At 34.9% G+C, this 144179-nt stretch overlaps 2 pseudogenes; one reads left to right on the plus strand and one right to left on the minus strand.

Moving 5' to 3' along the window:
* Positions 1-1340: 1340 nt before the first annotated feature.
* Positions 1341-10254, minus strand: LOC122468997 (annotated as a pseudogene).
* An 18370-nt stretch (positions 10255-28624) lies between these two features.
* Positions 28625-83075, plus strand: LOC122469003 (annotated as a pseudogene).
* Positions 83076-144179: the final 61104 nt, after the last annotated feature.

Here is a 144179-nt window from a genome sequence, read left to right on the forward strand (position 1 = left end):
AGCCCCGCGTCAGGCTCTGGGCTGATGGCTCGGAGCCTGGAGCCTGTTTCCGATTCTGTGTCTCCCTCTCTCTCTGCCCCTCCCCCGTTCATGCTCTGTCTCTCTCTGTCCCAAAAATAAATAAACGTTGAAAAAAAAAATTAAAATAAAAAAAAAATTTAAAGTAGATTAGGCTCAGTATGGTGTTCAATAGGTAAGGTATAATAAATGCATTTTTGACTTTCGGTACTTTCACTTACTATGTATGGGTTTCTTGGGATATAACCCTAATGTAAGTTGAGGAAGATCTATATACAATTTTATTTTTGGTATTTCATAGGCTCATGGAACTGAAAGGAACAATAAAGGTTACCAAATTCAAAGTTCTAAATTTTCAAATAATCATCAGAAAAGTTTACATAAATAGTAGAAAATGTGCTCACTGGGGCACCTGGGTGTCTCAGTCAGTTAAGTGTCTGACTCTTGATTTTGGCTTAGGTCATGATCTCTCCCAGGTTGTGAGTTTGAGCCCTGCATCAGGCTCAGCACTGACAATTCAGAGACCGCTTAGGATTCTCTCTCTCTCTCCCTCCTTCTCTCTCTGCCCCTCCTCTGCTTGTGCTCTCTCTCCCTCAAAATAAATAAAATAAATAATTAACAATTCATAATCATAATCATAATAAAAAATTTGCTCACTGATGGAAGCCATATCCATAATAACTTAAATACAAACAAAATTTGTGGTAAATTTGTAGTTTGTGAAGTATCTTTTAATTTGTGTGTTTTTCTACTTATAGGTAATTTTTTTAATTTTAACAGAGTTGTTCATCTAGTTTTTGTTTGTAAGCCTCATGTTGTCTGCTGTGTGGAAACGTTCTTCTTCATTGCCCATGCAATTCTTATTTGTCATTGGAGGACCAACTCCTATGTGTCATTCCCGCCTACCATAGGGAATTAATTGCTTCCTGCTCTGGGTTGCCATGGAACTGTGCTTAAAACCATAGAATAATGCATGCAATTTTTTTAAAAATAGAATGAACAAAATTTCATATTTTTTTGTTTTAGGTAATACTTAAAATTATGAAAGCTAAAATTTTTAAATTTTAACTACGTTGGCTGAGTTTTTATATACATTATATTTACACAATAAAAGAAAATTAAAGGACACCTCAGTGGCTCAGTTGGTTAAGCTCCTGACTCTTGATTTCAGATTGGGTCACACTCTCATGGTTGCCAGATCAAGCCCGAGTTGGGCTCATGCTGTGTGTGGAGACTGCTTAAGATGCTCTCTGTCTCTCTCTTGCTTTGCCACTCACCTGCTCTCTCTCTCTCTTTCTCTCAAAAAAAAAATAAATAAATAAAAGAAAGAAGGAATTTATGACCCAAGGATTTTAAATCTTAATGTTATAGGCAAAGCCTCATTTTTATGGAAAATAAAACACTCTTTTTCTTCCACTTCTAATAGCTCATTAAGAGAAGCCACTACTAAATCCTGTTCCTGCTGCATTTCTATGTAGCAGGACGCAGCTCTCACAATCCTTCCTAAACACTGTTCAGGAGTGATGGAGTGATGAGCTTCATGTCTTGTACTTCTGGCATTGCACTTATTCTAGGGATCAGGACAATCTGTAATGCGATCCCAGGATGATTGTCCTGTTCTGCCGTGGTTATTTGGGAAGTTGCTGTAAACTGTTTTCTTTTAGAGAAGGACAAGACTTTTCAGATTCTGTCTTATTGGCCAGCTACTCTATTGATGTTGTATTTGTTTTAGTAACTAAAGAGTCAAAGGTAACTTCTTCAGTGATTCTGTTTGGGCTTTACAAAATATTAAGAACAAATTCTCATGACTCTTGTATAGTTGTTGCCCTATTTCTAATGCCCTCTTTGTACGGCCCAATAAAATCAAAGCTATCATTATTTGCCAACAACTTGGTTTTGCAGATCCGGAATTTAGCAAATTTTTTGGCCTCAGGAATACTGGACAATATGGTAAGTATATAATTAGAAAGTACACTCCCTTCAGTGAACTGCAGAAATAATGTTAGAGTGTTATTAATTTTATAGGATCATTCAAGTTGTGCTTTCTTTTCTTCATCTCTTTCCATACTCTTCCAAAATGAAATATTCATTTCCTCTATTATTTCTATTTTTGTTTTAAGTTCCAAAGGATGCTATTTATAGATTTTCCCCTTAGATTTCAGACATGCTTCCAGTTGTTTCCTTTGATTCTCTGCTGTGTTCTTCTTAATAAATGGATTAGTTTGGGACTTTTCTTTCATTTATGGTTTTGTCACCAGCCTGAGTTTGGGAAGGTATCATATTGAGAAAATGGTTCTGGGAAAGAGTCTTTTTCAACTTGGAGTCCAAAGCCTGTGCATTTTCTTGATAGCTGTTGCTGCATTTATTCCCATTGGTTCCATTTACTGTTATGTTAGGGTGCTTGGAATGACTGAATTCAAACTACGAAGTGTCAAGTTGGGCCTTTGGATTATGGGTTTTGCCTTTAGCAGTGCACCTGATGTCTGACGTCTAAAACAAGGTTGAGTGGATTTCTGATCTTGCTTAATGTTTGGATGTCTGTTGTTACAGCCTCCCAGAAGCACACTGGGGCATGTCCAGGGTTTGGTTTGTTCTACTTTCTGTTCAGTACCAGTGGGTGACTGTAACTTAGTTTCATTTGGTCTTTCATATTTATCCTTATTAACCCTTATAACATTTATGTCCTTGATGACAGGTTTCTTTGATGCTTCAGTCCTACTAAGGTTCTGAACTAGTGAGAGGGAACTGCCCTTGGGAGTTTTTCTCCTGGTCTTGAAAGATTTGTTCCTCTAGAAAGTGGCTGTGACTTTACTGGTGGAATCTTAATTTGTGTTTCTCGAACAAATTGTTTATTAGTCTGTCTTTCAGAACAGCACTATTCCCTGAACTTTTGCCCATGGTTTCTTTAGGAGTCAAACTGCTTTAGGTTTGATTATAAAAATTAGTCTTTGACTTACCTATTGTCCACAATTCGGAATTCAGCTTCCTTTCAGAGTCTGGTAAAGTTTGGGGCAAATTTTCCCTGTTCATCAGTTTCAGGAAGCTACCCAAGGATTCATTTCAAACACGATTATTGTCTACAGGGTCGGTGCATTTAGCATTTCCTCGATCTGCTACCTGCTGCTTTGCAGTTTTCAGTTCTTGTATATTAAGTGACCCCACAGTTTTTCTAGACAGTTCTTTGGTTATGTATGATCCAGCTTCATGCTTTTGCTGACTGTTGCTGGAAGGCTTATTCTTTGAGTTAGAAGAAATACCTCCTGGAGGTCAAGGGAAGATGGCGGCATAGGAGGACGCTGGGCTCACCGCGCATCCTGCTGATCACTTAGATTCCACCTACACCTGCCTAAATAACCCAGAAAACCACCAGAGGATTAGCAGAACGGAGTCGCCAGACCGAAGCGCAGACGAGAGGACCACAAAGAGGGTAGGAAGGGCGGCGAGGTGGTTCACGCTCCACGGACTGGCGGGAGGGAGCTGGGGCGGAGGGGCGGCTTGCAGGGCAAGCAGAGTCCCTGAGTCTGGCTTGCAAAAGCAGAGGGGCCTGACGGACTGTGTTCCAACAGCAAGCGCGACTTAGCATCTGGGAGGTCATAAGTTAACAGCTCTGCTCGGAGAGCGGGAAGGCTGGAAGACAAAGGGAGGGAGAGCTGCTGAGCCCCCGGACGACAGAGCTCAGTTTAGTGGGGAACAAAGGCGCTCGCGAGCGCCATCTCCCCCGCCCATCCCCCAGCCAAAATCCCAAAGGGAACCGGTTCCTGCCAGGAAAACTGCTCGCTCCATGCAAACACCCAACTCTGTGCTTCTGCGGAGCCAAACCTCCGGCAGTGGATCTGACTCCCTCCCGCTGCCACAGGGCCCCTCCTGAAGTGGATCACCTAAGGAGAAAAGAGCTAAGCCTGCCCCCCCTGCCGCCGTGCACCTTGCCTACCCACCCCAGCTAATACGCCAGATCCTCAGCATCACAAGCCTGGCAGTGTGCAAGTAGCCCAGACGGGCCATGCCACCCCAAAGTGAATCCCGCCCCTAGGAGAGGGGAAGAGAAGGCACACACCAGTCTGACTGTGGCCCCAGCGGTGGGCTGGGGGCAGACATCAGGTCGGACTGCGGCCCCGTCCACCAACTCCAGTTATACACCACAGCACAGGGAAAGTGCCCTGCAGGTCCTCACCACACCAGGGACTATCCAAAATGACCAAGCGGAAGAATTCCCCTCAGAAGAATCTCCAGGAAATAACAACAGCTAATAAACTGATCAAAAAGGATTTAAATAATATAACAGAAAGTGAATTTAGAATAATAGTCATAAAATTAATCGCTGGGCTTGAAAACAGTATACAGGACAGCAGAGAATCTCTTGCTACAGAGATCAAGGGACTAAGGAACAGTCATGAGGAGCTGAAAAACGCTTTAAATGAAATGCAAAACAAAATGGAAACCACCACGGCTCGGATGGAAGAGGCAGAGGAGAGAATAGGTGAACTAGAAGATAAAGTTATGGAAAAAGAGGAAGCTGAGAAAAAGAGAGATCAAAAAATCCAGGAGTATGAGGGGAAAATTAGAGAACTAAGTGATACACTAAAAAGAAATAATATACGCATAATTGGTATCCCAGAGGAGGAAGAGAGAGGAGAGGTGCTGAAGGGGTACTTGAAGAAATAATAGCTGAGAACTTCCCTGAACTGTGGAAGGAAAAAAGCATTGAAATCCAAGAGGCACAGAGAACTCCCTTCAGACGTAACTTGAATCGATCTTCTGCATGACATATCATAGTGAAACTGGCAAAATACAAGGATAAAGAGAAAATTCTGAAAGCAGCAAGGGGTAAACGTGCCCTCACATATAAAGGGAGACCTATAAGACTCGTGACTGATATCTCTTTTGAAACTTGGCAGGCCAGAAAGAATTGGCACGAGATTTTCACTGTGCTAGACAGAAAAAATATGCAGCCGAGAATCCTTTATCCAGCAAGTCTGTCATTTAGAATAGAAGGAGAGATAAAGGTCTTCCCAAACAAACAAAAAATGAAGGAATTTGTCACCACTAAACCAGCCCTACAAGAGATCCTAAGGGGGACCCTGTGAGACAAAGTCCCAGAGACATCACTACAAGCATAAAACATACAGACATCACAATGACTCTAAACCCGTATCTTTCTATAATAACACTGAATGTAAATGGATTAAATGCGCCAACCAAAAGACATAGGGTATCAGAATGGATAAAAAAACAAGACCCATCTATTTGCTATCTACAAGAGACTCATTTTAGACCTGAGGACACCTTTAGATTGAGAGTGAGGGGATGGAGAACTATTTATCATGCGACTGGAAGCCAAAAGAAAGCTGGAGTAGCCATACTTATATCAGACAAACTAGACTTTAAATTAAAGGCTGTAACAAGAGATGAAGAAGGACATTATATAATAGTTACAGGGTCTATCCATCAGGAAGAGCTAACAATTATAAATGTCTATGCGCCGAACACCGGAGCCCCCAAATATATAAAACAATTACTCATAAACATAAGCAACCTTATTGATAAGAATGTGGTAATTAGAGGGGACTTTAACACCCTACTTACAGAAATGGATAGATCATCTAGACGCACGGTCAATAAAGAAACAAGGGCCCTGAATGACACATTGGATCAGATGGACTTGACAGATATATTTAGAACTCTGCATCCCAAAGCAACAGAATATACTTTCTTCTCGAGTTCACAAGGAACATTCTCCAAGATAGATCATATACTGGGTCACAAAAAAGCCCTTCATAAGTTTACAAGAATTGAAATTATACCATGCTTACTTTCAGACCACAATGCTATGAAGCTTGAAATCAACCACAGGAAAAAGTCTGGAAAACCTCCAAAAGCATGGATGTTAAAGAACACCCTACTAACGAATGAGTGGGTCAACCAGGCAATTAGAGAAGAAATTAAAAAATATATGGAAACAAACGAATATGAAAATACAACAATCCAAACGCTTTGGGACGCAGTGAAGGCAGTCCTGAGAGGAAAATACATTGCAATCCAGGCCTATCTCAAGAAACAAGAAAAATCCCAAATACAAAATCTAACAGCACACCTAAAGGAAATAGAAGCAGAACAGCAAAGGCAGCCTAAACCCAGCAGAAGAAGAGAAATAATAAAGATCAGAGCAGAAATAAACAATATAGAATCTAAAAACACTGTAGAGCAGATCAACGAAACCAAGAGTTGGTTTTTTGAAAAAATAAACAAAATTGACAAACCTCTAGCCAGGCTTCTCAAAAAGAAAAGGGAGATGACCCAAATAGATAAAATCATGAATGAAAATGGAATGATTACAACCAATCCCTCAGAGATACAAACAATTATCAGGGAATACTATGAAAACTTATATGCCAACAAATTGGACAACCTGGAAGAAATGGACAAATTCCTGAACACCCACACTCTTCCAAAACTCAATCAGGAGGAAATAGAAAGCTTGAACAGACCCATAACCAGCGAAGAAATTGAATCGGTTATCAAAAATCTCCCAAGAAATAAGAGTCCAGGACCAGATGGCTTCCCAGGAGAGTTCTACCAGACGTTTAAAGCAGAGATAATACCTATCCTTCTCAAGCTATTCCAAGAAATAGAAAGGTAAGGAACACTTCCAGACTCATTCTATGAAGCCAGTATTACTTTGATTCCTAAACCAGACAGAGACCCAGTAAAAAAAGAGAACTACAGGCCAATATCCCTGATGAATATGGATGCAAAAATTCTCAATAAGATACTAGCAAATCGAATTCAACAGCATATAAAGAATTATTCACCATGATCAAGTGGGATTCATTCCTGGGATGCAGGGCTGGTTCAACATTCGCAAATCAATCAACGTGATACATCACATTAACAAAAAAAAAGAGAAGAACCATATGATCCTGTCAATCGATGCAGAAAAGGCCTTCAACAAAATTCAGCACCCTTTCTTAATAAAAACCCTTGAGAAAGTCGGGATAGAAGGAACATACTTAAAGATCATAAAAGCCATTTATGAAAAGCCCACAGCTAACATCATCCTCAACGGGGAAAAACTGAAAGCTTTTTCCCTGAGATCAGGAACACGACAGGGATGCCCACTCTCACCGCTGTTGTTTAACATAGTGCTGGAAGTTCTAGCATCAGCAATCAGACAACAAAAGGAAATCAAAGGCATCAAAATTGGCAAAGATGAAGTCAAGCTTTCGCTTTTTGCAGATGACATGATATTATACATGGAAAATCCGATAGACTCCACCAAAAGTCTGCTAGAACTGATACAGGAATTCAGCAAAGTTGCAGGATACAAAATCAATGTACAGAAATCAGTTGCATTCTTATACACTAATAATGAAGCAACAGAAAGACAAATAAAGAAACTGATCCCATTCACAATTGCATCAAGAAACATAAAATACCTAGGAATAAATCTAACCAAAGATGTAAAGGATCTGTATGCTGAAAACTATAGAAAGCTTATGAAGGTAATTGAAGAAGATTTAAAGAAATGGAAAGACATTCCCTGCTCATGGATTGGAAAAATAAATATTGTCAAAATGTCATACTACCCAAAGCTATCTACACATTCAATGCAATCCCAATCAAAATTGCACCAGCATTCTTCTCGAAACTAGAACAAGCAATCCTAAAATTCATATGGAACCACAAAAGGCCCCGAATAGCCAAAGGAATTTTGAAGAAGAAGACCAAAGCAGGAGGCATCACAATCCCAGACTTTAGCCTCTACTACAAAGCTGTCATCATCAAGACAGCATGGTATTGGCACCAAAACAGACACATAGACCAATGGAATAGAATAGAAACCCCAGAACTAGACCCACAAACATATGGCCAACTCATCTTTGACAAAGCAGGAAAGAACATCCAATGGAAAAAAGACAGCCTCTTTAACAAATGGTGCTGGGAGAACTGGACAGCAACATGCAGAAGGTTGAAACTAGACCACTTTCTCACACCATTCACAAAAATAAACTCAAATGGATAAAGACCTAAATGTGAGACAGGAAACCATCGAAACCCTAGAGGAGAAAGCAGGAAAAGACCTCTCTGACCTCAGCCGTAGCAATCTCTTACTTGACACATCCCCACAGGCAAGGGAATTAAAAGCAAAAATGAACTACTGGGACCTTATGAAGATAAAAAGCTTCTGCACAGCAAAAGATACAAACAACAAAACTAAAAGGCAACCAACGGAATGGGAAAAGATATTCGCAAATGACATATCGGACAAAGGGCTAGTATCGAAAATCTATAAAGAGCTCACCAAACTCCACACCCGAAAAACAAATAACCCAGTGAAGAAATAGGCAGAAAACATGAATAGACACTTCTCTAAAGAAGACATCCAGATGGCCAACAGGCACATGAAAAGATGGTCAGCGTCGCTCCTTATCAGGGAAATACAAATCAAAACCACACTCAGGTATCACCTCACTCCAGTCAGAGTGGCCAAAATGAACAAATCAGGAGACTATAGATGCTGGAGAGGATGTGGAGAAACGGGAACCCTCTTGCACTGTTGGTGGGAATGCAAATTGGTGCAGCCACTCTGGAAAGCAGTGTGGAGGTTTCTCAGAAAATTAAAAATAGACCTACCCTATGACCCAGCAATAGCACTGCTAGGAATTTATCCAAGGGATACAGGAGTACTGATGCATAGGGGCACTTGTACCCCAATGTTCATAGCAGCACTCTCAACAATAGCCAAATTATGGAAAGAGCCTAAATGTCCATCAACTGATGAATGGATAAAGAAATTGTGGTTTATATACACAATGGAATATTACGTGGCAATGAGAAAAAATGAAATATGGCCTTTTGTAGCAACGTGGATGGAACTGGAGAGTGTGATGCTAAGTGAAATAAGCCATACAGAGAAAGACAGATACCATATGGTTTCACTCTTATGTGGATCCTGAGAAACTTAACAGAAGACCATGGAGGAGGGGAAGGCAAAAAATGTTACAGAGAGGGAAGGAGGCAAACCATAAGAGACTCTTAAAAACTGAGAACAAACTGAGGGTTGATGGGGGGTGGGAGGGAGGAGAGGGTGGACGATGGGCATTGAGGAGGGCACCTTTTGGGATGAGCACTGAGTGTTGTATGGAAACCAATTTGTCAATAAATTTCATATATATATATAAAAAAAAAGAAGAAATACCTCCTGAAGTCAGCCTTTTGCCTAGAAGTTTTGGTGGCTCCAACTCTGGCTTCTGGGATCCTGTGATACTGGCAGGCCTGGGCTGGAGTTTAATGCTGATGGGTCTTGTAGCTTTGATAGGCAAAGCAACATGATTGGTAACATCCTTTCTGGGCACAATAGTAGGTTTAGAAGGTCCAGGATTCAGACAATTACTCTTGACTTTTAGATAAGGCTTAGTGTTTTGACACTTCAGTTTTTGCTTGACTGCTAAGTAGTTCTGGAACTTTCTCTGCCACTCTTTATGGCTTCGAACCACTCTTCAGTGGTAGCACCATGAATTTTCCATGACAGTTTTTCTTCCACTATTTAAAAAAAATAATTAATTATGTAGTGTATCCTCCATGGTACCATCAGAAGGATCTTCCTGAAAAACATTTGACCCTTACTTTAAGAACCAATTTTGTTAATTTTTTTTAGACAGAATAAGTTTAAAAGGGACACCTGAACTGAACCTGTTTAAAAACCTGTTTTTGGTGCCCAGCATCCTACAAAACAAACTTGTAAATCTTTGTATGTTATCAAATATTCCATATCTGTTCCTTCTTGGTTTCTGATTTTTCTTGTACAGAAATCCTGTTCCTCACATTCCATTTAGTCATGTTTTGATAACTTTGACATGTTATTTCCTCTCACCTCTGCCTACATTCCTTTCTCTAGAGATTGTGGTGAATGGGCTTTTACTAACACTTCCAGGCCCAGATGAAATGTGTCCTCCTTGTTGAGAGTGACCTCATACACTCAGGTAAAGTCACAGTTTTGTTCCTCATATTTCCTGTTACACTTTTAGTGAAAGTCAAAATCTTTATAATGGTCAATGGGACCCTACATTATTTGAAATTTTCCTGTCTTCTCCATACCTTTGACCTCATGATCTTATCTTAAAGCTTTTCCTCTATTTATCCCTCCATCTTCAGTGACCTTAATGCAAATAGTCACTTGGCTATCTTCACATCCTTTGAATGTTGTTTAAATAACATCTTCTCAATGAGGCCTGCCATGACTGCCTTGTTTAAAATTGCAATTGCCCTACCAATCAGCTTTATGCTATATATATATTCTTTGTGGTATTTATCATCTTATAAAAAATTATAAACTTTATTTATTTGACTTATTTTTTTAATTACTATACCCACTGAATGGAATGCAAGTCCCCATGATGGGAAAATTTTTTATTTTGTTTTGTGTTTCCATTCATATGTACCAAACATCTAGAATAGTGCCTGCATAATAAATATTTATTAACTCAGTGAAAAATAAATCTTGAGCAAGTCACTTTGCCTCTTTAGCCTCTACTTCCTTTTTTGTAAAAAACAGAGGTCATAAGAATTCCTAAATGAGAAAGCTATTGTGATTAATAAATGAGATGATGCATGCAAAACTGTTAGCATAATGCCTTACTCATCATGCTCAATTAATAATGTCAACTCCCATTATTAATTGTTTTATTATTTTCTGGGTTTTTAAGATTCAAAAGATGAACTGTTATAACTATTAAGTTTACAGAAGTGAAAAAAGAAAAGTTCTGGAAAAGAACCAAGGAAGAGAGGCACCAGGTGGCTCAGTCAGTTAACTGTCCGACTTCACACAGGTCATGAGCTCGGTTTGTGAGTTCAAGCCCTGTGTTAGGCTCTGTGCCGACAACTGGGAGCCTGGAGCCTACTTCCGATTCTGTTTCCCTCTTTCTCTGCCCCTCCCCTGCTCAGGCTCTGTCTCTCTCTGTCTCTCAAAAATAAATAAATGTTAAAAAAAATTTTTTTAAAGAACCCAAAAGAATGTTTGTAGGTGGACTTTATTATATAGTTATATATTTTTTAACTTCAGAAAAATGATAAATTACATTTTATAATATAGAAATAACCTGAAATATTAAAACATTAACAAAAGTATTTTCTAGATATCTTAATTATTCTCTCCTGAAAGCAATATAATGAAATTTATCAATTTTTAAATATTCAGAACTGTTAGTTTAACACCATTTTTACTGAATCTCATCTACAATAAATAAAGTGCCATTACAAGTTAGGTCATTTTTTTTTAAACTTATCTAAAATAGATCAAAGTGATACACATAGTTTTAAAATAAATAAATAAATAAATAAATAAATAAATAAATGCAAATGGTATTGATGGAGTTAAGACAAAAACTCAGCAATATCTTACCCTGACCTGCATGCCCAACTGTACTCACTAAGACTTTAATGATTCCTGTTTAGAGCTTTTCTGGTGCTTGCCTTTAGTCATTTAACATACATGTGTGTACTGCCATTTTTTAACTCGTCAAATGTAGATTTTTTAATTGTCTTTTAGATATGATATATCAGCTATTAACTTATTTCTCCACCTCCAACTCTCTCACCCTTTTCCTTCTTCCAATTCTTGGTAGTTCTAAGACTTTAAAACTTTTCAATTGATTGTTGTTGTTAGTTGTTTTAAGTATTGAAATTTCTAATTTCAATGTAAATATTATCTTTTGAATTTCCCTTTTGTAAGATGAGCATGTCATTACCTCTATGCTTCCTTACCTTTACTTTCTTTCTTTTTATGTTTCAATTTTTTATTTAAATTCTAGTTAGTTAACATGTAGTGTAATATGAGTTTCAGGAGTAGAATTTAGTGATTCATCATTTCCGTATAACACCCAGTGCTCATTGCAATAAGTGCCCTCCTTATTGCCCATCACCCATTTATCCATCTCCTGCCCACCTCTCCTCCAGGAAATCTTAGTTTGTTCCTCTTTTACGGTTTGACTCCTTCTCTTCCTCTTTTTTTTTTCTTCCCCAAATGTTCACTTTTTTTTAATTGCACATATGATTGAAGTCATATGGTATTTGTCATTTCTGGTTGATTTATTTCACTTAGAATAATACATGAGAGCTCTATCCACATTGTTGTAAATGGCAATATTTCATTCATTTTGAAGGCTGAGTAATAGCCATTATATATATATATATATATATATATAATGATATATATAATGATATATATAATGATATATATAATGATATATATGTCAGTAATCATATATATTATATATAATTTTATGGATACATATACCACCATTCATTAACCATTTATCAGTCAATGGACATTTGGGCTCTTTCCATAATTGGACTATTGTTGATAATACAGCTATAAACATTGGGGTGCACGTGCTCCTTTAAATCAGTATTTTTGTATCTTTTGGGTAAATACCTAGTAGTGCAATTGCTGGGTCATAAGGTAGTTCTATTTTTACTTTTCGAGGCACCTTCCACTGCTTTCTGGAGTGGCTGCATTCCCACCAACAGTGTAAGACAGTTCTGCTTTCTCTGCATCCTTACGAACATCTGTTGTTCTTGTTTTGCTAATTTTAGCCATTCTGACAGGTGAGAGGTGGTATCTCATAGCTTTGATTTGTATTTCCCTGGTGATGAGTGATGTTGTTTCATGTATTTGTTAGCCATCTGTATGTCTTCTTTGGAAAAATATATTTTCATGTCTCTTTCCCATTTATTAGCTGGATTATTTGTTTTTTGGGTGTTGAGTTTTATAAGTTCTTTATATATATTCGGATACTATCCTTTATGCAGAAATGTCATTTGCAAATATCTTCTCCCATCACAAATGTTGTTTTTTTAGTTTTGTTGATTGTTTACTTCACTGTGCAGAAGGTTATTATCTTGATGAAGTCCCAATAGTTCATTTTTGCTTTTGTTTCCTTTGCCTCAGGAGACATGTCAAGTAGAAAGTTGCTGCAGCCAAGGTCAAAGAGGTGGTGCCTGTTTTTTCCTCTAGGATTGTGATTGTTTTCTGTCTCACATTTAGGTCCTTCACCAATTTGAATTTATTTTTGTGGACAGTGTAAGAAATAGCTCCAGGTTCATTCTTCTGCATGTTGCTGTCCAGTTTTCCCAATACCATTTGCTGTCATTTTTCCATTAGTTACTCCTTCCTGCTTTGTCAAAGATTAGTTGGCCATACATTTGTGGGACTATTTCTGGGTTTTCTATTCTATTCCATTAGTATATGTGTCTGTTTCTATACCAGTACTCTACGTCTTGATGACTACAGCTTTGTAAATATGGCTCGGCGTCTGAAATTGTGATGCATCCAGCTTTGTTTTCCTTTTTCAAGATTGCTTTGGCTGTTTAAGGTCTTTTGTAGGTCCCTTCAAATTTTAGGATTATTTGTTCTAGATCTGTGAAAAATGCTTGTGGTACTTTGATAGGGATTGCATTAAATGTGTAGATTGATTTAGGTAGTATACACATTTTAACAATATTTGTTGTTCCACTCCATGAGCTTAGAATGTTTTTTATTTCTTTGTGTCATCTTCAATTTATTTCATCAGTACAGCTCTTTTACCTCATGGTTAAGTTTATTCCGAGGTATTTATGGTTTTGGGTGCAATTATAAATGGAATTGATTCCTTGATTTCTCCTTCTGCTTCTTCATTACAGGTACACAAAAATGCAACAGATTTCTATACATTGATATTGTATCCTGAGATTTTACTGAATTTGTGTATCATTTCTAGCAACTTTTAGGTGGAGTCATTCAGGTTTTCTAGAGTATCATGTCATCTACAAATAGTGAAATCTAACTTCTTCCTTGGTGATTTGGATGTCTTTTATTTCATTTTGTTGTCTAATTGCCGAGGCTAAGATTTCTAGTACCATGTTAAATGACAATGATGAAAGTGGACATCGCTGCTTTGTTCCTGACCATACAGGAAAAGTTCTCAGTTTTTCCCAGTTAAGGATGATATTTGTTTATCATATATGGTCTTTATGATGCTGAGGTATGTTCTCTTTATCCCTACTTTGTTAAGGTTTATAAAGCATGGAAGCTGTATTTTGTCAAAGACTTTTTCTGCATCTACTGAGAAGATTATATGATTCTTATGCTTTTTTTTTTATTAATGTGGGGTATCACATTGATTTGTGTACATTGAACCACACTTTCATCCCAGAAATAAATCCCACTTGATGATGCTATATGATTCTTTTAATATACTGCTGAATTTTTTCTGCTAGTATTTCGTTGAGAACTTTTGCATCCATGTTCATCAAGGATATTGTCCTTAATTCACCTTTTTAGTGGGGTCTTCGTCTGGTTTTGCAATCAGGGTAATGCTGGCTTCATATAATGAGTTTGGAAGTTTTCCTTCCATTTTTAGTTTTTGGAATAGTTTGAGAAGAATAGGTATTAAATCTTCTTTAAATGTTTGGTAGAATTCCCCTGGGAAACCATCTGGCCTTGGACTTTTGTTTGTTCAGAATTTTTAGATTGCTTATTCAATTTCTTGCTAGTAATGGGTCTGTTCAAATTTTCTAATTCTTCTTATTTCGGTTTTGGTACATTATATATCTAGGAAATTATCTATTTCTTCTAGGTGGTTCAATTTGTTGCCCTATAATTTTTCATAATATTCTTTATAATTGTTTGTATTTCTTTGGTGTTGGTTGTGATCTCTCCTCTTTCATTCATGATTTTATTTATGTGGTTACTTTCTCTTTTCTTTGTGATAAGTATGGCTAAGGGATTATCAGCTTTATTAATTCGGTCAAAGAACCAGCTCATAGTTTCATTGATCTGTGTTTTTGTTTGTTTGTTTGTTTCTATATTTTATTTCTGCTCTAATCTTTATTATTTCCCTCTTTCTGCTGGCTTTAGGCTTCATTTACTTTTCTTTGTCTAGTTACTTTAGTGTAAGTCTAGGTTGTGTATTTGAGAATTTCTTGCTTGTTGAGGTAGCATGTATTGCTATATACTTCCCTCTTATGACAACTTTTGCTGCATCTCAAAGGTTTTGAAATATCGTGTTTTCATTTTTATTTTTTCTATGTATTTTTAAATTTCTTCTTTAATTTCCAGGTTAACATATTCATTATTTTTAAATGTTTATTTATTTATTTTGAGAGATAAAGAGAAAGCATGAATGGGGATGGAAAGAGAGAGGAGAGAGAAAATCCGAAGCAGGCTCCACACTGTTATCATGGAGCCCGACATGAGGCTCGATCTCATGAGCCTTGAGATCATGATCTGAGCCAAAATCAAGAGTCAAACCCTTAACCAACTGAGCCACCCAGGCACTCCTAACCCATTGATTTTTTTAGTTGGATGTTATTTAACTTCCACATATTTGTGGTCTTTGCAATTTTTTCTTGTGGTTGAATTCAAATTTCATAGCATTGTGGTTATAAAATGTACATGGTGTGATATTAATCTTTTTGTATTTGTTGAGGCCTGATTCATGACCCAGTATATATGATCTATTTTTGAGAATGCCCAATGCTTATGTGAAAATAATAACATATTCTGCTTCTTTCGGTTGAAATGGTCTGAATATATCTGTTGAGTCCATCTGGTCCAGTGTACCACTCAAAGCTATTGTTTCCTTGTTGATTTTCTGATAAGATAATCTGTCCATTGTTGTAAGTGGGGTGCTAAAGTCCCCTACTATTATTGTATTATTATCAGTAAATTTATGTTTGTCATTATTGTTTTATATATTTGGGTTCATTCAAATTGGGGGCACAAATACTGACAATTGTTATATCTTCATGTTGGATAGACTCCTTAATAATGATATAATGTCCAATATCCTGTTATAGTCTCTTTGGTTTGAAATCTATTTTGTCTGCTATAAATATGGTTACCCCAGCTTTCTTTTGATATCCATTGGCATGATAAATGGTTCTCTATCCACTCACTGTCAATCTTCAGGTGTCCTTAGGTCTAAAATGAATCTCTTGTAGGCAGAATATAGAAGGGTCTTGTTTTTTGTCCATTATGTTACCCTAAGTCTTTTGATTGGAGTTTTAGTACATTTACATTCAGAGTGATTTTTGATAGATATGAATTTAGTGTCATTTTATATCCTGTTAATTTGTTTCTGGAGATTTTCTCTGTTCTCTTCTAGTCTTTGTCACTTTTGGTCTTTCTTTCCCCACTCAAAGAGTCTCCTATGATATTTCTTGTAGGGTTGGTTTGTGGTCATGAACTCTTTTAATTTTTGATTGTCCAGGAAAATCTTTATCTCTCCTTCTATTCTGAATGACAGCCTTGATGGATAAAGTATTTTTGGCTGCAGCTTTTTTCCCATTCAGCATGTTGAATATATCATGCCATCACCTTCTGGCTTGCCATCTTTCTTTTTTTTTTTTTAATTTTTTTTTCAACGTTTATTTATTGTTGCGACAGAAAGAGACAGAGCATGAACGGGGGAGGGGCAGAGAGAGAGGGAGACACAGAATCAGAAACAGGCTCCAGGCTCCGAGCCATCAGCCCAAGAGCCCGACGCGGGGCTCGAACTCACGGACCGCGAGATCGTGACCTGGCTGAAGTCGGACGCTTAACCGACTGCGCCACCCAGGCGCCCCTTGCCATCTTTCTTTGAAGAGGCCTGCTGTTAACCTAATTTGTCTTTCCTTGCAAGTTAAGAATTTCTTTTCCTCTGCTGCTTTTAGGATTTTTTCCTTATCTCTATATTTCAAACTTTACTGTGATATGTCTTGTTGTTGGCCTTCTTTTATTGATTTTGATGGGAGTTCTCTGTGCCTCTTGGATTTGGATGTCTGTTTCCTTCCCTAGATTAGGGAAGTTTTCAGCTCTAATTTCCTAAAATAAACCGTCTTCTCTTTATTCCTTATCTTTTTTTTCATGGATTCCTATGATACAAATATTATTATGCTTTATGGAGTCACTGAGTTCCCTAAGTCTACATTAGTGATCCAATGTTTTTCTTTTCTTCTTTTCAGTTTCATTAGTTTCCATATTTTTTTCTATATAATTTATTCATCCTTCTGCTTCTTCCATCCTTGTCATTACATCTACACAGTTTCACATCTTGATTATATTCAGCCTCGCTAATTTTTAGGTCTTTTATCTCTGGAAATTGATTCCCTGGTGTCTTCTATGCTTTTCTCAAGCCCAGTTAGTATTCTTGTAATTGTTGTTTTAAATTATGCATCAAGTATATTACTTATATACGTTTTGATTAGATCCATGGACATATCTTTTCTTGTTCTTTCTTTTGGAATGAACTCCTCTATCTGGACATTTTGTCTAAGTCTGTGTCTTATTTTGTGTGTTAGGAAAGCCTGTTATGTTTCCTGCTCCTGAGACTAATGGTTTTGTTAAGAAGAGATCACATACTTTCCAGGGCCTAGTGCTTCATTAAGTGATTCTGATGTATGCTGTGTGCAGTCTGCTGCTGTGTTTTGGCTGCTCTTTCCCTCAAGTCAGTCCTGTCACAGTTTCTCCTTTCCTGCAGTAGGGGGTGTTTGGGCCTTGTCTAGAGTTGGCAAGTTTTAACTAGGTGTTCTCTGGTCTGCTTGTTAATAGACATTAGATCCCATTTCCCTTATAGCTGAAGCCTTGCAGCATTCTATAGTCAGTAGACTTGATGAGTGCAGTGTGAGGGGTATTCTGTTGGTTGGTTGAGGGAGAAGCCTGCTGCCCTGGTTCTCAGGCACATTTAGGCACCTGCAGAGCACAGGGTGGGGTGGGGTGGAACTTGGTGTAAGCTGTTCAGACGTCTAGTGTGGGGGCTGTGCTGCTCACTGAAGTCAGTCTGTGCTGATGGGCAAGGGAGAAATATGGTGTCAATAGTGAAGCCCTCATGGGAAAAAAAAACAGTCTCCTCTAATGTAGTCCTGGGTATCCTTCATATCCTTGCCTTCAGCCTGTCTCTTCCAGACCATCTGCCTGGCTGGCAATGCAGTGCACCTGTGTTTAATCTAAGGAACATAGGCTGAATTTTAAAACTCCAAAATTTAGGGACCCAGCATGGCATGGACTGGTGCTTGTCCGCTGAGGGAAGGTCATTAAGCTGGGGCTGGTGCAAGTTAGTCCCAGAATGGCAGTCACAGAAATGCACAAGGATTTGGAGTTTATAGTAAAGCACAGCAAAAAGGCTGAGTCTGGGTTAGCCACCCACAGCAGGTGTCTTTGCTCCTATGCTCAAGGGGAGAGGGACTATAATGCCATCTGCCAGCTCTTTAGTCCCCTGAGAGATAATGCCACCTCTCACAGATGTATTCCAAGAACAGGGAAACCTCTCTCCCAGTATATCCCAAGGGATCTTCAGATTATGCAGCTCACTCTTGGGCCTGTGCCTTCCTTATCCATAGTACTATGGCACCTGCTAGGGTCTATATCATCCATGACTTGGAACTCTAAAACTCCAGTCTTTGAGCTCAACTGGTTGTAAATATCCAAGATAATCAGCTCCTTTCATTTTCCTAACCAATGGCTTTGTACAAGAGATTTCCTTGTGAGATCCCTTGTGCACTGCTCTCCTCCCTCCTTCTCTCTCTTTCTCCTCTCTGAGGTCAGGACTCTCTCCTGTCTATAACACCAATGATCTTTTCCTCCCCCAAATCATGTCTCTCCATCTCTTGCTCTCTATCATGTGGCCTTTTCTCTCCTTCCAGTCATGCAGCTTGTTTTGTCAGTCCTCAGATAGATTTCTTGTGTGTTCAGAATGATGTGATATTGATCTAGCTGTGTTTGAGGGATGAGGTAAGCATAAGGTCCTCCTACTAGTCTGTCATCTTAACTCCTCTTGACTTTCATTTTAAAGCTGAAAATATTGTATTCTATTGTGTCACACATAATTAAATGCTTTGTATTTTCTCTGTAGCTTGAATGATAACGTTGAAAATTGATAAATATTAATTATTATGATTGTGTAACTGTTGTTCAATGCAGAACATTAGTAGTGTGTGTAGTTGCATTTCTTCTTCAGTCACAGCAGCAATCCCATTCCCAAAAATGGATATTCCTAGTGTCAACAGCAAATGTATTTTTCATTTTTTACCATTGTTCTAACTTTTGAAATCATGCTGATGTTGTGTTTACATCTTTTGTGGTAATGACTATATTTTGTTACATTATAATCAACAACCAATATTTTCGGATTGAATTTGATTTTGCTTATTGATAAAACTGTATGTTCTAATATATATTTTATATGACAAGAAAGTCATTTCCTAGAAGTCAATTTACCATATAGTTTTAATTGACAGAATTTCAATTTGTCCCCATGGCATTTTTTTAAAAATTTTTTTTTTCAACGTTTATTTATTTTTGGGACAGAGAGAGACAGAGCATGAACGGGGGAGGGGCAGAGAGAGAGGGAGACACAGAATCGGAAACAGGCTCCAGGCTCTGAGCCATCAGCCCAGAGCCTGATGCGGGGCTCGAACTCACGGACCGCGAGATCGTGACCTGGCTGAAGTCGGACACTTAACCGACTGCGCCACCCAGGCGCCCCCCCATGGCATTTTTTTAAGTAAACTGTCCACTTCCACAGCTTCCTAGTGCTGCTGTAGGAGAACTACTGGTGAATAAAAGTTGAAAATTAAGACCATAAGAAAATAATTCAGGGGCGTCTGGGTGGCTCAGTTGGTTAAGCATCCAACTTTGGCTCAGGTAATGATCTCACGGTTTGTGAGTTTGAGCCCATCAGGCTCTGAGCTGGCAGAGCGTTCCCTGCTATGAATCCTCTGTTTCTCTCTTTCTATGCACCTCCCCTGCTTACACCCTCTCTCAAAAATGAATAAACATTTAAAAAATTGTCAAAGACAAAAAAAGACCAAAAAAAACCTTTCACCGTTCTTGTTTTTTATTCTCACTTTCTGGAGCCAATATATAGATAATTTCCTTGAGAAGATATTTTCATGCAAGTAGATGTTCAGTGATTTTCCATGAATAAAAATTGTTTCATAATTTCATGTGATATAGGAATCTAGATTTTATCACATTTTTTTTCTTTCCTGCTTTTATACCTTTCACCAGACTTTCTTAACATCTGTGCTCTGGTGAAAAGTATGATGTTATTCTGTTGCTTGTGTCTTGGGGATCCAATTGTCTTTGTTGTTTTATTATTTTCTGTCTGAATGGAAGGTTTAAACATTCTTCTTGCCTTTAAAGTGTAACATTCTAAATTAATTTGCCTATATGTGAATTTTTTTATTTCACTTAGTGTCCAGTGAGTTTCTTGCCCTTTTACAGAATTTGCTTCCCTTCTGTTGCAGACAGTTTTGTGTCAACTGTGGTGTTTAGTTTTTCAAAAGCACTTTCTTAACTCTCCCCCGTTCCCAGTTCTGTGTCCTAGTGTTAGCAAGTTAGAACTTCTTCAATATTGAACACATTGAGACTCTCTGAAGATACTTAATCACATACAAACACACACACACACACACACACACACACACACACACACAGAAGCTGTATGTTACTAGACAGAACTTGGCAACTGATAACCCTTTCAATAGTGTCAGGTGTTAGGGTGTTATTATAAAGAGGACTCTGATATGAGATGGGCATATGCACATTAACTGTTCTCTTTGTATCATGAGAAGGTATTTTCATTTTAAAGATTTTGTGTTAGGATGGAGGGCCTTAGTGGACTTTCTGTACATGTATGTAGTGTATTGGTATGTACACATGGTTTTGGGTGACAGAATTTAATTAATCCTAAATTTTAGGACCATATTTTACCTTTGTTTTTGTTTATAAGTTCATAATGAATGTTCTAAATTGGTAATCTCTGTATTCATTTGTCCTCTTCTGTAGATCTCTAGAAGAAGGAGATTTCATTTACTTGTGAGTGTGTGTGGGTGTGTGTGTGTGTGTGTGAGAGAGAGAGAGAGAGAGAGAGAGAGAAAGAGAGAGAGAGAGATCTCCAGAGAAGGGCATATCTGTGTGTTATTAATAATCTCCCTTCAGTCTTCTTTTTCTGGAACTGTTAAAATAAATTTTGAATATTTGATAACACAATTAAACACAGTGGTTTCCCATTAGATGGTACAGAAAATCTACAGTGACATAGGACGATTTTTGAAAATTTACAGACAGCTCGTATAATCACATTTAATGCAAAGAAGAAATTATCTGTCACATTTTGCCTACAATTATGTTGAACTGCCAAGAGTGTTTCTAATTAAACAAAGATCATGGAAACAGCAACACCCCAATCTATTATTTATGCAAACATTTGTAGAGCAGAAAATTGTAAATTAACATATAAAGTTTTATAAATATTGTCTAACCCGTGTTTACATAGCAGCAGTAGATTTTGTGAGAATATTGTTAGCACATATAATTAAAGATCAGATTTATTACTTGGCCTGGGAAGTAAAAATAAACATACAGTAGTAAGTTATTCTTTGTAATTACCTTTTTTAAAATTTTTCATTAGAAAAAAATTGTTCAGGTAAGTGCAATTCAAGTGTTAAAACATGGTAATTAATTTTAATGACTTCTGATAAAAAATATTTGAGACTGACTACTTTGAATTGTCATATTTCCTTTTGAAATGTATGTTTCAAGTTATAGTTCAACTTTTAAATTATGGAATTATTAAACTTTTACATTAATCAGAAGTGTATATAGAATATTTTTCTTAGAAATTGTTTGATAAGCTAGCCTGAAAATTGTTTGTAACACAAATCTATATTTTTTACAGCTGAAATATTGCTTTCCTGATAATCAAAAGGAGTGTCATGAGTAAATATTCTATAGTACTTTAAGTATAATCTGAGTAATACCTAATCTCTGTATATCAAGGTCTAAAGAACTTTGAAAAGATACCTAATAAACTTTTTTGGTACTTGAGCTAATTTGGGTGTGGGACTTATTTTTCAAATATTAAAGGATATTAATTTCTCCACTTTCCATGTCTTAAATTAATTAAAATATTAGAAGCAATGACCCAAAGTTTCAGAACTCCAAGAGGCCAAAATAATTCATCACATTATTAAAAATAAATCGCTATTTATTTTTTCCTCAAGCTAAAAGTAAGACATTATCCAATATTACTTGCATTTTGTTTTATTTCTTCCATAGTGAGCTTTTATTCTTTCATTTCAACAATCTAAATAATAGAAGCACCCTTCTGCCATCTTAGAAAAGCTCACTAAAAGTTCAGGTAGAATCACCTTGTTGTCTTCCAAGATGGAAGTGACCTGATCCCATAACGTTCATGAAATACAGATGCAAAATCTTCAACAAAATTTTAGCAAATGTAACTTTTATATATTTCTATCAGTATAATTTTTCAAAACTTTTAACTTTGAAAAAAATTTAAATATGTTTATATAAATAAATTTATTTTTTTATTTAAAGTTTATTTATTTTGAGAGAAAGAGTGAGAGTGTGCGCGAGAGACGGGGAGGACAGAGAGAGAGGGAGAGAGAATCCCAAGTAGGCTTTGTGCTGTCAGTGCAGAGCCCAAAGCAGGGCTTGAACCCACAAACCATGAGATCATGACCTAAGTCAAAATCAAGAGATGGACACTTAATCAACTGAACCACCCAATCTCCTGTAAATATATATATTTTTTAAATGTGACAAAACACCATTATGAGTGACACTGATTTTGGGTATAAAAAGGTGGCTCAGTATTTGAAAATCAATCAATGTAGTGCACCATATAAACAGACTGATAAGGAAATAGCATGATATCAATTGATATAGAAAAAACATTTGACAAAATTCAATATCCATTCATAATTAAAAAAATAAAACTTCTAGTGCACTATGAATAGAGGAGATCCTCCTCAATATCATAAAAAAAGGAAAAAAAATTACAGCCAGCTTCACACTTAATGATGAAAGACTGAATGTTCCCTCTCTAAAATCAAGATCTGGGCAAGGATGTTTTCTTTCAACACTTTTATTTACATAATTCCAAAATTTCTAGTCACTGCAATAAGACAAAAAAAAAAAAAAAAGAAATACAAGGAAAAGATTGGAAAAGGAGGAAAAGGGAGGAAAAAGACTGTTTGCAGATAACATGATTGTGTATGTAGAATATCCTAAAGAATATACAGAAAAACAAAACCAAAAACAAATTCCTAGGCCTAATGAGTCATTAGATTCAAGATCAGCACACAAAAGTCAATTGAATTTCTACACACTGACAATAAACAGTTGGAAAACAAAATAAAAAATGTCACATCATTTCCAATTGCACCAAAGAAAATAAAATAAGTATGTGTAAATCCAACAGAACGTGTCCTGGGATTGTATGCTAAAAGCTATCAAAAGATGATGAAAGAAATGAAAGACTTAATATTTGAAGAGACTTCCATTTCCAGTCTACCATAATCAAGACTGTGTGGTATTGCTAAAAGGGAAGACATATAGACCAATGTAATCAAATAGAAAACTCAAAAATAGATCCAAATATGCTGACTTAGCCTTTGATAAAGGAACAAAAATAACTAAATGAAGAGTCCCTTATCAAAAAATGGTGCTAGAGAAATTGTACATCTATAGACAAAAAATGAATCTTCCAAAATTTGCAACCGAACTTTATTTTCTCTAAAACACTTTTGTACTTATAATTAGAATTGTGTTTTTGTATTTTGTTGTTCTCAAAAATGCCTCTCGCCCAGCTTTGCTCCATAATCAGAATATAAGCTCATGAAGTCTGTGTTTATGTTGATATATACATCCATATATATATATATATATATACACATATATATGTATATATATATATATATACATATATATATATATATGTATATATATATATATTTCCCTCCAAGGGGAAATACAAACATACAAATATAACACTATAAATAATTAATTATGTAAATGTATCCTTAAAATAGATTAATAAAATAACTGACTTGTGAACATTGTGACTCAATTATGCCTCGAATGTAAACTCTGAGTACATGCTTCTCTTCATAAAAAGAGACAATAAATGGAATCTGAATTATAGTTGCAGAGTATTATGTGTTTTATTAAGATAAAAACTAAAAAACAATATAAGAAGTGAAATAGGGGACAATACTTCATTTCTTATACTGTGATTTCAAAGTTCCAGTTGTTTGCAGAGAAATGGTAATAAAAATAGATTTTATATAACGAAATGGAACTAGTCAACAAAAATGAAAGATATTTTGGTGCTTCTATCTTTAATCCCTCTCTTTTTGCTCTGCAGTCTTTGTAGTCATTTCCCCAGGCTGATAAAGTGCTGCATTTTCCCTTCAGTTTCCTCATTTTCTTGGGATCTTGAATTACCTCACTTTTGCGTAAGTTTACCCAACAGAGCCTGCAGAAATACTCTGTAAGATATTATTTTTAGAATGTTGATTATATACAATTTAATAAATCGCAATTTTAGTGTACCAGTTTTTGATTCTTATGACTTTGATATTTCCCTTAATGCCATTTTAATTTCATTATGTTTGTTATATTTTGGCTGTCTTTATTGCTTGTTTTATATCCTATGTTAATTACTTTGTTTCTCCTCTAAACTAATTTTCTCCTTCACTACTCAAGGGAATTTTCTCTTTTATACAGTACAAGGAAAATCAACAACTTCTCCAAAATATAAACTCTGGCTTCAAGGAAGAATAATTCAATTCACTACAAAAATATATGTTTGTTAATCATTATATATTTACAAAGCAACATACAAGGTACGGCACTCAGTTTCAAAAAACAGACAAGGGATAGTTACCGACCTTCTTTCTGAGGCTCACAGTCAAGTGAAATGCATAAGAAGTGCATCTTTAATTGTATTTCAAAGTAAAATAAAGGGAATAGCAAAGTCTTAGAGGCATAATGTTCAGAAGACAGAAGGCAGATGAGGAAAGAACTAAAAAAAAAAAATGTTTAGGTACCTATGAAGGATTTTGTATAATCTACCATTTAAATAGGTCTAAAACAAATTAAGATTCTAACAGATAGCATAGTTTTCCCAAAGACAGCCTCTGTCCTCAAACATTTTTAGTTCTTGAGAGGGTTATTCTACCTTCTTAAACTTTTGTTGAAAATGAGTCATAAAGACCACCTATCTTATAAAGCTGTTATAAAATTTAAATGAGATAAATGTAAAACATATTGAAGATTGTATACATTGTGTGTTCCAAATTGTTCTTCCTTTGTTCTTTACCATTTTTTTTTTTTTTTGCAGAAAATTTGGTATGGTCATTGTAAGATTAACACCAGTATGAAAAAGGTAAACATCCTACAAATTTTAGCAAAATAAACCAAGCAATATATAGGTATAATGTATTGTGATCAAGTAGGTTTCATCCCAGGCAGGCAAGGATGGATAGACTTATTAGAGAATCTACCTATACAATTTTCCTTAGTTAAATTAAAGGAGAGAAAAAGCTATGATTAGGTATGTTGTGGAAAATGCCTTTACCGACAATCAATACCCATTTATCATAAAAACATAAGGGTAGCAGAAAATTTTATTAACTTCTCAAAGTTAATAAAGAACAACGTAATATTTAATGGTAAAATCTTGGAAGTACATTCTTTATGAGAAAAGAATGAGAACAAATGTCTATTCCTACCACATTAATGCAACATTATATCTGATGCCTTAGCCAATTCAGGAACACAAAGATAAGAAATAATATAGGGACTGGAGAGAAGGAACAATGATAATATACTAACACATTAATAGAGTAGATAAGATTTTAAGTAGGTTTCTTGGCTACAAAATCATTTTGCCATTAATTACATCCCTATTCACTGGATAAAAAAGAATAAGAAAATACTACTTTTAAAGGATAAAACTTACAATATGATGCTTATAGAAATGCATTCAACAACAGATGTCTGAGTCCTTTATAGAGAAAAAAAATTTAAACTTTATTAATGCTATAAAAGTTGGAATCAACAAATGAATAGACATATACTATATATGAAAATATGTATACATAAAAAAGATTCATTATGACAAAAATGTCAATTGTCTTCAAGTTAAGTATAAAGCCATTGTAAAAAATTTCAATTTTCTTGGTAGAACTTGACAAAGCTGATAAGAAAATATATATGAACTAGTAAAGACCCAATGACAGACAAGAGCAAAGAGTCAGTTGATGCAGTGACACATGTTAAAACATACTCTAAAGTAATGTAATTGAGACACTGGAATTTTGCTGTGGTAAAGACAATGCCACAGAAGAAAGAACCCAGATATGGAACCCTGTATCTCTGAACACTTTATATATGACAGATTATAAATCAGTGAAGAAAGAAGAAGTTAACAAGTAATGCTAAAAATAGTTTTCCATTCAAAAAAGGGAATCTTTGGGACACCTGGGTGGCTCAGTCGATTGGGCAGCCAACTTTGGCTCGGGTCACGATCTTGCAGTTCGTGGGTTTGAGACCCACATCGGGCTCTGTGATGACAGCTCAGAGCCTGAAGCCTGTTATGGATTCTTTGTCTCCATCTCTCTCTTTCTGTTCCTCCCCCATTTGCCCCCTCTCTCTCTCTTTCAACGTTAAATAAAGATTAAAAATAATAATAATAATGGGGTGCTTGGGTGGCTCAGTCAGTCAAGCGTCCGACTTTGGCTCAGGTCATGATCTTGGGTTTCATGAGTTCAAGCCCTGCATCGGGCTCTGTGATGACAGCTCAGAACCTGGAGCCTGCTCCTGATTCTGTGTCTCCCCCTCTCTCTGCCCCTCCCCTGCTTGTGCTCTCTCTTAATCTCTCAAAAAATGAATACATGTTAAATTTTTTTTAAATAATAATAAAAATTTAAAAAAGTGAATCTTTGTTTCACATCATATACAAAATTCCTGAGTATTAAATTATCCTGTGTAAGTAAACAGAAACAATTAGTAGAAAATATGAATATTTTTCATGACTGAAGGGTACAGGTATTTATTGATATAACTGAAAATGGGGCGCCTGGGTGGCTCAGTTGGTTGGACGACCGACTTCAGCTCAGGTCATGATCTCGCGGTCTGTGAGTTCGAGCCCCGTGTCGGGCTCTGTGCTGACAGCTCAGAGCCTGGACCCTGTTTCAGATTCTGTGTCTCCCTCTCTCTCTGACCTTCCCCCATTCATGCTCTGTCTCTCTCTGTCTCTAAAATGAATAAATGTTAAAAAAAAATTTAAAAAAATATATCTGAAAACAGAAAACATTGAAAAAAGTATGATAATTTGATTATATTAAAATTACTTTTTCTGAAAAAAATAGCTTTAAAAATAGTTAAATTCAAGTTCTAGGCTGGAAGAGTATGTTTGAAATTCATATAACTGGCAGAGAATTAGTGCCTGGACTTCAAAATACCCTCCTACAAATAATTTTAAAAAAGATGGAAATTGATAAATTATAAAAGTGGCAAAATATGTAAACTCATTTTCTTGAGGGGGCTGTAACTTGTAAATATATGAAAAGTATTTCAACTTCATCAGAAGATATGCAAAACTATGTCCCTAAACTAGACAGTAATTTCAACGTTTGCCAATAACAGTGTTGGTAATGCTGTAGAGAAATAGGGCATCCAACATATTGCTGCTGGTGGAAGTGTAAGTTTTTATAGCTATATTGGGGAGCAATCTGGAAATCCCTATTAAGGTAAATATGTGCATACCCTTATAACCACCATACCCTACGGCTCAAAGTACAAAACATAAACTCTTTCACAAGTGTATAAGAAAAAATATATAGAAATAATATTTGTATCATATTTTTTGCTAGAAGAAAACAACATTAACAATAATAAAATCCCAAAACAAGATAAATAATGAAACCAGTGCATTTGGTATAGTCATCCAGTGGAAAGCTACCTAATAGTGAAAATGGTGAACTTGATTTGCATTTATTAAATTGGGTAAATCTAAAGTATATGAAGTTGAAATAAAGGAAAATTGTGCACAAGATTATTTAGAGACAAGAATACAAATTTTTAACATATATGTGAATAATAAAAATGGAATTAAGGATTATAGTTGGCTTTGGCAGGAGGGGGCAGTAGGAGGTAAAAGTGACCTAAAACTGTGCTTTTAGAGGTTTATTTCTTAGTCTGGGTGGTGGCTGCCCATTGTTTATATTTTTATAAGAGAATATATATCACAATATGTATAACATATATAATATGTAATAACACATATCATGTATAACAATATTATTTATAATTCCGTTTTACATGTCTGAAATATTTCAAAATAAATAATATACAACATTTAAAGAAGGTAGGAGGCAATGATGGAGGGTATTGCCAAAGAGTAAAGCACAGATTAAGGTAATTTGAAATGATGTAGCTGACAACAAATTTGAAATGCACACTAAGGTGATAACTGGCCAATCCTATAGCACTTAAATGGTGTGTTTGAGCCATAGGTCAAATCATTTTCATTCTGCTTCCTATGCCCTTTTAGTACCTTGCCCATTCCATAGGATGTTTGTTTGTTTGTTTGTTTGCTTGTTTGTTTTTAACCAGGCAAAGCCCAAGGAATTTTGAAGATTCCAGAGATAACTGCATCTGACATTGCTCCCCAAGGGGTCACATAGTAGTTGTAATAAAACTGTTTTGCCTCTCAAATGATAGTTTAGATCTTCTTTAAATGTCCAGCATTTGTGCCCATGAGAATGTATACCATGTGCCATGTCACTTTATCCCCAGGTAAATCATTTCAGATTGGAGAAGAGAAGCACTTGGTTCTTCAGCCCTGCACTGCCCCAAGGTTGACTCTGCCAACTTTGCCTTTCTTAACAATGTAAAGGCATCACTTAATGGTGTTGTGATTTCTCTTACCTTAGAGAGTGACTAGCTCTAGTCTGACTTTTCTGTTGTATAGGATTTTGCTAAACACAATACAAAACAGCCAATATGCGCCAATACTCTGAATCTTTTCTTAATTCATCTTAGCACTATAGTCTGATGACTCAGTCTACTATTCAAAAAAAGAAAGGTACCTCCTCCAGAGACCGTGTCCATAGGCATTCCGAGTGGTCCAGTGTTTGACATATCATCGTGGACTGTCCTACAATACAACCTCTAACAAAACTAGGGTGCCCCGAACCCCTGGTATTAGAATCGTTTCCTTTATACCAAAAAGGGTAGGAAAGCACTAAAAATCTGCATGTGGCGTGAGCCCAGGCCGACTTTGAGGAGTTTATGCTATGAAACCTACAGTTCTTATGAGATTGTCTAAAACAAACCACACATCAGCAGGGCCCATAGTTGTTCCATGTGTGCTAAATGTGTTGGTGACAGGATCAAGCATGCTTTCCTTATCAACGAACAGTAAATCATAGTGAAAGTGTTGAAGGCATAAGAACAAAGTCAGAAAGCTAAAAAAAAGAAAAAAAAGGAACTTTTTCTGAGTAATAAAAAAAATCAAAAGGTAAAAATAAAAGGAAGGTGAAAGTTTGACCAAATCATCTATCAATGCATTACAAGGGTCACTAGGTTTCCACGCTGAAATTTCCAATTGATATTTGTTAGTCCTCATTATTTACCTCCCAGACTCTCTGTTCATCAGTTCCACATTTATGCAGCATTATATCTTTAGGTACCAAATTCTGTATCACTTAGGGAACAGAAAACACAAATATTATCAGTTTAAAATATTTTTCTGTCATATAGCACTATTTGAAAAATTGGCAGTTCAGACCCAGTTCTGGAGAAAGGAGGATCACAGCTGGCCTGACACCCCCATAGTCCTTCGGGGACCAAGGCATCTTCTATCTTTTCCCTCTGCCATGATTAGCATGACGTTCTAATTTCAGAGTCACAAGAAATCATCTATAATTCCGTCTATAATACCCACATTCCAAGTAGAAGAAAGGAGGTCAGTAAACCGGCTGTTTGTCTTCCATTTAAGGAATTTCCAGAAGTCTCAGTACCCTTTACCTACATCTATATGACTAGTTTCAGCTGAAAGGGAAGCAGAGACCTGTAATAATTTAGCTGGGCTGCCTAGAATAAAGAATTTCTGCTCTTCTGATATTTACTAAAGATTTAACTCCTTATCAGGGTTGTTTTTCTGTTATTGATTGGCCCTCACAGATGTCTACTGTGTTTGAAGAACAGCTTAAGTGTCATCATAGTGGTTGAAGAGGGACAGTTCATCCTTTTGGTAACCTTGAGTCTTTTACTCACCTCTATCTACATCCCTCATACACCTGGCCAAAGAGCTTCCCATAGATGTTTGCTATAGAAGTGTTCTATGCTCCGGTTGCTGTCAAAGTTCTGGAGTTTGCCTTCAAATGATTTAGCACCATTTTGGTTCTTTCTGAAGCTTGACTGTCTCTTCATTTAGTTCCTAGTAAATCAGTTCAACCTGCCACCATTTGTAGGAGCACATGGCAGGCGTATGCAGGAATAGGTGTATCCTTTCGAAGTGATGTGAGAGCTGAGAAATAGAAACTCAGGCCTCTTCTTATCTAAAAATGTGTTGCTGTATTTTTGAATGTCCTGCAGTTAAACTGATGTTTTTGACTTAGTAACAATCTCCTGTCAAAGGAGAAAATGCATAGCAGTATACAACATCCATTAGTTCATGAATTCCTTCTTGCATCCTATAGGAGCTTTTCTTCACTGACTACTCACCTTCCTTTGTTTCAGCCTCGAGGACAACAGCAAAAGGATTTGTTATACTTTTCTTTTCCCTGTACCCTCTACTTTTTCTATCTAACTTCTGGAAATAAAGGTGTTATCTACTTTTCCTTCCTGTTAATTGGGAACTTGTCAACAACGTATTTGAATTATTTTTCACTGTACTTGCAATTGACTTCTCCTATGTAACAAGTCACATAGCTTAAACTTAGTGAAAGAAGGATAGCAAATAGATTTATTTTATGGAGAAAAAAATGCATCTGTTCAACTAATATTTTGTAATATCTCATATTAGTGACCCTCAGTCTTTGCAAGTTGTCCTGTATACATAGACATTCATTCATCTCCAAAGTCACCATTCTGTCAGATCTGATAAGAAGAAATGATATAAGTCCAGACTGCTCAGATCCTCATTCAATCTTATAAATTTTGCTGACTCAGGAGTCCACACAATGCCAGTGTATTTTTTCAGCCTGATTTGTTGCCTGCAAAAGGGAAGAGTGAACTTTGTTTTCAATGTCTACTGCTTCTTCAAGGGACAATAAATGAGTGAAATTTTGGACAATGGATGGAAGGAAGCAATAGAAAGGTGATTACTTTCTGAGTGGCAAATGGTTCTTTTATATAACATCTGAAAAGACATATCTTTTGCTATACCAAACAATATGAACCTTTCCATCTATTTCCTGTCAACTAACGGCAATTTCTGCTTATTCTAAGAGAAAATGTAATCTCCTGGCTTTCAGTTCAGTCATTCCTTATATGGACCAACAGTGAATGACAATTTTTCTAAATTGCTTCTCTAGTGAGTTCTTGTTTTGGTCTCAGTCATCAAAGGGGTATGTCAGGGTGGAAATTGTATTAAACTAATGCACATCACTCTTTTATTAGCTTTTCAGCTTAAAATCTTATCCTTACGTAATAGTTAATGCTTAGAAAGCATTTGTAACGAGAAGATACTGTTCTTTTCGTCTTATTTGTATTTATCCCATGTAATACTTACAACAACCCTGGTAATATCCTTATCTTCTAGAGTGTAAGACTGAGAACAGTGAGGTTAAGTAACTTGTTTAAGGCCTCATGGTTAGAAAGTGGTAACTAACCATCTAACCAGGATTCAATCTAAGCAGCCTGGCCCAGAATCAGTGCCTTAAACAAAATACTATACTGGCATTCTCAGGTTGATTACTGAATCTGATAAATTATATTGCCTACTCAAATAAAGTTTCTGAATCTGAAAATTGGTATATAAGACCCTAGAAGGATGCGTTTGTAAGTAAGTTCTACTCTAGAATGGGAAGAATAATTTTGGATGTTTTACTTCAAACAACAAACCTCTGTATTTCCATTCACTACTGGATTTTTCTTTAAAAATACAGGGGCGCCTGGGTGGCTCAGTCGGTTAAAAGTCCAACTTCAGCTCAGGTCACGATCTCGCAGTCCGTGAGTTCAAGCCCTGTGTCGGGCTCTGGGCTGATGGCTCAGAGCCTGGTGCCTGCTTCCGATTCTGTGTCTCCCTCTCTTTCTGCACCTCCCCGGTTCATGCTCTGTCTCTCTCTGTCTCAAAAATAAGTAAAAAATGTTAAAAAAATTTTTTTTAAATAAATAAAAATACATTACAGGGATAGGTTCAGAAAACCTAGAAATGTATTTATCAGTCCTGACAACATCACGGTGATAGTTGGCCTGTGAGCAGATTCTAGGAAGTGATATAACTAAAATCAATATTCCACCATATGACATCATCCCACTGTCCTCTAGCCCTTGCAAGGGGTGACAGTATTAGGTGAAGATGTAGAATTGGAAATCTCACATATGGAAATATAAATTGGTACAACCATCTGGTCAAAGTAGCTGAATGTAAACTCTATAATTCATTTTATTATCTCAGATGTATAACCAACAAAATTTGGTTGGTTTTGTTCATATCTTGACCAAAATACAAAAATTTATAATGTTTTTATTTTAGAATATCCTTCTGTCTAGAGTATCCAAATGTCTACAATGTAAGATAAAGGAAAAATAAATGTGGTTTTATCATACAATGGAATTCTATATAGCAAAGACAGTTATGACCGTGTGGATAAATCTTACAAAAATGTATTGAGTGAAATAAACCACATATTATATATATATGTTTATATATATATATATATATATAAACATATATATATATAGTTTTTTTTAAATTTTTTTTCAACGTTTTTTATTTATTTTTGGGACAGAGAGAGACAGAGCATGAACGGGGGAGGGGCAGAGAGAGAGGGAGACACAGAATCGTAAACAGGCTCCAGGCTCCGAGCCATCAGCCCAGAGCCTGACGCGGGGCTCGAACTCACGGACCGCGAGATCGTGACCTGACTGAAGTCAGACGCTTAACCGACTGCGCCACCCAGGCGCCCCATATATTGTTTTTTTTTTCTATGATTCCACTTAAATGAAGGAAATAAGTATCATTTGTAGTGTTAGAAGTCAGGATAGTGTGACTCTTAAGGGGAAAAGACTTTGATAATGACTACAATGGACGTGAGTAATATTTCATGGGGTATTAATAGTGTTCTGTTTTATGATCTTGCATATATGCTGGATTCATATATATATTCATATATATTTATATATAAATTATACATATATTCATATATATAAATTATACATATAATTTATTGCTTTAGGAGGTATTTGGTCTCTCATACCAGTATTTTGATAAACAGAAGTTTCCAAATGACCAAATTTGCCAAACTTTTCTTAATGGTAAGCATCTTTGTGCTCTGTTTAGAGAAGTTTTGCTTATTCCATGGTCTCCTGACCATGTATATTCTCATATATATTCCTCTACAAGATTTTTAAAATACCTTCTACCTTACAATCTGTAATACTTCTGAGCATATGCATGCATATGTGCATAGATATGACAGAGGTCAAAATGTATTTTTAACAAGTGTCACTTATGTCATAAGTCAGGGGTGGATCTGCTTCTGTACATATTTTGTTTTACTTTGTGTCAATACCACACTATAATTTTAACACAAGGCTAAAAAGTTGTGACTATTTGGTGTAATAATTCCTTCATCTATTCTCCTCTCCAAGTTTAACTTGTCTTTTCTCGGCCCTTTAAAGAAGTTTAAAATCTTTAAAATTTTGAGGCGCCTGGGTGGCTCAGTTGGTTAAGCGTCCGACTTCAGCTCAGGTCATGATCTCACAGTTTGTGGGATCGAGCACCACATCGGTCTCTGTGCTGACAGCTCAGAGCTCAGAGCCTGGAGCCTGCTTTTGCTTCTGTGTCTCCCTCTCTCTCTGCCCCTCCTGCTCACACTGTCTCTCTCTGTCTCTCAAAAATAAATAAATGTAAAAAAAATTTTTTTAAATCTTTAAATTTTTATTGTAAATTTTCATTTTTAGAGCTTGAATAAATTTTGATTATTGAATTGACTCTATATTTTGGAAAATCAAAATCTATAAAATATTGTATTTAGTTCTTCTTTCATTTGTCTTAGTAATGTTTTATACATAGCAGTGTTGAGATCTTATACAATTTTAGATTTATTCCTAAGAATTTATTATATGTAATGATATTTTGAATAATATTTAAGCCCTGATTTTCATATTGTTTGTTCCTGGTTTACAGAAATTCTATTGATTTTGTATACTGAATTTGTATCCAATATTTATGTCTTTTACATATATTTCTTACATGAATACAGTGATGAGGATCTCTACTACCCTATTGATAAATGTAGGAACTTTTGTTTCATTCTCAAACTCAAAGAAAATATTTACTATTTCATCATTGCACATGATGTTTGCCATTTATTGGTATAAATTATTTAACAGATTAAAGAATTATCTTCTATGTTTGGCTTACTAAATAAATTTTTAAAATGATGCATAGAGTTTGAATTTTGTCAAAAGTCTGATTTGCAACTATGATGAAAATCATATGGGTTTTCTGCTTTTCTGAATTAATACAGTAAAGCATATTGGCTGAGCTTTGAGTAATGAGCTAGCCTTGCATTTCTGAAACAACCCTAGTTTGATTATGATTTATTCTATTTTATGTATATCTTGATTTTAGTTAGTTGTATCTTTATATGGTTTGTTTGGTTGTTTGGTGTGTGCACACTTGCACAGGCACTTATCGGTTTGACATCCATCGGATTTGTAGTGATGACTCTCTTTCACTTCTCTTTTTCTTAGTTGACCTGGCTAGAGGCTTATTGACCTTCTCAACGATGCAAATTTAGGTTTTACTGATATTTTCTAATTGATTTCTTACATTCAATTGCAATGATTTCTGCTTTAATTATTATTTCTTTTTTTCTGCCTACTTTGTTTTTAATTTGCTCATCTTTTCTAGTTTTCTAATGTTGAAGCTTAGACTACTAACATTAGGTCTTTCTTCTCCTCTAACATATGGATTCAGTCCTATAAATTTCCCTGTAAGCACTGCTGTCGGTGCATTTCACAAATTTTATTTATTTGTATTTCATTTTCATTTAGATCAAAATATTAAACATTTTCTCAAATTTCTTTTTTAACTTGTTTTTTTCAGAAATATGTTGTTTTAATTTCCAAGTACTTGGGGATTTTCCATCTATTTCTCTGATTGATTTCTAGTTTAATTCCACTGTAGCCTATGAATAGACAATGCATCATTTCTATTCTTTTGAGTTTTTTAAGGTGTGTTTTATATCTTAGGACTTTGTCTTATGATATTTGGTCACAGGTAGGCTGGTGTGTAATTTTCTTCTCTTATATCCCTTTTTAGGATTTAATATTCAGGTTATTGGGAATCATAAAATTTGCTAAGAAACTTATTTTTCTACTCTGTGGAACATTACTATTATTGTTTTGTCCCTGTAAATGATTTGGAAAAATTGACTGATAAAATATCTGGGTCTGTTTTCTTTGCAACAGTGATTTATAACAAGATATTCAATATCATTAATGTTCAGATTTTTCTATATTTTCTACAGCCAACTTTGTAGGATTTTTTAAATTTTATTTATTTATTTATTTTGAGAGAGAGAGAGAGAAAGAGAGAGAGACTGTACTTGTGAATGGGGAAGGGGCAGAGAAAGAAGGAGACAGAGAATCCCAAGCAAGCTCTGTGTTATCAGTGTGGACCCTGACATGAGGTTTGATCCCACTAACTGAGATCATGACCTGAGTCAAAATCAAGAGTTGGATGCTTAACTGACTGAGCCACCCTGGCACCCCAAGTTGTAGGATATTTTTAAGGCATTCTTTTTTTTATGAAATTTACTTAAAGGATTTGTTTTCTTTTGGTAGCTATAAAATCTGTACTGATGTCTCCATTTTTATTCCTGATAAGAGTAAGTATTCTTTCTCTTTCTCTCACATTTCTCTCACTCACTTTACCTAGTCTTTTTAAAGGTTCATCATGTTTTGTTAATCTTTTAAAGGATCAGCTTTTAATTTGTAGGTATTCCTTATTGTATATTTGTTTTCTCTTCATTTTTATATGCTTTTATTTGTGTTACTTCCTTCCTTGTAGTTGTGTTGCTTATTTTTCTTTTAGAGAATATTTCATGTGTCCCTTATACCTTAATCATTTCCCCTTTCTTCTATTTCTGTGCTTTAATTTTGACATTTTTACTGACCTGTTGTTCATTTTACTTTTAGTTGGTACTGCTGAATCTAACATGTCAATAATCCATTTATTCATTTAATTTCAAATACTTTTATTTTCACTTCTATAATATCTATTTGATCTTTTCTGTACATTCAAATCTTTTACTATAATCTTATTTTTGTCTATTTTGTCCACTTTTTCTCTATTATTTTAATCATACAGATCATATTATTTTAAAGTCCTAGTTTGAAAAGCTCTAATTCTTAGAACACCTCAGGATCTACATCTTTGACATGGTTTTATCTTGAACATTATGCAGATTATACATTGAAGATTTTACATAAATTAGCTATAGATTATGACATTAGGCTTCTTCAAAAACCATTCATTATTTCCTATAATACAGATTTGAGGCTGATCACCTCAGTCTTGCCAGAAAGGAAACTAGACCTGAGTTGAATTACCATTTAGCAAGATTACTACATCTGGTTCATCTTTAGGATGTGGCCCTCCAACAATTTCAATTGAAACCCTTTTAAAGATTCCTTTCTTTAGTCCTGAAAGACCGTGGGCAATTAATCCCAACTCTTTATAATGTTTTCAGCAAAGCTCTTTAGCTTTCTTTCCCATGCAGATTCAAAATTTTGTGCTAATTTTGAGAGGGAACAGCTGTGTTTTGAGACTGCTCCATTTCCTAATAATGTCACTTCAACCCAGAGTGGAGTTCTAAAAAATCTACTCATTTCAGTGTAACCCAACATAAGCATCTGCCAGGGGTCCAGTCTGTTTTCTCAGGCTTTTTTCTTGTCTCTATAAAGTAATCATTATATAGCCATATTCCATCAGTATTGCTTTTTTTTTTAATGTTTATTTTTGAGAGAGATAGCATGAACCGGGGAGGGGCAGAGAGAGGAAAACACAGAATCCAAAGCAGGTTCCAGGCTCAGAGCTGTCAGCACAGAGCCTGACACAGGCAGGGCTTGAACTCACAAACTGTGAGATCATGATCTGAGCCGAAGGCGGACGCTTAACTGAGTGAGCCACCCAGGCTCTCCTCCATCAGTATTACTTTATTCTTCCTCTCTAGAGCTTTCATCTCTTGCATATTTGACTTTAATGGACAATACGGTTATTTAACAGTTGATATTTTCAAAGAGATTTTAATATATAAAATAATTCATGTCTTATAGCAATGTTTTCCTGTGGATTACAGATATGCATCCTCTGTTTTATGTCTTTGATGTTTAATTAGAACATACTTTGTGAAACAATCTATTTGCAGTAGCATTGCAAAATAAAATAATTTGATAAAACTTTATGTAATCTATGAAAAAAAACTTATTAGGAGTAATAGATATCTGGAGTTAATATATAATTTCTTGCATAAGCAAGAAATAAGCATTTCATACACATTATGAAAATGTCATTTTATTAAAAGATTAATTTAACTTTTAGTTTACAAAATAATTTATAGATTATTGGAATGGTGCCTTAAATTCCTAGCTCTAAACATATACACATTTTAGTTTAACATGGGCTTATTCTAACAGCCTGATAATCTTACTATTGAATAATGTGGGATCTGCAAAATTGAACACTGAGTTATGTCATTGAATGACTGAGTAAAGTTATGTCTTAAGAAGTCCCAAATGACTGACACATTCCAGATATGTGGGGCAAAAGGTGGGTATTCTTTCAGCTTTTTAAATGAATACTCAATTGCCATATTTTGCTCTTAAGTAGATAAATGAGGATAGAATTTAGAAAGCAAGTAGAAGGGTTGTACATTGTAGTTATAAAGGAAGTTTGCTCAGTACTAGGAGAAAAGGAAGTAGAATAGCTCAAGTTAGATGGATATATGTGGAGATGAGAGCTTATTGTGAAATTTCTTTTTCAATTTTCTTGGAGAAATATACAAAATTATCAGTTGGCCTCGGTTACAGCAACTTTTTACTAGACATGTCTCTGATGCAAGAGAAACAAAAGCAAAAATGAACTATTGGGACCTCATCAAGATATAAACTGCACAGTGAACAATCAACAAAACTAAAAGGCAACTTTCAGAATGGGAGAAGATATTTGCAAATGACATATCTGATAAAGGGTTAGTATCCTAAATCTATAAAGAAATTATAAACTCAACACGAAAAAAATAAATAATCCAGCAAAAGACATGAATAGACACTTTTCCAAAGAAGACATCCAGAGGGCTAACAGACACATGAAAAGATGCTCAACATCACTCATCAAGAGGGAAATACAAATCAAAACCATGATGAAATACCACCTCATATCCGTCAGAATGACTAAAATTAAGAACTCAGGAAATAACAGTTGTTGATGAGGATGAGGAAGAAGGGGATCCCTCTTATACTGAAACGATTATTACTATTTTTTGCTAATATTGAAAGGGTTTTTGCATCAAACTTCATATTTAACTGTTTTAAGCTCTACTCCTTAGAGGCTAAAGTCTCTCCTTGGTTGAGCCTGTGTTGCTACAGGAGAAGTGAAGGAGAAATTCAGTGAATGTCCCCTTGTGCTCTTCACCCTTCATTTAACAGGAGAAACTCCACTTAAATCTGTTTCATGTGGAAGTTTTACATATTTGTGTCATAATATTATGTTGTTCACTGTCTTTTAGTGGCATTTGTTTTCACTTCCTTTACCTCTAGTGCTGTATGTTTAGTGATAGATATAAGTGTCAAACTCTTGGATTTATCATAAATAAAGGACCATGTTTTGGCTGTTTATTCTAACGTTGTTGGTTTATTGCCTATGGATTCTAAGAACTTGGTACATTTTATTTAAAATAGATGTCATTCATAAGATAAATGTATTTTTTCATAAATGTGAAAAGTTATCTTGTTGAACTTGAAGTGGATTTACTCTGACTCTGAAGACATTAGAATTACATTTAGCAAGTAGAAGCTGTAAAGTCAGAAGCCTGATTTTAGCTCTATATAACAAATGGTGTGTGTGTGTGTGTGTGTGTGTGTGTGTGTGTGTTTTAATATGATACTGAATTAAAAAAAAATGGAATACTTTCTTTGATAGAGAGTTTTAGGTACTGTATATATTCTGCAGGTATGTATGGGGACTTTACTGAATTCATGGATAGAGTAGAAAATTTTGAGAATTTCTCCTGAGTCTAAGACTGTCTTGAGTTGTTGTCATCTAAGTTAGACTATTTAATTACTTGTATAGTGAATTTAATACATTTAATTAGGTTTCATATATTATATAAATAAAGCCCATCTGCTTATCTGATAAAAGGCTAAACCCTTATTTTGGTTACCAAGATGGTTAATTTTATTACATATGCCTAGTTTGTTTGCCCACATTTTATTAGTGAAATGGTAGACTTAAAAAATTAACACTTTTCAGTAGGCAATAATGTTTGTTCATTTTAAAGGAATAAACCTCTATTTGCATGCAAATTAAATATTATTCTTAAAATTCGTATTGTGCTTCAAATGTTCTTTTTAAATGAAAAAGTCTTTTAAAAATTGTTTCAATTACCAAAATAGGTCTTAAGAAAGAGTACAATAGGGGCGCCTGGGTGGCGCAGTCGGTTAAGCGTCCGACTTCAGCCAGGTCACGATCTCGCGGTCCGTGAGTTCGAGCCCCGCGTCAGGCTCTGGTCTGATGGCTCAGAGCCTGGAGCCTGTTTCCGATTCTGTGTCTCCCTCTTTCTCTGCCCCTCCCCCGTTCATGCTCTGTCTCTCTCTGTCCCAAAAATAAATAAAAAACGTTGAAAAAAAATTAAGAAAAAAGAAAGAGTACAATAAATCCAGAGTAAGAAAAATTATTTTGCTCCTGTCGTGCTACTTCTTTGACATGTTAAGTGACTTTCTTGTAAAGGGATTGAACTTCTTACATGCCCACTGCGTGCTATGAAGTCAGAAACCAATGAATTATTACTGCCTCTGAGATGGAAATATATAGACATAATCATATTGTTTAGGTTGACACACCTCACAATAGTCGAGCATTCTGTGAATCAGTGCCACCAAATCTCTATACTTTTGACTCCTATGTTTAAGTAATAAGCCATGTTTCTTTCTAAGAGCTAAGGCTTGACAGAAATCTTAGGTATAAGATCATTGGCCTCCAAGAGGCTGCTTAAGGAAACATTCAAGAGATTTGATGAATGCACACAGCTCATTGATGATGAGAAAGTTGAGATCTCACCAGCGGTGTATTTTTGCAAGTTTTTATGGTCAAAGTATCTTGCAGAAGATAAAAGCAGTAAAATATACTGTTTGGGATTAAAATCACTCATTTTTAATCTCTGCCAGGATTATTTCCTTTTGAAAGCATATTATTTGAATTTTCAGACTCCAATACACCAAAGGATAGTACAGATGCCAAAACATTCAAAAAGATAAGTTTTCCAGTGTCAGAAAGGTATGCAATTTTTGGATATTATCAGCCTCAGCAGACAGCCAGTCTGAGAAAGAAATGTGTGATCTCCACATACATAAATGCTTCACAGAAGCGAAAATAGTAAATTGATTACAGAAGTTACATTTTGGAATGATAACAATACAATTTATCCTGTCAATGAATGTTAAAGAATATCTCCTCTAAATGAACACATTCTGTTTCTAATTATTTTTCACATGAAAATAATATACATTTTACTTTAAAAATGTATTATAATTTGTTTTAGGCCAGACATGTTTACAATGGAATGATTAAAATATTGTAATGCTTTTAGCTATTATTGAGTCGTTTTAATATACCTGAGTGCTTCTGCAGGCATTTTCGTGTTACTTTATGTATAGTCCATGATTTATTAATTCATGTATTAATTATTTAAAGCATATTTTAGTTAATTGGTTTATGTATTTATGTATCATTTATTCAATAGATTTATTTAATAATCTAGTATATATCAGGCATGAGCTTAGACTACCTGATAAATGTGGTTGGAGTTTTGAGCAAAGGAAAAAAAAGTCATTAGCATATTAACTAAGAAAGTCAAAAAATAATTTGAACTTTTTTCAGTTAGATCGAATGATTTATTTCATTTGTACAGTAAATTCTACTGAAAGATATATATTAAAAATTTTTAATGTTTATTTTATTTTTGAGAGAGACAGAGACAGAATGCGAGTCGGTTGGGGCAGAGAGAGAGGGAGACACAGAACCAGAAGCAGGCTCCAGGCTTGGAGCTGTAGCACAGAGCCTGACGCAGGGCTTGAACTCACAAGCTGTGAGATCATGACCTGAGCTGAAGTCGGATGCTCAACCGACTGAGCCACAAAGGCGCCCCTGAAAGATACATATTTAAACTTAGTTATTCTATCAAAATTTCCAACTTAGCGCGAGGTTGACAATCTAGGACAGTAATTAGACCTTTCTCTACCTTTATTTCAGACTTGATTTCTTTAGCATGGATATTTCAGACATATTAGAAGAGCCAAATAGATGATATCATAATGAAATATGAAACTTCTGAAGAAAAGTGATTCTTTTCAATTGCATGATTAATTCTAGATACTTAAAGACATTTTCTTATAACTTTTATTTCCATCATTGAGCTCACTTGTGTCAAAAACCATTTTAATCATCTGTGTTAAGTCAGTCATTCTCTCTAAATAGATTGATAGATAAATACTAACTCTGGCCCAAAACATGGGGAAGGAATGCAAAGTCAAGTGGCAAAGGATTTGGAGTGCTAAGGAGGAAAAAAAGAAAAAGAATTGAGGACAGTCATTTCTCTCTACCACACACCTATTAAATCTTTCTAGTGATTATTTTACATTTCAGGGATAAGCATTTCCAAGGTTAAGTGAACGTGATTTATTTCTCTGAATAAAAACATGAATTTTTAAAACACAAAAAGAGATTGGTGAAAATCTCCTTGAGAATTTTAATTGAGGGGTGCCTGGGTGGCTCAGTCAATCATCAGACTTCAGATCAGGTCATGACCTTATGGTTCATGGGTTTGTGCCCCATGTTGGGCTCTGCGCTGACAGCTCAGAGCCTGGAACCTGCTTCAGATTCTGTGTCTCCCTCTCTCTCTGCCCCTCCCCTGCTTGTGCTCTCTCTCTGTCTCTGTCTCTCTCTCTCTCTCAAATATAAATATACATTTTTGAAAATTTTAATTAAAAAAAAGAATTTTAATTGAGCATGATCCTTTCCAACTAGCTTTACCACATATTGAAAAAGTCCCAGGTATTATACACAATGAGTATGGTCAAATATTGCTTGCACTCAAGATAGGGAATCTAGCAGTGATTAAACAAGAGTTATATTGCTTTCCTTGATTCCAAGAAAGTATACTGCTTAATTTTACTACAGGAAATTAGATTTTAGTAAATATTCTTCAATAATAGAAAAAAGTTCCAATTTATTTTTTAAGTGAGCATTTGACATGTATGAGGCCCTTTGTATTCATTGTAACAGTTCATCAGTATAAAGATCCCATAAGAATATGCTGTTGTTGTTGTTGTTGTTGTTTCATTTTTCTGATAAGGGTAAAAGAAACACAGCTGAGATAAATTACTTTTCTCAGGTCAAAGTTCTACTAATGCATTGATATAAAGTCTAGATAGCAAAATATAATTAAAGCTATAGTACAACTTTAGATCTATGTAGTAGTAATTTATCATAATTAAAATTTTGACAATAGTAGAATATGGAGAAATAGTCACTACCATATGGCAACCTGGCATTATTTATTAAATTGAATATGTACATACTTTTTCCTACAACAGTTTATCCAGTAGATATTTTTTCATGTATTTACTACTAATTGTATCAAAAGATGTTCATTGGGCCACCTCAGGTCATGATCTCACTGCTCATGGGTTCCAGCCCCTTGTTGGGCTCTGTGCTGACAGCTCAGAGCCTGGGGCCTGCTTGGGAATCTGTCTCTCCCTGTCTCTCTGCCCCACCCTCTCTTGCACTCTCTCTCTGTCTCTGAAAAGTGAGTAAATGTTAAAAAAATTTTTTTAAAGATGCTCATTCATTAAGTTTCTTTAGAACATCATTTGTAATAATAACACATACAAAATGTAAATAACACAAACATTTAGCAGAGGGCTAATTAAATTATTTATAACCAATACAAATTTTAAATGACTATACTCCAGTATTGTATAACAAAATCTTTATGATATATTGTTAGCTAATTTAAAAAGCAAGATACTGAGAATGTGGATAATACATTCCCAACTTATAAAAATGAAACATAATGTTTTAATATGTGCAAGAGTGATTTCGTGATTTAAAAGAAGGAAAAAGACAAAGACAGTTGGTTAAACATCTGTCTATTAATGTTGGCTCAGGTCATTATCTCACAGTTTTTGGGATCGAGCCCCACATCGAGCGCTGTGCTGACAGTGCAGAGTCTGCTTGGGATTCTCTCTCTCTCTCTCTCCCTCTGTCCTTCTCTCCCTCTCTCCCTCTCTCTCTCTTCCCCACTCCTGCTTGTGCTCTCTCTCTCTCTCTTTCAAAATAATTAAATACACTTTTAAAAAAGAATAAAATAGTAATAATTTTAATAAAAACAATTTAATGTTTTATATGCTAAATGTTGTACTAGCACCTTATATTCAGTGTAATTTAATCCTCAAACAACTCTGATGAAGAAAACGTTATTACCCTTGTTGTAAAGAGGAAAAGAAATAGAAGAGCAAGAAGTGAAATAACTAAACACCAATTAAATAACCAGCAGTACGAGGTTGATAAGGTCAGGTATACCTCATTCCCAAGTTTGTGCTTTTTGGTACTTCACTCAAATCTCACAAATCAGGGGCACCTGGGTGGCTCAGTCAGTTAAGTGTCCGACTTGGGCTCAGGTCATGATCTCGAGGTCCGTGAGTTCCAGCCCTGCGTCGGGCTCTGTGCTGACAGCTCAGAGCCCGGAGCCTGTTTTGGATTCTGTGTCTCCTTCTCTCTCTGCTCCTCCCCCACTCATGCTGTGTCTCTGTCTCTGTCTCTCTCAAAAATAAACATTAGCAAAAATTTAAAAAACTCACAAATCAAAATAATAACTAATGTGGAAGAGTAGAGTTATGTAACGCTCCTGACCTACTTTTCTTTTGCCCTTACTTGCCTTAACCATGGAAGGAACTAATGATTCTGTTTAATTAGAGATAAATCAGCATCCAGGGAAATTAAGTAACTGTTTTTGTTTTTGTTTTTTGGTTTTTGGTTTTTTTTGTCTGTAGATCCAATCTGAGTATTCAGTTCTTTTAAGAGAGATGAAGAAGGACCCATATTGGGTTACAAATACGAGGCTCTCTCACTTCTGACATCATCTGTGAAGTGTCCTGCTTTGTATCCTCATTCTTTGCAATCCTAGTGCAAAGAGCTCAGTACATGTCGATCCTAAAACAAGTAATCATTTTAAATATACATTATTTTTATTTTCTCTATAAAAGACAAACATTTTGACATAGTCCTCTGTCCTTTAAAGCTCATCTTAGTAGTGGCAGCATCTGTGAAAAAAAGCCAAACAGCTGTGAATCTAAATATAGAACGGATTCCGTCTTTGCAGCATAAAGGTTGAAAGTGTGCCGCTGCTCAACACTGAGACCACAAATGACAGTGCTGTATGTTATAGAAATTGCAATTTCGGAAATTCAACTTACTGCGACTTTATCTCACGGGGAGATGTTTATTACTCAATAGTCACATATATTACACTATATTTTTCTAGGGTGAATATGTCCACGTGTGACTTACACCTCAATGGAAAAGCCAGTGAAAGATATATTTAGTGTTCATTTGTTTTCTTCTCTCAGGGCACAAAAATACAACTTTTTAAATGGCAAGAGAAGAGCAACGTTTAAGGAAGTTTCAGCGAAAACAGTCCAATTCATGTGAACCTAAATCAAGCATTGTCTTTCCAAGAATTAAAAGATAAGAAAACAAATTTCCTGAAGAAAAATATTTTCAGTTTGTTTTCTAAAAATAGAGCTGTATCCATTTCTCAGTTTCTTTCATAGTCAACATAATTCATATGAATTAAGTTTAGAGTTAGGATGGTGTGAAAAAAGAATTTACTTACAAAAATGCAATTATATTTTTTGTGTTATATTTGCTAAGATAGGAAAAGGTACTCAGATTTCAGCAATAGAGATTGAAATAACTTAAAACTGTATTAATCAACTAAAAAGTCATTAATCAAACACACTGTTTTTCCAATCATTCAGATGTTTTGGCATTTCTCTACAGAACTGATAATGAACATCTGGTTCTATATGGTTAATGAGTGTGAAATGATATTGAATTTATTTTTCCCTAGGGCTCCTGTGTCATTTTCCTATCCCCATTAGAGAAACAAATGCATAAAATATAGCTATTTGTAATGCAGATATGGATGTGAAATAGTCACAGTGCAACTTCTTAGTGTTGTTATTATTACTGGTGTATTTTTCAGAGTGTGGAATAATCTTTACAGATTTAATCCATGTGAGTACCAAAAAAAGATGTTAAGATGAAATCCAGGGGCTTAGAATGGTCGAGTACTAATGTATTTTTTCCATTTTAAGTATAGAAATTGTGCTGAGAGAATCCTATAATAAAGTTATGAAAAAAATTGGGATTTTAATTCAAAATATTTGATTACGCTTTTTCATAAAAGAGGAAGGCTATTGCAAATTTATCTTTTGGGTAACAAGGTTATGAAGGCAGTAAAGAAAGGACTGTAGAAGAAAGAAATTTCTTGAACACTCTGCTTTATATGCCTGAAAACATTTTTCCTAAGATCATTTGTTTTATATTTTACAATTTAAAAATAAGAAAATTTAGGTAACAAGTAGTTAACTGTCTTGCCCATAAACACATAAGTAATGAGGATTTGACCCAACATTATTTAACTTCAAAGACCTTTTTTTGTTTGTTTCTTTTTATCGCTCATATTAAAACAGCAGAGATTCCAGGAAGAGAGATTACCATTAAAAACAAAAACCGAAAAAGTTTTAGAAACAGTGCCAAGTGCATGTTGCTATTTAAAATATAGTCAAAGTATTGTTTCACATTAGACAATAATTCCATAAATGCTTTGGTAAATTTAGCCAGCCCAATGTTTCCTTAAAGTATGGTTGAGACCCATAGGCAGAAGGACCACCAGGGGTGTTTTTTGTTTTTTAATTTTTGTTTTTCTAATGTTTATTTGTTTTTGGGAGAGAAGAAGACAGAGTGCAAGTCGGGGGAGGACAGAGAGAGGCGGGGGGGTGGGGTGGGTGGTGGGAATCTGAAGCAGGGTCTAGGCTCTGAGCTGTCAGCACAGACCCCACACGGGGCTAGAACCCAAGAACTGTGAGATCATGACCTGAGCCGAAGTTGGACATCTAATTAACCGAGCCACCCAGGTGCCCCCAAGGGTGTTTCTTTTTTTTTTTTTTTTTTTTTTTTTTATAAAATACCAGCTCAATTAATCAAAATCTTTGATATTGAAATGTGGTTAGTTAGAAATGATAAAAGTAACTTTTCTAAATCACTGTTTAAAAACAAACACACACAGGGGCACCTGGGTGACTCAGTCGGTTGAGCGGCCGACTTCAGCTCAGGTCATGATCTCGCGGTCCGTGAGTTCGAGCCCCGCGTCGGGCTCTGTGCTGACAGCTGGGAGCCTGGAGCCTGTTTCAGATTCTGTGTCTCCCTCTCTCTGACCCTCCCCCGTTCATGCTCTGTCTCTCTCTGTCTCAAAAATAAATAAACGTTAAAAAAAATTTAAAAAAAAAACAAACACACACAAATAAACAAGAACCAGTTGTCCATCAACACTAACAAATCATTAAAAATCATTATCAACTTTATAATTTGGGATAAAATATAACAGTCTTGAAATGTTTTTGAGTGAAAGAGATAATTACACTGAATTTGTAGTAAAAACCTACTTAAGTAAAAATGTCCATGCGTGTTTGAGTATAAATGTGTTATATTTTATGTATGTATGTATGCATGTATGTATGTTGAACAAGAATGATTCATGAACGTAATAAACACATATTATATTCTTATCTTCTAATACTTATTCTGGTTGGGGTGATTTTCTCTGGCTCTGGATAAAAACTTAATAGAATAATTTATGGTCACTTAAAAATAGTCTCAAAACAGTCTCAATCAGAAACCCAGTCCAAGATATTAAGCAACACTTCTATCTACATTGAAAGATACATCTTTTCTCCCATCTGCAAGTAAAGCTGAAGTTGGAGAGAACCTGCAACTAGGGAAGAGGAATGTGATGGGTTCTTTCTTTTTTCCTCTGATGTGACTCGTCTATTTCTAACAAGCATCACTGTCTTTAGAGCTTTCCTGTGGGAATGGAGAAACAAGAAGGGTAACAGGATTTTCTTATTTACTGATGAATTTCTGCTCTTTGGATCTGGCAGTATTTAAAGTTGACTTCTCCAATAACAAAGTAAGTATAAGGTATGGGAAGGCCTTAAATGTAAGGGAGAACTGAGATATGAGCTTTTCACCTTGGCGTAGAAAGAATTATATTGGTTAAAACTTAGCTTCTACTTGATAACAAATAAGGAAATTCTTGCCTGCCATGTGAGAAGGGACACCTGCCTGGGTGACCAACCATCCCGGTTGGCCAGGCACTGAAGCATTTCCCAGGACTTGGGACTTTTAATGCTCAAACCAGAAGAGTCCCAGGCAAGCTGGGACAAGTTGGCCATGCTTATATTTAAGTCCAGAACAGTTAATTATTGTAAGAATAAAATCATTTGTTTGGAAATTAAAGAAAATTAATAAATAAAATTGATTTCTCTCACTGTGTTTTTTGGGTTTATTAAATTCTTTTCTGCTCTACTCCTTTGGTCTGACCTCAGCCCTCATTGTCCATTTCACCAGTATTCCAGTTGTTAGAGTCGTCTGGCTCTAGTTCTGTTGGACAGTGCTGTTTTTACCCAACCTTTTCACTGACAAGTTTTAGAAATGTAGGGTCTACATTTCTACAAAAAAAATTGTCTTGCATGCTTTCAATCAAGTTCTCTAAGTGATGCCAAGGAAGCACCCCTTATGAGTCTTTGGAATTATAAACAGGTGAGAAAGCGGCATGAGAGAGGGAGTGGTGAGAAAAGGGAATGAGGTGGCAAGAAAGGGAATCATATCCCTGGCATCAGTTCTCTCAAGAAAAAAAAAAATCCCAGAATTCCTAATTTGTTTTCCAAATATTGATTTTTTAAAGAGAATTTTGAAGTTGCAAAATGGCCAAGTAACATAAAATCAATTTATTATTATTATTATTATTTAGTCATCTAATTAATTAATTAATAGTAATTCAATATATGGAAAACTGTCTTACACGTGAATTGGGGTATGATGTCTATAGAACTGATACATGAAAGAAATGATATTCACATTTTTACAACCTGATATATATGTGTATAATTTTTTATGTATTTATTATGTATTTTCAGTTTATTTATTTTTGAGGGAGACAGAGACAGCATGAGTGGTGGAGGAGCAGAGAGAGAGTGAAAGAGAGAATCCTAAGTGGGCTTCATACTGTCAACACAGAACCAGATGTGGGGCTCCAACTCACAAAACGAAGAGATTATGACTTGAGCCAAAACTGAGTTAGATGCTTAACCAACTGAGCCACCAAGGAGTCCCAATTGTGTGTGCATTTAATGAATATATTCAGAAAGAAAGGGAAAAAAAGGAAAAAAAAGGAAAAAAGGAAGGGATGATTGTTTACTAATTCTCTAGTGATATTAAATATCACAATGCATTTTAAGTTTTAAAAAACATCTTTTTCTCATGTTCGATTTCAAATAATGGTGATTTTTTTTAATTGAAATTGTGCTAATGGATCTTATACAAATGAAATACAGGCATACATCATTTGTATTTTGTTTTATTCTCCTTCCTTAGAAGTGCGTTTATTGAAGACATTTACCATATAAGTACACTTAGCCATTTCTCTGTGAAATATTTTAATAAATATGGAACATAATTATCCTTAATCAATATAATATGGCTATTTACAGAACCATGGTGTTTTCTCTTCTCCTCTTCTTTTCTATACAAATGTAATTATTTATGTGAAACTAACTCAATTACAAAAATTTTGCCTTATTGTCATACAGCCTATATTCATTGGATTAGAATGCATATTTGATTATCCATGAAGATAATGTCCGGCTCACTAATGCAAAGTTATTAATCATGTCTATGAACAAGAACAACTTGTTACTGCAGTGGGCAAAAAGGGGAGGGTGCAATGCTAATTATATGTAGGTGTTTATGTAATCTTAATATATAATTTAAGAATTAAAAGTTAAATCATCTTTGCTAAAAGTCCAGTTCAAACGTCTATTTGGCTGAAGCCAATTGTTATTATAATTTAGTATATTACAGTATTGAAAATTTTATGTTAAGATTCCATTTTCTCCTGACTTCACATAAAATTAAAGATGACCTCTATTTTCTTTACCTTTGTATATAAACTTATAGATTCAGAGGAAGTTGAAAAGAATAGCACTGAGTAGTCTTGGGTAACCTTCATTCAGTTTCCTGAAATGGTAATAGTTTGCATTACCGTAATTACAAAATCAAGCCAGTAACCTGGCCATAGCAAAATCCACAGATCTTATTTAGATTTCATCCATTTTACATGCACTCATATGTGTGTTTATGTTTGTGCAGCTCTATTCATGTATGTATTTGTATAACCATCACCAAAATCAATATGTAGAAGGGTTTTGACACCTAAAGATCCCTACTGTTAGCCTTTATAGACAATCACAATCCTTACCCCCTCCCAAACTCACTAAAATAACCCCACTAGACTTGAATATATAATGGATATATATGTATAATATAGTACTTAGAAAAAATACTAAAAAAAAACTATAGAAAGAGATACCCTAAAAAATATGGAAAAAATTTAAATGGAATTCTAAAAAAATGTTTAATCTGCAGAAAGTCAGGAAACAATAAAACATATCGAAAAGGGGAAAAAAGAGAGAGAGCAAACAGAAAACATAAAAAGAAAATGGCAGACTTAACCCCTAATATAAATTATTACATTAAATGTGAAAAGTCTAAGTATATCACATAAATGAAAGGGAATGGTAGAGTGAAAAAAAGAATAAACCAAACACAAAAAGCTATTAACCAATTATATGCTGTCTTTAAGAAGTTCCCTTCGGGGCGCCTGGGTGGCGCAGTCAGTTAAGCGTCCGACTTCAGCCAGGTCACGATCTCGCGGTCCGTGAGTTCGAGCCCCACATCCGGCTCTGGGCTGATGGCTCGGAGCCTGGAGCCTGTTTCCGATTCTGTGTCTCCCCCTCTCTCTCTGCCCCTCCCCCGTTCATGCTCTGTCTCTCTCTGTCCCAAAAATAAATAAATGTTGAAAAAAAAAATTAAAAAAAAAAAAAAAAAGAAGTTCCCTTCAAATACAACAATACACATCAATTGAAAAAAAATGGTGCAAAAAGGTATAACATAGAGGCATTAATAAAAGGAATATTAATCACAGATAGGGTGCATAAGTTAACAGGGACGGAAAATACATCAAATGGAGATAAAAATAAGACAATCCACCAAAAGACATGTACCAAAAACAAAGCTTCAGCATATTTGAAGCAAAACCTGAAAACTTAAAGGAGAAATAAACAAATGTATATTACAGTTGAGGAAAAACTGCTCACCCAGAAATTACTAAAGCCACTAGACAGAAAACCATCAAGGGTTTAGAACTGAACAGCACCATCAACCAAGAGAATAACTGACCTTCATAAAAGATTCCAGTAAGTAGTAGTAAAATATACATTCTGTACAAGTTTCCATGAAATATTCAACAAGGTAAATCATATCAGATGTCATCAAACCTTACAAATTTAAAATAATTGAAAATATGCAGACTATATTTTCTTACCAAATTGGAAACAAATAAAAAATCAATAACAACAATATAATTATTTTTTTTCAAACACTGGGAAATTAAATAGCATACTTCTAAATAATTTATGGATAAAAAAGGAAGCCTCAAGGTAAAAAATTACAAAAAAATTACATCAAATAGTATGAAAGTGAAAATAGAACATATCAAAATTTGTGGTATATAGCTAAAGTAGTACTGAGAGAAAAATGATAATATTTAATATTTATGTTAACTAATAAGAATAATATCAAATCAAGAATCTAAGCTTCCACCTCAAGGAAGTATAAAAAGGAAAGCAAAATAAAATCAAAGCAAAGCAAAGGAAGAAAAAGAGTAAGAAATCAGTGAACTTTAAGATTTAAAAATAGTTTTAAAAATCAATGAAGGGCCATCTGGGTGGCTCGGTCAGGTAAGTATCTGACTATTGATTTCAGCTCAGGTCATGATCTCCCAGTTTGTGAGTTTGAGCCCTGCACCAGGCTCTGTGCTGACAGTGGAGAGCCTGCTTGGCATTCTCTCTTTCTCCTTCTCTCTATGCCCCTCCCCTGCATTCTCTCTCTCTCTCTCTCTCTCTCTCTCTCTCTCTCTGTGTCTCTCTCTCAAAAATGAATAAAATAACTTAAAACAATCAATGATACAAAAGCCAGTTTGTTGAAAATATCATTAAAATTGATCCAAATCTAGCAATATTGACATATCTAAAAATAACCAATATACAGGAATGAAAGAGGGGACATTCTACAGACTCCATAGACGTCAAAGTACAAGGGAGAAATATGAACAAATTTATGCAATTTTGACAACTTAGATTAAATAGACCAATTCCATGAAAGACACAAGCTATCAGATCATACTCAAATTGAATTATATAATCAAAGTAATATTGTAACTATATAAAAATTACATTTGTAGCTTAAAATATCCCAAAAGAGAAATTAAAAATTAAAAATCTTGCCCTGTGAAATTTCCTGTTAAAAGGATGAAAACACAAGCCACAAACTGGAAGAACACATTAGCAAGTCACATAACTACCAAAATCCTTATATCCAGAATACATAAATAACTCTCAAAACTGAATGGTAAAATACAAACAATTATCAAAGATGGGCAAAAGACATGAACATGAACAGACATTTCATCAAAGAAAAAATACAGGTGGCAAACAAGTATAGAAAACAAAGTTTACATCATTAGCTTTTAGAACAATGCAAATTAATGCCTTGATTAGATACCACTACACATCTATTAGAATTATATATATACATATATATGTACACATTGCATATTACACATATACATACATAAGTACACAAACATGACAATACTAAATGCTGGTAAAAATATGAAGAAACTGTATCTTTCATATAGTGCTGTTAGGAATATAAAATAGAACAATAACTATGGAATACAATATGATTGATTCTTATAAAATTAAATGTAATCTTACCTCATGGCTCTGCAATCACACTCTTAGACATCTACCTTATGTAATTGAAGATTATGTTTATGCAAAAACTTATACATGAATGATCAACGTAATTTCAATTTTGATGGCTCAAACCAGAAACCAATCCAAATGTCCTTCACAGTGAATGCACAAACCGACTGAGATATAGCCATACAATGAAATACTATTCTGCAATAAAAAAGAATGAGCTATTAATATACATACCAACGTGGATGAATCTCAGAATCATTATGCTGAGTGAAAGACAGCATAAAAATCATACTTTATGCTTCATTTATGCTAAATTCTAGACAGAGAATGCAAACAAATCCATGCTTTTTGGTAAGTGTTATGAAGAATGGAAGAGAGATCATTAAGGCCATAAGAAAGCTTTCAGGGATGATTGATATATTCATTATCTTTATTGTGATGATGATTTCATGTGCATACATGTGTCAAAACTTACCAAAATGTACACTTTACACATGTGTAGTTTATTGTATTTCCATTATATACCTCAATAAAGCTGGTAAATCACAGAATATTGTCACACCTCTCTGACCTTGACCAGTCTCTTTAACATATTTATCAATATGTATATTTTAATTTTTTAAGTTTTTATTATTTATTTTGAGAGAGAGAGAACACGAACAGGGGAGGGACATAAAGAGAGGGAGAAAGAGAGGAAGTGAGAGAATCTCAAGCAGGCTGCACGGCTCGATCTCATCATTGCTGAAATCATGACCTGAGCTGAAATCAAGAGTCAAACACCTAACCGAATAAGCCAACTAGATGCTCCTATTTATCAATATTTTTAATGAAAACACAGAAATCTTGTTTAGGAAAATATGATCTAAAAGTGGAAGTAGATCTTATACATAAGGTTTTTCAAAATTGCAGACAACACTGAGGTGCCTGGGTGGCTCATTTGGTTAAGTGTCTGACTTTGGCTCAGGTCATAATCTCACGGTTCATGGGTTCAAGCCCTGTGTTGGGCTCTGTGCTGACAGCTCAGAGCCTGCAACCTGCTTCAGATTCTGTGTGTTTCTCCCTCTCTGACCCTCCCCCATTTTCTCTCTCTCTCTCAAAAATAAACAAACATTAAAAAAATTGCAAACAAAACAAGACAATGGCACAAAATGGTTATTAGCAACCCTAATATACTTCTCTATAGTTTCTTTTATTTTAATCCCAAGTGATGATCACTTATACCTTTCTTTCATACAAAACTTTACATATGTCCTCTATCCTCAGTCTTAGCAGATGATTTTGTTTCCTTTTGCATTTGAAAAATAGAAGCCACCAAAAATGTTCTCTTCCCCCTACCTGCAATCAATCAGTCAATCAATCAAAATTTCTTATGCTTGCACTCTACTTTTTTTGTCCTACTTTGTTACATCAGAGGAAGTCTGTCACTGTTCAATACCACTATGTGTGCTATAGATTCCATACTCTTCCACCATCTCAAGAATTTCACTATACCAATGACCTTCTCACTTTTACTTTTCAGCTAGTTTCTTTTGTAATGTATCACTACCATTAGCATGACAATATTCCCTAGACACCCCTCCACTGAAAAATACCAATGAGTCCTCAACCCCATACCCAGACACTGCTATATTTGTCTTTTCCCTTTTAGAACCAAGGAAGGGTCTTTTTTTTTTTTTTACACGTGGTGTCTCCTATTATAGATTGTCTCAAAACCCGTTTAATATTCATGTAAGCAATATCTGGCTTTTACTCCCCCCCTCGACACGTTATTTATTGGTATTAGGCTACAGTCTTTAATGTTGACAAATTTAATAGATGTATTTCTGTCTTTTCTTTTCAGATCTTTTACCTACTTTCAACCCTCTCAAAACCACGTTATAGTCTTGTCTTTCATGTTATCGCTGTTAATTTTGCTCCCGCTTCACTGTTCCTCCATTTTCAGTTCCCTTTGCAAAATCATCTTTCCTTATCTGTATTTGTAATATTGAAATTCCTTAGAGTTTGTTCCTTGTCGCTGTCTCCCTCTTTCCATACACTCATTCCCTAGGAGATATCAATGTTTCATTGAGATTTAACTTCCATTTAATTGCTGATTAGTTCCTAGAATAAATTCTTTGCCTAGAACACTCATTGGATAGTACCACTATTCTAATACCCAGCTTTATGTCTGACTTCATTACTGAATGGATTAAATAAAGTCTAAATGGAACTCTTTTGAGTTCTCCTTTTCTAAAATGTGTTTTCCATGCCTGTTTTGCCCCTTAAATAAATGACATCTATTATTATTAATAAATGACCCTATCCAAAAATTCTCTGATTTCTTTCCTCTCTACCATCTCCAACATCCAATCTACGTGCAAAGTCAAGTGGCATAGATGTAATTTCAAAATGTATCTCAAATGCAAAATTTTCCCTTAATTTCCTCTGCCATCATTATATCCATGCTATATCTATTTTATTTCACTAGACCACTACCACATCCTCCTAAATGTCCTCATATGATCACTCTTGTGTTTCTCCAACTTAGTCTGTGTCTAGCAGTTATTAGAAAGCTCTTCCATATGCATAAACATCAGTTGTTTCCCATAGCACTTGGAACAAATGCCAATAAATTTTCCCTGATTTTTAGGCCCTGTGTGATCTAACTCCTACCTGTCTCTTTTGCCTTATCTAACAATCCTTTCCTTTAGGTAAGCTCTAGTCCTACGGGCGGTCCCTGAGCTTCTCAAATCACCAAGGTGTTCTCAGTATGTGATTTGGATACCTATTATTTCCTCTTTGGTGAAAGCTCCATCCTCTACTTTTATTCTAGGTATCTATTACTGCATAATAAAATACCCCAACACTTAGTGGTTTAAAAGAGTAATCATTTATTAAATCTCACAATTGTGTAGATCAGGATTTAGGCAGTACTCAGCTGGACAATCCTTTTGTTCCACCTTGCGTGCAATAGGGTTGCTCAGTGGCATATAGTTAGTGACTGATCTAGTCTAAAGTCTTCAAGATGCTTCATTTACAAGCCTGGTACCTTACTGAGGAAAGGGCTGGTCTCAGGTAGCCCATTTTTCCTCTTCATACAATTTCAGGGCTTTTCCAGTAGCAAGCTATTTTCACATGGCTACTCAGGGCTCCAACAGCATTCAAAGAGATCAGAGGTAGAAGGTAGACTTTTAAAGCTAGTGACTCAAAACCGGCAGATTCAGTTCTAACATATTGTATTGGTCAAGGCAGTTAGGATCTCCCAGATTCAAGATGAGGAAATATAAACACTTCATGATATTAAAAGTGTCAATGCATTTGTAGACATTTTTTTTCTGCCACAACCTTAAAAGTCTCGTTTATATTCTAAGCAAAATATTGCTTCCTCAGAAGTCTTCTGTAAGCATCACATGTAAATTGAGTGTCTACTACTGATATTTCTCCCAGAGCATTGTTTGCTTATTTCTCAACATTTGTAATTTATTATGTTTTAATTAAAAATTATATGCTTCACCTGCTAAGAAGTAATTAACAATGAGACAAGAGCGTTCATCTGTTTGTTTCTCCCTTTCTAGTGCCTAACATAGTACTGGTAATATAGCAGGTACTGAGTTGATATTAATTAACTTTTTTAAGGAATAAGTGTAAGTTGATATTATTTTATTAAAACATTCTATATAAATGCAGAGTGCATCAATTTCGAGAACAACTCTTGTGAAAACATGTGTAGAATCCAGTTGGATACAAGTTCAGGGTAAGCCACTATGGCTATTAAGGGATTGTAGAAGGAATATGGGAAAAAAAAATAAACATGAAGAGGCATTAAAAGAAAATCAGTTAAACAGAGAAGTGATGTTCCAAACATGCTGGTCAGTCACATTTCAAGTGATACGTCCAGCTCTGAGAGTCATATTTTTAGAAAGATAGACAATAGCGATCTCATGGAGTCAAGTAAAAATGTGACACATGAAATACTTGAGGGGATTTGAAATGTTTAGCTTATAAAATCCTGTAGGACAAATGTAATTGATATCTTCCAATGTTGAGCAGCTGTCACATGTAAGATTTTTTTCTCTCTATTTTCCTCAGAACTCTGATTAATAATATGTCAAAGATGAACTTTACAATTAAAATGATACTTAAGCAACCCAGAATGATTACCCTAAGGGAAAAAAGAAAGATTTAACACGGGTCTGCCAGTATTTCTTCAGGCTGCCATAGTTACTTCATCCTCTCATACCTGGGATTAGATTTGAAGTTTTCTTGTCACCTTTGGTGTAGTAATTACGTTTATTTTCAGCATAAAATGTGGGTCACTTAAATCTGTTTTCTTTGTCGTATTAATCATTTGCTTATTAAGGTACTAACTGTTTTAAGTACCTATACTGTGTACAATCTCATAAACATAGCCATGAGTAAATCATAGCAGTCTCTGTTGCAGTGATTTCTCTATTAGAGAATACACTGGACACGAGCTCTAGGTTAAGTGAATGAAAATAAAATTCAGTGAATTAATGAAAAATCAGTGTAAATTTTTAGAGCAGCGGTATTACCCTGTTCTGTCTACTTTCCATTCAATTGTGCTGTGAACCTGTGAATTGTGCTGTGAACTGCTCTAAGAAAAAGTCTTTAAATACCAGTTTAATAAATTATAAGTGCTCTAGGGCCCCTGGGTGGCTCAGTCGGTTAAGTGTCCTACTTCAGCTCAGGTCATGATCTCGCAGTTCGGGAGTTCAAGCCTGGCTTTGGGCTCTGTGCTGACAGCTCAGAGCCTGGAGCCTGCTTCGGATTCTCTGTCTCCCTCTCTGTCTACCCCTCCCGCACTCATGCTCTGTCTCTCTCTGTCTCTCAAAAATAAATAAACATTAACATTTTTTTAATACATAAAGTATAAGTTTCCTAAATGTCTTATTTTCCAGATTTACTGAATTTACACACTGACCAAAAATTTATCTCTATAAACTGTTTTCAAATTTGTTACAACTCATCTTTGATATTTCATAGTTTTGACAGATTTGAAGATTATCACAAACTTTTGCCTGGGCAATTTATTATTATTTTTAGCATCTGTTATTGACAGAAGTGTCTATATATTTTTAAGAATTCTCAAATTGATTTCTTCAAGTTATTTTTCTGGTTTTCCATATTTTTGTTATTCTTAAAATTGTGTCTACAAATTACTGGGAAGAAAATCAGTATTAGTAGCTAAATAATGCGGCCTATGGCTAGTCTAGTTGAGTCCAAACTCATTTCATGATGTACTTATTTTATACCTGTGTTATGCCTATTTATACCTATACCTTGATGTACCTATTTTTTTTCTAAAGACAAAATTTAGCACAAACAACAAAATAAGAAAATCCTCCCTTTCTCTTTGCACAATAATTGAACTGTTTTCCAGAGTCTATTCCTAAACTTAGTGTGGGTATTCCCTTTTATACTTTGAAGTTACCTCCGGTAAAGTCTTAGTGTCTGTGAGTGCCAGAAGTTAGAGGAAACAAAAGTAAAGACTTAGATCTTTTGGTCGCTACTCTATTTATACATTGTGACCATACTTAGGAATTAATTGGATTTTCAAGAATGAAGTCTGCTTCAGAGCACCTAGGTGGCTCAGTTGGTTGAGGGTCGGACTTCCGGCTCAAGTTACGATCTCACGGCTCAGGTCATGATCTCATAGTTCATGGGTTGGAGCCCCGCATCAGGCTCTGTACTGACAGCTCAGAGTCTGGAGACTGCTTCGGATTCTGTCTCCCCCTCACTCTCTCTCTCTCTCTCTCTCTTGTGTGTGCGTGTGCTCTCTCTCTCGAAAATAAATAAACTTAAAAAAAAAAAAGAAGTGTGCTTCAATGTTAACCTTTAATAGTGTTAGATTTTGTTCAAAAAATCAACCCAACCCTTAAGCATTTTTCTTGAGAAAGTTGTAAAGTGTACACTTTTGAAAGAATCTTAGTATTTCATGATTAAAGCATAGCAAATATGTCGGCAGGCGCTGCACTGTGAAATGTGTCACTGCTATCACGTGTAAGGATGGTTAAGATGTAGAACTCCTCATTTCTCATACTGTAGCTTCTCCCCCCAAGTAGCAGAAAGCACATTTACACAGACGCAGGTTTAGATAGCACTACGTTGGTGTTCTTTAAGAAACTTTTATGAAGATGATCATATGATGTGTTCACAATGACAGAACTCAAATTTGGCAGTGAAAATAACAAACGCATTGTATGGCATGTGTAATAAAATGCAAAGTGTATTAAAATATAAAGAATACACAGAATGGAATGCAAGATGAATTCACTGTCCATGTTTTCTTCACTAAAGAGCAGATAAAGATGTGTAAATACTATCATTAGGCATTTTTTTCTCATATGATCCTATTGTGTTTTGTTTATTTTACATTATTTGTTTTGTTTTGTTTTCTTCTAGTCTGGGAATTTTCCATATCACCTCATCCCATGCTGTGTGAGTTATATTTTTTCTTACTTCTTAATCTTATTACTAAGTCTGAGAAAGTTCTTAAACTTTGCTCCTGTCCTTGATCAAATCCCTATCTTTCTGTAAAAAAGTCAATCATCAATTGATTTCTAGGAAACCTTTGCGTCTTTCCATGGTCATAAAATATTTGAATATCAGAAAAACAACATAGTCTAAAAATAAACAGTAATTACTTTTAATGCTAAATAGCTTCAGCTTTTCCAACTTGAGTACTTCGTTCACAAGTTTTCTGAAGAGGCTGAGTCTTTCTGACTCCCTCTGCATTAGCAAGGTGTGGAAATGGGTGGGTGTGTTATTACACCTAACTTTCCCTCACTCACTAAGGCAGATTATTTTACACTTGATCTTAGCCAAAAGGCCAAGAAGCGACATAAGGCAGATTATTTTAAAGGAAATACAGACACCATGAAAATTTTACCTTTAAAAATCATGCATTTAAAAAAAATATTCACTTTTAAAAAATTACATGACCTGAATCCCATTATTAAATCTAAAAAGTAAAATACTTTTTTAATATCATCTAATATCCCTTTATTCACAAATATCCTTTTGTCTTACAATGGTATTTTTCAATAATTGTTTTTTTTTCATATAAAGATCCAAAAAAAAGAACCACATATTTCATTTATTTTGTATATCTTGGCCTTTTTTAATCTATAAGATCCCTTCATTTTTTGTCTTACCCTTTTTCGTTTGTTTGTTTCATTCATATTATTGAATTTTCCACATCTGGGATTTAGCTAATTGCATCCTTATATAATTTTAACATATTTCTCTATTTTTTATGTTTCATATAAATTGATTAGACCAAATGGTTTATTCAAGCCCAATTTTGATTTCTTTTAATCGACAATATCTTATAAGGCTCAGGATACAGATATCTCTCATTTTGTAATCTCTCTGTTATAAAATTCTCTGTCAGCTTTTCACTTAATGTATTAGCAGCCATTCAAGATCATTGGCAATACCCATTACTTAATTAAGGGATGCAAAATTGTATGATTTCAATGTAAGTTTTTTTTTCTGGGTATATTAGCTGTAATTCTTCCGTAAAAATTTACTTATCAACTATTTGGTTACCCTTAAATATATTTGTACACCAAAAGAAGGGTAAATGTTTCATTTTTTCCTGTTATTTGTTTCCAGAGTAAGGAATTGTTCCCCTAACTACTTCCAGTGGTAATCAATGAAATTATTTTAATTATTATGAGTGCATGATTTTTTAAAATATGTTTCAAGTGTTCATAGCAATCAGTATAGTTCTTGATGTTTAAATCATACTGTTTTCAACTGGTGGGACCTCCTTTACTTTAATACCCATTTCTTTCCAACAGGACTCTAATAGCTTTTGATAGTTTGTGTCTGTGTGTGTGTGTGTGTTGCTTTTGGATCTGAAGATCCAGTTCTTAAAGAGTAAAATCTAAACTTTCTCCAAGAAGTTTTGACTTTACTAAGAAGTATTATTTAGAGACCATAGTCTGGGTTCTTTTTATCTGGTTTGATTGCTGGTTCTAGGCCTTTCAGTTTAATAGACAGAAAATAAATATATATTATATTGTGGAAGAGAATATAAACATATCAAGGGTTCATATTCCATTTATAATTAAAATATAAAAGTACTGAGTTTTTACCAAATTTTCCTTTTATGTTTTATCTCTTTGTTCTTACTCATAATCTTATTTTCTAAAGACATTAATAGAATACTTGTTTTTGATTTATCATTTATGTATCTCTGTACCTATCTAAATATATATCTATCTGTACCTATAAACCTTAAAAGCAATAATGCCAATATCATTACTGCAAATATGTTATCAAGTACTATTTGGTATTTCTTTTCAGTTCTTTTTAATCTTGACATATCCCAGTAAGGATGAACAGTTACATTACTGTTTTAAGGTCTACAAAACAATTATTGGATAGTTAAGCCATTAAATTGATATATAATTTAATTTTGTTTTCTACTTGTAGGTTTTTCATTAATTTATATTTAATTTTTTAACAATTATTTAAAAGCAATAGAAGGCTCTAAGGTGTAATCTGTAAAACAAGATACATTCAGAGAGCTGTACCTTCAATTTCTTTCCCCTTAAGCTTCTTTACCTCTACTCTTTGGATGGTAATTTTCATTAGTTTTTTGTTTCTACTTCCACTTATAAAATATAAGCATCTTTTATACATATGTATACATGAATAGATTTACCTCTTTATATATATTCATCTTAACCCCTTCATTAATAAAAGGTAATACACTAATCACATTGTCGTTCACATTTAAAATATTTTTAGGGATTAACCTATAGATTATTTTCAGGAGTACATAGTGCTCCATTCCATGGATGCTCCTTCAGCTAGTCCCCTGTAGACAAACATTTTGATTATTTATAGTGTTTTTGTTTTGACAAATAGGGCAACAATAAATAGCTTTGTGAATGTGCCATTTCAATTTTCATAGGATATCTTAGGAAAAGATTCCTAAAGAAGAGATTTCTGTTTAAAGGGATAAACCAGTAGGCAATTTTTTTTAGATATTACCAAATTCCGTTTTATAGATGTTATACAAATATGTATTTCTACCAGTAATATATGAATGTGCATTTCCTTACACTATCTTCATAATATCTAGAGTATAAAATTACTGTTCCCATTGGACAAAATACACGAGACCACTTTTCCTGAAAAAATATTAAGTAAGTCTATTGTCTTTATACTTTCACTAGGCATGATTTTTTACAATAATAGTTACTTTTGAAATGGGCTTATCAAATCATTTAGACATCTTTATTCAAGTAAACACTCTCTGGGATTAGTGATAGCACTTGAAGCAATAAGGATAGCATATCAGTTTATTTGGTTTCAGAAAACCTACATATTTAAGGAAACTTTTAGGAATGGATCTTACATTCTACATGGTAGCCTTGATCCAGCATGAAGACCGTATCAGTCCTATTCTCTACGGTCCCAAAGTGGTATATCTTAGGCTAACTCCTGAGTACATCTATTTAAAGGGATAATCAGGAAATGGCCTTTTCCCAAAAGAAAATATATACAAGGCCCTGCACAACTGTCATTTTTTTTTTTTGGAACATTATCTTTGGGCTCTAGTGGTGCTCTCAACACCAGTAGGTACACATGTTATGCCTTACTCATCTCTTTCATGACCTGTTCCCCTAGGAAGCATCTCAGAACAACAAAGTCACTGGAGAGTTAAAGAGTGTAGATGAGGGCAGTTAACCACCACAATGTACCTGTCAGATGTCCAGCTGGCTCACATATAACTGAACATAAGGCTCATTGGCTCTCTGCCCAGAGAAACCAGTGTATCCTGAAGGGTGTCATATTGACAATTATGGATATGCAAAATTGTTCACACATTCAAGGTTAACGGCAACTTATTCTGAGCTCATATCTTTATGCAATTTGTTTGATGGCATATGGGGTCATTTTGGAGCCTAGTCTCTAGAGGCAAGAATTGCTGCGGCAACTCATTTGTTCTAAATTATGGTTGCTGTTCAAATAGTTTAAAAATTAATTATCCTTTTAGGTTTTGACTATTGTTTTAAATGGTTACCCAGAGAAAATTGGAAAATAATGTAAATCAACACCTGAGTAATAAAAAATAAATGTATTGATCAGAGCTGGGTGTGACAATGTTGGATGATGTCTGCTGAATATAAGTGTCTATTTCACAATGATATGTCATCAAATAGCATAACAGCAATAACTCAATAATCAAAATTGCCCTCCTGTGTACCTTGTAAGGGGATTCCCAGCAAAATAATTAACCTTTTTTTCGGGATTTCACATTAAAGATAAACGACTATAATGTACTTGATGTTTTGTAGTTTTTCACAGTCACTCTAGTTAAGGTCTTTATTCTGTATATTTATGATAAAACTTACATCTTATTCATTTGAAGATCACATAATCTGTTCCACTTTAGAGGGGCTATCAGAACATAATTATCCTCTGTGTCAAAAACTTCTGCATTTTGAGACAATGTCAGAGTAGATTTATTAAGTGCATGAATCCTTTTTTGAAATAAAGACCAAATATTAATAGAAATATTTAGGTCCTATTTATGTTAGTAAAAGTCATATTTATTCTATACCTATAAAGTAAATATAATCTCAATCATTTCCCAGGTAAAATAGGGAATATATTAATTGCATTAATTTTTGAAATTAAGCCTAAGTTTTCCAAATCAGTTGTCAACATGTAATATTATGTTAATAATAGTATTATGGCATAAATAAGTTTGAATGAAATTTTCAATGACTTTTCATTTTCTTTTTGAGTATCTTGTCATGATTGAAAGGGATTTTGTGCTTTTTCTATGAGCAACAATAAATTAACAGTATTTAAAATGACTCATAGTCTTTTGTTTTGTTTTTTAAGTCTCTTACAATAAGATCTTAGACTACAAAATTCCCTCAGTTTATTAGAGTTATAATGAGTTTAATAGTTAATTTTCTATTCCTATTTCTATTTATCTGTGTATTCTCCATATTCCCAAATAGGGAATTGGAGAACCATCACCTCTATATGTCGTAGTAAGGGCTTTTGTTCATTTGCCACTAGTTGCAAAGATGCTGCCTGGTGTTGATTTCAAGTAAATCCTTGATTATTCACTGAATCTTGTGTGACACCGACCTCTGGTAAACACTTAGAAAAAAATATGAGAAACTCCAAAATGAAGATATTTTCAAATAACTTATAAAAAAGAAGAAAAGGCATTTTTATGAATACATATTAAAATGTTTAGTTATATTTTTATTCATCTTAGTCTGGTGAACCATACTTAACTAAACATATTTTAATTTTTGCTTGATATAAGACATTCAATTTAGTGAACTAATCTACTTGCTTCTATTTGAACATCAGCTTTTTCTCACTGTCTAAAATTGGACTCCTTTTTCTTTGCTCTGATTCAATTCTTGTTGTCTTTTAAAAATGCATTTTTCTTTTTGCTTCTTTTTTTTAATGTTTATTTATTTTTGAGAGAGACAGAGACAGAGTGAGAGTGGGAAGGGGCAGAGTGAGAGGGACACACAGAATCTGAAGCAGGCTCCAGGCTCTGAGCTGTCAACACAGAGCACTACAAGGAGTTCAAACTCACGAACCATGAAATCATGACCTGAGCTGAAGTTGGACACAACCGACTGAGCCACCCAGGCGCCCCCAAAATGCATTTTTCTAAAACAAAATTCTTAGTTCATGGCCCTCCACTTGAATTTTCTTTTCATTTTACTACTTGTCAACTTTTGGGTAATTTAATCCAACTTTGCTAATTTTTTATTGCTTATAAGAGTTTTAAATTTTGCTTGTATAAATAATTGTGCATCTTGAACCCAATTTCAATTTATTGAATTTTATATTACTCCCATGTCCTTAACTAATTATAAATGAGTCAAACATTCTAATTAACTACAATCATTTATAAAGTATTATTGATTATATGAGGGGCTTAATTTTTATGTATCTCAGACAAAATATTGAGAAAAGTTATGTAAATCAATGAATGTAAGGGTGTCCATACATTATTTTTTCTTCTTTGGACTAAAAAAATATTTAAAAGACATTAATTTTGAAAAATAGTTAATAACTGTGGTAAGGTAAAGAATTACCCCCAAAGTCTTCACCCCTAGTTGAATTCACATACTTAACATTGCCTTAACTGTAAGAGATTTTATTTCTTCACTCTTCTACTTTTCACTTGGGCTAATGGCATGAGGCAAAAGTTAACAGTGTGATGGAGTCAAGTTTAGGCCTAAAAAGACCTCATGTGTTTCCACTTTCTTGTGTCTTTTTCAATGCTGTGAGAATAACATAACCTGGCTAGCCTATTGGTCTAAGCCGAATCCACTTTATGGTGAATGAGCACATGACTTTATATTTCCAAGTCTACCATGTGACAACACATTGTCCTGAAGCCACCAGACTAAGCTCAGGTTTTAGTCTGGGGATGAAATCCTGGAGGATTTCAAAACTTTTTGATCCAATGTCAGTCATATGGTGTTGTGTTGCTTTAGGTAGAATACATGTGTCTCAGAACCAGGGAATTGGAGAAGTCCTCTCCTGGAGAATTTCTGATTCTTATTTTCACAGTTTTAATTTCTGCTTGACTGGAAGTCCACTTTTCTGTGGAAGAATAATTCTACTAATACATAGAATAAAGATTCCACTAACAAAAGCTAAGGCTGCCATGTGATCCCTTGTGTTCTTCATTCCAGCAGACCAGTAGACAAAGAAAGGAACCTCCATAATGTGACTAATTAATTCTGATTATCATGAGATGGCAGTTGTTACTACTTGTTGGGGACATAAAAATATATCTGGGACTTGCGAGATTTACTCTGAAACCATTTATTTTTTCCATGATCATAACTGACTGGGAAGTTGCACCAATCATGCCTAGAAACAGCATGATAGCCAGGGGTTCACATCTCTGTTGAACACTGTTGATGGGAATGTAAATTAATGAAATAACTCTGGAAAACACTGTGGAGGTTCCTCAAAAAATTGAAAACAAAGTTACCATATGGTCCAGCAGTTTCTCTTCTGTATATATATCCAAGGGAAATGAAAATTAGTACCTTCACTCCCATGTTTATTACAGCATTATTCACAAAAGCCAATACATGGGTGCGACCTAAATCTCCATTGACCAATGAATGGATAAAGAAATTTTGGTATAGACATACAGTTGAATATCATTCAGCCTTAAAAAAAAAAAGAAAGAAATCCTACCATTTGTGACAACATATACGAGCCTAGAGAACATTATGGTAAGTGAAATAAGCCAGACACAGAAGTACAAATGCTACGTGATATAATTTATATGAGAAAACTAAAAGGGTCAAACTTATAGAAGCAGAAAGTAGAATGGTGATAACTAGGATATAAGGGGAGAAGTAAACGGTGAAATACTAGAGAAAGGGTACAAAGTTTCAATTATACAAAATAAATAAGTCCTAGAGATTTATTATACAGCATAGTGACTATTGTTAACAATACTGTATTGTATACTTAAAATATTGCTAAGAAGGTTGATTTTATGTTAAAGTGTTCTTATCCACCCCACCCCACCCCCCTTCAAAAAAAAAAACAATGAAGAGGGCAGAAGAAACTTTTGGAGGTAATGGATATGTTTGTGATACAGATTTTGGTAATGGTGTTATAGGTGTATGCTTATCTCCAAATTTGTCAAGTTATACATTAAATATATACACCTTTTCATGTGTCAGTGGTGTGTCATTAAAATGTTTTAAAAAAAAAAAGATAGGGGCGCCTGGGTGGTGCAGTCGGTTAAGCGTCCGACTTCAGCCAGGTCACGATCTCGCGGTCCGTGAGTTCGAGCCCCGCGTCAGGCTCTGGGCTGATGGCTCAGAGCCTGGAGCCTGTTTCCGATTCTGTGTCTCCCTCTCTCTCTGCCCCTTCCCCGTTCATGCTCTGTCTCTCTCTGTCCCAAAAATAAATAAACGTTGAAAAAAAAATAAAAAAAAAAGATAGAAATTGTACTCTTAAAGATACTCTAAGGTTAAAACTAAACAAAATAAAACAAAGAGAAAACCTTGTCTCATTTCATAGGTCATTTTATTTTATTTTATTTTATTTTTTTTAACGTTTATTTATTTTTGAGACAGAGAGAGACAGAGCATGAACGGGGGAGGGGCAGAGAGAGAGGGAGACACAGAATCTGAAACAGGCTCCAGGCTCTGAGCAGTCAGCACAGAGCCCGACGCGGGGCTCGAACTCACATACCACAAGATCGTGACCTGAGCCAAAGTCGGATGCTTAACCGACTGAGCCACCCAGGCGCCCCTCATAGGTCATTTTAACATAGATGTATATATAAATTATATTATATTCTTTCAACAACACTGAGATACCCTGCTATTTACCAAAAGGGTAAAGAAACAAACTATAAATTACATATCTAACTACATAATCTAGTGTGAGAATGGTAGAGCTAGGATTAGAAATAAGTTTCTCTGATTCTTGCTACAGATTCTGTCAGTTATATAAAATTTATCCTCTTTGCCAGTTAATTTATTAATTAAAAATCTTGATGCTTACCCAAATATACTCATTTTGAGTATAAATGACAATATACAAATGACATTTATATATCTAAATGACAATATATGCCATATGTATCAGAAAAATTTCCAATCATACCAAAGCTATTCTGAGTGGGGAAGTTTTACTTGTATTATTTGAAAATGAAACTATTTCTGTTTAATAAAGATGTAGGTTGGGATATAGATGGATTTTAGTACATGAAGGATTAAAATAAATTTATTGAGGTATTCAAATGAGTATCGTGAACAGTCTCCAATAGGGGAAAATACAATGAAAATACGTAATAATCATGCCTTATATTTACAGAAAACATTGCAAACTACAAAGTATTTTTACTCAGTATCTCAAGCCTCACAATGACTCTTGAAGTGGGGATTATTGTGGCCATTTTATAGAGTAAGCAATTGAGACTCTGAACTGTCAAGTGGATTGTTCATTGTTAAATGCATTTAGTAAGTGCTAAAGTCAATACTACTAATGAACTTACAATTAAAATAGAATATTTGTTATAAAACAACATTATGTGTAAATAAACCATGAATTATAAGTAAACCTAGGCCTTTATATTTAATTCCCGCCTCTCCGCCCACTCTTTTCCTCAATTAGAAAGCCTCTTGAAGAAGTTGGATCAATCGAAAAATAAACAAACTTGTTTGGTATATTGAATTAACACTAATACAACTTCCATTTGTATTGCAAACACCTCTTTACATGCAAGTAAATATAGGAAAGTAGTTATTATCCTGTCTTCTCATAATTAGTTCCCCAAAACAGAGTAAAGGGGAATCTCATGCCAATTGATATCAGTGAAACATATCTGGAAAAGAAAAATAAATAAATTTCAACTAATATCAGTTCTACCATTTAAAAGTAATCAACCAATTATTAATCCTAATAATCCATACAATGTACAATTACTAATTTGGGGGAGAGGTTAAAATTAAAATGGATTAATTATTTTGTAGATTCCTGAATGACTAACACAAAACTTCTAAAGTTTGAGGGTGACATCACAGAAATAATCATGTCTTTGGTCTATTAGAGTCAAAATACAGGCTAGGAAATAGACCACTTTAAAACCCAGTATGCTAATTAAAACCTACAGGAGAAATTGCTCTCACTGATCAGTACAAAGGAACACTTGTCTTCCCCTGATGACTTAAATGCTCTCATCTGAATAGCACCATGACTAAACTAAAATCTAGACAGAGGCCTACAAAGAGAAACAAGATGCTAGCATTAGTTTGCCTATAAGCTATAGACTACTATTTAAGCTAGGGAAAAGAATAAACTAGAGATTTTTAGTGAAGAGCTAAAATCAGACTATGACCTAGGGTGAGAGTTTAAAATCATTAACAATTACAAATAGGCTAAGAAGTTCAAGTTCCCTTTCAGGCTCTTCTCCAAGTACTCCTCAGGAGTCTACAGGGAAGATCAGGAAGAATTCAGAGAAATCCTTCCTGCCATCATGTTACCTAGATAAGAGAAACAGTGCTAAAAATCAACACAGACCCATCTACACTATGATGTTTACCTATAGGTCTGTTCTTGGTATCTATTAATAATTTTTTCTCCTATTTTGGGGTATGGATTTCCTTTTTTTTCTTCTATTTTTGCTAACTTCTTGATTTGACTCAATGAAAGGAAATGAGGATTTTATTTTTTTGTAAGCTGGATATTTTTGCACTCTTATAAATATTCTTGAACTTTCTTTCTGAGACATATTTAAGTTATTAGTAAAAGTTTTTTGTGGCTTATGTTTAGGATTAGTAGGGCACATCCGAATAGTGCCTAGTCTTGGCCTAGTTTTTTCCACCCAAGTGAGGCAAGAGGATCTGTGTTCTCTGTATGTTGTGCCATGAATCCTGAGGTTTCCCAATTTAATACTAGAATAGGAGTTATTACCAGTGTTGTGTATGTGTGCCAGGCACTGTAACCTCTAATCTTTTTGTGTTGTTCTTTCTTTGCTAAGGGTTTTTTCCCCATAGACATGTGCACCTGACTATTCCAGAACAACCTCTGTAGTTCTCCCTCTGTAAAGATCTCTCCTCTCATTCTTTGTCCTACAAACTCTGGCCTCCTTGTTCTCTACAGATTCTCTGCTCCATATCAACCCATGAAGTTGGTCAGGCTTTTCCTTGGTCTGTCTTCCCTATGCAACAGAATAGAAACTCTCTTAAGGAAATAAACTGAACTAATTGTAGGGATCCCCTCATTTGTTTCCCATCTCTCAGCCATCAATATCCTTTGTTGCCTGATTTCTAATGTCTTCACAAGACTTTGTTTTGTTTTGTTCATTTTCTGGTTGTTTCAGACATGAGGGTCAGTCCCCACACTGTTAATCCATGCTGGCCAGAAGCAGATAATTCCATTATTAGTAGTATTCTCTTGGAATGAGATAATCTTCGGAGAAACCAATACATAAAATAGCATAATTTGAGAAGCTTACAAATGAAAGCATACAGAAATATTTAGGGGCACCTGGTGGCTCAGTCAGTTAACTCTCCAACTCTTGATTTCAGCTCAGGTCTTGATCTCATGGTCGTGAGATCGGGCTCTGCATTTGGCGCTATGCTGGGCATGGAGCCTGCTTAGGATTCCCTGTCTCCCTCTTCCTCTGTGCCTCCCCCACTCTCACTCTTATGCCCTCTCTCAAAAGAAAAAAAATATTTACACATAAAAATGGTTAATATAGTACACCTTAGAGAATTCAGTTAGCTAACACAGTACACAAATTACAATATAGAAGAATAAAAAAAAAACAGTACCTAAAACATGTGCAAATCCTAGGCTATTCAGAGCACCTCCTATAGTCTATAGTCCCAGGACTTGTAACACAAATACATAGGGATACAAACAAGGCAATGAGAAATTACTATGGTTCAATCCTTTCTTTGGGAACACATCTTCGACTTTCTTGTGACCTCCTAATGTAGGCTTGCTTATTTATTCCCTAAATTGCTCCCACCTAAGCAAAGTAACATATCTCTAATTTTGGTTGACCAGCATCTAGAGTTGATGCCCTGGATTTCTGAAAATTGGCATTTCAAACGTTTCCCAAAGGCATGCCTTATCTTTGAATTAGAACAGGGAAGTTATTCCCTGGAAATACAATATGAATCCACCAATTTGTGGTCCCATTTGATAAACTTTCTTGCATTTCTGGAATCTCTGTGATTTATGTGATTTTTCTGTGCTCTTGCATATGCTTCACTTGAGTAAGCAGGTTGAATGTCAAAACTAGGCTAAGTTTACCTTTCTTACAGCAATTACTACTTCCATTCTTACTATATTTTGAAATGACATATATTGATGACAATAGCTTTTTAAAATCAATTTGCATACATATATTTCCATGTCTGTGTTGTATGTGTGTATGTTTTGAGTGCAAATATTTAAATAAGATTATCAATGTGTATTATTGTGAGAGAAATTAAATGATGTAACTACTGTCTCTGTATCTAGTCATGCAAATTTACACAGTTGAAACTGAAGATATCCTGATTTATTATTGCTCTTTAGCAAATATACTTAACTTGGCCATACTAGTTATGTTCTCTAAATTAAAATACATAAAATTATTTGTATTTCTACTCTTAACTTGCCTTCTTCATTCACTCAACCCTGTCATATTAGTTTTACCCACAATATAAACAAATCATAAACCAAATAGTAGATTATATGAACTTTAAGTTTCATATGAGGATAATAAGTATCTTCCTTACTTCAAATTGTAATTTATTGCCAACTATCTCTTCAGTTAATCCCAGAGTTTTGTAACTTCCATATCAATAGCCTTATTGACATATCTAATTTTTTATCCACATTATTACATTGTCTCACATTTTAGAAACATATGTTCTATTCACTAGTCTATATATCCTTTTTATATTCACATTCACATACACACAGATACACTCACACAAATGCACACAGAGAAAACAAAATTAAGGCAATATATTACATATCATTTGGCAAATTTTTCTAGCTAACCCAGATCCAACAAAAATATCTTGGCATCTACACATAACCACTTTATGCTTGTTAGAATATTGTATTTAACAGTATGTACCTAGAGTCCCTTTTTTTCCTGTTAATTCCTATTCTATATCTGTCTTTCTATGCCCATTATCTCTTTCTATATATGTCAGTCTTCCCAAACAGACCTTAGGAAGGTTTGGAGACAGAAAAAAATAAAACAACATATATTGATCCCTTAATATGTGTTAATATTTTACATTATTAAGAAAAATTCAACTTTTCTATGACTTAAAAGTTGTTTGAACAATGTTATTATTGATAAAACTTAGGTTCAGGAAGATTGATTTTCAAAGTTGAAATATGTGGCATAGGAAGAACTTGGTTCTCATATAGCTGGTTAAGTTACATATCTATTTGCTCTTATCATGTCATCCAGGTCTCATTTATTATAGCACCTCCATACTTATTTTGATTGAATGAATATTCCCCCCCCATGTTTTCCCCCTTATTGGTTTATCCATTTGTTTACATTTGTGTTTATTTCTGATTCCAATCACATTTTTAGTTCTTTACTCAAAAGATCTTAAAATGTTTGGCACATACATGGCAGGGATTAACAAATGTTTATTCATGATGATTCATTTTAGGAAATACATGCTTATTACTTTCTTTTAATGAATGAAATTAATTCAAGCTTTGTGATTGCCAGGCTAAAGATAGACAATCATATGGAATCCTAGAAAAAGGAGCTGCTCAAAACAGAAAAGGAAAAAACATATCTATTTTTTTTATCTGTAAGACATATTGAAGTTACCAAGCATTTTCAATAAATAGCATCCCTCTAAATTATCCAACTGAGTTCTGAGAAACAAAAAAAGTAGTAGATGGAAAACAAAATATTCCATGACAGTTTCTAAACAGTAGGTTGGAAAACTAAATTATGTATAAAACCAATAATGATTTTGTATCCTGCAACCTTGCTGAATCCATGTATTAGTTCTAGCAAATTTTTGGTAGCGTCCTTTAGGTTTTCTATACATAGCATCATGCCATCTGAAAAATAGTAAAATTTGAATTCTTCATTGTTAATTTGTATGACTTTTTGTGTGTGTGTTGTCTGATTTCTCTGCTTAGGACTCACCAGTAATGAAGCACCTGAAAGATAAACCAAGCAATCAATCTCATTTATAATTGCATCAAAATCATAAAATACCTAAGAATAAATCTAACCAAAGAGGTAAAAGATCTGTACTCTGGAAACTATAGAGCACTGCTGAAAGAAATTGGGGATGACATAAAGAAATGGAAAAACATTCCATGCTCATGGAGTAAAAGAACAAATATTGTTAAAATGTCTATACCACCCAAAGCAATCTACACATGTAATTCAATCCCTATCAAAATACCACTGGCATTTTTCATAGAGCTAAAACAAACAATTCTAAAATTTGTATGGAACTACAAAAGAGCCTAACAGCCAAAGCAATCTTGAAAAAGAAAAGCAAAGCTAAAGGCATCACAATACCAGATTTCAAGTTATATTACAAAACTGTCAAGATCAAGACCGTATGGTACTGGCACATAAGCAGACACATAGATCAATGGAACAGAATAGAAAACCCAGAAATGGGGGTGACTGGGTGGCTCAGTCGGTTAAGCTTCTGACTTCACCTCAGGTCATATCTCACAGTTTGTGGGATTGAGACCCACGTTGGGCTCTGCACTGACAACTCAGAGCCTGGAGCCTACTTTGGATTATGTGTCTCCCTCTCTCTGCCCCTCCCCTGCTCACACCCTGTCTTTCTTTCTTAAAAATAAATAAAAACATTTAAAACAAACTCCCAATGTTCCTCTTTAAAAAAAAAGAAAAAGAAAATAAAAAAAGAAAACCCATAAATGAACCCACAACTATTAGGTCAACTAATCTTACAAAGCAGAAAAGAATATCCAATGGGAAAAAAAAGAATCTTTTCAACAAATGGTGTTGGAAAGAGTGGACAGTAATATGCCTAAGAATGAAACTGGACCACTTTCATAAACCACCCACAAAAATACATTCAAAATGAATGAAAGGGTTAAGTGTGAAACAGGAAACCATTAAAATCCTAGAGGAGAATGCAGGCAGCAATCTCTTTGATATTGGCTGTAGCAAACTTGTATTGAACATGGCTTCTTAGGCAAGGAAAACAAAAGCAAACATAAACTATTGGGACTTCATCAAAATAAAAATCTTCTGCATAGTGAAGGAAACAATCAACAAAACTAAAAGGCAATGTATAGAATGGGATAATATATTTGCAAATGACGTATCTGATAAAGGATTAGTATCCAAAATCTATAAAGAACTTATAAAACTCAACACCCAAAATACACATAATACAACTAAAAAATGGGCAGAAGAATAGACATTTTTTCCCAAAGAAGACATACAGATGGCCAACAGAGATATGAAAAGATGCTCAACATCACCCATCACAGGGAAATACAAATCCAAATCACAATGAGATACCACCTCACACCAGTCAGAATGGCTAAACTTAACCACACCAGATACAACAGGTATAGGCAAGGATGCAGAGAGAGGGGAACACTTTTACATTTTTGGTGGCAATGGAAATTGGTGCAACCACTCTGGAAAATAGTATGGAGGTTCCTCAAAAAGTTAGACATAGAACTACCCTATTACACAGCAATTTCACTACTAGGTATTTACCCAGGGATACAAAAATACTGATTTGAAGGGATTCCATACACAATGGAATATTACTCAGACATTAAAAGAATGAAATGTTGCCATTTGAAATGACATGGATGGAGCTAGATGGTATTACGCTAAATAAAATAAGTCAGTCAGACAAAGACAAATACCATATGATTCCACTCATATGTGGAATTTAAGAAACAAAACAAACGACCATGGTGGGGATGAGAATAGATGAAGACCAAGAAACAAACTCTGACTATAGAGAACAAATTGATGATTACCAGAGTGGAGGTGGGTGGAGAGATGGTTTAAATAGGTGGCAGGTATTAAGGAGGACACTTGTGATGAGCACTGGGTATTATATGTAAGTGTCAAATCTCTAAATCCTATGCCTGAAACTAATATTACACTCTATGTTAACTAACTGGAATTTAATAAAAATTTGGAAGAAAATACAAATTCTCAGATAAAAAACAACCAATAATCAGATTCTTAATATCATATACCATAACTAATAGTTACCAACCCAGTCACAATGGCATAGAGTAGACCTACCCCTGAAGAAATAGCAGAGAATGGATTATATCTGTAGACTTGCTTACTGCCAAGATAAATACAGAGACTATGAAAGATGCCTGGTTGATTATTTCCAAATATACCAATCATATAAATTATTCCAACTCCCATGGGTAGAATGAATAAAGAGAGAGAGGTTAGGAATTAAGGTAATCAGAACCCTTCTCACAGAATAAATCTCCACTCAGAGAAAAATCTTCCTCCAATACTTTGTAAATTCAGTTAATATTTATGATCATTGGCTGAAAGGAAACGTTATGGAAACAAGTTCATTCTTGATTTAAGAGTGGTGATTATTAACCATATTTTACTAAAACAAAAATTATATTTGCAAAGATTCTAATACTCATTAAGAATATTAGAAAATAGAACTATTTTGATATTCCTAAATTTCCTTCCACAATAATGCCCAATAGTCAAACTAGTTGAAAGATAGGGAAACCATTTTCAGTGCATCTGCCACGCTATTTCAATTTGATTTTTTAGGTAGTAAGGTCTGAAAACAGAAACTGTTGAAAGCTACCTGACCTGAATTTATTCCACAAAATTTTATTCCCATGTAAAAGTGTGCCTGTGATTTATTCTCTGTCACTGCTGTATCTACACTAATGCACCATTATGCATAGCTGATGTTTCAGATGTATAACCATCACTCTTCCTGAAGCCAGAACTTTATGATTACGTCAGACATTGTCTGGCATAATCTATTTAGCTAGTTGATCTTACTTCCATAGTTTCTGATGAATCTGGAATAATTACTTAAATATTTACTCTTCTATGTTTAAAATTTGTTAGAACAAAGAGATTATGCATGCAGAGTGTGGAGGGGGGTTGAAGATAACAAATGATACATTGAGCACAGCCTAATGTGGCTTTACTGGAGTAGAAACAGTGGTAATAAATCACCTGCCAATGTTAATAATAAAATACTGCATTGGCCTCCATCAGCCACAAGAGAAAGGTTAAATGTTATTTCTCACAATAACCCTGTGGTCTTCATAGCTGACACCTCCAATATTAAATCTCATCATTATTTTCTATAGAAAAAATTTGATCTTTATTCCTAATGGAATATTTTTATAAATAACTGCTTCACAAATATCTAACATCCTTGAAATACCTTCATTCATTTTATGGTTATTTTACTCTATAAAAGTATCTCTTCTCTTTAGTATAAAACTATTTTTATGTAATGGGTAGCTTTGGGAGGCTGAAATTTATTCTGACCAACAGTAAGTGACCTTTTTAATGGTTGGATTCATATAAACTCAGTGTTGGGATAGGTTGGAAATTGAAATATTATCCCTGAATAAGCTCAGTGATTTATGTTCTAGTTTATTTATTCAATCATATCTCAATTTTGCTCATATTGCATTCCAAATTACTCTTATATGAAACACCAACCTTATCTCTTGACCTATCTATACAACAATTATTTCCCTAATATGCTTTCTGTAAACAATTAACTGTTATGGAGTGGGTTTGAAGTTATGTTAGTCTCAAAGGGAAGGCATGAACTGTATGTAGGGGGGTGTACACATGAGGCTTATATTTATGAAGGTATTGGTATATGTACACATAAGCTTGTATCTGCGAAGATATTGACATATACACAGATAAACATGTTTGTGAAGATATTAACATATGGAAACAGAGCTAAATGACAGCGGATGCTTCCAGGTGTGGTCACCAATGAAATCACTCTAACTCTTCATGGCTTCACCTGCACCAGGACCACCTCCGCTACCTACTGCAGTATTGCCCATTCTTCTTTCTAAAGTCAAATTGGAAACCTAGTTATACTTCCCAAATAGTTTTCCAGCTGTGACAGTCATATGGTATCCTTCTTGTGCTTCCTTTGTTGAAGAGACCATTCTAAAGGAAACGTCCAGTCAGTGAACAGGAGGACACCATGGATCACTAAAATAGTTTTATCTTCTGACATTCCCCAAACAACCATTCTCCAAGGTGTCAGAGCAGTCCTGGGTAATGTGCAGAATTGGAGAGAATGTCTTCCTGCATGCCTCCTTGCAGCGATTTGTTAACTGGGCGAATCAGTTAACAACATTTAGGTATCTATTCCTGGGTCTTAAGATCGTTCTATTTTTAATTTTTTGAGGAACCTCCATACTGTTTTCCAGAGTAGCTACACCAGCTTGCATTCCCACCAGCAGTGCAAAAGAGATCCTTTCTCCACATCCTTGCCAACATCTGTTGTTGCCTGAGTTGTTCATGTTAGCCATTCTGACAAGTGTAAGTTGGTATCTCATTGTGGTTTTGATTTGTATTTCCCTGATGATGAGTGATGTTGAGTGTTTTTTCCTGTGTCGGTTGGCCATCTGGATGTCTTCCTAGGAGAAGTGTCTATTCATGTCTTTTGCCCATTTCTTCAGTGGATTATTTGTGTTTTGGGTGTTTAGTTTGATAAGTTCTTTATAGATTTTGGATACTAACCCTTTATCTGACATGTCATTTGCAAATATCTTCTCCCATTCTGTCAGTTGCCTTTTAGTTTTTCTGATTGTTTCCTTCGCTGTGGAGAAGGTTTTTATTTTGATGAGGTCCCAGTAGTTCATTTTTGCTTTTGTTTCCCTTGCCTCCGGAGATGTGTTGAGTAAGAAGTTGCTGTGGCCAAGAACATAGAGGTTTTCGCCTTCTTTCTCCTCAAGGATTTTGATGGCTTCTTGTCTTACATTTAGGTCTTTTGCTGGAAGTCGAGCTATCCCAGCCTGAGTGGCAGGGCCCGGGCTGTGGACGGATTGGTGACTGCAGGGTGGTCCACCGACAGTGAAGCTTCTTGTACTCCCACTTTTAGGTAATTTGGCCTTAAAAGTACGTGGGGTATTGTCTGTTGGGGAATTGCCCTTGGCAGGCCCCCTGGGAAAAGAACAATTAGGGAAGAAAATAAGGTTCCACAAGAAATTGTGCGGCCTTACGTTTAGTCCTTGCCATTCCCTATGGAGACTCCTCTACTTGCAGGAAGGATAGCCTCATGCATTTGCCAGTAAAAGCAGCCAACGAAGGAGAGACATATGCATCCGAAAGCCCCACTCCGGTAACTAAGGAGTGTATCTATGGACACAGATCACTCTGACCCTCGGGCCCACTTGGCCCCCGGAGGCATTCCAGATGATGAAGAACCTAGTTGGTTAAGCTACAGAATGGTTCATTGGTTCCTAGGTGCATTGTCTCTCTGAGAATGTATAAGTCGTGGGTTTCTAAGGCCCTCTTGGCCCCCTTCCAGGCACCTTGGATCCAGGCGAACACTTTTGTTCTTCAAAACCACAAATGGTTCAGGGAAACAACTAAGAGTACATGTCCCTGTAAGTGTTCTACTTGAGGTGTTGAGAGATAAATGACCTTTCGTGAAAACAGCAAAGCAAATACTTTATAAATTATAAACATAGATACATAATAAAAACAATAAAATAAATTAATCAATAAGCAAAGGGCAGGAGGGAACGTTATGACAAAACAATCATGTTATTCCTTATTGGGTGATTATACAAAGGAACAATTTTAAAATTGGGTAATGTTAAAAAAACATAGATGATGTATGTTACAAAAAAAAAATCACTAGCATGTATAATGCCACGTTTACTGCAATAAATTGGCCAGTTCAACACACTGCTGTTGTCTGAGTCCATTTTTATTTTAGTTTTTTATTTTACCTTTTTATTTTAGTATTTTATTTTTATTTTTGTTTTAGTTTTGTTTTATTTTCACTTTTTCGCCGACGCCGTTCATCCTTCGGAAACCCCTGGACCTGCTGGAGCTGGACTCTGGAAGTCTTTCATTCATTTTGAGTTTATTTTTGTGTCTGGTGTAAAAAAAAGGTCCAGGTTCTTTCTTCTGCATGTCACTGTCCAGTTTTCCCAGCACCACTTGCTGAAGAGACTGTCTTTATTCCATTGGATAGTCTTTCGTGCTTTGTCAAAGATTAGTTGGTCATACGTTTGTGGGTCCATTTCTGGGTTCTCTATTCTGTTCCATTGACCTGAGTGTCTGTTCTTGTGCCAGTACCATACTGTCTTGATGATCACAGCTTTGTAGTATAGCTTCAAATCTAGAATTGTGATGCCTCCTGCTTTTTTTTTTTTTCAAGATTGCTTTGGCTATTCGAGGTCTTTTCTGGTTCCATACAAATTTTAGGATTGTTTGTTCTAGCTCTGTGAAGAATGCTGGTGTTATTTTGATAGGGATTGCATTTAATATGTTGATTGCTTTGGGTAGTATTGACATTTTAAGAATATTTGTTCTTCCTATTCAGGAGCATTAAATCTTTTTCCATTTTTTTGTGTCTTCTACAATTTGTTTCATAAGCTTTCTATAGTTTTCAGCATATAGATTTTTCACCTCTTTAGTTAGATTTACTCCCAGGTATCTTATGGTTTTTGTGCAACTGGAAATAGGATCGATTCCTTGATTTCTCTTTCTGTCACTTCATTGTTGGTGTATAGGAATGCAACCAATTTCTGTGCATTTATTTTATATCCTACAACTCTCCTGAATTCATGAATCAGTTCTAGCAGGTTTTGGGTGGAATATTTTGGGTTTTCCATGTAAAGTATCATGTCACCTGCAAAGAGTGAAAGTTTGACCTCCTCCTGGCCAATTTGGATGCCTTTTATTTCTTTGTGTTGTCTGATTGCAGAGGCTAAGATTTCCAATATTACCTTGAATAACAGTGGGGAGAGTGGACATGCCTGTCTTGTTCCTGATCTTAGGGGGAAAGTTCTGTTTTTCCCCATTGAGGATGTGTCAACATAGGGTCTTTCATATATAGCTTTTATGATCTTGAGGTATGATCCTTCTATCCCCACTTTCTTGAGGGTTTTTATCAAGAAACAATGCTGTATTTTGTCAAATGGCCTCTCTGCATCTATTGAGAGGATCATATGGTTCTTGTCCTTTCTTTTATTGATGTGATGAATCACATTGATTGTTTTGTGGATATTGAACCACCCTGCATCCCAGGTATAAATCCCACTTGGTCATGGTGAATAATTCATTTAATGTATTGTTGGATCTGGTTGGCTAATATCTTGCTGAGGATTTTTGCATCCATGTTCATCAGGGAAATTGGTCTATAGTTCTCCTTTTTAGTGGGGTCTCTATCTGGTTTTGGAATCAAGGTAATGCTGGCTTCATAGAAAGAGTTTGGAAATTTTCCTTCCATTTCTATTTTTTGGAACACCTTCAAGAGAATAGGCGTTAACTCTTCCTTAAATGTTTGGTAGAATTCCCCTGCGAAGCCATCTGGCCCTGGACTCTTGAATTTTGACAGATTTGTGATTACGAATTCAATTTCCTTATTGGTTATGGGTCTGTTCAAATTTTTTATGTCTCCCTGTTTCAGTGTTGGTAGTGTATATGTTTCTAGGAATTTTTCCATTACTCCCAGATTGCCCTTTTTATTGGCATATAATTGCTTGTAATATTCTCTTATTATTGTTTTTATTTCTGCTGTGTTGGTTGTAATCTCTCCTCTTTCATTCTTGATTTTACTTATTTGGGTCCTTTTCTTTTTCTTTTTGATCAAACTGGCTAGTGGTGTATCTATTTTGTTAATTCTTTCAAAGAACCAGATTCTGGTTTCATTGATCTGTTCTACTGTTTTTTTTTTTTTTTTGTATTTTTTTGGTTTCAATAGCATTAATTTCTGTCCTAATCTTTATTATTCCCTTTCTTCTGCTGGTTTTGGGTTTTATTTGCTGTTCTTTTTCCAGCTCCTTAAGGCGTAAGGTTAGGTTGTGTATCTGAGTTCTTTCTTCCTTCTTTAGGACAGCCTGGATTGCTATATACTTTCCTCTTATGACCACCTTTGCTGCGTCCCAGAGGTTTTGGGTTGTGGAGTCATTATTTTCATTGGCTTCCATGAACTTTTTAATATCCTCTTTAACTGCTTGGTTAGCCCATTCATTCTTCAGTAGGATGGTCTTCAGTCTCCAAGTATGTATTACCTTTCCAAATTTTTTCTCTTGGTTGATTTCAAGTATCATACGCTGTGGTCTGAAAATATGCATTGTATGATCTCAATCTTTTTGTACTTACTTAGGCCTGATTTGTGTCCCAGCATATGGTCTATTCTGGAGAACATTTCATGTGCACTGGAGAAGAATGTATATTCTGGAGCTTTAGGATGAAATGTTCTGAATATATCTGTGAAGTCCATCTGGTCCAATGGGTCATTCAAAGCCATTGTTTCCTTGTTGATTTTCTGTTTAGATGATCTGTCCATTGTTGTGAGTGGGGTGTTGAAGTCTCCTACTACTATGGTATTACTATCAATGAGTTTCTTTATGTTTGTGATTCATTGATTCATATATTTGGGTACTGACACATTTGGTGCATAAATGTTTACAATTGTTAGGTCTTCTTGATGGATAGACCCCTTGATTATGATATAATGCCCTTCTGTATCTCTTGATACAGTCTTTATTTTAAAGTCTAGAGTGTCTGATATAAGTATGGCTACTCCAGCTTTCTTTTGTTGACCATTAGCATGATAGATGGTTCTCCACCCCCTTATTTTTAATCTGAAGGTGTCTTTAGGTCTAAAGCTTGTCTCTTGTAAACAGCATATAGATGGAACTTTTTTTTTATCCATTCTGGTACTCTATGTCTTTTGATTGGAGCATTGAGTTCATTGATGTTTGGAGTGAGTACTGAAAGATATGAATTTATTGCCATTATGGTGCTTGTAGAGTTGGAATTTCTGGTGATGTTCTCTCATCCCTTCTAAACTTTGTTGTTATATATATATATATATATATATATATTTTTTTTCATCTTTTCTCCTCTCAGAGAGTCCCCCTTAAAATTTCTTGCAGGGCTGGTTTAGTGGTCAAAATTCCTTTAATTTTTGTTTCTCTGGGAAACCTTTTATCTCTCCTATTTTGAATGACAGCCTTCCTGGGTAAAGAATTCTTGGCTGCATATTTTTCTGATTCAGCACGCTGAATATATCCTGCCACTCTGCCACTCATTCTGGCCTGCCAAGTTTCTGTGGATAGGTCTGCTGCAATCCTGTTCTGTCTTCCCTTGTAGGTTAGGGACCTTTGTTCCCTTGCTGCTTTCATGATTTTCTCCTTGCCTGAGTATTTTGTGAAATTGACTATGATATGCCTTGTTGAAGGTTGGTTTTTGTTGAATCAAATGGGAGTCCTCTGTGCTCCCTGGATTTTGATGTCTGTGTCCTTTCCCAAGTTAGGGAAGTTTTCCTCTATGATTTGTTCACATAACCCTTCTACCTCTGTTTCGCTCTCTTCCTCTTCTGGGACCCCTATGATTCTAATGTTGTTCCTTTTCATGAGTCACTGATTTGTCTAATTCTTATATAGTGCTCTTTTGCCTTCATGTCTATTTTTCTGCTTCATTATTGTCTATATGTTTGTCCTCTATATCATAATTCTCTGTTCTGCCTCATCCATCTTTGCTGCCGCCACATCCATCTGTGATTGCAGCTCAGTTATAACATTTTAATTTCATTCTGACTAGTTTTTACTTCTTTTATCTCTGCATAAAGGGATTCTAATCTATTTTCGACTCCTGCAAGTATTCTTAGTATTGTGATTCTAAATTCTGGTTCAGACATCTTGCTTGTATCTGTGTTAGTTAAATCCCTGGCTCTTGTTCTTCGTGCTATTTATTTTGGGGTGAATTCCTTCATTTTGTCATTTTGAAGGGAGAAAAGGAATTAATGAGGTAAAAAAATTAAAATTAAAATAAATTAAAATTTAAAAAATATTAAAATTAAGAAATTAAAAACACACACACTCCAAAAAATTGAATAAATGATGCTAGATCCTCGGTGTGTTTTGGTCTGGGTGTTGAAAGTGGTTTGACAGATTAGAGAAACAAGAGGGTGGGGGAGAAAAAAGGAAATCATTTGAGAATTTGAAAAAATGAATACACTGAAGTAGACTACATTGAGATGATGGAAGTAAAATAGAGTTTGAAAAAGTATACACAAAAGTAAAGAATATAGTAGAAAAAATTAAAGAAAAATATTTTTAATAAAAATTAAAAATAAATGAGTTTTTTCTTTTTCTGTATTCAAGAAAAAGAAAAGAAATGAAAAAGAGAAAAAGAGAAAAAAAGGAAATCTTTTGAAAACTTGAAAAAGTGAATAGACTGTAGTAGACTAAAAAGAAAATGATGGAAGTAAAATAGAATTTGAAAAAATTTACATAAAAGGAAAAAACATAGTAAAAAATTAAAGAAAAATGTTTTTATTATAAATTGAAAGTAAAAATGAAGTTTTTCTCTTTTTGCATTCAAGAAAAACAAAGGAAGCAAAAATGAGAAAAAAAACCAAGAAAAAGGAAATTGAAAATTTGAAAAGGTGAATACACTGAAGTAGACTAAAATAAAATGATGGAAGTAAGATAGAATTTGAAAACATTTACACAAAAGTGAAAAATATAGTAAAAAAATTAAAGAAAAACATATTTAATAAAAACTGAAAACAAAAATGTTTTTTTCTCTTTCTGTATTCAAGAAAAAGAAGTGAAAATGAAAAAAAAAATGAGAAGATGGATCTGCTAACAGATTGAAATATACTGGAATTACTTTGTTTTCCCATAGAAGCCAGACTATGAAGCGCTCTATAGTCCACAAACTAAGCAAGGGGTGAGACTTGTGTTCTTGAAGAGCGAGGTTTACCCAGCTGGGCGGGGATCAGTGCAATGGCTCCGTTCTCCACTAGATGCCGCTGCCAGTCTACTGGGGCGGAGTGTTGCCGTGTTCATAGTTGCATATGCACATGTGCAGGAGCAGTGAAAATGGCACCACCCAGCTACCCAGTCTGCAGCATGACAACTCTGTTCTCCTGATCAGCAATCGCACACCCGTCCTCTGTCTTCAGCTTTCAACCACTCCCCACTTTTTCACTGTCCGAGTCCAGGCCCGGGGAAGAACCTCTCTCCTGAGTCCTGTCTCAGATTCGGCTGTTTTCCCCGGCTCCTTTCTTCTGAAGTACTGCAGCTTTGACCCATTCCACCCTTCTGTGGGAGGATCTCACTGAGCAATGGCTGAATATCGGCTGCACCCTGGAACGCTTGTTGGACTCTGCTGCTGCTGGTGCCCTGAGACTGCGGCCAGGTGCCAGCCCGCCCCAGAAAAAGTTCATGAGACAATGTAGCAGCAGCTTTTCAGGGATTATGGAAAATCACAACACACATCCGGCACCAGGCTTCACCTTTAATGACCCTGTTCCAGCACCAGTGAATGTAGCTATTCTTTGGGGTCTGCTGGGACCAGGTGGCTTCAACAGTCTCTACCAAATGTCTTTCCAGGAGTGGAACCGCTTTTCTCTGTGTGGCCTGAGAACCTCCCGGACCCCACTCTGTTCTGGGGATTCACCCTTCCCACCAGAGCACCACCAGGTATGGAGCTGTGGAGTTGCAGCCTTTGCACTCCCCTTGTTTACAGTCTTAATGGAATTTAAACACTCTCCTTTCTCCCTTTTTAGTTTAGTCCCTGCGGCTGTTTCCAATTTTCCACTTTCTCTCCAGCTGCTTTTGGGGAGGGGTGCTTTTCCCATATTACCCCCGCCCCCGTCTCCATCCTCTTTCTGCCTGCAAAAGCACTCCCTTCCCGTGGCTTCCTGCTCCCGCAGTTCACCTTTCCATGCCACGTACCTGCTGAATTCTGTGGTTCAGGTTGTGTAGAACGTTGTGTTAATTTTCCAGTTTTCTAGGTGTGTAGGATGGTTTAGTGTTGGTCTGGCTGTGTTTCATGGACGCGAGACACACAAAATCTTCCATGCTGTTCTGCCATCTTGGCTTCTCCCCTAAAACAGTATTTTATTTCACATTACTTAGCATTGTTCATACGTTTCTCCATAACCAGGAATTTCTCTTTCTAGCCACACATAATCCCAGCAGAAAAATATGATTTAATTATCACGTTCAAGTTTCCTTCCATATGCTGTACAATTTCAAAAGCCAAGTTCTATAGGTAAATAATTTCATTTATAAATATTCACAGTACATTATTTTATTCAGACACAATGTTATGTATTAAATTACACACCAATCTTTGACTTCATTATCCCCTGACATTATTACCATTACTGATTCCATGTCACATATTGTTTTGCTGTGTAAAATAGGAATGTCCACTTCAACACCTTTAATTGAAGTAATTCTGTAAAGTCAAAATAAGTTTCTTCTTTTTAGTGATGTACATCAATCTGATTTTAACTTCCTTTAATTCCAGATACACAGTGTTGTGTCTTTTGGGGGGGGAAATAAAACCAAATTTCATTAATATCTGATAAGATTTCTAATTTCTTAATATTCAACATTTTTCATTAAAAAAACAAAAGTATTTAGGGGTGCCCGGTTGGCTCAGTCGGTTAAGTGTCTGACTCTTGATTTCAACTCAGGTTCAGGTCTCATGGTTTGTGAGATCAAGCCCCAAGTTGGGCTCTGTGCTGACACTTTGGAGCCTGCTTGAGATTTTCTCTTTCCCTCACTCTTTGCCTCTCCCCCACTTGTGCTCACTCTCTTGCTCTCTCTCTCAAAAATAAAAAAAAAATAAGCTTAAAAATAAAATAAAAAATATTTTAAAAATAAAAATAGTCAAAATGGAAAGAAAAATACCTTCTGAGGGAAAAATCTAGAGTATCTCTAAATTAATGGAAAGTGAGTATTTCCAGATACCTTAAGATTAATAATAATAGTAATTATTTTTAATGTAATGACATAAATAATAGTAAAGAAAAAAAATTAAACACAGCTTTAAAAATTTGAGAGGAAAATTATTTTGAAACCAGAATTGTATTCCCAGGTAAATCATATCCACTATGTGGGTAAAATAAAGACATCTTCAATTATAGAAACACTTAGAAATTTGTCTCCCAGAACCTTTACTAAATAAAAACATCAGAGCAGCAGCAGCAGAAGAAGCAAAGTATGTATTTCTTAATTGGTGCTTCACAGATGATGCAGTTAAGAAATTTTAGGGGCGCCTGGGTGGCTCAGTTGGTTAAGCGTCCGACTTCGGCTCAGGTCATGATCTCACGGCCCGTGAGTTCATGCCCAGCGTCAGGCTCTGTGCTGACCACTCAGAGCCTGGAGCCTGTTTCAGATTCTGTGTCTCCCTCTCTTTCTGACCCTCCCCCCGTTCATGCTCTGTCTCTCTCTGTCTCAAAAATAAATAAACGTTAAAAAAATTAAAAAAAGAAATTATTTTAAATGTCCCATGTTTAAATGTTCCATGTCTCTACAGTTTTCTTCTTTGTTTTTACTAAAATTCTGGTAACTGTTATTTTATTTTAAAATTAATATAGAATAACATAATATTTATATATGTTAGGAAAAAAAATGTGGAAAATAGGGGACTGAATAATGTTATCACACAGATACATGAATGAAACAAAATGGTAATGTATCATTTTACATACAAAATTATGTATATGTTTTCACAAGCTATTACATTTTTAGAAATCTATAAGGAAACAGATATACCTCATTTTTAACATATCTATCACAATATATATAAACGTGTATACATAAAGATATATATATATATATATATATATATATATATATATACTTTTTTGTGAGAACATTTAAGGTCTACTCTCTTAGTTAATTCCAATTATACATAATACAATTTTATCAACTATAGTCATCATATTTTACATTAGATTCTCAGACCTTATTTATCTTTTTTTTAAGAGAGAGAGAAAACAAGAGTGCTAGCAAAGGAGGGGCAGAGGAAAATGGAGAGAGGGAATCCCAAGTAGGTTGGACATCAAGCGTGGAGTTTGAAGCAGGTCTTGATCTTACAACCTTGACCTAAGCTGAAATCAAGAGTAGGATGCCTAACCAACTGAGCCACTCAGGCACCCTTCAGGCCTTATTTATCTTATAACTGAGAGTTTGTACTCTTTACCAACCTGTCCCTGTCTCCTGCAGCCCCAGATCCTGGCAATCAGCTTTCTACTCTTTACTCTCTGTTTCTGTGAGTTTGATGATGATGACCTCCTTCCTCTTCCTCCTCCTCCTCCTCCTTTTTCTTCTTTTTCTAATCTTTTCTTTCTTTCTTTTGTTCTATCTTCTTTCTTTCTTTCTTTCTTTCTTTCTTTCTTTCTTTCTTCTTCTCCTCTTCCTCCTCTTCTGCTTCTTCCTCCTCCTCCCCCATCTTCTTCTTCTTTCAGATTGCACATACAGGTGACACCATGAAGTATGCAATATTGATCTTTCTCTCTTTGGGTTATTTCACTTGGCATAATGCCCTCAAGATCCATTTATATTGTTGCAAATGCCAGAGTTTCCATGTTCTCAAGGTTGGATAATTCTACATATCATATGACACACATTTTCTTCATACATTCATTTATCCATTGACAGAGGGTTTGTATCCACATCTTGACTATTGTCATTAATGCTTCAGTGAACGTGGGAGAACAGATATATCATTATTCTATTTTATTTTTTCTTAAGTTTTATTTAAAGTCCAGTTAGTTAACCTACAGTATAAGTTTCAAGTGAAACTTATAGTGATTAGAAACTGCCATACAACACCTGGTGCTTATCACAACAAAGGCCCTCCTTAATCCCCATCACCTATTTTACCCATCCCTCCCCCTCCCCCTCTAGTAACCACCAATTTGTTCTCTATAGTTAAAAGTCTGTTTCTTGGTTTGCATCTCTTTCTCTTTTTGTTTTCTCTTTGTTGTTTTGTTTTGTTTCTTAAATTCCACATATGAGTGAAATCACATGGTATTTGTCTTTTTCTGAGTAACTTACTTCACTTAGCATAATACTTTCCAGCTCTATCCATGTCATTGCAAATGACAAGATTTCATTCTTTTTATGGGTAATATTCCATCATATATTTTATGTATGCAAAATATACATATAATTCAAGTATATATACTTAAAGTAGGATACTGGATGATATGGTGTTCTTTTAATTTTTCTGAGGAAGATCTGTATTGTTTTCCATAGAAGTTGTACCAATTTACATTCCCACCAATGGTGCATGAGGGTTCCCTTCTCTCTATACCTATGCCAACACTTTTACCTTTTTTTTTCATGATAACTATTGTAATGGGTGTTATCTCATTAAGGTTTTGATTTGTGTTGATAATTAGTGATTACTTTTTAAGTACCTGATTGCCATTTGTATGTCATCTGTGCAAATATGTCTATTCAATTCTTCAGCCCAATTTTAAATCAGATTGTATTTTTTGTTTTTGTTTGCTGTTGAGTTGTATGAGTTCTTTATATGTTTTGGATATTAACCCCTTATCTGATATTTGATTTGCAAATATTTTCTTCTATGTGTTAGATTGCCTTTTCATTTTGTTCATGGTTCCCCTTGTTGTTCAGAAGTTTTGAGTTTGATGTTGCATCACTTTGTTTTTGATTTCACTGCGATTGTTTGCAGTGTGACATCCAAAAAAATCATTGTTAAGAATGATGTGAAATATCTTTCCACCTCTGTTTTCTTCTAGGTGTTTTACAGTTTCAGGTCTTAAATTTAAGTGTTTAATCTATTTTGAGTTGATTTTGGTTATTGGGTAAGATAGGGGTCCAGTTTCATTCTTTTTCATGGGCTGTTTGGTTCTGTCAATACTGTTTATTGAAGAGATTATACCTTCCCTATTGTTTATTCTTCATTCTTTTATAATAAATTAATTGACCATATATAGATGGGATTATTTCTGGGCTCTTGATTTTGTTTCATTGAAGTATATATCTGTTTTTATGCCAAACATCATAGTGTTTGTTTACTATGGCTTTGTATTATAATTTGAAATCAGGACATGTGATGACTTTAGCTTTGTTTCTCTCAAGATTGTTCTGGTTATTTGGGGTCTTTTGTGGTTCCAGACAAATTTCAGGATTGTTTTTCTATTTCTGTGAAAAACTCATTTGGAGTTAGTTAGAGATTGCATTGAATCTGTAAATTGCTTCGATTAATATGGATATTTTAACAGTGTTAATTCTATCAATCCATGATCATGGAATATCTTTCCATGTGTCTTTATTTGTGTCTTCTCCAATTGATTTTATAAATGTATTATAGAGTTCTGTATATAGATCTTTCAGTTCATGGGCTATTTCTAAATATTTTACTTCTTTAATTTCTTTTTTTTTAATGTTTGCTTGTTTGTTTATTTTTTAATGTAATTTATTGTCATGTTAGCTAACATGCAGTGTATAGAGTGTGCTCTTGGCTTCAGGAGGAGATTCCTGTGATTCATCACTTACATACAATGCCCAGTGTTGATCCCAGTAAGTGCCCTCCTCAATGCCCATCATCTATTTTCTCCACCACCCTCCCCCATTAACCCTCAGTTTATTCTCTGTATTTAAGAGTCTCTTATGGTTTGCATCCGTCTCTGTTTGTTACTATTTTTTTCTTTTCATTCCCCCTCATGATCTTCTGTTAAGTTTCTCAACTTCCACATATGAGTGAAAACATGTCTTTCTTTCTCTGATTGACTTTTATCACTTAGCATAACACCCTCCAGCTCTACCCATGTTGTTTCAAATAGCAAGATTTCATTCTATGTTTATAGAAGCACTATCAACAATAGTCAAATTATGGAAAGAACCCAAATGTCCATCAACTGATGAAAGGATAAAGAAGATGTGGTATATATATTTAGTGGAATACTACTCAGCAATCTAAATATTTTATTTTTGATGAAATTTTATTTGAAGTTGCTTTCTTAATATCTACTTCTCAGAGTTCCTTGTTAGTGTACAAAAGTACAACTGATTTTTTATATTGATTTTTGTATCTTACAACTTTAATGAATTTGTTTGTTCTAGCATTTTTTTTTTGGTGGCGTCTTCAGAAATTTTTCTATACAATACATATCATTTACTAAGAAATTTTACTTCTCCCTTTCCAATTTGGAGGACTTTTATTTCTTTTCTTTTCTTCTCTTTTCTTTTCTTTTTATTTATTATTTATTTATTTTTTTATCCTGATCACTCTGGCTAGGACTTCCAATACTAAGTTGAACAAAAGCAGCAAAGGTGGATATCCTTGTCTTGTTCCTGATCTTAGAGAAAAAAGGTTTCTGCCTTTGAATATAATGTTAATTATGGGCATATTGTATATGGCCTTTATTATCTTGAGATATGTTCCCTCTTTATCCAGTTAATTGTGAATTTTTATCATTAAAGGATGTGTGTTTTGCCAAATGCTTTTTCTGTATCTATTGATATAATCATATAATTCTTATCTTTCATTTTGTTGATGTAGTGTATCACATAGATTGATTTGCGGATGTTGAAACAACTCTGAATCCCTGGAATAAATTCTACTTGATCATGATGCATGATCCTTTTAATGTAATATTGAATTCAGTTTGCTATTATTTTGTTAAGAATTTTTGCAATGATGCTTATGATGGATATTGACCTGTAATATTCCTTCTTTGTAGTATCTTCATCTGGTTTTGATATCAGGGTAATGCTGGCCTTGTAAAACGAGTTTGGAAGTGTTTATTTTTTCAGAAGAGTTTGAAAAGGTTTGGCCTTCATTATTTTTTAGTGATTGATAGACTTTCTGATTCTGGGCTTTCCTGTGGTAAGAGGATTTGATTGCTTATTCAATCCCTTTACTCAAACTTTAGCCCATTTATAGTTTGAAATTTCAACTGAAAATTCACTGACTATTTTACATAAATTAGGCTTCATGTTCCTTAAATTTTATGATATTTGCAAACGTTCTATTCTTACTGTGCTCCAACTGACAAAAAGCCATGTGAAGTTTAATCATGAGTAAAACATCAGATAAACTTCAGTAAAGAGACATTCTGCCAAGTACTTGACCAGTATTCCTCAAAACTCAAGGCCATCGAAAACAAGGGAAGTCTGAGAAACTATGGCAATCAAGAAGAGCCTAAGGAGATGTGACAACTAAAAGTAATGTGGGATCCTGCATAGGATCTTCAAACAGAAAAAGGATATTAGTACAAGGACACCTGTGTGGTTGATAGGTAAAGCATCCAAGTCTTGATCTCAGCTCAGGTCATGATCTCATGTTTTGTAGGATTGAGCCCTGTATCGGGCTCTGCACTGACAGCATGGAGACTGGTTGGGGTTCTGTTTCTTCCTCTCTCTCTTCCCCTTCCCTCCCCCTGCTCTTTTTTTCTCACTCTCTAAATAAATAAATAAACTAAAAGAAAAAAGGATACCAGCACAAAGTAGGGAAATCTGAATAAAATATGAACGTTACTTAATAATAATAGGTGAATATTGGTTTATTGGTTGTTACAATTTTTTATATTAATATAATATATTAACAGTAGGATAAAATAGTTGTGGGTCATTAGGAACCCTCTGCATCACCTTTGCTACTTACATAATCTATATGAGGTTTTGTTTTATTCTCTGGAAATCTAAAATTTTTCTAAATAAAATATTTATTTACAAAAGAAAATAATAGGGAAGTCTGAAACTGCTTTTAGTGCACTTTGTGAGCATGTCCCTATTTCTATGCCGCCAGAATTCTCTCAAAACCTCCTGAAGCCTCCAAGCCTGAGGGGTGCGTGGTGGGGCTACTCTATAGAACGCAGCGCTGTGACTTTTGCTCCAACACTATGCATTCTTTTGTAACATAGGTTCAAAAGCAGCTTTGCTTCTGCCCCAAATCCTGAAAAAAGACATTTACAACTGTTTTTGTTTTTTCAGGTTTTGGTCCTTGCAGGATAGAGAAGGATGCAAAGTGAATCAAAAGGGGGCAAGGAAAGAGTCTTCAACACACCTAAAGTATGTATTCTGAAAGCACTTTGTCTTTCTGTACTGTATTTATGATCACAGATTTAAAATGAACCAAGTTTTATATGATATCAAAAAATCCAATATTAAGTATTAAGAAATGAAATAATAGCAATCATCTCTAGCATCTTAATGTGTTAATATGTACTTTTGATTTACATTTAAATCCATGGCATTTGTCGCGTGTTTGCATTAATAAAATTACAGACTTTTCATTAAATGGTTTGTCTTTTGAAAAATTGTGCAGTAATGTTGGGCAGAAGATTTGGTTCTGAAAATGATTTAGAAATTCATAAAACTCCATGAATCAAATAACAGCATCAAATGAATTTACCAATTTTTATCTTTTATTTTTTGCTACCTACTTTTAAATGCCACATTTTGCTTAGCAAAAGCAATAATACTTTTTAAATGGTGAAAAAGCTCAAATATTTTAGTATAAATTCACCTATTTTTATATTTTCAACTATCAATCAATTTTATTTAATCTGAAACATAGGTGCTTTTCTCTATGTAAAAAGAAGCATTCTGACATATAAATATTCTTTTTAAATTTGTTTCATATTTTAAAAATACAACAGAACTTCAAATAGAAAATAAATGGCCAATTATTTAATGCAATGAAAATTACTTTGAGATTGCTATGCACATTTCTTCCTGTAGTGTTAGATAATCATCATTATGTGTACATATACACATACACACATATACACATCCAGACGTGTAACACCTTGACAGGGTCACAGAGTACCTAGATATTTGGTCAAACATTATCATTATCTAGCTGTTTCTTTGAGATTGTTTTCAGATGAGATTAACATTTAAATTGGTAGACAGAGTTAAAAAGATCTTTCTCCCTACTGTGGGTGGAACCTATCCAATTATTTGAAGCCCTGAACAGAACAAAATAAGACCCTACCCAAATAAGAAAGAAATCTTCTTTCATTACTTCCTTTAAGCTGTGACAGCGGCTTTTCCCTGACTTTCAACTGAAACTGAAATTTTAGCTCTTCCTGAATCTTGAGCCTGCCAGATATCAGACTGGAACTATACCATTGGCTTTTTAGTTGGCCAGTTAACTCTGTAGATCTTGGGATGTGTCAGCCTGAAATAAAGTGTGAACCAGTTATTAATTATTATTATTATTATTATTTATTATTATTATTATTATTATCTCTCATCTATAGAGAGAAACAGAAAGAGAAAGAGAAATCAGAACCAATAGGCTGTACAAATACAGGTTTACTTACTCTGGAGAACCCTAAACAATAAGCACTGCATTTTATAATATGACTAGCCAGTAACTTTATGACCTATAAGTAATTTTTTAGGGAGTCATAGGTATTTAACAACTTTTTAGCTCAGAAAAGAAGGTATGGAAATGTTATTAGATCTTTGATTTCAGGTAATCTACATGAAGTCTGGAAGTTTGAGATATCAGCTAAGGCTGATTGTACCAGGAGTGGAAAAAAATACTGTAACTAGAATTTGAAAAGTTTAGTATAAGAGTTTATATTTCAATTCTAAAAGCATGCTTTCAAGGTCAATTTACATCTAGAAAGTTCCGATCATAAGCTTCCCATCAATGGTTCCACACTGTGGAAAACTAAGTATCTATTTAACATCGATTTTGGCCAAACTTCGGAAGAAATAGAACAATAATTTATAAATAAAGTAAATTTTGGTCAACTGTCATATTTATTGCAGGAGAAAGTCTACATTGTGTCTAAAGTAGTACAGTATCCCATGGAATAAGTTGTGTTTTTATGCCTAAAAATACACATTAACAGCATTTTACAATTGCCAAGCCCAGGGAGAACCACAGCAGCAAATGAAGCATCCCAGAGGGGATTCCAACAGGACTTTGTATGGAATATTTAGCTGTTGGGACTGTAAAAGGCTGGGTAGGGGCACGGAGCAGGCTAGAGTTTTCACCTTCAAGAGAAGCACCAGACACCCAAGGGAACACTAACTATCTAGTTCGTGTTCTGAGGTGGCAAAAGAGTGAAAAATGAAAGTGAACTAGGTAGTGCAATGAAGTGGGGAGAGTTTGGCTTTTTTGGCAGGAATGGCCTTTCCTCAAACTTAAACATGGAGGTAGAAACAGTAGGTCGATTTCTCTAGCTTGTTGGGGCATTGTACTTACATGTTTTTTTATTACCTGAACTTTGTGTGACCCAGTCAGGTTTCTATACATAGAAATACCAAGAAGAATTTTTTTTTTCCTTTTTTGAGTCATGACATTATGAAGCTTTAAAAACTTCATTCTGAATGCTTGAACTGATCTCCTAATGAGCCTAACTATACATTTTTTAATTCATCATATTTATATGTAGGAAACTCAGGTGGATCTTCAGTGGATTGTAATATTGATTTCCATGATTATCCAAAGTTAGGAGATGGTGCATATTTCAAGTATATATATAAGGGAAGAGTTATGAGCCTGATGAAATGTTTCTTTCAAGGCTTAGTGGTCACCCAAGCATTCCCTGGTTCATTTTACTTCTTACTTGCTACTTGGCCTTGCCACTTGCCATCAATATATTACATCTGCTCTTAAATCAAGGCTCATAATTAGATGAGATGGAACTTAGTATATTCCATCTCTGGTTTTAGTAATTGAAACTTTATAAATTGATTTTTCCAGAAAGTTTTGCTAATATAATTTTTAGGTTGGTAATGGTATCTTTATCATATTGGCGTTATTTGAAATTCTGTGAGTATAAGAGATATCTTTTAAAAATTAAGCTCCCCCAAAAGAGTCATTTTGATTAGATTCTTAGGTAAAAAAAAAAGTTCCTTATAACACAGAAATAATAGTGCCAATATGCTTACTGTGCAATCTCATTTAATTTTCTCTCTTCTACTCACCTCACTAATTCAAAAATTGTTCCTGTTCAGTTGTTTTCTGCCTGCTGACACATAAACCCTACCTAAATGTCCTCCAAAATATGGCTTCATGGTGCAGTTGGGGTAAGAAGCAGATAGTTATCATCAACAACACAACAATAACAACAAAAATATTTAGGGAATGCCATATCATTGTTTTTGTTTTCTTTAATTTAGCCCCTATCATCTTTTCATAAATAAAACACTATTTAATATTAAAACATGTAAGATAGAACCTCAGAATTTTTCAAATGAAAGAATCCATTTTAATTATATAATTTTATGTATCTTCCCTTTAATTCTCTTGATGAAATCCTAATCATTAAATGATTTTCAAGACTCTATTGGGAATCACTGACTTAAAGAAAAACATTGACATTCAGAATCTTGGCATTCTGACATTGACATTGAAAATGAAAATATACTTGTGTTATTCCTAGACGTTCTTGTCCACCCTAAAACTACTCTGCTAAATTTAGAGAGAAATGGCTCAGTGGACTTTCACGGAACCAACTTATGGCCAAACCTCATCTATGGCTTTAATTAATGTTACATGAATTCATATATACATAATGTAGTTTAAGATTGCCTTCAGTAGTTAAAGAATGGAAATACAGGGTTTCTAGGAAAATATTTTCACAATTGCTACATGTTAGAACAAGGATATACTTAAACATTCATTAATTTAAAAGTTTTAAAATTAGATTTTAAAAATGAAATTACATCTTCTATTGTCTTGAGATTTTGTGTGTGTGTGTCTGTGTGTAATTTTGTAGTTACAATATGTCACATGGTTGATGTTCACTAAATAATATCTCATACTCTCTTCTCTGAACCTGATGCTTTAAATAATTTATTAGCAAGATTCCATTGTCTGTAATTAAATTTAACTCATACAGCTTGTTCATTGCATATATTTCAGTTGACTACATTGTTCAAATTAGGTTAGTCTGAAAAATTACTGTTTCAAACAGTATTCCTTGAAAGGAAGCTGTCTCCACAAATATCTCACTGAGATATATATTCTCAATGACTGAAGGAGCTTCTTAAAGTTTAAGCAAATTAAGCTTGTAGTTTAGTACTATTTGTAAATTCAGTAATAATTTGTTTTTACCATGAGCTGAATTAAAAGACTTGCTTCCTTTTGAGGATCCTAGCTCTGTTTTTATGCTGGACAGTGGTACTAGTATTATAAGACAATGGCCATCAATGCACATGATTAATATATAATATTAATAATATATTACAATATAATATAATATAATTATATAATAATATAATTTCTTCTATGAATCAGATGACTCCTTACATAAAATAATGAGCAATAAAATAAATGAACAAATAAATGGAATAATCAAAATATTACCAACCTTGAAAAATATCAATTTAGGGAAATATATATTCTTTCTGCTACACAAATGTACCCTGAAATTTTTTATATTGGTATATAGGCTTGCTGTCTCAAATAATATAGTTAATAAGTTAATGCTCACTAGATGCTATGATATAGCATCTAATATAGATGCTGTCTAATATAGATGTCTAATATAGATGCTGTCTATTTGCTGTCTCAAAAAATATGGTTAATAAGCTAATGCTCATTAATGCCCCCCCCCGCCACGTTCCTCAAGCTTCCCGGAGTTTTGATTGCTGAAGGGTCAAAACTGAGCTCATCCCTAGAAACTTCATAATATTATACTCATGTCCTGGGAACAGCTAACTTCTAATGACTGATCAATTTGTAGAAAGCCCCCTCCCCTTTACCTCAAGTCTTGATATATTTGAAGAATTATCCCAATTTTAGATTTCTCTATGGGGTAAACTGAGACCTGTGTTGCAACCACATCTCAGTTCAACTCGCCTCTCTGCTCCATCTTACCTGTTTTACTCGCTTATAAAATTGGCAAACAATAGTGATAATATGTGGTAAATAACACATAGCTAATATAAGATAAACCTTGGTAGGACACATACACTGGAGTGTGAGAAATAAATCCTATGATGTTTCAAGGCTTGGAACAATGAATATTTTAGAGATCCAGGTGACTGTGGTGTTCTGGTACATTTCTTTAAACACAAAAACAAATTATGACTTTTAAAATCTCCTATTATAAAGAAATAAACACAATTCCTAGTAGACAGCTTTGGTTTTGGAGGCAAAATATTCCATACTTCAGAATACTATTCTTACCCATTCACTGAATAATATGAAAAACTTCCATCTTTTAGTAGGTCAACATAAGGAGTGACCCTGCAGCAAATTCAGACTGCAATGCAAGTGGTCTTATTGCCTAGACCCTCAAGACTAGTAGATACTGAAGAATTAGAAATATTCGTGATATAAAAGCATACACATACAACAGAGAATTATACACTATTCACAAAATGGAAGCTCATGCTGCTCAGCCATAAGAAAAATACTCACCGTAGGACATCAAACAAACATACAGCCATACCAGCCTTTATGAGCTGGCTTCATTGAGACCTACCAAATCATGTGGTATCATAGATCCTATTTCATGACTGAGTATATTTGGAATTAGGCAGGGGCAGGTTTAGGATCATAAGTAAATCATGTAAGTTGCTCAGACTTCCAGTCTATCTGCCAGTGTTGCACTGATAACCTGTCCTCAGCTCACCCTTATGGCTGCATGGGAGTCCATCATGGACAGCTAATGTTGAAGGTAAAAGGCCAAGGAAACTATCACAGTGTGTAGGCTGTTGGGTAAAAAATGAAAGTGGAGTAATTTTATAGTATAAAGGAAGCCTTTAGTAAGTCCCATGAACTCCAGAGTAGGAGAAATAAATACTCCAGTGTTTCAGCACCACATCAATGAAGTTTTTAGGCTTCAAGTGGTCTGGGATACTCTGGTATGTCCCCTCAAACATAAAAACATTACAGTGTATCACACTTCCCACCATAAAGAAAGCATCATGGCCTAATTCTGAAGAGGTAGCTCTTAGTGATAAGAAGAAATTCTCTGAATGTGTAGAGCTTTGAGGATTGTGCTTCATCATTCACATTGTGCAATAAGAAAAATATCCTTAGAAGAGAATATATATGAACTCATTGAGTAAAGAATGACTCAGCTTATTAGGGGCCTGGAAGTGGAAAGATTGGAAAATCAAGGACAGGGAAGCTTAGGGTAAAGTAGGTGAATAACTAGGCACAAAGAGTGAAGACCTTTCTGTCACATTATAATACTGTATTAATCAGTGCTCTCCAGGAAATAGAACCAATGAGATGTGTGTGTGACACACACACACACACACACACACACATATATATGAAACAATTTATTTTAAGGAATTGACTCACAGAATTACGGAGGCTGGCAAGTCTAAAATTCCAAAATTTGCAGTGTAGGCCAACAAGATGAAGACCAGTTTTTTGCCTCAGTTTGCAACATTTCTGAGGGGCCATAGAAGCGTTTCAGCTCTCCTTGATGTCAGCTGAAGTCTCTGTTGCAACTAAGTCATGGTTTAACTTCTTTTTCTGCTTAGTTACATTTTTATGCCCCTCCTTATAGATACTATCCCTAAAACCACTTCCAATACATCTTTATTTCATTGTCTATTTCCCATGTAACCTCACCAAAAAAAAATTTTGGTTTAGGGGTGCCTGGGTGGCTCAGTCCTTTAAGTGCTGAGTCTTGGTTTAGGCTCAGGTCATGATCTCAAGGCTGGTGAGTTTGAACCCCACATGGGGCTTCGTGCTGACAATGTAGAGCCTGCTTGGGATTCTCTCTCTCCCTCTGTCTCTGCCCTCCCTCGCTCACCCTCTCTGTCTCTCTCAAAATAAATAAGTAAATTTTTTTAATTAAAAAAATAGAAAAATTGGCTTAGAAAAACTAACAATAAAATATCAATAATTAAATACGTAAAAAAAATTTTTGGTTTAGTTGTGTCCATGGCTTACTAGTTATCTTTTACAGATAACTAGTAACTTCTAGTTACAGAAGTTACAGATAACTTCTTTCTCTGCCTATCCCCTACTTGCATGTTCTCTCTTTTTTCTCTCCCAGAATAAATTAATAAACATAAAAAAGAAAAATATATATTTCAAAACAGGGCAACTAGTAAAAAATTAAAACACACATAGTAAATCAATAGTGTAGATAAAACATAACTATATAAAATGTTCAATGAACCTAGAGAAGGCATAAATGGTGGGAAAAAAGACAACCTGAAAAAAAATGAAAGAAATAGAAAACAAGAACATAATAGATTTTAATCTAATTATATTAATAATCACATTAGGTATATTAAAAGACACCAAATAATAGCAAATTTTGGAAGATTGCATAAGAAAAGAAAGAACCAATTATATGCTATCTAAAAGAAACTCACTTTAAATACCTGGGCGTGGGGATGTTAAAAGGAAAATATTATGCTATCTATACACCAATCAAAAGAAAGCTAATTAGTTATACTAATATCTGATAGAATAGATCCAGAACAAGAAACGTTCCAGGAAATAAAAAGGGGCATTACACAATGATAAAGGTGTCCATTCTCCAAGAAGACCTCTAACAATTTTGTATGTGCATGCACCTAATGACAGAGCTATTAATTATATGAAGCAAAAACTGATGAAACTGAAAGGAGAATCAGAATTACATAACCAATTATATAAACAGTTATAGCTGGAGACTATAACATTCCTCTTCTATCTGTAATTGATAGAAGTAGCAGCCAATCAGTAAGGATTTAAAAAAACTGAACAACACCACTGAATGAAATTGACATTTACGGAACTTTTACCTAATGTCAACAGACTACTCATTCTTTTCAAATGAATATGGAACATTGACCAAGGCAGAGCATATTCTTAACTTAGCATAAGCCACACAAACAAAAATAACAGAAGTAATAAAAAGTGATTTTCTGATCATAACAGAATTAATTTTAAAATTAATAACAGGGTTATTTGGAGGCTCCTGGTGGCTCAGTCAGTTAAGCATCTGACTCTTTTTTTTTTTTTCAACGTTTATTTATTTTTGGGACAGAGAGAGACAGAGCATGAACGGGGGAGGGGCAGAGAGAGAGGGAGACACAGAATCGGAAACAGGCTCCAGGCTCTGAGCCATCAGCCCAGAGCCCGACACGGGGCTCGAACTCACGGACCATGAGATCGTGACTGCGCCACCCAGGCGCCCCAAGCATCTGACTCTTGATTTAAGCTCAGGTCATGATCTCACAGTTTGCGGGTTTGAGCCCCATGTTGGGCTCTGCATTGACAGTGCAGAGCCTGTTTGAGATTCTCTCTCTCCCTCTCTCTCTGCCCCTCACGGTGCTCTCCCTCTCTCTCTTTCCCTCAAAATAAATAAATAAACTTAAAAAAATAATGATTATTTGGAAATTTTCCAAATATTTGGAAATGAATCAATACACTTCTAAATATCCCATGGGTTAAAGAGCAAGTTTGAAAGGATACTAAAAAAAAATTTGAACTAACTGAAAATGAAATAGAACATATCAAATGTTTGTGTAATCCAGAGCTAAAATAATGTTCACAGTGGAATTTATAACATTAAACTCATTTTAAACAAAATGAACTACCTAAAATTCTATCTTAAAAATACACACATTAATAAAAAAAAGAGCAAATGAGACTCAAAGCAACCAGAAGGAATCATAAAGAATAAAGCAAAAATCAATGATACAGAAACCAAAGAAAATAGACAAACTCAATATAATGAAAAGTTGGCTCTTTGAAATGAATCATAAAACCAACTGAATTTCATAGATGAGAAAATGAAGACTCAAAAAGGTTAATTCATTTGTCCGAAGTTTTATAGAAAAGCAGAGAGAATACAAATCTCTTTCGAAATCTAAAAGCTCCTAATCACTACTATGAGAAGTCACATAGTTTGTGAAACAAGACTTGCAGATTCTTCTTTGAAATAAGATATTTGACAGTGTTTTTGTTTGATTCTTCCATGTGTAGATCAGACATGCCAAACCCATTTGATCAATCAAAGAATCACAACGATATATGCCTTTAAGAAATCAGAGATGCCAAATTAAAGGTTACTACCACAAAATTTAATTAATTAAGACAATCCATGATTAAGAGTTTAGTTACACAAGATTGAAGAACATTCTCAAAGGTTTGGGTGTCACACAACATTTACTGGATAGAAAAATACATGTAAGGACACTATTTTTATATTACTCAGAGTACTAAATGTTTCTTTTTTATCTGTGAGGAAATGGAAGACACTTGATCCTTCTAATTTTGCTGAGATTTCTTTCACGCACATTTAGAAGAGCTTGCTGTTTCAGACCCTTAACCACAAAGAGTAAAGAGCTCTCCACGTCTCTGTTTGCAATTTCTCAAAGTTCAAACTTTATGTCCTGAGTCATCATTAATTGTTTGCTTATATCTATGACTGCAGCCCAGCTTCACAAGATGCTAGATTTTTGTTTTGCCAAGTTGCACTTTACGAAATGATGATTACAATTGCATTTTATGCTTGTAAGAGACTCTCTTAAAAGTGCTGTCTGTTATATGCTGTGATAAAATTTGGGTGGTGGGTGTTAAAAGCCACAATGGCTTTTAGTGGAAAGGGCAGATTCGTCATGGAGTCTGGCCTCAAAATGATCTTTCTGTGCATATGTTCACGAACTTTATACTACTAGCTAAACATTTCCTGACTTGAGGCTCCCATTTTTATCTTCTGTCTCATGCCTCATATATAGGATAAGTTATAGTATTGTATAGGGTGGCTTCCACAGAAAGGAATAAGAAAAGTCAATAAAAACTAGCATTAAAAAGAGGACTTATTTGTTCACATACTGAGGAACACAGAAGTAGAATTAACTGCAGGTGGAATTTGAACTCATATTCTTAATGTCAACAGATCTCTGGGGCTTTTATTTTTAATCTTTTCTCTCCTATTTATCTTATCTAGGAAGGCTTAATTCACAGCTTAACGTAATGGTTTCCAATAACAATATGGCTACATTATTACAGCTTCAAATCAGGCAGAACAGCAACAACAACAACAACAAAGGAGTATATCTTTTAGCCTATGCCCATATATGCCTAATTTTTCACATTAATTAAACCAGTTTGAGACACAGGCTTATCCCAGAACCAGTGAGAGTGGTCAAGAGTTGAAATCATATTGTTTGCCTCTTTCTGCATTTCATTTTTGCCACCACACCCAGTGTCATCTAAATCACAAGAGATGAGAGTGGGGGACGATTTTTGTTCTTTCTCTTGTTTGCTTGCCTCAAGGAAATTTGAAGTTCCAAGGGAAGAGAATAGATGTTAAAGAGGCAGAATAATTATACAGTATAACTACATATATGAAAAAGATAGCTGAATAATTTGTGAGAATTGTTTTCTTCTTTCATCTCAAATCCAGCAGCACAACTGGCTACATGAAGCAACCCTCACGGTGGCACATTTCATAATGATATGCCACTTAGCACTGCTGTACTGATTAGCTTGGGAGGAAGTTATGATCAGAACAATTCTGGGAGCTACTCTACCTCGGTGTTTGCTGACAGGAATTCAGAGAAGCCTTGCTTGCCTGATGGGAAGACAAATGTCTTAAGAATTAAGTGGAACTTTATATTCATGTCTTAGAGATGAGTGTGGGTTGCTTGCTTAAAGAGGTTAAAATGGAAGAGCTGCCACTCAGTGATAACTGAAAGAGTGTTTGAACTTGGAATGTTCTGTGCTTCAACTGAGGAAACAGAGAAAGACTTGCCAAGAAAATGGCAAGAAAATGGGCTGCCCTTTGGGTATCTCAACCCAAATTCAACATTTCTATTAAAAAACCAAGGTCTTAAATCAATAACTCTTCCAATCCAGCAGAAATTGTATCTACAATTTCCTCACAGTTTTCTTCCAACACCCATATGGGCAATGCTGAATTTAATGTGACCTGTGGCATGGATACCTTTTCTATCCTTACTTATCTTCCTTAAACAATTATAATTGCTCCCTCAGGGAATCATTCATGATATTCTTCAACAATTCACCCATATAAATGATAGACTATTTTCAAACTCAAGTCTAACACAATAAAATGCATTATAATGTGTAGTCACAAAAGACTTTCTGAGGAAGGAAACAGGTTGTTTAATGGAAAACTATAAACCTAGATTTTCATCTTTACTATCTTTAGGAACTCAAATCTCTATGAAAGTTTCCTAAATGCACTTTTGGTCCTACTGTATTCTCATTTTTATAAGTTAACAAAACCCCATTTATTATTACAAACACCTCAAAGAAAGACTGCTGACTTTCTCCTTTTGGCATTTCAATGGCAGTTATTTATTTGGTCATTGTCAGTCTCTATACCCCACAATGGTTCCCTTCATCTTGTTGATGCAGCAGGTGAAATGTTATCACTGAAGTTTTTGATGGTTTGTTCTTTTAATATTCCATCTTTTCGACTGCAAATATAATTATTTTGGAAATAATTGAAAACTGAGTTCTCAAATCCATGCAACTCTCCCATGTCCATTTGTTATATCTTATTCCTTCTACCTAGTTAAAGTGGATAAGGCAATGCCCCAAGAGAAAAGTAAAATACTCAAAAGTATGAAATGGGTTTAATGTAAGGATAGAAATCCTTCTACATTTATAAACTTTACATCTCTACTTATGTTAGAAACTGAAAGATGTTTAGGTTTCGATACTGTCTGACTGTTGTTTGAGATTCTAATATAGTTTCTGCAAACCTGGTACAGCATTGAATATCTTGGAAACCAAAGAAAAATCCTTGATATTTGAAAGTAGCATGTTGTTGCAAGTTAGGGATGGGTGGTGTGGGGATTCTGATATGAGGATAGATTAAAAAGTTTTCCTTTACTCATGGTTCTGTGATTTAAAAAGCAAATAATGCCTTAGTGACTTGGGAGCACAGACAAGAAAGTGGAGATATGTGGCCTGCCAAAATGCGCAGAAGGTAACTTTAAATACACTATAAAACATTAAATAAAAATTGTCTACATTACATAAATATGCAACAGTCAGGTATCACAACCCCAAAACTAAAATCTAGAAAAAAATTATCAATTTTCTTATCAATTCCTATCAATAACCAATGTTCTTTTTCTCCAAGGTATTGGAAAACTCTCTCTATAAAATTAGTGGTGTTAATCTCTTCTATTTATTTATTTTTTTTCAACTTTATTTATTTATTTTGAGAGAGACAGGGACAGCGTGAGTAGGGGAAGGGCAAAGAAAGAGGGAGAGAAAGAGACAGAACTCGAAGCAGACTCGCACCATCAGTGCACAGATGGATGTGGGGCTTGAACTCATGAAACCACAAGATCATGACCTGAGCTGAAACTGAGAGCCAGATGCTTAATGGACTGAACCACCCAGGCGCCCCTCTTCTCTCTTTTCTGAAACTCACACAAAATCCAAGAAAACCCATAAAAATGGAAAGACTTCTAACAGTTTTTAAAGTCAATGCCAATGTCTTTAACGAACACAAGAAATGAAGTTCTGCTCTTGCACAAGAAAACACACACCACAACTTAAAGATTGGGAAGGCACTGTCATTATTATTTTGATTAAGATTTAGCATATATTTTGCTACTAATCCCATGATACTAATTTAGCATATATTTTGCTAGCTAATCCCATGAAAGCTAATTTAACATGGAAACTTCTTAAATGCAACATAATATCAGCCTTATTTAATTTTCATGTAATATTCAAATCTCAGAGTTTTACTAAATTACTTAAGCATATGTTTTTCCAAATAATTGAAAAATCTGCATCAGGGGTGCCTGGGTGGCTCAGTCCATTAAGCATTTGACTTCAGTTCAGGTCAGGATCTACCGTGAATTCAAGCCCCATGGTGGGCTTTGTGCTGACAGCTCAGAGCCTGGAGCCTGCTTCAGATTCTGTGTGTGTGTCTCTCTCTCTGCCCCTCCCCCCCTCTCAAAAATAAATAAACATTTAAAAAATTTAAATTTCTGCATCAGATGTTTATCTAGTATATATTAATCTGAAGGACACAAAAATGTTTAGCAAATTAACACTGGGATATTAGCCAATCAATATGTTTTATTGCTATGTAAGTTCAAATACCTATGATTATGCATCATTTGGTAATTATATAAATACATCCTCTTTTTAGTTGACCCAGATTTTCTTAAACAGGGGATTCTTTTAGTATGGAATTGCTACATTATTTTTGTTGTTAATATATACATATTTAATACCATAAACATCATTTCAAGGCTAAAGTCATCTCTCTTCATTGATAAGAGAATTACTTATTCCCACTACTTAAATATATGTATACATATGTGTATATATATATGTATATATATATACGTATATATATATACGTATACTACTATGTATATACGTATACTACTATGTATATACGTATACTACTTAAATATATGTATACATATGTGTATATATATGTATATACATATACGTATATATGTGTATATATATATGTATATACATATACGTATATATGTGTATATATATATGTATATACATATACGTATATATATGTGTATATATATACGTATATATGTATATATATATGTATATATGTGTATATATATATATATTAGCACTTTCTTTTAGTTTCCTCTTGAGGGAGTTTTTCTATATTAGACTTTGTTATTTGCTTGAAATTGTCACTTTGAAAAAAAGCTGTAATGTTCAAAATGTTCTCTATTAGAAGTAAATATCATTATTGCTTATTTCAAATCATAGAAAAATAACAATTTTCTAAATTGAACCCAATGATGGTTAACTAGTCCTCTCTTCTTTCCACAAAAAGCATATTTATTAAATCTCAAAGCATTCAAGACAAAAGAAAGTTGTGCCTGAGCATATCTTGGCAGCAAAGTATGCAATTTACTTAAATGTTAAGGATATTTTAGTATTGGGTCTCATCAGTGATTCCATGCTATCGTTAGAGATGCCTGCCTGCGGGGCTACTGTCACCATGGCCAACAAAAAAGAAAAATAGAAAATGTCATGCATTTCTACTATTCATCTGACTAATTCTTTTCTTATGTCTACTTTTGTTTCTTTTCCTGCATTTCCCCGTAATTATATATTTTTTGAATCCCTAGTCATCTGTCCTGTTGTCACTTTTGTTTCTGTATTTTTTTGCTCAAGAACCTGAGTGAAATCTCTGAAATATTCTCCCTCCAAATACATGATTGTCTTGTTTCAAATATTTATTATTTATTTCATTTATCTTTGTTTTTATTTTTTTGGGGGGGAGAGAGACAGAATGCAAGCAGGGGAGGGATACAGAGAGAGGGGTACACAGAATCCATAGCAGGCTCCAGGCTCTGTGCTGCCAGTACAGAGCCCAACGTGGGGCTCGAACTCACAAACCATGAGATCATGACCTGAGCTGAAGTCAGACCCTTAACTGACTGAGCCACCCAGGGGCCCCCAAATATTTGATTTTCAACTGTATACTCACTGCTTGCTCAAGGCTCATACTTCAGTTTTCTTTACATTATCATTTAAAATGTGCATTAGTACTTTATTAATGGTTTTAATTTCTTGACAATCCATCTCGATATTATTGGACCTTCAGGAATATTGCATTTTCTTCTGTTAAATGAAAAATGTAATAAATAATCTTTTACAGAAAAATGTTGTATAAGGCTAAGTTTTTTTCCTGTGAACATTTTAAAGTTTTTGAATTATATTACAAATTGACTGTGTGGAATTTCAGTCAAATTACAACTCACTTAACATAGATTAAAATTTATACAATTTCTATGCCTGGAAATTTGTTCAACAAAGCAAAAGTGATATAGTTTCAATTTGTATTTTTAAAAAATACTACTGTTTTGAATAGTTTCCCTTACATTTTATATGCACAGGACAGCCAAAAACGTCTGCCATTTTTAGGACAGAGAATAAAAGCAGGGTCAGGTCATAATTACTCCTTTGCATATTCCTCAAGTTATGAATTATACTTAAACCAATGCTAATTACGAGTTAATTTCTTCTTCGACCTCTTAACTTACTAAAATACTTTATTTATATTAATGTGATATTGTGTTCTGCCAAAATGTTAATTGTTGTAATGTTCTGATTTTGCTTGGCAATTTCATATTTCCTATTTCCAATTATTTGAATTGGTAACATAATATATTGTTTGTTCTATATTCTTTTTTAAATTTTTTAATGTTTATTTTTGAGACAGACAGAGAGAGAGAGAGAGAGAGAGAGAGAGAGTGTGTGTGTGTGTGTGTGTGTGTGAGTGAGTGAGTGCGGGAGGGGCAGAGAGAGAGGGAGATACAGAATCAGAAGCAGACTCCAGGCTCTGAGCTGTCAGCACAGAGCCTGATGCGGGGCTCGAACTTACGAACCATGAGATCATGACCTGAGCCAAAGTCAGATGCTCAACCGACTGAGCCACCCAGGCACCACTGTTTTATATTCCTAAAGAGAACAAAACCTAAAAGATGTACAGTTGATCATCTCAATATCCATTTCTTCATTACTAAGACACAGTTCATCATAGACTCTGCCGTGTAAAGCATAGAAAACTTAGCAGCAGATCCAGGACCCTGTCCCACCCTGCCAAATCCAAGCAGACATGACAAGATTCCAACCTCCACTCCAGGACTCAGCTTCAGCTTTGTGCTCTGGGGATCAGGCTTCCTTGATGGTGACCTGAGGGCTACTGTAAAGCCTGTCCTGAGTTGCAGTGATCCTTCACTTGTAGTGACTTGTGCATTCTCACAGAGCTATAGTAGACTCAGTACTGGACTACCTAGAGGTTTCTTCCCTCTCTTTCCTAATTCACTTTCCCTCCTTCTATATCTCTTGCTACTTTGAGTTCATATTCCCAATTGGTTTTAAGGTTTACAGAGTCTATTTTTAAAGGTCCTTGTGCTACAGTACTTGGTCACATCATAATTACTCCTTTGCATATTCCTCAATTCTTTTTCTTAAGATCATCACCCTAAATTGACAAAATTGTAACCCCAGTTAGATCCAATTCTATGTATTCTAAATCTGCACTTGTGCCATTGAATATGGTGAATAAATGTAGTAAACAAACTTAATTTTTAATTGAAAATTTAAATTTAATTGCAAATATATGCCCGTGAACCTCATTAGGAGTCACAAACCTTATCTTTGGATCTGTTACCACCAGTTAGTAGGATGGCCCTGTCTAAATTTCATCCCCCCACATATATACCAAATCCTACCCTATTAATTTACTTACTTATAGACATTGCTTCAGCAAACCTCTCTTTATTTCCTACATTATCATTGTTTTTTCATGTCTCTTCTGATGTTTTACATCAGCATGCAAACTTAATACTTTTAGGTCTTACCTTAAAGCAATAGACATAAAAAATACTTATCTGACCCTGTTTACTCTCTAGATATGATCTTGTTTTCTTCTCTTTCAATGGGAAAGTCTCAAAATAACTATCTCGAGTTCCTCGTCTTCCATACTTTCTTTTATACATTCCAATCAGGGTGTATCCTTCACCATTTAACTGAAACTGGTCTTGACTAGATCAGGGATGACTTGAAATTGCTAACTCTAGTAAGTAAGCAGTTATATATCATCATCTTTCTTGATTTAAGAACAGCAGTGGCTTCTTTGTTCTTGATATGGTGGGTTTTTTTGTTTTGTTTTGTTTTTCTTTTTGTTTTTTAACTTGGTTTACAGAACATCAAACTCGTTTTCATTCTAGCTCACTGACTGCTCCTCCTTAGTCTTTTTTGTTTCTTCCTTTACTCTATCCTTGCAAAGTCTAAGTTAATATCATAAATCCCCAAAACCCAGTCATTAATTCTTTTTTCTCTTTGAACTATACTCATTCATTTCCTTGATTTTTTTAATCTAGTCAATTGTTGCAATAAATTCTGTTTGGTGATGAAACTGCAATTTATAACCCCTCACGTTCCCTATTTGTTGATGTAACTTTCTCAACCATGTCCTGTTGGTCATCTGATAGATAACTCTACTCACTGTGTCCAAAATTGAACTCTTGTTCTTTACCTTGAAACCAGCTTCATCCATATCTATTGATGATAAGTCCATCAGTTCAGTTGTTTAATTAAAAAACCTTGGAGTCTTTCTTTTCTCTCCTTTTTTTATACCCCATATGAAGTGAGGCAAATTCTTGTTGATTCTTGTTATTCACAGTAATATGTTCTATAAATTTGCCCAAAACATCAGATTATCAAATACTGAACCATTGCTTCTAGAGGAAGTACAGAGTTAAGTTTCTGTAAGGCTCTGGTCCCAATATTTTGGTCCACTGATCAATAAATAATCTTGTTTTATGTGCATTTTTGTTTAAAGGTATCTTTAGTATATGTTGTTGATTTATTAACATTGAACTCAGACTAACAGCACACACACACACACACACACACACACACACACACACACAATCATACCTGAACAAAGATAAGCTAACACTCCTCAAGGTAGATCACAGCCTTCTCGCACTTAGGAACATTACACAGCACTTCAGTACTATGTGTGGGAGCCATTTTAACAGCAAGACCAGTAACAGAAGGCACAAGAATGTGCAAACCATAGCACTAAACAGACCATGGAAAGGTTTGTTTATAGTATGATAGTTAAAGCAAGAAAGTAGAGTGTCATTCTGTTTGACCTTAGCAGGAAACCTGCTCATTTGGCAACTCAAAATTTTCATGGCTCTGGCCATGTCCACAAATGATCTCAAAAGCACTTCCAGCATTGATTTGAAGGTTGAAAACAAATTTTAGTGAGTAGGCATATTTGTAAATATGTGATCTGTGAATTATGAAGATAGACTATATTTTGAAATGGCACTTCCTCAAAGTAACTAGAATTTGAGTATTTATTGCCAGTCCAAATTATAATCATCCCCCTGTATTATTCAAATAGCATCCTTTGCTGTTCTCCCTGCTTCTATCCTTGTTTCTATGTTGTCTACTGTCATCACAGCCCTATTTGTAAAGTAACCCAAAGAAAGAAAGAAAGAAAGAAAGAAAGAAAGAAAGAAAGAGAAAGAAAGAGAAAGAGGGGAAGGAGAGAGGGAGGGAGAGAGGGAAGGAAAGATGGAAGGAAGGAAGGAACAAATGAAGGAATGAGGGAAATAAGGAATGAAGGAAGGAAAAGATCATTATAGTAGAGGATCTTAGATTATGAGTGACTTCAATTTCAGAGATGCTAAAAGTTGGGGAAAATGTGTTTCTTAAGAACTGATGAAATGCAGTATATTCTACTTATTTATATGCTTAAATACAACAAAATCTAAAGAATATACAGTAGATAATATGAATCTGCAATGCATTTTTCATCAAGGTACCATTGTAATTCCTTTTGATCATTGTGACTAAAGAAAGCATGGCACTTCCCCCGTGGCATTGCCATATGATGTCCACATCTTGTTTTAATGCTCTGTGTACCAGCTGTCTGCTTTTTCTTATGTTCTTACCAGAGTGTAGAATTTAGGTATTTATCAATTGCCTCCAGAAAAACAACTGTTTTTTTTTCATCCATATGCTTTGAAATGCTGCTGTCTGTGCCTATGTCTGACTCTAGTTTTTATCTATCTGATGTAAGGATTCTGTGTCTTTTTTTTCCCTTTACAGAAAGAATTCTATACAGAAAAAATTCTCTTTACAGAAAGAATTGTTGGTATCTATAAAAGGTTTTTTAAAACTCTTTTTTTGAGGAAAAGTACTTGCTGCTTAATTAGGATACAGTAGTGTATATCACCAAAATAAAATTCTGTTTAATACCTTTTGTAACAGTAGGTTCTGGATTACATGCTGTCAAAAACTTGTTGGCCAAATATTGTATGTATTGTACCTTTACACTTCACTGCTAAGACTACCTGAGTTATGACAAAACTCATGTATATAATTTACATGTAATCATTTAATGAAACCAGATTTCATTTTTAGTGCCAGTTTATGTCAAGTCAAATATTACTTTCAATTTCATCCCCTAATCTCTATGAGGTTTGAGCTATGATTAACTCCAAATTGATACTTTTAATGAAGGCAAATTAGTCTTTAGAGGTTGACATGTATAGCCTCAAAAATGGGTTTCTACTGAATGCAAAAGGCAGAGGACAAATCGTGGTAATGATAAATCAATCCATAGAAATACAATTCCAAGTCTATTAAAATCGACAGTAACCTATTTAAATTTAAAGAGAGGTTAATAGACTTCTGGTCTAGAGATTATCTCTTTCAGAAAAAAATGCAATTTTATGGTGATTTTATGGCAGAAGTTGAATCTAACCTGACTGAATGTATTTTCTCTCTTTCTTTTGTTTTCTCCTTCCCTTTTTGCCCTCCTTTCTTTCTTCATTTCTTCCTTCCTTCTCTCTTATTTTTTGTTTGTTGTTTTTTTATACATAGTGATTAAACACACACACTCTAGAAACAGAGAGCTTTGGTTACATTCTGCTATAAATACTTCCTATTTGATCTTGGACTAATTGTTAATTTTTCTGTACCTCAGTTTCCTAATATTCTGTTTAATAGTGACAATAATTTCTTCAAGAGTTTGTTAGGGGCACCTGTGTGGCTCAGTCAGTTAAGTGTCTGACTTCAACTCAGGTCATGATCTTGCGGTTGGTGACTTTGAGTCCTGCGTTGGGCTCTGTGCTGACAGCTTGGAGCCTGGAACCTGTTTCAGATTCTGTCTCCCTCTCTTTCTCTGTCCTGCCTCTGCTCGTGCTCTGTCTCTCTCTCTCTCTTTCAAAAATAAATAAATATTTAAAAACTTAAAAGAGAATTTCCAGCATTAATGCAAGTAAAGAGCACAGCACAATTCTTGGTACATAACAACTTTCCAGTTAATGGTAATTAAAACATTTATCACAATTAGATGGTATGTGGATATTTGCATACATTTTCTCAGTTGCATGTTGACTATTTTAAATGCTGTAGTAATTGCTATATATTAAACATCTCATATTGCTTCAATTTACTCAATGCCTTTTGTTTAAATTAAAAATATATATATTTAACTCAAATCTCCTCTAAAACTTATACTGAAAAAATGAAATAGGCAAAAGTAATATAGTTTTCAGGTTTATTGACTCATTATATATTAAAATAATAAAAAGTGTTAAATACTTCCTTTTTTAAAACATAATTTATTGTCAAGTTAGCTAACGTATGGTGTATACAGTGTGCTCTTGGCTTCTGGAGTAGATTCCTATGATTCATCGCTTACATACAACACCCAGTGCTCATCCCAACAAGTGCCCTCCTCAATGCCCATCACCCATTTTCCCCTCTCCCCTGCACCCCCACATCAACCTTCAATTTGTTCTCTATATTTAAGTGTCGTTTACAGTTTATTTCCCTCTCTGTTTGAAACTATCTTTTCCCCCTTCCCTTCCCCCCATGGCCTTCTATTTAGTTTTTTGAATTCCACATACGAGTGAGAACATATGATATCTGTCTTTTCTCTGAACGACTTATTTTAGTTAGCATGATACCCTCCAGTTCCATCCACATTGTTGCAAATGGCAAGATTTCATTCTTTTCCATTGCCAAGTAGTATTCCATTATATATATAAACCACATCTTCTTTATCCATTCATCAATTGATGGACATTTAGTCTCTTTCCATAATTTGGCTATTGTTGAAAGTGGTGTTATAAACATTGGGGTACATATGCCCCTATGAATCAGCACTCCTGTATCCTTTGGATAAATTCCTAGTAGTGCTATTGCTGGGTCATAGGGTAATTCCATTTTTAATTTCTTTAGAAACCTCCAGAGTGTTCTCTGGAGTTGCTGCACCAGTTTGCTTTCCCACCAACAGTGCAAGAGGATTCCTGTGTCTCCACATCCTCGCCAACATCTCTTGCTTCCTGAGTTGCTACTTTTAGCCACTCTGACTGGTGTGAGGTGGTATCTCAGAGGGGCTTTGATTTGTATTTCCTTGATGATGAGCGACGTTGAGCATCTTTTCATGTGTCTGTTGGCCATCTGGATGCATTCTTTGGAAAAGTGTCTATTCATGTCTTCTGCCCATTTCTTCACAGGATTATTTGTTTTTTGGGTGTTGAGTTTGGTAAGTTCTTTATAGATTTTGGATACTAACCCTTTATTCCATATGTCATTAGCAAATATCTGCTCCCATTCTGCCTGTTGCCTTTTAGTTTTGTTGATTGTTTCCTTTGCAGTGTAGAAGGTTTTTATCTTGATTGATAAGTTCCCAATAGTTCAGTTTTGCTTCTATTTCCCTTGCCTTCAGAGACGTGTCCAGTAAGAAGATGCCGTGACTGAGGTCAGAGAGGTTGTTCCCCATTTTCTCCTCCAGGGTTTTGATGGTTTTGTGTCTCACATTGAGATCTTTCATCCATTGAGTTTATTTTTATGTATTATCTAAGAAAGTAATCCAGGTTCATTCTTCTGCATGTTGCTGTCCAGTTCCAACAACCATTTGCTAGAGACTGTCTTTTTTCCATTGGATACTCTTTCCTGCTTTGTCAAAGATTAGTTGGTCATGCATTTGTGGGTCCAGTTCTGGGTTCTCTAGTCTATTCCATTGGTCTATGTGTCATTTTTTATTTTTATTTTTTAATATTTATTTTTGGGAGAGAAAGAGAGACAGAGCATGAGCAGAGGAGGGCAGAGAGAGAGAGAGAGGGAGACATAGAATCTGAAGCAGACTTCAGGCTCTGAGCTGTCAGTGCAGAGTCCAACACAGGGCTCAAACCCACAAACCATAAGGCTATGACCTGAGCTGAAGTCGAATCCTTAATGGACTGAGCCACCCAGGCTCCACTCTGTGTCTATTTTTATTCTTATTCCATACTATCTTAATGATTACAGCTTTGTAGTAGAGGCTGAAGTCCAGGATTGTGATACCTCCCTCTTTGGTTTGCTTTTTCAACATTACTTTGGCTATCCAGGGTCTTTTGTGATTCCATACAAACTTTAGGATTGTTTGTTCTAGCTCTGAGAAGAATGGCAGTGCAATTTTTATTGGGATTGCATTGAATGTGAAGATTGCTTTGGGTACTATTGACATGTTAACAATATTTATTCTTCCAAATCATGAGCATGAAATATTTTTGCATTTCTTTGTGTCTTCTTCAATTTCTTTCATAAGTTTTCTATAGTGTTTGGCATACAGATCTTTTACATCTTTGGTTAGGTTTATTCCTGGGTTTTTTATGATTTTTAGTGCAGTTTTAAATGGGATCAATTTCTTGATTTCTCTTTCTATTGCTTCATTATTGGTGTATAGAAATGCAACCAATTTCTACACATTGATTTTGTATCCTGCAACTTTGCTGAATTCATATATCAGTGCTAGCAGCTTTTCAGTGGAGTCTCTCAGGTTTTCCATGTAGAGAATCATGTCATCTGAGAAAAGTGAAAGTTTGACTTATTTGTCAATTTTCATGCCTTTTATTTAATTTTGTTATTTGATTGCTGAGACTAGGTCTTCCACCACTGTGTTAAACAACAATGGTGACAATGGACATCCCTGCAATATTCCTGATCTCAGGGGGAAAGCTCTCATTTTTTCCCATTGAGGATGATATTAGCTGTGGGTTTTTTCATATATGGCTTCTATGATGTTAAGGTATGTTCCTTCTATCCTGACTTTTTGAGCGTTTACATTAAGAAAGGATGCTGTATTCTGTCAAATGCTCTTTCTGCCTCTATTAACAGGATCATATGGTTCTTATCCTTTATTCTATTAATGTGATGTATCACACTGATTGATTTGTGGATATTGAACCAGTCCTGCAGCCCAAGAATGAATCCCACTTGATCATGGAGAATAATTCTTTTAACATACTTTGAAATCGATCTGCTAGTATCTTGTTGAGAATTTTTGTAACTACTATTTTTTTTCTGGATTCTATATTATTTATTTCTACTCTAATTTTTATTATTCCTCTTCTGCTGCAGGCTTTGGAGTTTCTTTGCTGTTATGCCTCTTTCTCCTTTAGGTGTGAAGTTAGGTTTTGTATTTGGGATTTTTCTTGTTTCTTGCAATAGGCCTGGATTGCAATGCATTTTCCTCTTAGGACTGCCTTTGCTGCATCCAAAAGTGTTTGGACTGCCATGTTTTCATTTTCATTTGCTTTCACGTATTTTTAAATTTCTTCTTTAATTGCCTGGTTGACCCAATCATTCTGTAGTAGGATGTTCTTTAACCTTCATGCATTAGGAGTTTTTCAAAATGTTTTCTTGTGGTTGATTTCAAGTTTCACAGCATTGTGATCTGAAAATATGCACGGTATGCATATTTAATTTTTATTTTTATTGAGGACTGTATTGTGACGCAGGATGTGGTCTATCTTGGAAAATGTTCCATGTGCACTGGAGAAGAATGTATATTCTGCTGCTTTTGGATGAAAAGTTCTGAATATATCTGTCAAGTCCATCTGGTCCAGTGTATCATTCAAGGCATTGTTTCTTTATTGAGTTTCTGCCTATATTATCTGTCCATTGCTGCAGTGGAGTATTAAAATCCCCCGCAGTTACCATATTCTTATCAATAAAATTCCTTATGTTTATGATTGATTTATATATTTGGGTCTCATCAAGTTGGGGACATAAATATTTACAATTGTTAGCTCTTCTTGATGGATAGACCCCATAATTACGATATAATGCCCTTCTTCACCTTTTGTTACATACTTTAGTTTAAAATCTAGTTTGTCTGATGTAAGTGTGACTATTCCAGCTTTGTTTTGACATCCAGTAGCATGATAGATGATTCTCCATCCCCTCACTTTCAATCTGAAGATGTCTTCAGGTCTAAAATGAGTCTCTGGGGCGCCTGGGTGGCGCAGTCGGTTAAGCGTCCGACTTCAGCCAGGTCACGATCTCGCGGTCCGTGAGTTCGAGCCCCGTGTCAGGCCCTGGGCTGATGGCTCAGAACCTGGAGCCTGCTTCCGATTCTGTATCTCCCTCTCTCTCTGCCCCTTCCCCGTTCATGCTCTGTCTCTCTCTGTCTCAAAAATAAATAAACATTAAAAAAAATTTTTTTTAAATGAGTCTCTTGTAGAAAGCATATAGATGATTTTTTTAATCCATTCTGATATTCTATGTCTTTTGAATTGGGCATTTAGTCCATTTACATTCAGAGTTATTACTGAAAGGGATGGATTTAGTGTCATTGTGTTATCTGCAGGTTTCAAGCTTATGGTGATATCTCTGGTCCTTTTTAGTCTTTGCAGCATTCCACTCAGAGTCCCCCTTAGGATCTCTTGAAGGGATGGTTTAGTAGTCATGAACCCCTTCAATTTTTGTTTGTCTGGGAAAGGCTTTATCTCTCCTTCTATTCTGAATGGCAGTCTTGCTGGATAAAGGATTCTTGGCTGCATATTTTTCCTACTAAGCACATTGAATATTTCCCGCCACTCCCTTCTGGCCTGCCAAGTTTCAGTGGATTGGTCTGCTACTACCCTCATGTGTCTTCCCTTGAAGGTTAAGGCCTGTTTGTCCCTAGCTGCTTTCAGAATGCTCTCTTTAACTTTGTCTTTTGCCAGTTTCACTATGATATGTCAGGGTGAAGACCTATACTTGTTGAATCTGAAGGGAGTTATTTATGTCTCCTGGATTAGGATGTCTACTTCCTTCCCCAGATTAAGAAAGTTCTCAACTATACTTTCTTAAGGAAATCTTCTGCCCCTTCTCTCTCTTCTTCTTCTGGAACTCCTATGATACAGATATTATTATGTTTCATTGTATCAGTTAGTTCTCTAATTCTCCCCTTGTGGTCTAGTATTTTCTTATATATCTTTTTCTCAGCTTCATCATTTTCCATAACTTTACCTTCTATTTCATTTAGCCTCCACCCTGTTTCCTCCATCCTTGTTGTCACTGCATCTAGTTTACTTGGCACTTCACTTACAACATTTCTTAAATCATGGTGACTATTTCTTAGTTCCTTGATCTCTGTAGCAATAGATTCTCTGCTGTCTTCTATGCTTTTTTCAAGCTCAATATTAATCTTATGACTATTATGCTAAAAGCTTGATCAGATATATTGTTTATATTTGTTTTGAGCAATTCTCTGGATACAATTTCTTCTCGGAATTTCTTTTGGGGAGAATTTTTCTGTTTCATCACTTTTGCTAGTTTTCTATCCTGTGTGGGTTTTTATAGCTTGTTATGTGTCCTGCATCTGTGAGCACTACTTTATTATAAAGGGGTCATACACTGTCTATGGCCTGGCCCTTCAGGAGGTGTTTTTGGAGTGTGCTGTGTGCTTTCTGTTATTGTGACTCTGGTTGCTTTTTTTCCCTACTCATAGTGGTGGTTTGGACCTTCCATCAGGTGTGCTTTGATTTGTTCATTGAAGTAATCCTGTAAAAAATTTAAAAGGGGAGGTGATGGAAGAAGCCTTATCCCATACAAAGAAAGAAATGACAAGGGGAGGAAAAAAGAAAGGAAAAAAAATGACCAGTCAGAGAATCAGAGAAACTATATGGCTTAATTCAGACAGAGAGTGAGAGAGAGGAAAATAAAGAAGGAGATACAGAAGAGGTGTAAAAAGAATAGACTGAAAATGTCTGCTTAAACAAGCCAACAACCAGAATAGAGAAGGGAAGAAATAAAATGAAGAAAAGAAAAAATATATGTGTGTATGTATGTGTGCATGTGTGTGTGTGTGTGTGTGTGTGTTGACCAAGAATCAAATCAGAAAATGCAAAACTGTGGGACTGATATCTGATGGTACCGTGGGACCAATGACTTTGCTTGTCTGGAGGAGAGGCCATCTGGTTCTGTCAGTGTCAATCTTGCTCTGTTATATATGCAGTTACCAGGCATGGAGGGGTGTGGTTTGGTGTAGGTGGGTCCTGCCTACACTGTGGGCCAATTGTCAATTTCCCGAAGTCCCATCTTGTTGGTGATGGGGAGACAAATGGTAACACTTAAGTCTCTCCTCTCTGGTTCCCTGGACCACTCTGTTTAGGCCATCCTTACAGTGCCCTGAGGGCATGAGCAGACCACTTTGTCCTACTACACAATCTCTGGGATTCAAACGCTGATATGTTAAAGGATCCCTTTGTGTGCACCCTGGTCCTGGGGTAACACCACTCCACCCAGCTGACAAAAGGCCTCTTGTGGGTGCCGGCAGGGTCTTTTGTCCTTGAAGCCCGCTATATACCTTTGTCCCACAAGGGAGGGGACTACTCTCTCTGTGCTTCTGAGCTCACTACCAAGCCCAGGGCTTGCTCCCCTCCTCTCCAGGTAGATGCACAGGGCAGCAGGCCCCAGTCTGGAGAAAATCCTGTAATCCTGGATGGTGTTAGAAATTGGTTCTTTCTCTGTTTTTTCCATTCACTGGTCTGTGGTTTTTCTCTTGTCCAAATACAATCCTACACTTCCACAGCCTCTCTTTCTCTTCCTTTCGTCTCTGCACAGAAGGGGATCCCTCCCTTCTGTGGCTACACTGCCCATTTTATCTCTCCCAATTCTCACTCATGCATCTATGTCCTGCCAAGTTGTCCCCATGGACCCTTGGTGGTGTTTCTATCACTCTGTGGCCTGGATTCCTGGAATTCCCAAGTATACTGGCCTCAATACTGCTGTGCTTGAGGGACAAGGGAACTTTGGGTCTCCCACTTCTCTGACATGTTGGATTCTCCCTAAATACTTCCAATATGCCAGAAACTATGCTAAGTGCTTTAAATGTTTTTTTAAATAAAATTAATTTAAACACACTGTTGAAGGATATATAGGTGTTCTGCAAACTCTTTTTTCTAAATAAGTTTATGTGCCTTCTTGCCTTTAAATATATAAATATTTCAAAAATCGACCACTCTCCACTTCCAACTTTTCTTCAGCATATTTAATTGCATTATATATGTTTAAATTCAAAAATAAGTTTCTCAAATACATTTAGTTGACAGGAGTTCTTTCGAAATATAATTTTGTAGAGTATTCCAAAAGAGGCAAAAGAATAATTGTCAGTTATCCTTAAATAACTAGATTATATTTACTGTGCTCTTACTATGTGTCAGGAACTCTACTAAAAGTTTTGCCTATTCTTTCTTCTCCATTCCTGCCAAAGTTCTATGAAGTAAGTCTTGTTGTTTCCATTAGGTAAAGGAAAGAAGTTGGAAGAATTTGCATGGAGTAATGTTCCCAAAAGTTGCCTAACTTGAAATTGTACCAGGTATTTGATTTTAAAATCCATGATCTTAAGCATGATGTATACCATAAGCCTGAGTTCCCCAGAAAGCAGAGCCTAAGACAAAACTACATATTACTAATTTACTAGGAAGCATGAGACAACATTCTAGGTTGTGCATGATTTGGAGAGCAGGCAATTCTAATACACCTGCAGCATTGGGGAATCCAAGAGATGCAAATCAGTGCATGGAGCAAGGAGTGGTTGTCTGTGAAACCTGTCAAGCCACACAAGGCTGCTGCAGTGGTGGCTGGAGTGATAGCAGTATCCAATGGCTCAAAGTCGTATGTAATACATGTCTGATATGCCCGCTTTCTCTTTCACTGATGGTGATCATAGTCTAAGAGCTGAGAAACCTTAATCATCTACCATGTAGGCTGGATGATGACCAACATAAATTACAACAGTGAAATCCATACACAGCAAAAAAAAAAAAAAAAAAAAAAAAAAAAAAGAGAAGTATGTTTCCAACGTTCATAACTGGCAATAGAAAAGTACCTTCCATAATACAGATCTTCTGAAAACGACAGAAAATATTATCTGGATCTTCTGTTGAAGACCATTATCTTATGGAAAAAGTTATCAAGATCAAATTATAAAATATTTACAATTTTAACTTCCTCTGTGTTCTAAGAAAAACGGTCAAGAGTGACAAATATAGACTAATTTATTCAATTCATACTTTTTCTGTTGGTAACTAAACAAAATGCAAAATCTAAAAAAGAGACGGGATGAAGATATGTATCTCTTTCTGATACTGTTGGTTCTTCTTCCCCCCCCCCGTTTTTAACAAATGCAGTAGAAAGGAGGGCAACAAAATCAAAGTTTAAAAAGTGAACTTAGACATACTTCCCTGCTTAATTTTCTTACAATTAGGAATATAGTGAGAAAATATAAATTGTCTATGAATCTATAAAATATAAATATACAGTGATCTCTCACCTTATGTTAAGCCACTGGAGAATCTTCAAAATTTTTAGTTATAATATACATCTGCAGATATATAGAATTATTATATGAGGATGTTATTTATCAGTTATTTTATGGTTATGCTTTAGTGATCAGATATTTCATTAATTAGTTGCACACAAATGATTTCTTCTTTTTTTATGTGTACAAGAGTTTGCTTTCCAAATTACTGAATCAGAATTTTTCTCTTAAACTTATGTTGAACTTTTTTTGGCAATGAATTATGTCATTTTATTTTATTATTACAACCCACAGGTGTTACTTTGTATTTTTCCATATTACACTCACGAAATTTGTGAGTACTATTAAAATGTAGTTCTGTAAATGATTATCTAACTCCTGTAAGTTAAATTATTACATAGTAAAGGTTAGTCAATTTACTAACATTATAGATCATCTCATTAAATTCATACTATTGCTTTATGTTTCTACCTTTAATATGAAACATAAAGCAATAGTATGAATTTAATGAGATGATCTATAATGTTAGTAAAATAGTTGTCTTCTAAATTTTGTACCTCCAAATAATTTATATTGTTGATCATTCTTAGTAAATGGGATTTTCCGGTTTTATTAAATTTTATTCAGAAATTCTTAGGAATGCTGCATTAAGTTATTTGATTTATTATATTATTTTATTTACTCTATAGCTTAACACTTTATACTAGTTAATAACATTTTAGAGTGGAGGAATCTGAGGTTCAAAAACTTCACTAACATTTACAGAGTTACTTAGTTAATAAATGGTGGACTAGGATCTTCCAATTCCAAATGCATTATCAATTTCACTGAATCACAAGCTAAAATTAAGCAGGGATTATATGGTAGGTTTCTATGAAACAAGTTGTTTTATTCTCCTGAAGTTATTCATTTTTAGCAAGTAAAACAGATGAACCCAGAGAAACAATGATCACAACAAAAGCCCAGTCTATGGTCCCAAAAGGAGACATACCTGGATTGGGTGGATTAAAGAAGGCATGCTGGGGGAGATAGATTAGAAACAACTAAGAAGTTGGTAATCCAGTAGAAAAGAAGAAGAGTGGGTGGAGGATTAAAAACAACACAAAGAAAAATATACTTTCCAGGGGAAAGGAAGAGGATGTGTGTGCTCACCTTCAGATAAGGGAGAACAAGATCTTTCAACTAGAGAAGTGACCTATCAGATCTGCACATCACTAAAACCCAGGAATGGAGGAAAGACTGTTGATAGTTTAAAGGAGAGTAATGATGCAAAACACTCCCATAGTAGGGATGGCGTAAAAGTAGGATAAAAAGTATATGCATCTAGGCCTATGATTTAGATCTTGCTAGACTAAGTATAATAACGCACACACATATATTAGACATAACATTTGATCCTTATGAGATAGTTTTAATACACTTTCCCTCAGTGGAAAACTGACATACCACGAGTTTAAGTGATTTGCCCAAGGTACGTGCGGTTAATGACAGAGACAGAAATTCTAACTCAGGAGGCTGGCTCCAGAGTCTGTGATCTCAATCCTATGCTTCTATGCTTCTTCGGATGGTTGGTTGCTTGGGGATAGCTGTATTGCACCCAGTAAGTCACAGTCTCTTTGTACCTTGGTTGCACTGAAAGTAAAAGTGGGTGTACATGACCAGTCCATTTATTAAGATTGGAGGGATATATAATAATCAAAATTAGGCTTTACAAATAAAGAGATGGCATACTAATGTACTGCTTTATTTAATCATTTAAAAGAACATTTCAAGCACCAACTAACTACTGATTCATCAATCTCAAGCTCTACTCTTTTCTTCATTCCAGGAAGCTGTTCTTTCCCTCTTTGCTACCAAATATCCCTTTAAAGGATTGTTTAGTAACTCAATTGTAAACTTCCTTTATAATATATACATTTTATAGGCAAGTTCTGATTAATTGTAAGTCCCTTAAAACCTTAAAATCATGAGGCGCCTGGGTTGCTCCGTTGGATAAGCGTCCAACTTTGGCTCAGGTCACCATCTCACGGCTCCTGAGTTCAAGCTCCACATCAGGCTCCGTGCTGACAGCTCAGAGCCTAGAGCCTGCTTCAGATTCTGTATCTCCCTCTCTCTCTTCCCCTCCCCTGCTCATGTTCTTTCTATGTCTCCTTCAAAAATAAATAAACATTAATTTTTTTTTAACTTTAAAATCAAATTGTTGTCATTGAGATCCTTAAGTAGATATCTAATACATATTTGTTGGTAGAAAAATTCTATTTTTTTTCTATCAATAGTGTAATTTACTGTATAAAGGAGGGAAATATCTGGAGCAGAGCTAGTCACGTAAGGAAATTCTTTCTGTTCATGATATGCTAGTAGTTGATAAATGGTACTGGCGGCTATTATTCTAACAGTGTTTGTGATTACCCATCCAGCTTTTATGAATGTATGTGTGTATCTAAACTATGTGTCTATGTATAGGACAGAAAGTACATAAAGAAAGTAAATAATAAATCATTTAAAAAAGATTTAAAAGTTTAAAAAGAAGCTGATACTTTCTGCTCAAGTCACATTCTCTCACACACGTGGACACACTCAAGCACACATGAGCACCTACACATACATGATATTTTACGTGGAGAATAAATTATCCATATTAGTAGGTAATAAGAAAGTTTTCATAATTTCTTTATATAGAATTCAAGTCAACTTGAATGAGCCAAGAAAAACACAGCCTAACACATGTGAGAAAAAAAATGTGGGAGGCATTTTTCTAATGAATCTTAAAATCCAGAGCGTATGGATAAAGAGTATGGCGGTATGATATTTGGTCCTGTGTCTGTCACTGGGGAGAACAAATACGAAATTACTTTAGAGCAACAAGACTGGAAGACTTTCCCCATCCCTCCTTGGCACAGACCAGGGGTGGTGACAGCTTCTGCCCACGGTTAATGTTCTAGGTCCAGAAATGTAGAGAGCTCCCCTTGTAATCATTACTTTCTGCAGGACTCAGAGCTGTCCTAAGTTCCAAGCCAACTACACTGATTCATGCACACACAAAACATGTCTAAAATGTTTATTACACAAATTATGGAATTCAGGAAAAGCATTTCTTTAGAACCAATTAATAAAAATTAGACATATTATGTAAATTTTGTATATTACTGTACTTATTATGAAAATGTTGGTGTATTACTCTATTCCCCATCATGAAGTTAAGCACCATAAATAATAGACTTATTGCAACGAAGAATTCTTCACTCATTCTACAGAGAATATTTTCCAGTAATCTTACTCATCAGATGTCTGATTAAAACTAGCAAGAGTATAATCAGCCAAAATCTTGAATCAATTACAGGTGCGACATTGTTATGTTCTCCCAGTGCATGCATAAAACTGCCATTTAATACTGGTAACATCTGAAGTCTTTGGCAAAGCAAGCTGCTTTTAAAAGTAAAAAAAAAATAGCCTTTAGTATTCTTCCTAGTAATTTGTGTAAAATCAAATTCATACAACTTAAGCATGTGACATTTTTCTGAACAACTTAATTAAATTATTATGTAATAAATTTAATATAAGCAAATGTAATTCCAAGAGACATTTTCAATAAGACACATGGATATACTTGATTTTGTCATTCATAATATGTTTCTTGATTAAAATGAATTACAGAAGTTTATCATGGCATGATATACATTTTCATACTACTCATTAGGGCTAAATATGGTTTATAGATTTTAGATAAGTTAAAACTTGAGAAATTTCATCTTGAATCACAAGAGTCTCAATAAATTTGAAGATTCTGGGGACGTTAACTGATAAATTATTTTAACTTTCTATTAATTACTTTAAGCTCCAAGGACTTAAAGGTAATCATCTGAGAAATCAGAATCACTTTTTTGGTATTTTTTAATTCTTTGTTATACTAAGATAAATACATAAAGTATGTTAACCTCCTTCATTTTTGAAACAAAATGATACTAAATTATGGCACTGCTTTTATATTTTTCTTTCCAGAGTCAACTCAGTTCAGTACAACAAATATTTATTTAGTATATTAGCATATTTATAACCCGGGGACCTTTACTTAAAGGAGAAGTTCATAAATCCCTTGAGGTGGGAAGCATGTGTGTGAGTCAGGTATTACAACACTGTGCACAATATCGCGTTGTCAATGTCAGGTTGACGTGCAGCTGCACGATGCAGACAGGTAAACACCACACGCACACAAACTCATACACAGTGACAGCAGCAGTAACATATACTGCAAGTATTATAAAAATAACCTTATTTCACTTATTCTGTAAGTTATTTTAAACCAAGCTATTGCCAGGGCCACAAATTAGATATATATTATTTTCACATATTTTTATCTTTTCAAACTTGTATCTTCTGCTGGAACATGGTATAGTGTTAATAAAATAATAAATACATGATGCATAAATAATATTGTGTTTTCTCATCAAATTTATTGAACTCAGGACTCTGGTTTTGAGAGTATAGATGTTTTCATCTATCACTGCATGTTTTTTTTAAAATTTCTTTTAATGTTTATTTTTGAGGGAGAGAGAGCATGAGTGGGGAAGGAACAGAGACAGAGGGGGTCACAGAATCCCAAGCAGTCTCCAGGCTCTAAGCTGTCAGCACAGAGCTCAATGGGGGCATGAACCCAGGAACCTTGAGTTCATGACCTGAGCTGAAGTCAGATACCCGACTTACCCGACTGAGCCACCCAGGTGCCCCTCTCACTGAATGTTTTTACCATGTTTCCAATGGAAGACAACTCAGAAACGAGCTCTCTCATTTTTGACATCTTTTAACAAATTCATAATATATTTCTAGTTTCACAATTAAAAATGTTTTCATGTTTTATTTATATCTGAGAGGGAGCATGCAAGTAGAGGAGGGGAAGAGAGAGAGGGAGACAGAAAATCTGAGGTGGGTTCTGCGCTGACAGCAGAGAGCCCAATGCGGACTGGAACTCATGAACGGCAAGATCAGAGCCAAAGTCAGACACTAGTTTCACATTTTTATTACCTGTGAGAAGTCAGAGTGCACGATTTAAAATCGAAACTTAGAAACTGTGAATGTATCCTAATGGCACACGGAAAATCTGTTCCCTCATTTTGTAAATGTTGTATTACAGAAAATTTTTAATTACCAACTCCTTTTGTAAAAGGAGTACTTTTACAAAATATCCTGAATAGAATGTCTTTTGGCAAATACTTCATTTTTTTTTAATTTTTTTTCAACGTTTTTTATTTATTTTTGGGACAGAGACAGAGCATGAATGGGGGAGGGGCAGAGAGAGAGGGAGACACAGAATCGGAAACAGGCTCCAGGCTCTGAGCCGTCAGCCCAGAGCCCGACGGGGCGCTCGAACTCACGGACCGCGAGATCGTGACCTGGCTGAAGTCGGACGCTTAACCGACTGCGCCACCCAGGCGCCCCAATACTTCATTTTTATATGGAAAGAATGCATTCTGTTTCCAGATAGTTCTGAATTTGTATCTCTAACCAATCAGCCAGTTATGCTTGTTGTCTTGGTATAATTACTGATAGCAACCGGTTTCACTCTGAAAAGTGTGAAACTGTATATAAATTATACAGTTACCTTACACACATACACTGCATGAAAAGCAGTGCATGGCTATTGCCCTGGTGTAGACATGGGGAGGACAATAGCAAGCCCAGAGAGGGGACTCTTTAGAAGATTTTAGCGGTCATGAAAAATTTCTGTGAAGTGATGTTACCTTGCTGTTTCTTAAATCAAAATGCTATTGATAGCAGAGGAAAGAAGTCAAGAGTTATTTAGGCATTAAGTGAGAAAAAGTTGTTCAAATGACCACTTGGCAAGAAATAGGAATACACACTGGGAGCAGGGCAAAATAAAACTTGAAGTTTCCCGAAGCCAGATAATAGAGTGTGCTTATCTAAGCAATGTATATGGCGTCCTGAAAGTTATAAGAAGCCATTGGAACATTTTAGTCAGGATTGCAGGTGTAGACAGTATGCCCCATTGGTTCCATTTCCAAAACCCCTCTGATTATGTATCTCCATTTCGTTCCAATAAAACCTGAGCCCCAGCCATACCTTCACTGTCACCTAGGCCACCGCAGCAGCCTCTGACCCGGCCTTCTTCCCTCCACTCTGGCCCCACAGGGCAGCCTGAGGCCTGACTGTAACATACAAGCAGTTGTTCCCCTGTCCAAACATTCTGATAGTTTACCATTACAGTTCAAAGAAAATATTAACTCTTAACTGTCCCTACATGATCTGCCCCTTGTCAGCCTCTCCAACTTCATCTTTTATCCTTCACTTTCCTCATAGCATCTAGACTACATGAATTACCTCATTTATAAACTGTATTTAGTAATTTCTTGTCACAAAAAGCCTCTAAGAGAAGAATCTTACATCATTCCTGATAGTAGCTCTGATGTGTAAAACATGGGAATGTAATAAAAATCCGATAAACTGAAGGTGTTGGATTCAGTGTTAAGTTTCACAAATGATGGCCACTTTAATAATGAAAGAAGATTGTTAACCGTACTTTAAAAAAAACTTTCTGGAATTCCTGGGTTGCTCAGTTGGTTAAAAGTCTGACTTTGGCTCAGGTCATGATTTCACAGTTCGTGAGTTTCAGCCCTGCATTGGGCTTTCTGCTATCAGCACACAGCCAGCTTCAAAGCCTCTGTCTCCCTCTCTCTCTCTGCCCCTCTTTCACCTCTCTGCCCCTCCAACACACACACACGCTCTCTCTTTCAAAGATAAACATTAAAAAAAAAAGCAAGGGGCGCCTGGGTGGCGCAGTCGGTTAAGCGTCCGACTTCAGCCAGGTCACGATCTCGCGGTCCGTGAGTTTGAGCCCCGCGTCAGGCTCTGGGCTGATGGCTCGGAGCCTGGAGCCTGTTTCCGATTCTGTGTCTCCCTCTCTCTCTGCCCCTCCCCCGTTCATGCTCTGTCTCTCTCTGTCCCAAAAATAAATAAAAAACGTTGAAAAAATTTAAAAAAAAAAAGCAAAAAGAAATTTTAAAAAATGTCTGTTTTCTTTCTTTTTTTTTTTTGAGTTTTTAAGTTTATTTATTTATTTTGAGATAGAGAATGAGCAAGGGAGGGGCTGAAAGAAAGAATCCCAACCAGGCTCTGCACTGCCAGTGTGGAGTCCAGTGCAGGGTTCGAACTCACCAACCTTGACATCATGACCTGAGCCAAAATCAAGAGTCAGACTCTTAACTGACTGAGCCACCCAGGCGCCCCTCTATGTTTTCTTTAACATTTATAAACTTCCATAAATGTGGGCGTACAATATGTTTAACAATAAATCAAATACAAGGTTCTTTAAGATTCTTACATGCGTTCACTTTTATTTAGTTCTGTTAGTATTTCTTGTCCTGCCATTGTATGATATAAGTGTGCATGCATTTCTGTTTAAGTCTCTGTTGAGACTGAAGATAAAATTTAAATTTTTTTGTAATTAAAACTATATATATGTATATATATGATTTGTAATAATTACAGGCATGCAGGTACAAAGAAAACACTAAATAATTATATATTTCATATATGAAGTACTGTGTATTTTTATAACGATGAATACTTAGTTTTCCATTAATATATCCATGATGGGTATACACCCTGAAATTTATTAGAGACTGCTGGTTAGACATGATAATTTATGTATCAATTCATAGTTTTTTAAGAAAAACATAGGAATTTGTATCAAAAATCATAAACTATTTTTGTCTTTTATCCAGTAATTTTCATTCTAATAATTCATTTTTAAAATGATTAAAAATGTACAAAATATTTTGTTCAAAGATATGTAAGTATAATTTTTATTTTTATTAAATGATGAAAGAAGACAAAATCTCTAAATTTCTTAAAATAACAGAAAGGTTAAATATATTATAACACACCTAATAATAAATATTACACATATGTAATACAAGATCTAGAAAGGTTTTAATGAAATGGGAAAACATTTATGAAATATATACCTGCATATATGTGCATATGTTCATATTTTAATGTGTTTATGTATATACATATTTATGTCTATCTTGAGAGGAAGAAATCTACCAAGATATCTGTAATATGCATGTTTAACCTCTCTGGAAAATGGATGCATTTCCCATTCAATGAATTTTATAATCATTGACAGCTAGTAGGAGTCATGACATAGATGTGTGAAAATCTTCCTTAGCACCTTCTGGTAAAATCACAAAACTGTTAGCATCAAAGCTGCTAAAATTTCATGAAGTATGGTTTTACGTTAGATCAAGAGTGATTTTGTTCCCCTTTCATACATTTACCCATACTTTTAAAAACAGTTTGTGTGGTTTTTATAAAGAGAAAAATATTAATAAACCCTATAATCACATAAAGCACATAAACAAAATACTAAGTTAACTTTTGGAAAATAAAAAAAGGGAGATGGGAATTATGCTAAAATAACTACCTTTTTTGAGAAAATTAATTATATAACATAAATAGTATTTTAAGTGAAAATACCAATAAACTTGGTGTCAGTTTCAAGTCCTGAATAACCCTTACTATCTATGACTCTGGTCACACCATCACTACTCTCTATTCCTTTTTTAATTCTATAAAATAGAGATACTCAATTAAGTTTGAAGAATCTTGTAATTTTTAAATTTTGGGTGTGAATGTTTTTCAAAATCCTGATTTTATAGATATCCAGGTTATTGATTTTTCCTTTTATAACATTTGTGGTCATTAAATAAAAAAATATATGTAGTGGATAAATTATCTAAACATTTGGAAATATTATGAACACCTATGTGAAAGTGACTTTTTAAAGTTTTTTAATGCTTTTAATTTTTTTAATGTTTATTTATTTTGGGGAAACAAGAGTCAGAGTGCAAGCAAGGGAGAGGCAGAGAGAGAGGGAGACACAGAATCTGAAGCAGGCTCCAAGCTGTCAGCACAGAGCCCTATGCGGGGCTCAAACCCATGAAGTGCAGAATCATGACCTGGGCCGAAGTTGGATGCTTAACTGACTGAGCCACCCAGGAACCCCAAAAGTAACTCTTGAGTCATCCGGATTCTAGCAATTATTAGTGCTGTGAGGTCCTCACCTCAGGTCAGTTTTCTTTTTCTTTTTTCTTTTTCTCATAAAGTCAAATTTATTCAGTAAAGGGACCACATTTTATTCTGAAACTGTCCATTTTTTTCTTTAATGTTAAAATTTCTTTTGTAGACTGTTGATAGTTGATTTTTTAAAATTCAAGTTAGTTAACATACAGTGTAATATTGGTTTCAGGAGTAGAATGCAGGGATTCATAATTTACATATAACACCCCAGTGCTCATCGAAACATGTGCCCTCTTTAATGCCCATAACTCATTTAGCCCATCCCCTTACCTCCCAGCAACCCTCAGTTTGTTCTTTGCATTTAAGAATCTCTTAGGGTTTGCCTCCCTCTCTGTTTTCATCTTATGTTCCTACCTTTCCCCTATGTTCATCTGTTGTCTTTCTTAAATTCCATATATTAATGAAATCATATAATATTTGTCTTTCTCTGACTTATTTATTTTACCATAATACACTCTACTTCCATCCACATTGTTTCAAATGGCAAGATGTCATTCTTTTTGATTGCCGAGTAATACTCCATTGTATATATATACCACATGTTCTTTATCCATTCATCCATCGATGGACATTTGGGCTCTTTCCATACTTTGGCTATTGTTGATAGTGCTGCTATAAACACAGGGGTGCATGTATCCCTTCGAAACAGTACACCTGTATCCCATGGATAAATGCCAGTAGTGCAGTTGCTGGGTCGTAGGGTAGTTCTATTTTTAATTTTTTGAGGAACCACCATACTGTTCTCCAGAGTGGCTGCACCAGTTTGCATTCCCACCAGCAGAGCAAAAGGGTTCCCCTTTCTCTACATCCTCGTGAGCATCTGTTGTTTCCTGAGTTGTTAATTTTATCCATTCTGACAGGTGTGAGGTGGTATCTCGTGGTTTTGATCTGAATTTTTCTGATGATAAGTGATGTTGAGCATCTTTTCACGTGCCTGTTAGCCTTATGGGTGTCTTCTTTGGAAAACTGTCTATTCATGTTCAAGTTTTCCTTACAGATTTTTGCGGGATAACTTAAGTTTATAGTAGGTTTTGAAATCAGGTAGTACAAGTCTCCAACTTGGTTTTTTCCCCAAAATTTTTTGGATATTTTGGCTCTTTGCATTTTCATTTAAATTTTAGTAATATTTTGAGAGGATGTATGCAACTACGCACTTCAAATGAACCATCAGTTGCTTTCACTTTTTCTTGTGAAGTACTTACTGCATTTGTTTTGCTTGTTTTGTCTCAGAACTTGTTGTAATCTAACCTCTCTCTGTACTTCAGTGAACCTATTCTTCTTTTTTTAATATTTATTTATTTATTGAGAGGGAGAGAGAGAGAGCAAACAGGGGAGAGGCAGAGAGAGAGAGAAAAGGAGAGAGAGAATCCCAAGCAGGCTTCATGCTGTCAGCACAGAGCTTGAGGTGAGGCTTGATCTCACAAACCATGAGATCATGACCTGAGCTGAATCACGAGTCTGACACTTGACTGAGCCACTCAAACGCCCTGGTTAACCTACTTTTTAAGACAATTTACTTCATAGTAAATGAAGTTGATGGTGTTTTATGACTATTCCTATTTTTTTCATTCTTAATCAAAATGTGCACATATAATTTTCTATTCTTTCCAGAAATTAAACATCTTCTTAAGTTTATGGGCATTGCAAAGATACAAATTTTATTAATTCTAAGAAAGATATTTTTCTCTTCCTGGACTCCCATTTCTCTTTAGCTCACCCTCTCCTGACCAAAAGGTAAATGCTCTAGAGCTGATTTCTTTCAATGCTTCTTTTGGCTTCATTGATGACTTGTGCTGAATGCTGAATATGAATTTTAGCCAAATGGCAAATAGCTGAGTGTAAGGGCAGTAAAAAGCTGAAACCAAGGCTTACTCTGTCATAGCTATGGACTCGTGAAATTATATTAAAAAAAAAAAACTAATGCAATATTATTCTGAAATTTTATAAAATAATTTAAAATTTGACATTATTGCACAATAATAAGAAAGAAGATAATTGTTTGAGATTGCCAGCTGCTAGGTAATTGCTATTGGCATTATATTACATAATTTCAATACTAAGTGGAGGTTTAATTGAGATTGGTAAAGAAGTAAGATTTGGAGCCTAGCTCTGTCAAGATGGGATACTGCTTATGAGTTGCCAACAAATTCAGAAACTTTCTTTCTCTGTAATGCTATGGACTAGAGTAAAGAGTTTTCAGCCTGTGTACATCTCCTGCAAAATATTTGTTTGATAACAATCTTGCAATATTTCCTAAAACAGTGCAATAAAATGAAGCTTGAATTAGATGTTTTCTAAGTATTTTAAGAAGAATATTTAAGATAACTTCTGAGAATATATTATATTGTACTGTCAATGTTGTGCATTACACAATAAAATACAATCTTGCTTAAAATAATTTTATAGGTGCTTGCTTGCTACTATATTCAACTGCTTAGAAAACATGTTTTTAAAACTTGGATCAAGAAATGTGCTAATTTACAATGTAATTGGCTTTGACATAACATAACATTCTGGAATTTCCAGCTATATCTCAGATATTATTTCTCTTAGATGTCAAGCTGGATGCTACTGTTAACAAGACATAAATAGGTAGAAGTGACTTTGGAACTGGGTGGTGGGAAAGATAGGAAAAATAGTGAGGAGTGTGATAGGATAAACTGAGATTGTCTTGAATACAACATTAGCAAAAATATGAATGTTAACTCTGCTAGCGAGGACACAGTTGGAAATGGAGTATGTGTTATAAAATACATGTCATCTTAGAGAACACCTAAATTATCATGAACAGACTCTTGGTGCAAATACGAACTTTAAAGACACTGCTCGTGAGGGTTCCTATGGAAATGAGCTAAATGTCAATGGAAACTACAGGAAAGGGGATCTTTGTTTTATAGCAGCAGAAAGCCAAACTGAGTTGTGACCTGTAGTTATATGAAAAGCAAATTTTGTAAATAATGAACCTGTACATTTAGCTGAAGAGTTTTCCAAGCAAATTGTGTGAGGTTTGCAGGTGAGAATAAAATGTGAAAGGAAAGAGAACAAGGCAAGAATTGTTAAGCAAAAAGGAAAGGGTGCTTTATGTTGATTTGAAAAAATCTTAAGTCTATCCAGATTGCAAAATTTGCTATAATTAGGAGATTCCCTGTCAGAAATGCATGATTTGCAGAGAAGGCCAAAGGTGTGGGCAACTTTTAGCTAGTGTCTCAGGAGGATCAAAAGATCAAAATAATCAGTCACACACAGGGCTCTTTGAAGAGACTAGTCATGTGGCTCTTGGATCCTTTCAGCCTTCCAGCAGAAGCCAGGTAAGAGAAAGGATTATCTAGGAAAGATCTGTATCCTCTTGTCTAGTGAAGAGAAGTGAGTCTTTGTGAGAGAATCACAGTTCTTGAGAAAAGAAGGTTGTCAGAATGAAAATTCTACAGACTATAAGTAAGTAGGCTGATAAAACTCAACTTAAAACACTCGCTACCTTTCAAGAAAAAAGGATGACTATGAGGGTGGAGCCATAACCAGTGGAAAAAGCCATGGACTCATAAATTAGAGTCCTGAACTGTAGAGGATTATTTCCAGGTCTTGGAACCTAATGGAGATTGACAGAATGAAAGTGAAAATTCCTAGGATTGATAATTCTTTTTCCTTCCATTTTCTCCCTTTCTCAATGTAATATCTGTAACTTTTTTTCTAATGTCTTTCTTTTCATATTTTGAGAGCAAATAACTTGTTTTTTGTGTTTCCCAGGTTCACAGATATAGAGGTATTACGTCTCAGGATAGCTTATACCCTGAGTCTGCAAATTATGGACTTGTCATACCACATAATTGTGTAAGTCAATTCCTCAAAATAAATCTTTCTTTTCTTTTTTTTTTTTTTTAATTTTTTTTTCAACGTTTATTTATTTTTGGGACAGAGAGAGACAGAGCATGAACGGGGGAGGGGCAGAGAGAGAGGGAGACACAGAATTGGAAACAGGCTCCAGGCTCTGAGCCATCAGCCCAGAGCCCGACGCGGGGCTCGAACTCACAGACCGCGAGATCGTGACCTGGCTGAAGTCGGACGCTTAACCGACTGCGCCACCCAGGCGCCCCAAATCTCTTTCTATATATTTACACAATCCTATTGGTTCTGTTTCTCCAGAGAACCCTAATATACATCTTAACATCCTGCTTCTGACATATAATAACTTTAAAAAAAGTTAAATATAGAAACTTTCTTATTATATGACATATTAGTTTGGCCCTTTGGTGTTAATATTGGTTTACATGCCATATCTATATATGTTACAAACCCATTTTTATAATTTTCACTTTATATAAATTACGTTTTTAAAGAAGCTGAGAGAACAAAGGAAAGTAAATATATATTTATAAAGTTTGTGTTATTAGTTTTTCTTCCTATGGATTAGAATTACCATCTGGGCATTTTTTACTTAAATTTTGTCTAGCTTTCTAGTTTTAGTTTTTTTTCTTGTCTAGGTTTTTCCACTTAGTAGTTATAATTTCAGTTAACTAGAAATTTTTTAATTAAATTTTTTACGTAGACATAATGTTGACCAATTTTAAAGTAATTTTGATGTTTCTGATTTCTTAATGATATAAATATACTAAAACCTGCATTCCACTTTGCACTAACATTCTAGAAATTTTGTCAACAAATAAGTAAACAAAAAGTAAAGACTTTTTTAATCATTAAGAAACTAGATGTCATTTTAGTAATCAAACCACCATAAGAGCATAAGCATAGCCTTTCTCAATGAGTAGTCCATGCACCACGATGGATCTACGAGACAATTTAAGAGGCTCTGTAAGGATGAAACTCTTTCTTTGGAAATAGTAAGATGAAATTTCCCATTTTCAGTGTGGTAACATTTGCATTAATGGTTCAAACTATGTAATAGGTAATACTGCTGTTATTTCAGCATGAGTCAAGGCAGTGGCAACAAACTGCATGAATAGCTAGTTTTCTTCACTGCCTTGCGTCTTCAATAAAAATCAAAAATTCTAGTTTATGTAAGAATATCCTTGATGATGCAGTAAAGTTATCAATTTTATCATATAGCTTAACACTGGTTTATGGATTCTTAATATTCTATGAGATGAAACGGAAGCATGTGTAAAGTGCGTAGGCTGCATATCAAATTTTGATAGTTGCCTCAAAGAACATGGTTGCCTCAAGGAAGAAAAGAATATTTTGAGGTGCTAGTTCAGCTGGATGTTTCTTATGGAAAGTAACTGTACTTAAAAAAAATAAAGTAATAATAAAATGATTATTTAGACTTTGGTAATTGGCAGATTTTTTTTTTTAAATGAACAAGTAAGACTCACACTAAAGAAAAACAAATGATAATACTTATTACCAATAAGAAATTGTGAGCTTTTGAGCAAAAGTTAGAATTTAGAAATCTGTCATCTTCTACTGTGAGCTTGGCAATTTCAAATACTAAATACTTATTGGACGCAATGGGTAGTGATATTAGTAAATATCAATTTTTAATATTTCATATGCACAAAAGTATGAAAGATTTATATAACTCAGTGAAACAATATTTTCAAAATAAACACTGCAAGATGTTACAAAACTGTGCATGGGTAAATGATTCACTCAAAATGCAATACAGATCAGTGGATTATAATGTAAAAGAGTACCAAAGTTTATTGGTATGATTTCAGATTCCATACAGCAATCAACCTTAGGGAGCTATCACTAGTAAAATTTTGGTTAAAATCAAAGAAAAATATCTATGATTACTTGAAAAGGTCATTATTAACTTTTCCACCTACATGTCAATAATTGATAAGAGTTTCTACACATGCTTCTAACAAAATAGCTTATCGAATGCAGAATCAGATACAAAATCTACCTGACTTCTATTAAACAAACATAAAAAATATTTGCAAAAATATAAAACAATCTGCCCTTCTCACTACCTTGTTTTAGGAAATACAATTGTTTTTGATAAAATTGTCTTGTTTTTATTATTTTTATTTTTTTAAATTTACATCCAAATTAGTTAGCATATAGTGCAACAATGATTTCAGGAGTAGATTCCTTAGTGCCCCTTACTGATTTAGCCCATCCCCCCTCCCACAACCCCTCCAGTAACCCTCAGTTTGTTCTCCATATTTATGAGTCTCTTCTGGTTTTGTCAATAAAATTGTCTTATTTATACTATGACCATTATCCACAGATTCATTATTGTTATTCTTAAATGATTTTAATAAGTGAATACTTTGAAAATTTGTTTTAATATTAATATGGAAGATATATACAAAAGGTTTTGTGGGTCCTCAATTAGTTTTAAGAATGTAAAGGTGTTCTGGGCACCTGGGTGGCTTAGTTGGTTAAGCATCTGACTTCAGCTCAGATCAAGATCTCATGGTTAGTGGGTTTGAGCCCTGTGTCAAACCTGTCTGTGCTGACACAGCCCTGTCTGTGCTGACAGCTTGGAGCCTGGAGCCTGCTTCAGATTCTATGTCTCCTTCTCTCTCTGCCTTTCTCCCAAACTCCCCTCCCCCCTCTCAAAAATAAAATAAACATTAAAAAATTAAAAAAAAAAAAAGACTGCAAAGCTGTTCTGAAACCGGAAAGTTTGAGAACTATTCAATTAGATGGATGGTAGGAAGTCACACTCTTGTCCTGCAATATATCTCATGCCTCATTAAATTCACACATATAATGTTTAAATTAAATCCCATAAGCCATTATAAACTTTTGCCGCCTTTAGGTAATATCGATTTTCTATCCCCTCACTGTAAATTGTTAAGAAATTGTTTTTTTGTTTTTTTTTACTTCAAACTTAGTTAAGATTTCTATTTTATTATTAAGAGTGCTATTTTACACAGAGCTAATAACTGATTTATGGTATCTAGGAAAGAAATGTCTTCTGTATCGTTGATTTAGTCTTCTCGAACTTAGGCAGTGCTATATAGCACTATATCATTTGTTCCGCGAGCACGGTAACCAGAACGATGGAGAAGTTATTCATACCCCTTAGGTGTTTGCTAACAATGAGGAGGTAATGATACAGGACAACAGAGAGCATAAAATATTTATGGAGTGCCACTTGTTTCGTCCATTTGGGAAATCAATATTTTAACAATTGTACTTTACAATACCCAGGATTAGGAGTGTACTGTGCTAAGAAAATAAGAGTTTAGAGAAGTGGAGAGTGAAAACACGAAGTGTATAAAACTTCTTAAAAGTATACATCATGGAACTATAAAGAGAGAGGAAACATACATCCAGCAGAAGCTAAACTGGCGGTGATTCTCCTGCTTTTCACCTCACACACGTTGCATTTTCCTTAACGATATTTGGTATCCTTCCAATAACATTTTATAAGGTAATGTTGTGCTGTGCTATTTAGGTTGTTTTTAAAAATCTAGGCAGAAAGATAAATACCTACATTTTACAAAGGGTATTTTTTTCAGATCATTTCGCTTTTTGTAACACAAGCTTTATATTTAATGCAATTATTATTTTTAATCATTATTTTTCTGATGATTTATATATATATATATATATAATTACATAAAACATAGTCTTTGTAAAGGATTTACTTGATTGTCATAATAATTTGCAAACACATATACATAAGGAGTGTATTCCTTTTAGTACGTATGAATTGAATAATAATTATGTAGGTATATCTTTTCTATTTTTGAAAAGCACAGTTCACCATTTGTTTTATTTACTCAGGTTTTATAAATGCTTTAAGTGACATTTTTGAACAAGAAACAAATTATTAAAATATTTTAATAATAAAATAAGAAAGATGAGAGAAGCCATAGAAAAAATACAACTATTTGGATTATAGTTGACCATGAACAACACAGGCTTGCTCTGCATGGATCCACTTATATGCAGATTTTTTACAGTATAGTACTGTAAATGTGTTTTCTCATCATTATGATTTTAATAACATTTTCTTTTCTCTAACTTATGTTATTGTAAAAATAACAGTATATAATACATATAACATAGGAAATAAGAGTTAATCAACTGTTTATGTTATTGGCAAGGCTTCCAGTCAAAAGTAGGCTATTAATAGTTAAGATTTTGGGTATTCAAAAGATTTGCCTGAATTTTTGAGGTGAAGGGGATGGTTTCAGCACCCCTAATCCCTGTGTTTGTTGTTCAAGAGTCAACTGCAATTTACAATTTTAAGAGTGATAATGTTGTCTTTCAACCATAAAAGTGAAATAAATAATGAAAAGCCAAGGAAGAAACTGATAAATGCATACAGTCATGTAACTTACAGGACAAGCAAGATATAAAACAGACCATCAATCTCACCCACATCCACCCTGATTCTCCCTTCACCTCTGTGTTCAACATTTCCCCACCACTCTCAGCTCCTAGAAACAATTGATCTGTTTCCAGCTTCTATAGCTTTGCCTTGCCCAGAATGTCACATAAAGGATACCATACAATAAAATCTGATCATATGCTCAGATCTTGTAGTCTTTAGTGTTTGTTACCATTCATGTAACATAATGTATTTGAGATTTATGAATTTTTCTGGGTTGCTGTGTCTATCAAGAGTAATTTCTTTTCATTATCAACTAGTTTTCAATTTTGTGGATGTGCTCCAAATTATTCATCTATTTATCAGTAGAAGGGAACTTGGGTTAGATACAGTTGGGGGCAACTGCAAATAATTACACTGCAAACATCTCTGTATAGGACTGTCCATAACCAAAAGTATTCATTTTAATTTGCTAAAAGTTCTGAATGAGAGTGGTTAGTAATTTTATGTTTAACCTTATGACATCTTCAAAGTGTTTTTGAAGGTATGCACTTTTGCTAGAATTATAAGTTTTATTTTTCTATTACTTTTTTAACCATTCAAATATTTGTATAATATATCTTATTGACATTTTCTTTTGTGTTGCCCTGCTAAGAAATGATATTGGGCATCTTGTTATGTGCTTTTTACTAATTATATGTCTTCTTGGTTAAGTGTCTATTCAGTTTATTTGCTAATTTTTAATTGGATTTTTTTTTTATTCTTAAGTCTTGAAAGTTCCTTATGCATCATCTGTCAGTCTATGGCTTTGCTTTGCGTGTCTTTAATAGCATTTTTTAAAGAAATATAAATCTAGGGGCGCCTGGGTGGCGCAGTCGGTTAGGCGTCCGACTTCAGCCAGGTCACGATCTCGCGGTCCGGGAGTTCGAGCCCCACGTCAGGCTCTGGGCTGATGGCTCAGAGCCTGGAGCCTGTTTCTGATTCTGTGTCTCCCTCTCTCTCTGCCCCTCCCCCGTTCATGCTCTGTCTCTCTCTGTCCCAAAAATAAATAAACGTTGAAAAAAAAAGAAATATAAACCTAATAAAATTCAACTTTTTTTTTCTTTTGGAGATAGTATTTTTGGGGTGATTCTAATAAATCTTTTCATAAGCAAGAATAAAAATAATACCTGCTACTTTTTCTACTAAGTTATGTATAATTTTAGGCTTTATATTTATGCCTAATCCATTTTTAGTTATTTATTATATAAGATTTTTAGAAGAAAATGTTTGTGATTTGGGTATGACAAAGATTTCTTTCGTGCACTACCAAAAGCATGATCCATAAAAGAAAAATTGATAAATCTGACTTCATAAAAATTAAAGCATATGGTTTTTGATAGACACTAGAAAAAGAAAAATCAGAAAACACAGAAAATATTCACATATTAAATATCTGGTAAAGACATAATCAGAATATATAAAAAAAAAACAATAAGAAAACAAGCAGCTCAATTAAAAAAAAATGTTTGAACTGACCATTCATCAAAGAGGGCATACCAATGGCAAATAAGCATATGAAAAGATTCTCAACATTGTAGTTATTAGTGACATTGAAATTAAAAATATGATCAGATACCGCTCACACTTTTCAGAATCCCTAAAATTCAAAATGTCTGGAAGCATTTTTGGGTGTCTCAGTTTTTTATCCGACTTCGGCTCAGGTCATGATCTCACGGCTCATGAGTTTGAGCCCCGCATGGGGCTCTGGGCAGGCAGCTCAGAGCCTGGGGCCTGTTTCAGATTCTGTGTCTCTCGCTCTCTCTCTGCCCCTTCCCCGCTCATACTCTGTCTCTGTCTCTCTCTCTCTCTCTCTCATTCTCAAAAATAAAAAAAAACATTAAACAAATTTTTTTTAATGTCTAAAATTAAAACTGAACATAGCAAATGTTAGCAAGGATGTGGAGTAACTGTAAATGTTGTATACTGCTGGTAGGAATATAAAATGGTAAAACCTTGAAAAACTGGCTGTTTCTCAAAGAATTAAAGATACATTGCCATATGATCCAACCATTTAGGCATTTACCCAATAAAAAAGAAAGCTTATGTGCATAAAGGGACTTGTACATGAATATTCATGCCAGCTATATTTTTAACAGCCAAACTGAGAAACAATCTCATTGTCCATAAAGGGAAAATATATACACAAACTTTGGTATAACCATGCAATGAATTACCACACAGAAAGTCAGTCAAAAACAGTACATATTATATAACTTCATTTATATGAATTTCTAAAAAATGCAAACTTTATAGTAACATAAAACAGATCAGTAGTTGCCTGATAAAGATGGTTCAGGGCATAGGAAAGATCAGCATGGATGGATTGCAGAGACATATACATGAACTTTTCAAGGTTATAAATATGTTCACATCACAACTGGGATGGTTTCAAAGATATATACATATGTCAAAACTTAACAAATGGTACAATTTTCATATATGCAGTTTATTGTTTGACAATTATACCTCAATAAATGTGTCTAAAAATGAAATATAAGCAATAAATGCATGCTGATTATATTTTTGTCTCATTGCAACAGTTCAGAAATCCAGTTGAAAAGAAGTCAGGGGGCAACTGGGTGGCCCAGTTAGTTGAGCCATGGACTCTTGATTTCAGGTCAGGTCATGTTCCCAGTGTTGGATTGAGTCCAGAGCCCTGAACTCTGCCCTCAGCATGGAGCCTACTTAAGATTCTCTCTCTCTCTCTTTCTCTCTCTCCCTCCCTCCCTCTCTCTCTCCCTCCCTCTGCCCTCTTCCCACATCACATTCTCTCTCTTAAATTAAATTAAATTAAATTAAATATAAATCAGATAAATATACAAATTTGCTTAATAACTTCAAATGACTTCCTGTATTATTCAAAGTCCTTCAATGGACTCAATTTTCCTACATTATTGGTTATTAATGTACTGATACCTAGAGAAAAATGTGGGGATATTTTTGTGTTATCAATGACTGTGAAGATAAATTGGCCCTAGTATGATACTATGAGAAATGAGCCCACGGAACCAATCAAAGGAGGGACACAAAGACTCAGGGCACAGTGAGGTGAGGCTTTAATCAACGTTCTTGCAAGAGCAGGTGCCTGATGGACAGGCACTCTTAGGGCAGTTACAACAGGCAATTTATCTCCTAGCATGAAGTCCCTCCCCTGGTTCCTCATTAACTGAGTACTACAGAGATTACAGCCTTACTTGGAAGCTGCCCATGCCCATGTAAGGCCAAAAAGACATTCCTTGAGGTGACCCAGGGACTTCATTTCTTTGGTGCATGCTCATTGCAAAGCCAACGAAAAATAAGCCTGGGAAATGGGAAGGGAAGAAGAACGAGGAAGTGAAGTGTCTAAGGGTTTGGGACTCCATTGTGGGGGCAGGGGGGCAGGTTTCATATATATTTCCAATAGGTTGTAAACCTATTGTTAACTAGACAGCACAGCTTTTATTTGGTATTTCTGGAAATGAATCGTCTCACTTCTCACAGATAGTACATGTTCTACAATGTTTAGGGAGGTTCCACAAAATGATTTTTGTCATATTCCCCACAGCATTCAAATTCTCTGCTAGGCATTCATGAAGACAAAAACAAAAAAAAAACAAAACAAACAAAAAAAAACAAAACAAACAAACAAACAAACACTTAAAACTAAAACTCAACTCTATTTTTCGATAACCACTGATTTTTTTTTCTTTCTTTTTTTTAATGTCTATTTATTTTTGAGAAAGAGAGAGAGAGAGAGAGAGAGAGAGAGAGTACAGGGGTGTATGCACGAGAAGGGGCAGGGCAGAAAGAGAGGGAGAAAGAATCCCAAGCAGGCTCTATGCTCAGAAAAGAGCCAAACTTGGCCCAGGACCATGATATCAACTGACCTAGCCACCCAGGAACCCCTACCACTGTTTCTCAGTTTTTCTTTAAGTTTATTTGGAAGGGAGGGCAGAGGTATAAGAGACAGAAAGAATCCCAAGCAGGGTCCACACTGTCAGCTCAGAGTCCACCCTGGGTCTCCATCCTAAGAAACGTGAGATCATGACCTGAGCTGAAATCAAGAGCCAGACAGTTAATCGACTGTGTCACCCAGGAGCCCCTCAAATGGTTTTAACATAACATAAATATTCTAGGAATGCAAATCTCATGAAAATATAAGAAGTCTACATTTTAGTTTTGTTTAGAATTTTTCTGGGATTTTTGACCATTAAAAAAAAAACAAACTACATTACATTACATAACCCTGGACATTTGAAATATTTTAATCATCAGTGCAAAAGACCTGTATCAGGTCTGTATTTATAGTTGTCACAGTCACACTTCTTCTACATAGAGGTGCATACATTTGATTTCAGCATCACATCTCTCTTTTCTAAGTGTGGGCTGCACAAAGTGACTTCCTTCCGACAAGTGCAGTATGCAAATGGAGAAAAAACAGTAACTTTATCATGGAGAAACATGAGAAGCACTAGGTCATCTAGATAATATCAACAGTGATAAGTGATAGTGATAGCATGTACCTGTGATATGGTGTAACCGAGAATGTCATTTTAACTCTGTGATTTTCTTCCCCAAATCCATAAGCCTAATCTAACATTGAGAAACAGACAACAAACAGCAACAGCAACAACATCAAGAACAAGAACAAAAACAGGCAAATCAAAATTGAAGGACAGTCTGTAAAACACCTTATCAGTGTTCCTTAAAACTATCAAGGTCATCGAAAAATTCAAGGCAATGTCACAGTCTATAAAACCCGACAGAGACATGACTGCACAGAAAAAAAGTTGTATGTTGGGTAGGATCCCAGAACAAATAAAAAGGATTAAATATTACTGAGATAAGTTTTTGAAGTTGTTAAAAAATATATTTGCTAAATTTTTCCTCAAGCTTTGATCAAAATATGTCTTTTTATTTTTTAACAGAACATACTGTATTTAATTCAAAATAGTTTTTTTTTGTTACTATGATTTACACAAATAACCCTTGATGCTAACAACCATATTGTAAGAAGAATACGACCTCTCCTGAAATGCAAACACTTCACAGCCGAAAGATTTAAAATAAACCAAGCAATCACAAATTTCAAACATACCAAAATAAAAACAGTACAGAAATTTGGGGTATCATTTTATTCTATTTTGGATCATTCTGAAGTGTTCTTACATTTCCTTGTACATAAAAAGCTCTTAACTGTTAAAATTTATACACTGATTTGCTGCCGACTTCAGCAAAGGCATGAAAAAATTTGGGGTGTAAAGATACATAATTTGAAAAATATCTTCAATGATACATATGTACCATTTTACATGTGTAAAATATTTGTATACTTTTCTGTGGGATAATTGAGTGAAAGTTGTGCCACAGGCATGCATGTAATCAGACCAACACATATAAACATAGACAATTTTGGATACTCATTATGCCTTAATCTGAATAAAAATCTACAACATTATATGAGGTTTGGTTTTCCTGTTTGTTTATTTACTTTTTCTTTTTTTCTTTTTTTTAGATATTACCAAATACTGGTACTTGGGACAATTATCACCTTGTGGAATCACACGAATACATCTACATTCTACCTTGAAGTCTATTCTGGAGGGGAGGTGAATCAGATTTCCTGATCTGAATATAAATAAAACCTGGATAACAGCACCTAAATATGGAGGAGTTTATGGTTATAATGTCCAGGAGGCAATCCAACAAAAGAGAGAGAAATAATATATTGCCAATATCAAAAATGAATGGTGCCAGACATCTCTACAGATCCAGAGACATTAAAATGACAATAAGGAATACCACAAAGAACTGTCTCTATACAAATTCAACCACTTAGATGAAAGGATTTCTAAAAAAATAGAAACCTCCAAACTCACCCAAAATGAAACAGAAAATTTGAATTGTACAGTAACTATTAAACATGAAATTCACCATTTTTTAAATTTTATTTTTAATTTTTTTAAGTTTACATCCAAATTAGCATATAGCGCAACGATGATTTCAGGAGTAGATTCCTTAGTGCCCCTTACCCATTTAGCCCATCCCCCCTCCCACATGAAATTCACCATTAAAAACATTCTGAAATATAAATCTCTAGACTGAGAGGTTATCACCACAGAACTCTAACAAACATTTAAGAAAGAAACTACTCATTCTATGCAGTACCTTCCAGAAATCTGAGCTCTTTTTCATGGATACAGATGCAAAAATTCTGAATGAAGTATTAGCAAATTCAATCCATTAATATGAAAATGAATAATATGCCACACCTTTTAACAATATAAAAGCAGTTCAATATTCAAAATTCAGAAATATAAGCAACATTATTACTAGCATTAAGAGGAAAAAATACAAAGTCATATCAATTTTGATGAAGAAAAAAACATTCTTCTGTATTAAACATATATTTGTGGTAAAATGTCTCCACAAAATTGATATAGAAAGGGAATTTTTAACCTGAGAAAGGGTGTTTGCAGAAAACCTGTAGCCAACTTTATACTTAATGTTGAAAGGTTAAATTAGTTTGGGGAAAATGCATTGATGTCCTCTCACTACTTATATTCAACACCATATAATAAATCCTATCCTAGTGTAAAAAGGAAGAAAAAGAAATAAAAATTATCCATATTAGGAAGGAAGAAATAAAATTTCTCTCATTAATAGACAAGATGATTGTATATGTAGAAAATATTAAGAAATTTAAAAACTATTTTTAGAACTAATAATGGAATTAAACCCCATCCCAGGAAACTTAAGTGAATGAAACAGCATATATCATTTTCATGTACTATAAGACTCCATATAGTCACAATGTTAAATTTTCTCAAATTTTCCAGTAGATTTAATGCAATTTCAATCCAAATTTTAAAAGGTTTTATATTTTTTAAAAAGGTGATCCTAAAATCTATTTTGAAATGTGAAGGAAATAGTTAAAACAATTTTGAAAATGAAAAAATAAAAGCACACAACCCAATATTAAGTGTTACTATAATGCCACAGTTATTAAGGTATAAAAATTTTGGCCAAAAAAAATAGTACAGATTATGGAACAGAAAAGAGAGTCCTGAAATAGACTTATACAAATATAGCCATTTAGTTTTACAAAAATGCAAACCAATTCAACAGAAAATTATAATATTTAAATAACAGCAATAAAAAACAGTAAAGTATTGATATTTGCAACAACAGATGAACCTGAAATTCATTATGATGAGTAAAAGGCATCATTCTCAAAATGTTACATACAATATGGTTCCTTATTTGTGACATTTTCAGTAAATACTGTTATGGAGAACAAATGAGTAGTTGGCATGGGTTAGGCATGAGAAGAGTGTTTAACTATAAAGAAATGCGTTAAGGAGGTTTGGGGACTGATGCACCTGGATTGTATCATCACTGGATGGTAGTTACATGAATTTACACATGTGCTAAAATTCACAGGACCGTACATCAAAAAGTTCAACTTTATGCTAATTTAAAAAACCCCAGAAGTCTAAAATACAAAGTTTGTTTCAAGGGGAGAAGTGCATAGGGCTAAAATATCTAATGACAATAAGGATATTAGTTTTACTATAGTAATTTCTATAGTACATTTCTCTTACATAACTATAATACCAAAACTTAATTTATTCTTGTTTGCACTTCAAACCATGAACTGACAACTTAATCTCACCTCTCACTTGGAGTCCTGGCAATATACTTTTACTTGGTACCATTCATATTTGCCAAGGGTAAAAATAAACAAGCAAATAAAAAAAAAACTGCACAAAACCAATCAGCTAACCACCTAGATGAAGCATCTGCA

This window comes from Prionailurus bengalensis, chromosome B1 (genome assembly GCF_016509475.1).
Source record: "Prionailurus bengalensis isolate Pbe53 chromosome B1, Fcat_Pben_1.1_paternal_pri, whole genome shotgun sequence".
NCBI classification, from domain to species: Eukaryota; Metazoa; Chordata; class Mammalia; order Carnivora; family Felidae; genus Prionailurus; species Prionailurus bengalensis.